General features: G+C 33.4%; 5 protein-coding genes across 5 annotated transcripts; 1 reads left to right on the top strand and 4 right to left on the bottom strand.

Annotated features, from left to right (window-relative positions):
- Positions 1–6,125: 6,125 nt before the first annotated feature.
- LOC133186458 (5'-AMP-activated serine/threonine-protein kinase catalytic subunit alpha-like) lies at positions 6,126–16,859 on the bottom strand. Its single transcript, XM_061321701.1, has 8 exons — positions 16,646–16,859; positions 13,228–13,430; positions 12,607–12,696; positions 10,749–10,804; positions 9,879–10,005; positions 9,025–9,149; positions 7,124–8,455; positions 6,126–6,484 (listed from the first exon to the last, which is right to left on the bottom strand). The coding sequence occupies exons 1-8, from the start codon at positions 16,856–16,858 to the stop codon at positions 6,126–6,128; spliced, it is 2,505 nt and encodes an 834-aa protein (XP_061177685.1). The 5' UTR covers position 16,859.
- A 3,410-nt stretch (positions 16,860–20,269) lies between these two features.
- On the top strand, positions 20,270–24,313 carry LOC133186457 (protein BCCIP homolog). The gene is made up of 7 exons (XM_061321700.1): positions 20,270–20,395; positions 21,278–21,352; positions 21,635–21,715; positions 22,118–22,216; positions 22,532–22,710; positions 22,962–23,103; positions 24,109–24,313. Exons 1-7 carry the CDS (start codon positions 20,288–20,290, stop codon positions 24,277–24,279), a joined length of 855 nt encoding a protein of 284 aa, XP_061177684.1. The 5' UTR covers positions 20,270–20,287; the 3' UTR covers positions 24,280–24,313.
- Positions 24,314–28,161: 3,848 nt separating this feature from the next.
- LOC133186389 (uncharacterized) lies at positions 28,162–36,013 on the bottom strand. Its single transcript, XM_061321646.1, has 8 exons — positions 35,891–36,013; positions 34,939–35,043; positions 34,546–34,663; positions 33,907–34,001; positions 32,631–32,685; positions 30,390–30,496; positions 29,795–29,894; positions 28,162–28,530 (listed from the first exon to the last, which is right to left on the bottom strand). The coding sequence occupies exons 2-8, from the start codon at positions 34,981–34,983 to the stop codon at positions 28,187–28,189; spliced, it is 864 nt and encodes a 287-aa protein (XP_061177630.1). The 5' UTR covers positions 34,984–35,043; positions 35,891–36,013; the 3' UTR covers positions 28,162–28,186.
- A 6,087-nt stretch (positions 36,014–42,100) lies between these two features.
- On the bottom strand, positions 42,101–61,435 carry LOC133186285 (uncharacterized). The gene is made up of 7 exons (XM_061321506.1): positions 61,418–61,435; positions 61,088–61,182; positions 60,596–60,641; positions 59,289–59,342; positions 45,762–45,869; positions 42,820–43,747; positions 42,101–42,444 (listed from the first exon to the last, which is right to left on the bottom strand). The coding sequence occupies exons 1-7, from the start codon at positions 61,433–61,435 to the stop codon at positions 42,101–42,103; spliced, it is 1,593 nt and encodes a 530-aa protein (XP_061177490.1).
- A 21,517-nt stretch (positions 61,436–82,952) lies between these two features.
- Positions 82,953–119,100, bottom strand: LOC133186284 (protein mono-ADP-ribosyltransferase PARP4-like). Its single transcript, XM_061321505.1, has 34 exons — positions 119,020–119,100; positions 116,905–117,071; positions 116,427–116,625; positions 114,692–114,840; positions 114,323–114,463; positions 114,042–114,206; positions 113,635–113,772; positions 112,341–112,508; positions 111,341–111,489; positions 110,318–110,452; positions 110,008–110,106; positions 109,368–109,551; positions 108,794–108,935; positions 107,267–107,397; positions 106,497–106,721; positions 105,915–106,085; positions 105,480–105,590; positions 104,166–104,300; positions 102,754–102,940; positions 102,328–102,401; positions 102,048–102,235; positions 100,939–101,038; positions 100,427–100,594; positions 100,114–100,194; positions 99,801–99,881; positions 99,170–99,271; positions 98,695–98,790; positions 97,925–97,978; positions 93,829–93,918; positions 92,747–92,803; positions 88,495–88,545; positions 84,935–85,103; positions 84,532–84,594; positions 82,953–83,032 (listed from the first exon to the last, which is right to left on the bottom strand). Exons 2-34 carry the CDS (start codon positions 117,040–117,042, stop codon positions 82,953–82,955), a joined length of 4,221 nt encoding a protein of 1,406 aa, XP_061177489.1. The 5' UTR covers positions 117,043–117,071; positions 119,020–119,100.
- Between the last annotated feature and the right edge of the window lie 2,072 nt (positions 119,101–121,172).

The following is a 121,172-nucleotide window of genomic DNA, read 5'->3' as shown; positions in this document are numbered from 1 at the left end:
TAACAAGAACGGTTCATCTGTCAGAAATGGCCAAATCTCGGCAATAGGATGGGTGAATAAGGATATCCTTTCCCAGAATTAGCATGGTGACCATCACAGCCCGAGTCCTCTGTCTCGGGAGCGTCGTTTATCCAATATGGATAAAGTATGGGCGCCTTCTTTATTCATATCTCATATGTTTAAAGTGTAAAGTAAACGATTTTTTAGGGATTAAATTATTATATTATTGTAAAAATACTCAACTATTTTCCTCATTGTAACTTGGCGATCTTTCATAACAAATTGCTCAACTAAAGACACATCTTTTTCTCGACTTGATTTCGCTGGGCAACAGAACAAACATAATTTTTACCATCTCCCTGCTTTCACTAAAACAATCAATCCAATTAATGATTGAACTTCTGGTAAATCTTTTGTCTTCATAAACCTTGTACAAATTATCATACTCTACTGCAAAGGAATTTTCAAGATATACGTTAAACTTCACAGCCGTTCGTTGCTCAAGTACGACTGAGTCAACCATTTGTCGTCACAAGTCACCTATATATTGACGTCATTTTCACATTGTGACGTCGAAACACAGAGAAAAACATTATATAACATTTGCTATTTATAGATCATGAGTATGAGTATGTGTGTGTCAAATTTCATTCTGATTTGAACTGTGGTTTTGTAAATAATAGAGATAGTTTGCGAACTTTTTGATCACCCCTCGTATGTACCGTCACAGGACTTCCTAAATTTAGAAGCCCTTTAAATGATTGCTTTGTGGTTGTCATTTCCAAACAATGTATAAATATTTTTTCCAGAGGAACTGAAGTTGTAAGAAGAGAATGAGCAAGAACACTAAAGAAGATTTTGTTTTAGGTGTTCAATATTTAGGCATTGTTAGGTTTCTTTATAATTGACAAATTTAGAAGCAATAGTAAAGGAATATTTTTAGGAAATGCAGGGTGTAGACTTCACTTAAAATATAATGGAATTCACTATTGAATATCTTTATGATTAAGAACGTTTGTAATGTTCAGAGCAACTATATTTTGTACTTATTGAAATTATTTGAGAAATTTTCTAATTTTTTGAGTTTTTTTTTTTTTATATTTGTTTCATTAGGTGGATATATCATTTTCATTAATAAGGACGAAAAGTTAATATGTAAAATGTCCATCCATTTGTTTGTATGATAAAGTTTTTGTCTTGAAGTAGTTACTATTATAGGTTCTGTGCTATTGCACATCCTTGTCTTTATGTACAATTACATTATATTCCATACATATAAAAAAAATTAAAAAATTCAATAACCAAAAAAAAATTAATTAATTAATTAGACATCTGTCCATTGCGCATGAATGCTCTACCCAAGGTACATTAATTTTGTATTGAAACAAGAAAACAAATGTACTTTGATACATTGATGTGAGTTAAGGAAACAAGGACAAATTTCATAATAGTTTAATCTGTTCCTTCAACCTTATTTCCCAATAAAGGAATTGGCTGTAAGCATTCACCATAAATGCAAAATCGGTGACTCTTTGGTCCGTTGTGAAGGCTTTATGATGGAGTATATTTGGTCATGCATTTAAAATACATCATTAAAAGTCTTCCTCAGAACTCATCTGAATAAAGCTGCCAACTTAATTATGAACAAAATTGTAATAACCACTTACATGTACAGTGAAGCCCGGTAAACATCTGAATCAATCAATCTCCTTGCATTTCATTTGATTTAGGTTTTGAGCTGCAGCTAATGAACAGATCACCTATCTACATAATATGCAGACATTAAAGTGGTTGTAAAAAAGTATTTTGTATGTGATTCAAATATTCATAATATTTTGCAACCACTTTATACAAGGTTAATTATAAGGGTTAAACTGTGGGGCGAAAAAAAATGAGTACTTTTTTTTTAAAATTATTTTTCTTTCTTGACAATCCACTTTATTAATGGCAATAGTTACCGTCACGGTAGCTCAGTCGGTAAAGCGCTTGTTCCGTGATCGGAAGATCGTGTGTTCGAATCACGGCCGCGACTGACCTAAGTCGATAAAAAATAGGTAGCAACTGTTCCTTCACCAAGCGCTCGGCACTTTGAAGTGAAAGTTGCGGGTCCTTCGGATGAGACCTTAAAAACCGAGGCCCCGTGTCACGGTAGGCGTTGGCACGATAAAGAACCTTCACTGCCCAATGGCTCTGAATGCCGAGAAAAGGTCTAAATTTGAAGCACTTCATCTGTATATGGTGACGTCTCTATATGAGTGAAAAATTCTCGAACAGGACGTAAAACAATATACAATCAATCAATGGCAATAGTTTTTTGCTTAAAATGCTCAATGGTTTTGATTGTTTTCTAGTGTATATCCTCTTCTTCAAATAAATATGAAATCTTTGAAAATGAATTGAAGTGCAGTCCTATTGCTATATTCTTCAGATGCCTAGCTCTCTCTTTCCTAATTACCTCCTAATGACTGATTGGCTGTACACCAATGCTTCAAGCATTTTATAGGTATGACCATATATACATATGCAAGACAATAATGATACACATATATTTTTCCATGTACACTATGCTAACAAACTTCTTGATCTCAGAAAAAATGATGGCAATTTTTTATCTTGCAAATAAAGGCCTTTACGAAATTAAAAATTTGACACAGGTAACATTTCATATATATTTTAGGCTGTCTGATAAAACATTTCACACCAGAGTAATTTTTTTGGGCATGGTTATTTACAAAATGGCCAGATTCTCATAAAGTCAATGATTAGACATCCGCCAGTATATCAGACCTACTAATAGACTCCAGAACTTGCACAGGCAAAGTGCGGACAGACTTCAGGAACTTTATCAAAGGAACTTAATCAAACTAGATATCTGAGGAACAGTAGCAATTTTATACATTTACAAAATATAATCTTTTCATGACAAATGATTATAAAAATGAGTTGATTATTCAGTAATTTGTGCCTATATTCTATCCAAACCAAAGTTACTGTGAGCAAGCTCAACAATTTTGACCTCAACATTTCGTTGTACACGTTATTTATTTTTGATTGCTGCATCTAATGTTTATTTCTTTCAAAGATTTGGATAATAAGTACTTAGATTATACACTGCTAATAACCTTGAATTCGCCCAAATGATCTTCGTTCAAGGTCATGACAAACTCTGAGACCATATGCAATCGTTGTGTCAAACATGAGTTTTATATATGTATCTCTATTGAAGAGTTCTGGTCCGAACTTGATTGCATGACCAGACGGACAGACAAACAGACAATGTTACCCCTAAATAACCCAAGACTTTGTTTCGGGGTTATTATTCCTTGTAGACATGTATTTTATTCATTTATGTTGACAAAAGCAAATAAATTCAATTACTGAACGCATAAGTGCATGGTAATTTCTTCATTTTCATAATTCAATTTCTTTTCAATTTTTTTCCATAAGAAGGGGTTTTGCTAGTTTATTTTTCTATACATGTACGTTTAATATAGCTCAAGACACATATCATACGTCATTTTGATAACAAAACCTTTCTAATGCAATCCTGGTTTGTGCCATTTCAAGTCCAGATTGATTGCACTAGATCCAAAATGATTGATTACTTTGCCGAAATAGTCTTATTTTAACAAACGTCATAAGAATATTCAGTAATTTAATATTAGCAAACTGTAGTAAACTTTAAAAATTATATTTATCTCAAATGTGTGGTTCGATACTACCAGTGTATTAAACGCCTTTTCAACGGGTATGAATTATCAACATTACCTCCGGTTTTGACACGATACCTCGCTTCCAGATGTAGATTTCGCGAAACTTCAAATCGAGAATTTCATGTATTTTACTAAGCCAAAATGTTTGTTTAAAAAAAACAAAATATTCAACATACCTCACTGAAATGTCTAATTCCAGTAATATATCGTACTACAATGTTTAATACCCTCGCCATCGTTTACATAGTTAGGCAGCGTTACATTATGTTATTGGTGTAAGATTCCTTGAACCGTACAGGAAAGTCTAGTCACTCTATTCAATGTCTCTTACCTGATACTATAAGCATATAAATTAACATAATACATTGATCTATACAGGTCTTGAGCGATAAATATTTTCTTTCGGCGTATCAACTTAAACGGGACTCAGAAATGTTTATTATATACATGTATGTGTGAACATTCTGTAATTTGGCACTCTGAGAAAAGTTTAAAAAGAAAAACGACCAAGAAAGAGTGAGCCAACAGGCGCGTAGCCAGCATGGAAATAAAGTGTACGCAGAGAACGGAAGGGGGGTCCAACTTTCAGAAATCAAAATTTTATTAATACATTACCAAATTGCCATGATTTAACTATACTACAACAAAAAGGGGGGACCACCCTTTCAATAAACATTTTCAATAGTAATAGGTTAGGTATGGAAATAAGTAGGGGCAGGCCACCCCTGCTGCCCCCCCCCCCCCTATACTACTTGCCTGCTGGTGAGGGCCCAGAAGCTCCGAGTTTTACCAAATATTTCATTCATTTTCTTGCAAAATATAAATATTGTCATTTAGCTTTTGTTTATAAAATAAAAGACATTATATTAATATTTATTGTTTTAACGCAAAATTAATACTTCCTTGGAATCTTATTGTACATGTAGTTAGGCTTAATATTTAACCGATATATTGGTATCATATACTCTTTTTTAACGTTCAAAAACACGTACATGTATACTAAAAGTTAATTATTAACAAAAAATATCGTTATATAAATCATATACTAGTAGATCAGAGCATTCAACGATGTGTTAGAAATTTAATTTCTAAAAGATCTTTAAAAAAAAATAATCAGTGTATTAAAGAACAATTAAAAATTAATGGATGATTTATTCGGATTTGGCAATGATTCAATAAAGGAATTCAAATTTTATTATATAATTGTGATAAAATTCAAACGAAACAGTATGACACAAACACAGATATTTGTTGGATGGTACAGAACGGAGATTTTTTCTTCGAATACTCCCCCTCTCTCCTTTTTTTTTTTTATTTATTTATTTATTTTTTTTTTTTTTTTTTTGAAAATGATGTGTACGCACTTGCGTATTTGCGTATAGGCAGCTACGCCCCTGGCCAAATTTGATTTTTGTCTACAAATATGGTTTTTTTCCCCCTTTGTTTCTTCCGGTTAAACCAACTGCCTCATACGAGGAAAATTGTATACAATAAAATGTATATAAACAGTTTCAATTTAAAGGAATGGATTGACATAAAGTGATAGCAAAACCCTCTAATTAATTAAGTGCACGTATCATTCATCGGTTATTTTCTAATAATTTAATTTTGTTTGTATTCTAGCCTCTGATTGGTTAATATCCAAAAAGGAACACAAATTATTTCTGTATAACCTGGTTTGGTATGGGGACACCCCCCCCCCCCCTTGACAACCAGCTGAATCATTTGTATCCATACAATCCTCTCATTTCCAGTCCTCGGGATTCATGGAAAAATCCAGATTTAATAAATGTACCTTTAACTTCAAACAATAATTCAATCTTACCACATGTAAACAAACAACAAGGCTGCTAGGCTATGTATCAGTTTTTACCTCCCCTCGCTTCCCATCACTTCCGTTACTACGGTTGTATTATTGAGCGGCAAATTTAACTAATAAAAAGCAACGAAATTTTACATCCATAGTTATTTAATGATTTTAAAATTATATTATAAGGAATGACTATAATTCTTGGCCAAATTATTCGAGTATAACCTGATTTGGGTCAGTTACGCTGTTTTATAATCCGCTTCGCGGATTTTAAAGCGTAAACTGCCCCAAACCAGGTTATACTCGAATAATTTGGCTAAGAATTAGAGTCATTCCTAAAATAATAGCTTCTAAATAAACATTACTTACCAGTTCAATCTACGTGTACATTGTGTTTCTGTTTTTCTCTGTCATCATTGTTGCGAAAAAAATGTTTAACCCTTAATTATAGATGTGCGAAAGAAACAGAGGAAAAATGTTTTGTTTAAAAAAATTTACAAATACTATTTCAGACTGGCTATGCTTGAAAGTGGAATGTGAATTTTATTACACAATATATGAAATCAAATCAAATATAATTTGAATTTTTGGACAATATATACTTAATGTTTTAATGAACTTGTGATTCTGATCCGCATCATTGGCGTTTCGTCTTCAACAATCAGTCTTTCGTATGCAGTTGGAGATGGCGGCATGTCGGGAATATCTATCTCAGATTCTGTGTCTTGTCTGATTGGCTCTATTGTCATTTGTGGTAACTTAGGAACACCTTTTCTTTCGAAGTCTATAATATCGGATCGGGCTCGAGATTTTGCAGAGCCTATTACTTCCGGGAATACTTCCCTTGTACCACCAATAGCAGTGTTTGGTTTGGCATATTCAGGAAGGTATGAATTTTGTTTTTGGAAGTCCGAGAAACCAACGCTTATTCGAGTGGAACTACGTTCAAGAAGAAGACGCCCTGATAAGAGAAATTACAAAAAAAATTAAGGTAAGTTCTAGCAAAATCCAATTCTTTATCAAACAAGTTTCCAGATCCCTGCCTTTTTATAATATGTTGACGGTGCGACCGTTGGGGCGAGCGCATTGTTCACTTAATTTTAAGATCCGCCTCTTCAAACCGCACGAGACATTTGCAATGTCTAGACTGTGACGTCACGACGTCGTATGTTAGCTGCATTTCCGATTTTCGAACGAAGTTTGAAAAGTGCAAAAATTTTAACAAAGAACGTTTAATCTACTATCTGTTTGCAATATCCATTAAATAAAGGTGATTTTATTTTTTGTGAATTTTTAGTTGTTGTTACCGCGCAAACGAAGTTAGCAGCGAGAACAACAAGCGATGCATTGTGGGTCCAGAATTACTGCGGAAAAAAATTCTATTGAAACGAATGTGCAGTAGTCCGAATTTTCTCTTCGCCCAGGCGTTGTCGTTAGAGCTCGCAGTGACGAGCGGCGCTTCGCGCCGCTCGCTGCGCTCGCTATTACTTGCCTTATCATGTGGAGATGTGCGCATATCTTTAAATGAAATGACGGGGTGTCGAAAGTAATAGAAATCTTGGGTTAACAAATGTGTTAACAGTAATTGATAAAAACATACCTTTTCCAACTATCTGTGCTTTTTGTACTTCGTCTATTGCTTTATGGTCTCTTGGTGTCAACATTTTCTGTGAAGAGATCGGATTAGCGTACACAGTTTTTGATCGATTTAATGAAATTACTCCACTTTTTATTAGCTTAGCTTTATGTTTGTGAAACGATCCCCAAATTTCTTGAGAGCATGGATCAGCTAAAACCAGGGCAAGATCTGGCTTTTCTAGTTTATCATCATCAGAGATAGATTTGACAGTTTCAAATTCCGAATTTTGTTTCGAATTTAACAAGGAGTGATTAGTCCTTGAATTAAATGAAGGTGCAGTTCTTGGGGCAACAGGGATATCCAAGTCTGCTCGACTCTCTAAGTCTTCATCAATGGTTGTTCCTAGGGTAATTCGTTGGCCAAGTGGCGTATTGGGTGGTGTTAAAAGATCCCCCATGCCTAGAGATGTATTTGGAGGAGGAGGGGGAGAATACACAGAATGACCAATATGACTAATATAACTACGTTTCTTATCACCGGTAACCATCATTGGTAAGCTTTGTAAGTTTTTATTGTTCTGAATCTTGGGTTTTTCTTTTGAGAAGGATTCTGGAAGCTTGGGTCTTACTCTTCTATTTTCTCTGCGGATTAACCCTTCCTTGTCCCACTCAAACAAAGCGTCTGCGTGAATAGGAGTGTAGGTGAGCCTAAAATCTGGTTTTGTGGATTCCGACGTAATAAGATCGGGAACAGGGTTATCGTTCTTTTCTACTTTGTTATACGACCTCGTGAGTGAGTTTCTTGTCTTTTGCCGTCGGAGGAAAATGTTCTTCGAGAATGCATTTGTTCTCTCCCTAGAAACTTTCAAATATTGTAGATAGCTCCTATAGTTATTGTGTTTAATTTCACCTGTTGTATTTACCCTTTTTGATTCCACATTTTCGACACCCTGATCTTTTGTTGGACACGATTTTGTGTTTCTGTTGTTTAATTCAATGCTGAAAGCAGAAAATGCAGATTCGCGTCTATGATTCCTCATGTTTTGTGGACAACTCACTAAATGTAATCCAGAATCGAATCTTTTCTTAAGAAGATAGTAAGTTGCTGCGATAGAATTCACTTTACGTTCACCGAGAGCATTCACTACCTCACTCTCTTTAAAATCAAACATCTTTGTCATATAATTAATCACAGATCCCTGGGGCACAAGCGGAAGAAGATTTGAAATGGCGGACTGCCGAAAAACGGTCTCCTCATTTTCTCCTACAAGCCACTGATGTCGCAAAATTTCCTCCATCTTGATTCTCCGCCTGGGATCGGATGTTAACATTGACTGTAATAGATCCCTGCATTCTACAGAAGAAAATTATCATCACATCACTATTAGTTCGCAATTCCATCATCATCAAATATTTGTCAACAGATGTAATGTTTGTCCTACTATACCTTTCACAACTTGAATCTTTGTGCTGTAAATGCTGGTTGGTTTTTGATAAAAACAAACTTTCCTCTGATATTGGTATATTACTAATCCAGTCTAAGACTGTGTTATCAAATTTGTTAGCAACCACCTAAAAATTCTAGCTACAGAGATATTAACAACTTTTTTTCTAAAACTATTTTATAATTTCAAATAAGATCTAAACCAATAAATCGCTGTAAAAGGGATTGTCCTTGAAGCAAAATTGATTTGAGAGAGTTTAGTCAGTTTACCTTCAGACAATATAAGCCCAGTACAACTTTTACTTTAACTCTAAGACAAATTCATTTTTTTTAAATTTCTCTTTCAATGTTAATTAACCGACCAAACGTAAGATATTTAAATAAGGTTTCATTATCATATTTAAACTCTACAATTAGATTATCATCTGCTATAAATAGTTAATTCATAATATTTATTTTAAACCATTTCAAAGCATTACCTTCGCTCAGTGTTTCAGGAATTACGCATCCTTTCAGAATCAGGGAATTGAGCTGTGCTATATTGTTTGCGGGCTGAGGAATAAACGGAAGTGAACCAACAAGCATGGCAAACAGACAAACTCCTCTAAAAAAGAAAAAAAGGATAGAAGCGTCACACACAAAAATGATAGCTTCAAAAGCATGGTGAACAGACAAACTCCACTAAATATCAAATGTTATACACAAGAATAATAGCCTAATCGAAATCTTTATTTGTTTATTTAATTTAACCCTTTTAACGTCGCCAAAATAAAAAAAACGTTATATGTAATAAACATATCTCAAGAGTAAACAATGCAAGATTTGTTAATGCAAATTTTCTGTGCACTTGAGCTATAGAAGAAAGGTGGAAAGAGGACAATATTTCATAGTAAAGTTTTATCACATGTTGGGAAAATATTGGCGGCATATAAAAACTTTAGCAAAAGAAAAAAATATAATGCCCCGCATTTTCATTCTATTTTGATGAAAAAGGTGAAGATAACGAACAGTGATCGATCTCGAAAAAATCTACAAACAATACAGATTTCTGAATAGGGCATAAAAACGGATCCCCGGAAAATCTAGAGGTAGGATCAGGTGCCTAGGAGGAATAAGCATCTCCCGCCGTAAGCACTATGTATAGATCACGTAAACGGAATACTGTGACTATTTTGAACACATACTGAGCCTTTAGATGAGAATCGTGTACCTTTTTTTTTACTTAAACAGGACAAAAACAGGCTTTTGATTCCACATCTCTCCTGGGTATGTTTTAGCTTTATTTTTCAGGTTTATTTACTGATTAATCTAGTAAGTATAAATGCTATCTTACACGCTCCATATGTCTACAGCGGGTCCGTATTTCTGGTTATTGAGGATTTCCGGGGCGGCGTAGGCGGGGGAACCGCATTGAGTGGACAGGGAGGTGTCACCGTAAAACACATTACTCAATCCAAAGTCTGAAATATTGATGAAGAAATTAAACTAAGTACTTACAACTTTTATCTTATTTATTCAATAGATACATGTAGTTAATTGCCAAGATTATACATGCATCTTGATGTTAATTCAGATGCCTATATTCACTTTCAATACTACTTAACTAACTTTTTAATAAAATTGTTTTATATTCGTGGCAATTGCTTTGCTTATTGATCAAAAACTGAAATATAGCATTTATGAATATATATTTACATTTCCAAATATTTTTTCTTAATATTCTTTGCAAATTAGAATGCTGTTCATTTTCTCATGAACTACCATGGATGAGCATAAATATCTCAATTGTTACGTCATAATGCCGTACTTGACGTCAAAACTATAGTGCAAACTGTTTTGCTTTAAAAATGACAGTTGAATGGTGAAATTTGTGGTAATTCATCAGAAAAATAATGTATATAAGAAATGAATTTAATTTTTGAAGATTCATGAGGTACATGAACTACAACGCTTCACGCTGGCATATTTATCATGAAGCGCTAACGCGCTTCATGAAATATGCCGGCGTGAAGCGTCGTAGTGCATGTCCTCATGAATCTTCAAAAATTAAATTCATTTCTTAAGTAGAAATTAAGTTACCATGCGAACTTCCACAGTGAACTTAACGTTACCAAAGAAGTTTGACAACATTCAAAATTCATTTAGAAAATACAACATACATTGATGCTTAACATGCAATCAGGAGTTAACTATCAAAACATACCTATTATCTTAATATCCAGATTTGCGTCAAGGAGAAAATTTTCTAACTTCAAATCCCTGTATTGCAACAGAAATTGATTACAGTAATTATTACATTACAAGACATATCGACTACAAAGTTTACTTCTTTGTAGGAAAAATAAATTACCTTTCTTATTCCATTGTAAGGGAAATAGATTTATTGTTATAGGAAATAAATTACAATGTTAATTTCTTTGTAAAAGGAAAAGACTGTGTTTATCTCATTGTTATTGGAACTACAGGGAGAGAGAGATAAATTTCAGTGTTCATTTCTTGCATGGTTGATATGATTAGATTACAATGTCTATTAGATTGTAAGGGGTGTAGAATACAATTTCAAAAAAATCTTGTTTCCTATAAGAAAATATATTGATTTGTTTTATTTCTTTTTCAGAGAAATGGATTACAATTACATGTAAGAGGTAATAAATTACAATGCTTATATCAAAATCGTACAAGTATTAGGAAATACAGATTACAAATTTAAATCCTCTACCAAACTTAAAAAATTCATGGCTCCAGGGTCAGAGGTTCAGGCGTTAGTGTGGAGCCCTATTGGTCATAGACCTATTTATTTCATTGTAAGAAATATAGATTACAGAGTATACACATCATTGTAAGAGATTGCAATAGTTTTTTTTTTTCATTATAAGAAAAACAAGTACAGTCTTTTTGCTTTCTTTCATCGTTATTTCTCGATCATGACAAGGAGCACACGGCGGGTGTGACCGGTCGGCAGGGGATGCTCACTCCTCCATGGCACCTGATCCCAACTCTGATGTTTTGGAGGTCCGTGTTTGCTCTGCTCCTATTTTGTATTATTTAATGGACTTTTGAGCTTGAATACTGTTCGTTATCTCCATATATTTCATCGTAAGAGAAAAAGATTACATCGTTTATTTCATTGTAACAGATATTGATTACAGTGTTTATTCCTATGTATTAGATATAAATTACATTGTTTATTTCATTGTAACAGATACTGATTACAATGTTTATTCCTATGTATTAGATATAAATTACATTGATTATTTTATTGTAACTTATATACATTACAGTTTTTATTTTAATGTAGGAGAAATAGATTTACGGTGTTTATTAGTTTATAGAATAAATCTATATAAAGTGAACTTAGTATAATAATTGTAGCATCAAAGTACGGCCAAAATATGTTTTATTATATTTTTTTATGTAATTAATAGCTCATCTGAGCCGATGGCTCTAGAGAGCATTTCTGACAGCAAAGCATGATTAGTCATATTTATATGGAAGTATTCTCAGGTAGTGTAAGATTCAAGTCTGTATGGTGGAGTCCCACTTTGTGCTGTAAGTTTTACATAGGAATATATAGGGGGGATCTGCTGCTGAATTGGTTATGGTGACTCAGGTGAGTGTTGTGGATCATGGGCCTCTTGTTTAGTTATATAATAGACGACTTCCACATTTACAAAAGTTATTTCCCTTTGCGGGGTTAATCTGCGGTCAACCGGCCTAAGACACTGTTTTCCCTCTATACCATTACCAAATTTATGGGGTAATGTATTACAAATGAAATCTATATATAAATACGTTTATTATGTTTTTTTATGTTGCCCCATACTATGACAATACAGGAACGGATCAAAATTTTCCGATAGCGTTTAGAGGTTGGAAATATTTACAGAAAAATGAGCGTAACGCCGACATCGGGAGATAACTCTTACGAATGTGAAACTCGTCTATTGTGTGTGGATGATGTCAAGAATAAATTAAATTCCGCGAACTATACTTTATTTCGTTATTGGTATTTTATCAATATTTATTGGTTATAACAAGACAATGAGTATAGCTGTTTTTACCTGTGAACAATGTTAGACACATGCATATGATCCACGGCAGAAACTATCTGACGGGCGTATTTTTTGCATTCATTTTCAGGTAGACATTTTCTGAAATATTGATCAATTCTTCATTAAACGAGAAACAATTAATCTGCATATTCTTATATTAGATATTACATTACTTGAACAAAGCATTCATGATTGCAATTGTAAGAAAATGTTTAGGGCATAATTCTTTTTAAACTTAATGAATTATACTGACAAAATTGGTAGAAAATCGCGAAGAAAAGGGGAGTCAATTAAAACATAAAAATAAAAAATGAGCAAAGCTCCAGCTGTATGAAGTTAGGAAAATATATAAAATAAAGTGTAAGAAACACCTTGCAGATGACATGGAATATACGTGCATTCTTATGAATACAAGTTTCGTTTAAATATGGAGTGCTTTTGGGTGAACAGTGAAGTACTTTTCTAGGAGATGTGAAATTATTAGTAATTTATATTCCACTTTCTACCTTTCTAATTTGCATAAATTTACTTTTTCACCATGTTCTAAGAAGGAATGATATGTAAGTTTGAAATATCAGTTTCTTTCGAGTGAGATCAAGAAATAAATATTAACGCATTTTCTATACTAACTTTATAGACAAATATTTGATGAATTCCCCACAATCGGCGTACTCCAGGACTAGATAATAAGAATTCTCCGTTTCCATGACTTCGTACATTCTGATAATGTTTGGATGTGAGAGTTTCTGTAACACAATGGCCTCACGTCTAACGTTCTTACGAACAAAGTCTCGCACCAATAACGCCTTCTTGGAGACAACTTTTACAGCAACCTGTAAAACAATTATAATATGAGACAGGTTTGTCTACAGGACAGTTCCTGTTAACTTATCTATAGAGCATATTTACTTATTAGTATGTGGTATAGTATAGGGAATGATACATGTATAGATTATCCCGGTAAGGATTAGGCAAACCATTTTTAAGCAAGGAGGCAGACAAATTTATTTTCATACTTTGTTCAGAGAGAGAGAGAGAGAGAAAATGAGAGAGAGAGATTACTTCAACATGTATATAGAAAGAGTAAGAGAGAGAGAGAGAGTATTGATATATTGAGAGAGAGAGAAGGAGGGAGAGAATACTGAGATTGTATGAGAAAGCGAGGGGGCTGCATTTTTGAAAAAATGTACATGTCTGACAAGACTCTCTTTATCTATTCTGTGAAAAGAATTTTCTCCATTTAAAATGTCAATCTGTCTCGATGTTCATGTATTTAACTTAAATCTCTTTATCTCAAAAATCAGAAAACGTTCTTCTGTGTCAACATTTTAATACTGACTTAATAAATGGTCCTGTTCATTTGTGGGTTAAATGGGCAAATAAACCTAAGCTGGAGTATGAAAAGAAAATATTATAATTGATTCAAGATTTGAAAACCCCCAACTTCATTCTAAACAGGGAAGAATAGTTCATTGGTTGAAAATTTTTATTCCAAGTCTTTTTGTGGCTTTGTACATCCAAACTAGAAAAAAACGCTTTACTTTTTTTTTTACTCATATAATATCAAGAGTACTTCCGAATAACCAAATTTGCCCTACTTTTGTTCATGATTCTTGATGAATCAGAATTATTTTTTTATTAATTGTACTTAAATATAAAAACAAAATCGGAAATAATTGAACTAGCATTATAACCCTATGTAAATAAAGCAATTAAAAGTAGATTTGTTGTTGTACATATGTTCTGAAAAATATCCATCACTGTTCATCATAAACGCGTTGAATTGAAAATATAGGTCCCGCTATTGCTTTACGGTTGGTATTAATTAGATAGATAAAAAATTATGCAATTTAAACTTTTGTGTGGTATTAAACACTATCTTTTTAATCATGGCCTTTGCTGTATACATCAAATTGTTTTACATTTCATTATCATGAAGACGCCATCAGGGACCTGGACGCATGACTACTATGACCCCCCTAAAAGATTTAAACCTCCAAATCGTGGTTTTCGGAGACTTGATTCAGCAATATTTCCCAAATCAGAAATGCAAGAAAACTGCTGAATTTCTTTTACGTATCTCGACTCTCGAGTTATATCTAAACTAGCTCCATCACCTGGACAAAGAAAGCGTCCTTTTCCTTTTCTATTTGCTTGAATTTCATTTAGAAGCATGGTTAAGATTTAGTGCAAGTCTCAATGCAAGATGTATAAAAAAAAACAAAACCTTCCTAACCAAAAATGATAACCTTGGTATACAAGAAGCCTAAGGAGAAGAAAAAAATTCTTTAAACCTTCGCTTATCAAATATTTTCCAAAGAATCTTTTGAAATTTATAATTTAGCTTTAAAATGATTGCCTTTCACGTATGTGCTGTTAAATGAACAAGTAAATGACGATAAAGTTTAGTATAAGAACATATTTAAAATGTGTATCTGAAATCAATTTTCCTGTCTAACAAAAAAAAAGATTTTTTTTTTTCATTCAAACTTCTAGAGTATTCAAAATACGGGGTTAACATTTTATGAACGACAACCAAGTTATGGAAAGGGCCAATGTCAAACTTGTTTATAAAATTAAAAATAATGAAAAGTGCACGCACAGTGAGATGCTGTTTAGCGTTCTTCACTTGTATTGATTTATACCGGCTCTCCGTGTCAGACATTTTAAAAGTGGACATGATTTTAATCCTCGAGGATCAAAACAGCACGAGGATAAGATTCTTTTTAAAACTCGTAATTGTCACAACAAACTTTGGCTATACACATTGAAAAATGCAAGATCAATTTGCTCATAACTTAAATCACCAATACTGATAAAACGACTGATAAACTTGTGCCACTGGAATCTTCTAACAAGTGTCCACTCAAGACTATAGCTTTCTTACTTGATAAAGGTAATTTAAAAACATAATCTAGAACTTTAAACTAATATTCCTATAATGCACTTGGATTTAGCCTTGCCCTCGACATCGTGCAGGATGGCCGTTGAATGAAAACATTTATACATCGATATTCATCAGTAGTTGATAATATCGCGGTTCTATAACCTTGATAAAATTTATATGAAACATCTTTACGTAACAATTTGTGATTTATCATTGCGTGAAATCAGCTGTTTAACTGTTTATTTAATGGACGGATTTTAATGCGTGAATCTTAAATGAAATACCTTAACCGACAGAAAACTCTACAAAGAGAAAGAAATGAGCAAAGAATTGACTCTTTCAAGTGTCATTTACATGCAGTTAACTTAATAAATGTCCAAGCATTATATAGACTAAATTGTCATTCTTTATGGCAGTATAAGGATTTAATGATTGTTATTAAACGTGAATGTTGAGATTCAATCTTGTGCATATACTGTACGACTGTAAAGAAAAAAATTGTGTCGTGTACATGAGTAAAAATGAATATAACAGCTGATTATATTACGAAAAACACGCTTGTGTCTTGACCATGATAGATAAGAGATTCAGAGTGTTATAGTATATGTAAATCTCTATATCGATAAATTAAATACTCTAGAAATGTACCAGTATTGGCAGCTGGGGTATTCTGTTGCACCTATTTGATTTAAAACTGCATCCATTATTGTGGCACTTTTTCTGGTTTCAAAACTGTCCATGCATTTTGTCAGAAATTTGGGGGGAAACTAAAGCTAATTTTAAAGGTGTGGATTTGTTAGCAACTTTTAAATTCTAATGTAGGTCTTTTAATTCTGATCAAGCGCATTTTTTTTTACATACACAATTCAAATATTGGCTTTAGTTGTAAACATATGGGGGACATTAAGTCATCATTTGGAAATTCATTACAATGAATCACCCATTAACGTTGTTTTTTCACCTTGTCTTGAAGACTTACAGTGTACTTTTAGAACCAGGTCCAAAAACAGTCCTTTAAGTTTTGTTCTATGAAGTGGGAGAGGGGATAAAACGAGAAACTTTGACTTTCGGATCTGAAAATATTTGAAAATTTCAACCCTATAGTATAAAAAAATATTTTTGTTGTTAAAAGGATAATTGAATTCAATTTTACATATATACCTTTTCATGGGCGATTAAATGGATGCCTTGGCGTACTTTAGCAAAAGAGCCTTCTCCTAGAGTCTTTCCAAGGATGTAATTTCCGACCTTCTTTTTTTTCTCTGTGGTTTCCGGTGTGGAATGATGTTCGCCGGAAGTCTTCGCATCAGCATCTTCTTCCGCTCCGCTTGCTTCCTTCGTGCCATTATCCTCGTCCGTTTTCTCCGACTCCATTAAAAACGTTACACTGATCTGAACAGCGAAAATAACCCTCTATTTTCTGAATAAACGACGCGACACTTTTCATCCATATTTTCTAATGGAGTCTAAAATTTCCCCGTCATATTTTAATAAAGCAGACACCAACCGGTAAGATCACACAAACATTATACACAACCTCTCGCGAGATTTGAGCGTCAATTGTCATTTTAGTTTGATTTGACATCGCGTAATTGTCGGGTATTGTTCATACAGGCCTAAATAGTTGCTCCTCTGACCGTTATCTTGTAATATATCAATAATCTTTTGTTCGCGACTTAAAGCTTCGTATCGCGAGGAAACATACAGTGTCGCACCTCCGCTGAAATCAAGGTCCCCGCCTCGCTCAGTCAGGACAGATTTTTAAAGGGATTCGTCAGGCACTATCTATGTCCCAGCAGTCCATGATTCGTTTTAATCTGCTCAACAGTCCTCAAAAGTTCATAGTTTTGTTTGTTATTTTACAAGATTTTCCACCTTTTAATTGTATTTCTAGATATTGATTTGCTTTCTTTCTCTCCATGTTTATGATTTGTGACTTTTTTCCATTTCTTTTCCTTTTATGTTTCCCGGGGAAGTTGTTTCCGTTCAAGAAATGAGCAAAAAAGCCCGACATCAGACCGCCATCAAGTTAATTAAAGCCTGCAGAGGAAAATTATCGGTTTCTTTATAATAACGCGCTGCTTAACTTAACTTTGAAAACACTAAGGTCTTTGTTGATTTTTTTTCGCTGTATTTCAAATTAATAATTGCCTATTAAACGATTTAAAAAATAAATAACTGATAGTTGAATAATTGGAAGGAGCGCTTCATTTGTATAATTGTGCACTTACATGTAATTATAATGGTGTTCAGATGAAAACACGCTAGCCTTGTATTTCTGCATTATCAGTACAAACAAAACGCTTTGAATTCATTAATACTTTTGATCAAGTGTTTTCGCCAAAATGTACTCTCTCTCTCTTTCTCTCTCTCTCTCTCTCTCTCTCTCTCTCTCTCTCTCTCTCTCTCTCTCCCAAAAGTAAAAAAAAGTGAATTGTAATTCAGAATGCTTGCCAAGTTCAAACAATTTAATAAAACATTAAAATTAAAATCTAGTCAGAAAGCTATCACATGTTAACCCCTTTATCCCATGAATATGACCCACTGGATATTTTTTTTCATATCCCACAGCTGTGAGGTTTTTGCTCTTTTTGGCTATTTTTGGTCCTGCATGGACCAAGTCATTATGAGAAGGTAACAAGGATTGGAGGTCTGTTGTCCAATCATTATCTTCATTATGGGAAATATAGTTTTTATTGGAGATCATTATCTGGGAGTGTGTCATGACCTTGACCTTTTTTAATTCGTAAGTATCAATGTAATGGGCAAGTCAGTGATTCGAAGTAAAATTTTTATGCCATTCGTCACTTTATGAAAGTTTTAAATATGCATAATATTATTGATATATTGGCTGTGGTCAGGGATGCAGCATGACTCAAACATCATTTAATCAATTTTAGGGTCAAATTTTCCCCGACATGCAGGGGCAATACAACTTGAAAGCATCTGGGTTAAGTCTTGTTTATAAACAAATATTGTGGATTTCTCATTATAATCAAAATTAGATGTTCCGAATCCGCAACCGCTTGGATTTCTTTTACTTTAAAAGAGACAGTTTTGAAAATATAGACCGAGTTAATAGTTGCTTGAACATTAGTTTGAAAATCAGTGAACGGTGTCATGTACGGATGTAGAAGACGGGGGGGGGGGGGGGTCTGACCCCCTCACCTTTGGGATTTCTACAGTTACTAAGTTTTTATGCAAAGTAACGAAAAATGACCTGATACGAACCCCTCATCAAATATACAGTAAGAAGAGTCATGTATCTGAAAAAAAAATTGACCCATCCTTTCAGGATTTTTTAAATTGAGAATCCTCTATTAAACAAAAGAAAAATGTTTCTTGGTCATTGAAAAATCATATCATAAACACTTATTATAAATAATTAGATTATCTATTTTATCTAACACAGGGAATATGCCATTTGCCCTCAGGAAAAATGTTCAGAGACAATTTTACTTATTCAAATAGGAAAATAATGCAAATAATTTATCTTTGCCTTATGAAATTTAAAAAATTCTTGAATTGATAAAAATAATGTAATATGTTGTAGATTTGAATTTATTTCATCATAGATCTAAGGACAGATCACTCTTAACTACATAAAGATACTTGTCTCCTTTCTGACTAAATGAAATACTCAGAATATATTTGCTTATACCCGGTATGTCTTAATATGTATTTAGATAGAAAGAATTTAAAATATCATATTTTTCTTTCCTCTTCATAATTCAACAACTTAATATAGAAATGGTAAAGTAAGTTTGTAATCTAGCAGGAACCATGTTAATTTTGGCGGCACGGCGCAGTGATCGGCGGTGTATGAAAATATTTCCTTAAATAACTATATATACAGAGCAATGAATTTACTTAAAATTTTTAAACAATCAAAGACTTAAAGGAACTTTCTTATGTAACTAAAATCAATAATTATAGACAAAAATCTTAAAGTACATGTATATCAAATGAAATATGATTTTCTAAACGAACTACAGTCTTGAAAGCTTTCGAAAGCTTCTAATCCAAGTACATGTACATGTAGATTTGAACAAAAAATCAGAAAAAAGTATTTTTTTTTCTCTCTAGGAAACGGACAAATCTTTTTGTTTTTGTATTATTTTGTATCTTTATAGGACTACTTCATAATATGTGAAAATAAGAAAAATTTAAAAATACGAAGCAACCACATCAATATTCCCAAAAATTTAAGAAAAATAGAGGAAATTCCGATAAGCCAATATCTATTTCAGTTAAACTATTAATGTCAATTTGATAGTACCATCTGATAGATACTATATGGTAACATCTTTTTATGCAAAAAGAAAAAAATCTTTTGAAATAGAAAAATGTTGGCAACAGTATTTTTTTTAAATATCATTGTCAAAGAAAAAGATAATGACCTTGACCTGATCGTGCTTCTAAATAATACGGCCAACTTAAATCTAATTAATACAATCACTAGGTGATATTGTCTTCTTGAATCTTTGAAAATTTCATTAATTTTTAAATACAATAAATATCAGACGAAACCTCCTTAAATAATTTGTTAATAAAATTTAAAATTTTATTTTAAAGGCATACCGTATTCTTATTACTTAAAAACATATACATGAATGCTTTGAGATATTTACACAGTGGTGGTAATAAAAATGTGTCTTTGGCCAAAAAAGAATTATTAAGTGATCTATTAAACACAAGATGTTATGAAATGAAAGTCGGGTTCGGGAAACAGATTGTAAACTGTTTCCTGTTATTTTTCTTGACGAAAGCACGTTAGACTGAGTTTGTCAGAAAAAAAAAGAAATGGCTTCTAAAAAGAAAAGAGTTGGAGAATTAGATACGGCTGAACAAATGTCAGACCCAAGTGATGGGGAAAATATGGACGAGGAGACTGAAATGGAGGTGAACGAGGTAAACATATATACCAGTTTCCGCGTGTTGTGCAAGACATGTCTAACTTGAATTTCCTCTAAATTTTTATGTTTTTGATTTTTCAATACAATAAAAATACAATAAAAACTATACCCTTTAAAGTATTTTAATGTGATCTTTTGTAAGAGAAGTAGACAATGCCATGCTGTTAGCTGACATTACATTGATCCTGTGTGAATACTAGTGAACTTCAGAACTTAATTAAAGATAAAATAAATAAACACTGTGAAGATTAGAAGTCGACTTACACTTGGTTTGCCTTTTCAGAAGTCTAACATTTGTTGCATTATTTAAGGAATCACTGTCTAGTTAGTAGAGTATGCCAGGGCATCAACGATAGTTGGAAACGTGGGATAATTTGCATGAATTATCCCACGTTTCCAACTATCATTGAAGTTCCTGGCATACTCTACTAACTAGACATTGATTCCTTATATTTCCATTTGTGTAATAAAATTGTAAATTTAGATCTTAAAAATCTAGATTAATAGATTTAAATTACACGAGGCCTCACATGTCAATTTCAATAGTCCCCGCCCACTGACATCAATATAAAGACAGCTGCAAGAGAATTACATGCATATTAGGCCTCCTTAGCATCAGACACACAGACAGCCACACGAGAATTACATGCATATTTGGCCTTCTGAGCACCTGTCTTGACTTTTCACTTGGCGAAATTGACATTCCGGTAGAATGATCAAGAAATCAACTCAACTAACTTTCAAAGAGATATCACAGAGAAAACATTAAATAGAAATGGAAATATTCGAATAAAACTCTGTCACGAGATAAGGAAAAATGTCTTTAAGTCTGTGCTGAATGGATTACCGGTACATGAATTCTATTTCCATTTTACAGGAGATACAGGTTGACTTTGAGGCCAGAGTTCCCGAGGGAAGTGATTTTCATGGCATCAGAACCCTTCTACAGCAGGTAGCATAATGATCAGCTCATATTATTATTTAGGTGGTATCAAATTGAAAATATTCAATTAAAACTTTCAGAAATATATCCAATACAGTAATTATATATTTTTCAAACCTGTGTACACCCCCTGTGAAGTGAAGTTGATATTTTTAAAGATAAGCATTGAAAGAAAAAAAAAATTGGTTGGAGACATAACTTTAGGATTTTTTAAAAATCAGTACATGTACATGTACCTTTGAAAAAAAAAAAGGTTTGCATGTTCTCAAATTTTTAATTTTTATCATTTAGCTATTTTTGAAAGCCAACATCAACTTGTCAGAAATGGCAGACATCATTATATCACAGGGACAAGTTGGAAGTGTCGTCAAGGTAATCTAATTTTTTTTTATTTTGGTAACTGTCAAATTTTACAGCCAGCATGATTTCTGTTACTTTTACCATTTAGAGAAAAGATGGTCTTGCAACTGAATTAAGCAATATTTTTTTCTCAGATCAAAAAATAAAGTACAATGTAGATAGTGACATGATGTTAACAATTTTAAGACCCACTAATCAACCAAAATAAAAAGATTGATGGAGTGTAGATTTTCCAATGTTTAAGTAGAAACAATTACATTTAGATTTAAACAATTAAAAGAAGTATGAATTCATCTTAACTATAAACAGAAAATTGTTTCTTACAATACGTGTAGTTTTGAAAATTTCTGCAGTACTTTCCTTTGATTTTTTTTATTTAAATTCAGTACTTATTTAATATATTTAATTCCCCAGCAATCCTATGTACCTGAAGAAGATGATGATGAAGAGGAGATGGCAGAAGATGATCCAGTCTTAGCAGTTACTTCAGTCATCAACATCACTGATAAAAAGGTTAGAGGTCAACATCACTCATAAAGGTCAGATGTCAATGTTGTTTATGAAAAGGTCAGAGGTCGTCAGCTGTGTAAATATCACAGAAAAAAGGCAGCTGGAGGTTAATAAAATAAATATTACAATGATTACAGACAGAAATCAAAGTTTAGTCACATTGGTACAAATTGGTTGTGGACTAGTGTACGTGCTTCAAATTTGATTCAATAAAGAATAGAAATATGTCAAAGGAGCATTCAGTGTTGCATGACAACTGCTTGTTTGACATTTCATGACATTCGAATAACTTTGCTTGGATGACTGCTTGGTTTGTAGGACATGGAATGTGTGAAACAGGTACGGTCAATGCTGATTGACCAGTGTCAGAAGTGTGGAGGAGATCCAAAATTCAGCAAGGTCCTGAATGACGGTGACCACCACGTAGGCCTGCTGGTCAGTGAGCGATATATCAACATCCCTCCACAAATATCAGTCCCAATGTTTGATTCATTGCTGTAAGTAAATAAATTCATATTCACTTATTTTGTAAGATGCTGGGAAAAGGGGGGAGGTTAGAATTTACTCTGCAAAAAAAATCAAAATGCTTATGCTTGTCAATAACCTGAAATTTGTTATTATGTGTGTGCTATAGCTAGTGTTATGATGCAAAGTTATTCTCTTAAATAAGTTATAATATCTGCATTGAAATATCAATTCAATAATGATTGTTATATTCATAAGTGCTTCCTCAAATTAAATTTAACAGAAAAGAAGTGGAGAAGTGTAAAAATAAGAAGATGAAGTACGACTTTTCATATTACATCCTTCTGTGTAAGACATACCGACAGAAGGGCCAGAAAAATAGTCCCCTGTTCTTCACCAACGCAGAGGAGGAATATCTACAGGAGGTGAGGGATATAGTGCCGTTTGATTTGTAGAAATGTAATTATATGTCACATCAGAAAAGTTAAAATATGTGTTTTAAAAATGTTTATAGCAAATAAAAAAAATTTCAGGAACTCTGAAAAATTGGAACAATTACGAGGTAGTCACTGCAAGGCTACCCCCTGATATCCATTTAAACTAAAAGGTTCTCAATACACAAACCTCAAATATGAGAAGCTTTAACCCCATTTCCAAAACAAGAAAATCATCAAAGATTCTAAAAAAAAAAATTAGGAAAATTTTTGAAAGATTAAAAGAAAAAAAAACTAAAATAAAACAAGCACGTATTATAGATTTTATATACCTAAGGAGGCTAGATTGTGAACATGTGTTTAATTTACAATAGAAAATCTGACACCTGTCAATCTGTTGTACTGTGTATTCTGACTAACTTACATCTTCCCTGTTCTTTACACTGTGTAATCTGACATCCTGTGTATTCAGTCACAATTTGTGTCCCAGTTAGTGATGTACCGTTTAATCGATTAAATCGATTATCTAATCGAAATGGCCCCGATTATAGATAATCGATTATAATTTTGATAATCGATTAATCAAAATATTAGTTTAAAGCAAATTATTCCTATGAATTCTTAATTCATTCTTTTATGAAAATCACTAAATCTTAAGTATTAATTTAATAAATGATTCCAATGATACAAAATACATCAAAAGTGCATTTTAGAAATCATTCCTGAATTTTTTTACCCATGTATCCTTCATTCAAAAATGAATTAATTAAATACTTGAAATCAATAGATTATTAATCGATAATAGTGCATCCAATTATTTCGATAATCAATTATGAAAAAAATTCCGATTTCCCATCACTTGACCCAGTGCATGTGAGATTAGACAGATTTCACTGTATAATTTGGGATATTTCTCACAGTTTTCTTTAATTAGTATGGACTGCATTGATAGATGTATAGTAAACTTTGTCTTTAATTTCATTTTGTTATGTGTAGGTGAGTGAAGCAAAATTCCAGTATTCAGTTCAGGCAGACAGAGACACGGTTGTGACAGGAACTTGGGACTCGGAGGACCAGTTTGAGGCATTCAGGACCGTACTGCTTATCCCCGCAGATAAGCTGAAGCAGGGGGTGGAGAAAATAAAAACTGAGCTAGCCACAACTTGATGTGAAAATTGGAAAATAAATTTTTTTATTTCTTTTCTTTTTTCATTATTTTGAGATTAAGTCAAGGTTATTAGCTAGCAATCACAGTACATTTAGATGTCACAAGACTGCTTGTATTAAATGTGCATTCACCCCCCCCCCCCCCCCCCCCCCCCCCAAATAAAAAACAAAACAAAAAACAAAAAGAAGATGTGTTTGTGAAACACTGATGCCCCCATATGGCAACTTATAGCAAAGGTTAAACTTTCTCAAATGCAAATCAAATATTTTAGTATCCAAACTAAGGTCTTGTCCAGAGGAATATACCTGTGAAATATGAAAGCCCCTAGCAGCAACCATTGAATAGATAATGAAAAGGTTAAAAATTCTCAAAAGTAAGTCACACATTAAGGTCAAGGTCAAAATTAATGGTGCATGAGACAAGGCCTAACAAGAAATACAGGTGTGAAATATGAAAGCCCTAGCACCAACCATTCAAAAGGTATAACAAAGGTTAAAGTTTTTCAAAAACAGGCAAAGGGTCAAAGTTGTTGTGATCCAAAGTAAGATCTTGTCACAAGGATTACATACGTGAAGTACGAAAGCCCTACCATCAACTGTTCAAAAGTTATGGCCAAGGTTAAAGTTTTTTTCAAAAGTAGGTCAAACTCCAAAATCAAGGTCAATGGGCTAAGATTGTTGGTATCTAAAGGAAGGTATTGTCACAAGGAATACACGTGAAGAATGAAAGCCCTAGCACCAACCATTCAAAAGTTATGGCCAAGGTTAAAGTTTTTCGAAAGTAGGTCAAACTCCTAGGTCAAGGTCAAATGGTCAAAGTTGTTGGTATCTAAAGGAAGCTCTTGTCACAAGAATTACACATGTGAAGAATGAAAGCCCTCACACCAACCATTCAAAAGTTATGGTCAAGGTTAAAGTTTTTCAAAAGTAGGTCAAACTCCTAAGTCAAAGACAAATTTGTTGGCATCCAAAGGAAGGTCTTGTCATAAGGATTACACATGTGAAGTATGAAAGCCCTAGCACCAACCATTCAAAAGTTATGGCCAAGGTTAATGTTGGGTAAAATTTTGTAAAATTGGGTCAAACTCCAAGGTAATATCAAATGGTCAAATATGATGGTACTCAAAGAAAGGTCTTGTCACAAGGAATACACATGTGAAATATGAAAGCCATATCTCCAAACAATCAAAAGTTGTGAGCAATATTAAAGATTTTGCGGACAAACAGACAGCTAGAGGGACGGACAGGGCAAAAAGCAAAACAGAGAAGTTAATACAGGCCCAGTGTTTCTTTGACTTTTTTGTCCTTAGCCTTTGTGAATATGAAGTGTGCTGAAATTCCTTTTGTTTAATGATTATTTATTATTATTCTTAAAAATTTATTTATTTATTTTTGTCCTGCCGTCATAGGGAAAAATTTATCCTTTGACTGAATAATCTCTCTCTCTTACTACCTGTATTTATATCCAAAAATTAACACTGTGTATAACTTACACATTGCTAAGATAGGGCATTCATATTTGATATTTGCATTACCTGTGACAAGATGTTTCCAAGTGTGCTGATTTTTGACCCTGTGAACTTGAAGTTTGACCTAATTCTCGAAATCTTTAACATTGCCGATAACTTTCGAATGAGAGATTAGACTTTCGTATTTGACATGTGCATTACCAGTGAAAAACCTTTCCGATTGTATTCTGATTTTTGATCTCTTGTCCTTAAGTTTTTACCAACATTCTTTTTCAATTTTTTTTTTTACATAGGTATTAACGATGATAGGGGCGTTCATATTTTATATGTTCATTACCTTGACAACACCTTTCAGATATGACTTCATGACCTTGAAGTTTGACAAACTTACCAAAACTTTAAACTTTTGCTCCAGAAAAGACAGGACTTTCATATTTTTTTTTCACATGTACATTACTTGTGAAAAAAAGAACTTTTAGATTGTATTATGAAATTTTATCTCATGACCTTGATCTTGAAGTTTGATGCAGACTTCAGAAGCTTCAGTCTTGAACACAATTTTTACTTATTCAAAAAATTATATTTCTTTTGTATGATAAACAGACAAGACAGGACACATAAAAAAGACAGTAACAATATGCCGTAAATAAATGCATCCCAAACGCTAAGACACCGAGGGGACCACAATTCTTCGAATTTGCTTATGTTAGTATTAGATAATGTATGTACATAGAGGTCATCTGTATGGTGTGAATTTATTTGTGCGTTTTCCAAAGAATTGAAATAGTGTATATTTGCAGGCTTGTCGATAAGCATAAAAATAACTGCATGTTTTGTTGAATTTGGACATGTACCAACACCTATCACTGAGGGCCAACGAATATTCACATTGCATTTATGATGCTTGGAACTTTACGTGGAAAAAAGAGTTCAGATGAATTTCAAGAAGTTTATTTATTTCATTTTTCCAATAATCAAAACAAGATTAACACAGCTACAAAAATGTCTAATGACATACTAAACTATTGTAAAGGTAATTTAATCATAATTTACATGTATTTAACAAAATATACCTCAGTAAAAGAAGCAGAGTGCATTTTACATAAATATTATCACAGTTAATTCTGGTGGAGATCTGCAAAACTAAAGTAAAATATTTGGAAAAACATGTGCATATATACACCACTTGTCGATTGTGGAGCTTGTATTTCATTGTAATTGAAGACTTGTACAGGATTCAATTCCCATGAAGAATTGAAGATTCCTGTAAATATTCAGATGCAATTTGCTTGTTGTTTGTTTTCATCCAATCTTGTAGCATAATCCACTTTTTTTTTTTGAAAAAAAAAACTTTTTTATACCAGCCCAATTCAGTCAATATGTTCAAAATACATGTTATAACTTTGAAAGGTGAAATTCATTAATTACAACTTATGCTTATTGAAAAAAAGTGTAGCATAGCAGTCCTTTAAATATAAAGTTACTCTAGGTTAAATGCTAATTATTAGGAATATGAACTTTAAAAAGTTGTATTAGAGCATAAAAATAAACTATAAAAATAAATTATATACATTAACATGTAAGACATCAAAATGTATAATAAAAAACAAATATATCCTTGTCACAAGTCATTAGAAATGGTTGTAAATTGATGGTTAGAAAATATTCCACTATATCATATAAATAAGTGTATACAAGAAAAAAAAAACAAAATAAGTTTATTCCAATTATAATTTTTATAATTGTTTTTCTTTGTGCAAAATGCATACATTTTGGATTATCAAGTGGGAATGATATTTTTTCTAGAATTAAGGTCATCACACGTGTGACTTTCTATCATTATCCACTTATAAGAAAACATAGAACAAGTAAGTCAAAATCACGAAAAATAGATATAAAGTTTTTAAATCTATATATTTACATTTCCAATGTCTTTGTCCTAGATAAAATTACAAATTGTAAAAATACTTTATTTCTACATAAATCTACTGGTTCATCGATAGGCGCGGTTAAAAAAAATCACGTGCGGGGCGGGACAAATAGAGACAGAAGCGGGGTTATTAGCACGGGAATTTGCAGAATCAGGAGCATGTAAATATAAGGAATAACTGTCTTATTTTTTGGATTCATGACGATGATCAATCGATTGGCTTGCGTGATAATTTTATGCATAAACGCCTTCGGCGTTTATGCAAATTATCACACAAGCCACTCGATTGATCACATCATGAATCCAAAAAATAAGACAGTTATTCCTTAAATATGCATTGACTTGTATGAAGATTTATCTCGTCAATTTGCATATAACAAACTACAGATGAAAATCTTGAATAGAAAAAAATAAGACATGGAAACATCACTTATAATATTATTTTTGATTCTATAAATTATCTTCTTTCTACAATAACACGTATCTCAGTCATCCTTTACAGTTTCACTTATATATAAAGAGGGGCTTTAGTTTCCAGAGATGAAGTGTATCCAAGCATTCTACTGGCCGCCTCCTCCCACGTATGACCTAATTCCAACATATCACACACCCAGTCATATTTCTGTCTCTTGGCTATGTATGTCTCCACCGAAACTCTTAGCCTTTCCTCTAAAAATCCACCATCAATGCTCATTTTCTTTAATTTATTTTCTGCTTTCATGAATGCAGACAAAAGACTGAGCTGATTAGAAAAGTCTAAAGGAAATAACTCTGGAACAATTATTTTAAGGATAAGGAGCAGGGCCAGGGCTGAAGATATCAATTCTAGGACATCATCTCCAACCTTTTTACCTGATACAGAAAGAGAAAATATTCGTAGTTAGCTTTATGGAAAATGAATACAAGTACACATATATGAGGGGTGATCAAAAAGTTCGTGAACTATCTCTATATTTACAAATTAAACCACAATTCAGATCAGTAAGAAATTTGGCACACATATAGTCATATACATGTTCTATAAATAGCAGATGTTATATAATGTTTTGTTTCGTGTTTGTGACGTCATAATGTGAAAATGACGTCAATATCTAGGTGACTTGTGACAAAAAATGGTTCACTCAGTTGTACTCGAGCAACGAACGGCTGTAAAGTTTAACATATATCTCGGAAATTCCTTTGCAGTAGAATATGATAATTTGTACACGGTTTAAGAAGACAAAAGACTTACCAGAAGTTCAATTATTAATTGGATTGATTGTTTTAGTGAAGGCAGGTAGATGGTTAAAAATGATGTCCATTCTGTTGCCCAGCGAAAGCAAGCCGGTAAAAAGATGCGTCCTTAGTTGAGCAATTTGTTTGGAAAGATCGCCAAGTTACAATTAGAAAAATAGTTGAATATCTGAACAATAATATGATTATCAAATCCCTAAAATATCGTTTGTTTTAAACTTTAAAAATATCAGATATGATAAAAAGAAGGCACCCATACTTTTTCCATATTGGATAAACGACGCTCCCGAGACAGAGGACTCGGGATTTGATGGTCACCATTCTAATTCTGGGAAGGGATATCCTTATCCAGCCATCCTATTGCCGAGATTTGGCCATTTCTGACAGATGGTCTGTTTTGTTTTAAAAAATAATTTGCATGGTAAGAAATATAAGACAAGGAAAAATCTCTTATCTTTTGTGAACAAACCGCTACGAAGCATGTCACGTGACCGCCTGGATCACGTGATTCGCGAATGGGCAGAACAATGGCAGATGTACATTATAATTGGAGAGGACTACCTTAAAAAATAATGAACATTGAAATCTCATTTTATTTCTTCCAAGGAAGTTATTCAATTAGTTCGCGAACTTTTTGATCACCCCTCGTATTTTCAAATTAATTAAAAAGAGAAGAGTATTTTATACAAAGAAATTTGAAACAAAATACACCTGTATCATATAAAAGAAAGAATTTATGTTGAGAGAAATTTTTCTTAGCATGTCAGAAAAAAATTTAGATGAATCCCTATATATATTTGTGGTGGCCTCCTCATCTTCATATTCCTATGTTCTTTTATATGTGTTTTAACCAAGCATAATGTCCAGTTCTTTGTGTACATACCAAGTGAATTTAATCCTGCTCCTTGGAGGATGTCCATACATTTTGTGATGTCAATTCCAAAAGTCTCCTCCAAATTCGCTCCAAGTTTCCATAAATTGTTCTGTTGGTGACAGAAGTATTTCAAACTAAGCACATTTATCATATGCAAAACACTCAGTCAAATATTCATAATGTATGTACATGTTCATGTAGTCTATATTTATGTAAATAAGTTCACAGGAAGATTCAAAGTCATAAAATTTACAACAGTTTGAACTATTTTCATCAAATATGCATGTACCTTACATACATATGTCAAGAAGTTATATACAGTCATGTACAACCTGATATATTGAAGAAATTCTTGACAGTATTTTATATTGAGAGTCAAGCTAATGGTCAAAGGGTACTTCAGAATACTTCTCACATGGCTATATTAGTTTTAAAAATATTCCTGTTTTAATATTGATTCAGTCCCTTCTTAGATTAGAAATTGCTTCTAAACCCCCAAAAATCCATTGCAAAGTGGCGGAGCTGAAATGTACCATTATGAACAAAAAGAATGTTGCATTAAGTAATCATGTTGTACCTACACATATTATGAGTAAAAGATTACCTCTTGAATATTAAACATCGCTTGTAGTGAGGATATATTCAGTCTTGGGGTCTCCTTAAGAACATTGCTGACAGAAGATCCAATACCATAAGAGTTTACATCAGAAGCTACCAATGAATACAGAAGATTTTGTTATGAGGTATCGGAATCAAACATGAAATTACATGTAAATAATGTTGTTATTTGACCCTTGGTTAATCAAATTAAAAAAAATTCCCATAAATACTGGCATATAATATTTCTACCCCATATAATAACCCTTTTAAGCATCAAGAGGCAATGGCGTAACCAAACTTAAAGTCATACTACATGGTGCTTCTGTACATAATAAATATTACTAACATTACGCCTTTTGTGCTGGAGAGTATAATATGGGTTTTTTTTTTATCTAATGTAAAATTTGAACCCCTGTTTTTGACCCATTCTAACTACAGGATCCATTATATGAAGAAAAAAAATAAACACAACTTAGGAATGTTTATATCAATATCACTTAGTTGGAACTGCTATTCTTAAAGAAAATATAACAATATGTGTTTGTGAAACACTGATGCCTCCATATGGCAGCTTATGGCGAAGGTTAAAGTTTCTCATATGCAAGTCAAAATCCAAGCCAAAAGATAAAAAATGTTGGTACCCAAAGAAAGGTCTTGTCTCGAGGAATATACTTGTGAAATTTGAAAGACCTAGCTGCAACTGTTCAAAAGTTACGGCGAAGGTTAAAGTTTTTTAAAAGTAAGGAAAACGTCAAAGTCAGGGTCAAAGTGGTTGGTGAAGTATGAAAGCCCTAGCACCAACCATTCAAAAGTTGTGGCCAAGGTTAAAGTTTTTCAAAAGTGGGTCAAACTCCTATGTCAAGGTCAAAAGGTCAAAGTGGTTGGTATCCAAAGGAAGGTGATGTCACAAGGATAACATATGTGAAGTATGAAAGCCCTAGCTTCAACCATTCAAAAGTTATGGCCAAGGTTAAAGTTTTTCAAAAGTAGGTCAAACTCCTAGGTTATGGCCAAGGTTTAAGTTTTTCAAAAGTAGGTCAAACTCCTAGGTCAAGGTCAAAAGGTCAAAGTGGTTGGTATCCAAAAAGGTCTTGTCACAAGGATTACATATGTAAAGTATGAAAGCCCTAGCTCCAACCATTCAAAAGTTATGGCCAAGGTTAAAGTTTTTCAAAAGTAGGTCAAACTCCTAGGTCAAGGTCAAAGGGTCAAAGAGGTTGATATCCAGAGGAAGGTCTTGTTACAAGGAATACACATGTGAAGTTTGAAACCCCAAGCACCAACTGTTCAAAAGTTATGGACAAGGTTAAATTTTTTCAAAAGTAGGTCAAACTCCAAGGTCAAGGTCAAAAGGTCAAAGTTGTTGGTATCCAAAGGGAGGCCTAGTCACAAAGAATACACTTGTGAAGTTTGAAACCCCAAGCACCAACTGTTCAGAAATTATGGCCAAGGTTAAAGTCTCATAAAATTTTGCAAAAGTGGGTCGAACTCCAAGGCCAAGGTCAAAAGGTCAAATACGATGGTACCCAAAGAAAGGTCTTGTCACAAGGAATGCACATGTGAGATATGAAAGTCACAGCTCCAACCAATCAAAAGTTATGGGCAAGGTTAAAGTTGACAACAGACAGACAGACAGACAAACAGGCAGACAGGACAAAAACAATATATATCTTTCGATCCCGGGGCAAAATAAAAACCATTTCTTATGTACATTTATTCCCATACACAATGAATCTCTAGTAGAGCCTTACCTAGCCCAGAGCTCATGACATATCTGAATCTGCACTATATTTGGAGTGTTGTATATTAACTAGTAAATGGCAAAATCCTAATTCTGCTGCTCATTTACAAGAATTTTTTAAAGCCTTTAGTTGTTAAGTTTGGTACCTATGGTAACACCATCATTACAATAAACTCCTAGTGACATAATTAACCCTGAATGTAGCTCTTAAAATGCTATTTCTATTTTGTATGCTTTTTATATGGCTTAAATATAATGTTAGTATTTTTCCAGTTTTTTTTAAATTTCGTACATGTTTTTTGTGAAGATGTTAAGTGTGAAATACTTATAGAAGACACGGCAAAAAGACAGAATGTCACAAGGCAATCTTCAGTCATAAAAGCTCACTGAGTTCTTTACTGAGCGAAAAACTGTATGATCAAGACAATGTTATCATCCTGAATCATGAAAAAAGAATCTTTATATTTGTATTTAACTTTCATCATAAATAGTGCACAAAAGTACCTTTTTCTTCATATCCCACTGGCAACGCAGGTAGTTTTGAAGTCCTTGGCATAAGCTAGACAAACAAAAATTGTACATTAACATCTTATACAACTTGATGATATATGAATTTCTTTAGCAAAATTCTTTTTGGTTAAATATTTTAATTCTGGAAATATTTATTTTTCTAGATATTTTATTTAAAGTTACATAATGAGTCAAAATCGTGTGTTTCTTTCAAGATAATTGTATCATAAAACAAAAGATTTAATATATGAAATATGACTAAAGCGAAGGTTTGACAACTCAACTGCACTGTAAAGCAAGAAAAGAACTGCAAAATATAAGTGCCGGAAAAACAAACTTGAAGGTTGTATCTACCGCTTTGTTGTTATCGTCAATGTCAACAATGTCAAGGTCGAGCGACTTTTATTTTTAGCGTGAAACTTGTAAACAACATTGAATTGGAGCAAACAGAAGTGAGAAATAGGTTCTGATCATCTTTATTGAAGATTGTATCAAAATCATCGGTCATCCGATATTTATATCATATATTTCATCTATGGAATTGACACCATAGTAAATTCTTCAACTTTTCTGCGCATGTGTACAATAAAGAGGAAGAAGTGAAGCAATATTTTTGTTTAGGGGCAAACAAAAATTAATTTTACTTTTATTTTTCTCCAAAAAAGTAGATTTTTTTAGGTTCAGAAACCTGTAATTTTCTGAAACCTAATATCTTCAAGAATTGGTCATCCAAAAATTCTACTTTTGTCAGTTTTTTCCTTTTCCATCACACTGTTACTTTAATATTTCTCTTAATAATACATTGAGATAGAAATTTTTAAAGAATATTTATTTTCAGATCCTCAAATTGTTAATGGTAGATATGTTGCTATACACAAAAGATGACAAGGGTTCTTGACAATCACAAAGGAATAAGAGTATTTTCAAGAATATTCTAGGACAAAGCATGTCCGAACTTGTCCACCAAATCTATTTGTCTGCTTGATCTGTAGATATGACCAATTAAATGAAAAATAGTGCTCTTAAAGTATATTGCATTTTCAATACAAAATTTGCCCTTCCTCAGTTCTAAGACGATGAAGAGTAAGGTAAGAATATTGGAGACCATGCAAAAACAAGTTTGTTTCCCTTGCACAAATGAATTAAATGTGTATTAAATATTAATAAAATTTTCCATCTATTTTAGAAAAAAAACCCTTAAGAAGCTTCTGGCCAAAGAACTGCAATAGGTAGCCATAACTCAATGGAGACCCTTAAAATGAAGACTTACCTCTGTAGCAGATTTCATTCTCTCTTTTTCAGCTTCCTTTACCATGTGCTCAATTTGTTCTTGACTCAGTCTGCCTTTGTCATTTCCTATCTTAACTGTATGTACATATAAAATCATCAGATATAAATTAAATCCTAAATTTTAATTGAAACAATCTACAGACAAACCTTAATAATATTTATGGAGTTATATAAATCTACCAATCAGGTTTGAGTAGAGAAAACTGCAATTGTTCATTAGAAATATTATTTTTGTAATATTTCTGATTTGATGTCATTAGAATGACCATTATTATTAAATATGACATTTTAATAAAAGGACTATTATATGATAATCCATTACTTATATCATGGAATTTAATAATTATGGTTTAATCAGCTCACTTGTTAAAAAATCACTTTCCCCCTGAAAAATTATTTTCTATGTAAATTGTAATCTGAAAGAAGCAAAACTTAAGAGAAGTTGGAACAGAGTATGTTTTTTATTGCTTACAGGACTCAGAGCGCAGTGTAGGTTATTATTGCTTACAGGACTCAAAGCGCAGTGTAGGTGTATTATTGCTTACAGGACTCAGAGTGCAGTGTATGTGTATTATTGCTTACAGGACTCAGAGTGCAGTGTAGGTGTATTATTGCTTACAGGACTCAGAGCGCAGAGATCTGATGTCTGTTACTTTAACTGTTGTTATTCCGTTGGCGTCAATATCAATGGTCACTTTTATCCATGGGCTTCCAGGATGGGAAGGCAAAATATTTTTCTAGAAAATTAAAAATGTTTATTATTTAGATACATATCTTATATACTTCTTCTAATTTTCTGAAACAAAATTAGAAAAAATATATTGGAAAACAAATCTGTCTTAAAAATTAAAAAAAATATTTTATAGACATACTTTGCTGACATTCTAGATATGCATATGGAATTACAAAGCCACCAGTTATATCACATTTTGCATGCAACGAATATCAAGCAATTACTTCAATTTAAAAACCAGTTCAACTTTTACATATTAGCATGTTAATCTTTACTTACAATCTGGAGCTGTCCCAGAAAATGGTTCCGCTTGGCCTCCTTCATGCATCCTTCATAAACTCTGACATCTACTCTGCTCTGTTTGTTATCAATACACGTGAAATTCTAAAAAGCATATTTTAAAAATCTATAATAGATATAATTCATATAAGAAAATAGTATTTTTTTGTGAAAAGCAAACTTGAAACATTTTGTAATATAAGGTGAGTTTTGAAGCATTTTCTATATAGACATTTTTGAATTACGTTTTAAAAATAATTTATTTAAATATCACTGACACTTTATTGAAATCTAAAATTTATGTTTTCGTTATAACCTGTCTCAATCACAGTATATAACGATATCTATAAAATTGCTGCACTTTCCCTCGATAAAATCTCTCAAATTTATTAAGTTCATGTAAAGCTGTTTTGCTTCAAATGCCATTATACACTGAAGTACATGTAGAAGATAGGCTTATTTTTAAACTGCATTCTTCAGTCTGTTCCAAAATATTTCAAATTATATTTTGTTGTGTCAACAAAATTTATACTAGTGGATAAGTACTATTGGATGATAAGGAATTGATACTATTTAAAATGGATCAAGCTCAAGATACAAAAAGTGAATATTTGTTTATCTCTCGCTACTGCCTTCACTAACTGTTTGCAATGTATTAAAAATAATTTTGCATTTGTTTTGAAAACATATTGAACAAAAAAAAATCATTCACATATAGGAACATCGTAGTATGAAATTTAATTTGAATTTGCTTCAAATAAACTACATTTATGAAAAAATAGATCTAAAGATTCAATTAAGTTTCCGAAATTGGTGTATTTTCTAGAGTGATCGCTATCATTACTGATAAATTTAAGTTAAACTTCTTCTTATACGAAACATTGAGTAATGTATACATTTTTTGTTTAAAATTAAAATTCTTCAAATATATTTCAATTATCAAGAATTGAACCTGTTCTTTCCGACAAGGAATCGTGGTGTTTCTTGCGATAACTACACAGAAATTCCCCTCGGCGTCCTCTACCCCTATAGAAAGTGGTGCGACGTCCAACAGCAATAGTGAATGAGACTCCTAAAAATAATATATATTTTAAAAGTAAAATGATTATACAAAGTTGTATACTTGATAACGTTAAAGTATTATTATCAATTTTCATTCACAAGTGATGATTTAACTTAATTTGTAGTTAAACTTAAAACAGTAAAAACTAGAACTGTTCAATATGGACAAATAACCCCCGCTGGATTTTTCAGAAAAGGTGCCAAGTCACTAAACATATTTTATGGCTCTAAGAGGTGTTCACAATTTGTTTAAACAATTAAGAGTGAAAATTTCATTGATCTTTATATTTTTTTTAATGAATGATGAAATAAGGTGCAGCCAAATAACACATCTATAATAATAATTATTGTTACATTGTTTATTAATTATATTAATTAATTAATAATATTTATAATTATTGTTGTTCAATTATACTGTTTTTTTATTAGATTGAAAAAATAAATTGCATTTGTCATTTTTGTTAGAAATTACACTGTACACTCTGCAATTTGTTTGTTGAAAATGAAATAAAATAAAAATAAAAAACTTTATCCCAAATTCATCTTAAAAATAAAAGACTGGTCATCCAGTAACTATGTATTTTAATTTGACAGCTAGACTAATATAAATTAATATTAAGAGAGTTAGAGAACAGAGATCTTTAATTCTTCTGCCAAATTCCCAGGAGATATAGATAACACCTCTAACAGCTTCCCACTCTGCCCATTAATTAATCTTAAACTGGATGCATGTCCACTCATTACTCCCAGGTAACAAATGGATTTACACTATCTGCTGTGTTATGTGCTGTGAATCTGTCACACAATAGAAAATGCATGTATATGTCATTCTGTTGAAAACAAAGATTTTCTAAATTTCTTACAAAGTTTTATATAATGAAAAAAAAGAACTGTTTAATTTTGATGCAACTTTTTTTTAATAAGGGTACTTTATGACTCTTAGATTTGTATGGATTATCTACCAAATAACTTTTTTGAATACTTGGTGATTTTTTGAGTTTTAAAGAGTAGTTTTAAGCTGCAATTCACGTTTTTATACAGATGTACCAACTGGCAGTTCTAGATTCTATGCCTCAAACCTACAGGAACTCAAAATGACTAAGTCAATAAAAATGAGAAAAAACACCTGTAAAATGCAGAAATATTATCCAATCAAGACGAAAATACCAGGTGCACACCTTCATATGGTGCATAATGACTGTACAAATTTTCAGACAAATCCATGTAATAGTCTCCGAGAAATGATCCGGACAAAATCACGTCTACAGACAGACGGACAGACAGACATGCTGATTCCAATACCCCCCCCCCCCCCAACTTCGTTTGCGGGGGTATAATAACAATTATTTTGAACCATTTAAAATTTTCGAAATAGTACTGTACTAGAAGACACAATAACACAAGTCAGTTAAAATTTCACTCTTTACATTATTTTATAAGTGACGCTTCCAGTCATTAATCCATGCAGAACCAACAACATTATCTTTTGTAACTAATGCAAATTTAATTTGTAAACAAGATATGAAATAACCATTAGGACACTCGTATCTTGAATAATATGGCGTGACTGTTATTAAGTGAAATAATGTCAATGTTCTTTCTTTCTTTCTCCCTCTACTCTGAAATGTTTCTACTACCCCACACGAATGAAAACAATGTAGTATAGAAAAGATGAAGATTTTTCTTTTTGATTTACAATTTTTTCTATGTACTATATTTTAGTTGTTCCATATCTGAAAAGACTTTGAAGTAATCCTTACTTGCTAATGCAGACTGCACGATGCCATCAAAATATGACTTCATATCGATATTAATTTATTAAACATAAGAATATTGATATCACTATTTTTTTAATGTATCAAGTGGTTCCTCAACTACATTTGCACTGGTTGAAACAAAATGCAAAAATAAAGCAAGTATGGTGCCATACGTTGAAAAATAATTATTGAACATTATACCTTTCCTTATCTTATTTATGTTTTGCATACTTCATTAAGAGATTGTGACAGATTCTATAATTTGTGTAACCACCGCATTTTCGAGATTATACTTCCAACATGGATATCTACAAGGCTTGTATTAGATAGTCATTTTTGAGTTTTTTTTTTGTCATGTTTGATTCAAGACATAGTGAGATAGTCCACGACAGAACGTCAATGTGGGCCACAAACCGCACCTGGATGCGTGTCACTTAAGCAGTTCTTTAGAAAATTAAGAGATTTTTTTTTATTTCCATGAGAGGTAATGTTCTTATATTTTAAGCACACCCTAATTATGAGGAGTTTCTGATTCCACACAACATGGGGATTCTTCAATATAACTAACATGGTCTTGCAGTTTCGGAGAATTTTATTTTCGGTATACTTGCATTAAGTAAAATATACCCAGGTGAGAGAATTTGATATTTTTTAAATAGTCCAATGTAAAAATTTCCCTATAGTGCCTACACCATATCCCCAGAAGCATGATTTGATCAATGAAATACAATCAACGTTAAAAGAAGGCTTTCACATAAGTTACAACTTTTCAGAGTTTAAAAGCTTTTTCCAATTCATTTCAATGTAAAATATGAGCCACTTCTGCCCCCCCCCCCCCCCTCCACTGGGCCAAACTTTAACAAATCAGAATCTAAATAATTTTTCCCTATATATTTCGATATAAAACTCTGATTCATGGTACCATAGGACCATGATCCGAACAACGTAGAATCTAAATAACCCCTGGTGTCAAATGTTTTATCTTTTCTTGTGAAGTGGTTCGTGAAAAGAATTTTAAAGGTTTTCCTACAAATTTAATTGAAAATTTTGATCCATTTTTGTGGCCCCACTCTACCCTCAAGAGCTATGTTTAAACAAATCTTTACCTCAGGATGCCTTTAGATTAAGTTGATCTTTTGGCCAAGCGGTTCTAGAGAAAATTTTAATGACCCTACCCTATTTTTGTCTTCTTGATTATCTCCTCTTTTAAGGGGGATAGGTCCTTTATTTGAAAACTTTGAATCTCCTTTACGAAAAATACTTTGTGCAAACTTTGCTAATCTGTCAAGTGGTTCTTTAGAACATAAATGGGTGTAAAGATGGATATACACACAAACAGATGGAATCTGAACAATGGATGATCAGAAAAGCTCACTAGAGCTCTCAGGTCAGTTGAACTAAAATATTTCCACAAAGTTTCGAACCAGTCACACATCATAAGTAGCGTTTGAACTTCATAACAGATATGCATGGGGGTGCAAGGGATGCTTCTCTACGACACCTTATCCTACCTCTGATATTTAATAAAATTCCCATGTTTGCTCTGCTACAAGTTTGTATTGTTTTAATGGATTTTTTTTTAGCTTGTTAACTGTTCGTTACCTTCATATTTCATGAATGAAAAGTGTGATGTCATATACTCTTAATCTTTAAAACATTTAATACTGTAAAAGCAGAAATATTCGTGTGGGATTTAATTTCATTTATTTTGTTGTAAACAATTTTCAACGAAATTAAACCCCACACGAAATTTTTATATGACTACGAGGGTTGTTCGGAAAGTTCGTGGACTACCGTCATAACTTTTTTACTTAACGTCATATCATATCCAAATTTGTAAGAAATATTTCAATAGTAAATTCAAATGATGTGTATTAAAATTTTTAAAATATCATGGTTTATTTCAAACTTATTAAGACTTAAAAAATGTGAAAATCGGATCACGGAGCAGGTCAAAATTTCGTAATTTACAATCAAGACACTAAATAATGTCTGAAGTCATATCTTCTGTAAAATGACACAAAAAACGGAAAAATTCTACATGTTCAAATTAAGAATTTTTTCATCGTTTCTGATTCCAAATTATGACTTAATATTTTACTTCGTTGAAAAGAAATTGGTTTCAGAAGATAGGCAGTTCTCATTGAAAAAGGCAAAAAAGATGACGTCGTAGAACGTCACGGAGCAGTAGTTAACCATTCAATTTTGTGTTGTACTCTGGAAAACTTCACAATAAAACTCTGAAAATGCCGGAGGAAGTAGGATATACGTCAAAAGCTAGCCATGCATGTGTGTGTACATGGTACAAGCGGTATTTGAATAGTAGAATACTCTGCTTAGATGAAGAATATCTGTGAGAAAATGGATTATCTGTAAAAATTTTATCAAAAACATTGAAAAGTTATTTACGTCATGCTAAGAGTTTAGCGCTTCACAGATGCTGATCTTGTGAAAGCACACTCATGCAGTGAAAAAAATATAACATTGACAAACAAAATGATGCTACTGGAACAATTGTTAGCAAAATAGATTTAAGGTGGTATGGGATACCAAAGGAAACTTCTCCTACATATTTATGTACCCAAATTAGAAGGATTTGAAATACCCCCACCTTTCAGTATATTAAAGTGTAATTTTAATAATTTTTTTATTATTTTAATGAGAAATACAAAAACGATTTTTTTCTTGCATAACTCTTTTTTCATAAGCTTAATATTATAGGCAGGCGTTTGCTAATATAAAGTGTTTATAAAAACAAAAATGACAAGAAATATGTCTTAGTATTTTTTTAATTTTCACCAAAAAATAAGCGTAAAAAACTGGGAAAACTTTATTTCTTGAAAACAGACGGATAACATTTCATGAAAGTCTACAATTAGAATGTATCTTAATATGTTAGCAAAGTGAAATAAACAAATTGAAAATATATATATAAATGGAAAATATAAAATGCATTTAAAATTTTTTGAATTAAAAGATCCGAGCGGAAGAGTTATCCTTCTTTATTTTCCAAGGGTTGAAAAAACCTGGGTGCTATTTTAGAAATGATGAGCATTTTTTCCCAACCATAAAAAATCGCACTTTGTAGTTTTCAACTTTGAGCGGTTTTGAAAACAATGCACGGACAATCGCTTTCCAGGACCTGTCTTGTTCAGAGCAATTGCATTCATCTGAACGTTTTGGGACTATATACAACAGCTAGCTGATTTGTGACCAAACAGTTACTTCTTGAATTAAATAACAAAAAAGTCCAGCCCTGGTTAACGTGATAATTGATTGGTGATAATTCAGCACAATGTGAAGTAATTGCACTTATCCATGCCTCACCGCACACAACGTGCTGTACAGTTACTCAAACAATTGAAATACAGCTTTTGCTTAAAAGTGTTCAAAAGCAGCAATGTTGAAACTACCTTTTACAGGGGTTTGCTCTTTTAAATGTCCGTTGTACAATTATAAGTAAATTTATATACTTGCGATTTTTTTGTCTGTTTTTACTTAAAATGCCGACTTGTGAGAACTTGCATTGAAATAGGCTTCAGAGTGTTCTTTTCAACGGTGTATCTACAAATTTTGACCCGATAATAAGCACTCATGCAAATCAAAACAATACTTCAAACGGAAATACGTCATAACGTGGAGGTATCCCATACTACCTTAAAGTGATAGAGAAACGTTTTTAATGAGTGCACTCGTATTGGGCAATACTGTGCGAAATGTATGGGGATAGTATTTTTGAGAACCTCATGTCGGTATGTTTTTGACGTACAGTGTTGTTGAGTTTGCTCGGTGGTTACAAAACGTGTTGATTTTAAAATTAAACAGCATGAATTCTATTTAATCACATGGAATGAAACTTCACACTTAAACAAAACAAATATTTTTACATATGCTCATTTTAAATTACTTGAAGATAGTATAACGAAGATTGGCATAGTCCACGAACTTTCCGAACAACCCTCGTATATGTATAGAATAGGGTTACTATAGGGTTACTCTCGAAACAATGAAATTTAATGCCCATGAAACCTTCTTGGAAGACTAAAGAACGAAATTTTATCCCCACAAATATCTGTGTTTCTACAGTATACATTTAAATGTAATATTCACATTCCATCTATTAATTATCTTAAGCAAATGTTAGTTAATTGATGACTACTCTCAACAAAAGGTGACTTAAATAACCTCTTCGCTTGTGTACTAAATCCAAAGGATTAAAAAAAAAAAAAAACCTTATGTGAACTGAAAGGGACGGTGAAGCACTTCACACATCATGACATGTTTGTAAAAAAAATGACAACTTTAACACCACAATGATCTATAGATAACAATCCATTTCAAGATTAATTCTGGCTAAGATATCTCACCGTTTCCTTTCTCTCGGGAGACCTTTCTATAAAACTCAGACGTTGTATTTCTTGTGGAGATTCTATCAGTAGTGGCTCAGCTTCCTTTGCTGGAGAAATATCCTCTTTTGTCAGCTTTTTTTGTTTACGATTCAAGGATTTTGTTTTTATTTTTTTCATGGTTTTCTCTAATTTTTCCTCTCCCATTTCTTGTTGTTTTCTCTCAGGAGATCGTTTTAAAAAACTCTGACGCAAATTTTCTTGCGGAGAATCTAGCAATATTTTATCTTCCATTTCCTGTTGTTTGCTTTCTCTCTCTTGGTTCAATTTCCTCCCCATAGCTATTAGAATGTTGAAATTATAATAATTAAAATAAAGTATATTTGATAAATGGTTTTATTTTCTTGTTAACAAAGAATGTAAGGACTTCAAAGAGCTTTTAATTTAAAAAAAAAAATAGAAAAATAAGCAAGAATTTCAATAGCTCAAAGAATCTAACAACAAAAACTTAGACATATTACACGTGTTTGACTAGTTTGAATATTTCTAGAATAGATATTTAACTCATTATAAATGAATAATTGGACATGGTATCATAAAATTCAGAAAAATTTAAAATTTCAATTTTTGATAGGAGTTTTCTTTCAAAATTGAGTATGTTACACTGGTGCCTGATCGATATAAAGTGAAAGAATATAAATTGTTTTAAAACTTACTTCTCCATGACACCTGCTTGGCATTATCGGAAGATTCAAGTGTTCTTGTTGTTGGAGCTGGAGGTGAATGCTGAGTTAAAATCGCTGCTTTTTCAAGAGATTGAGAAGGTTGACGTCTGCTTTCCTTTTCTGAGAACATATTTAAATTGTGAACAATTGAAAGAGGTTTGGGAGGTGCTCCAATTATATGCCAAGGTCGAAGAGGAGGATGTGGAGCCCTTCCAGGTGATGCTGCAATGAACATCTGGGTAGGAGGTGGAAGGGGTGGTGTTGGAGTCCCTCCAGGTGCTGCTGCCATAGGGAGTGGAGGGGGTGGTGTTGGAGGCAGACCTGCTCTAAATTTTGAAGGCCGCAATATCGGAGTACGTGATGAAGGAGGTGGTTCAGGAACAACAGATCCATGTGTTTTCTTTGATAAAGGTGGTTGAAGTCCTCCAACAGCACCTGCTCTCATAGTTTGCTGGAACATTTGAGAAATTGGTGGTGGTCCACCTCCAAAACCTGAGGTTACTCCAAACATTTGTTGTTGGGGCACTTGGAGTTTAGTGACTGGACCTCCAAACACATTGTTAGTAGACATTTGTTGTGTAGGTGCCCCAAACGTTTGTCCAAAACTAAACCCAGAAGTTTCACTTTTTTCGGAAACTGATGAGAATTGATATGCAATGTTTACACTAGATAAAGCGGGTGCCCCGAAGGCAGGAGGAGGGCCAAAACCTTGCACACTTCCAAACGGACTGCTGGCTGATGGTGCTGATTGTGAAGATAGGGTCCCAAATGCTGGTGGAAATGACCCAAAGCCTGTCCCACTCTGTGGTTGTGATTGGGCTCCAAAAAGTGTGTCTTCGTTAGTTATCAGTGGTGGTGGTGGTGGTGGTGGTGGTGCAGGAGTACTTTGATCTTTCCTATGTCGTTTTTTCATCACACTCTACAAAAAAAAAAAACCTTTGTTGGCTAATAATTTTTAAAACATAACAGAAATGTTAACCCTTTAACTAGTTTTCAGAAATATATTTTTTGTCATAAATTTAATTTTTTATCTAAATTATCATAATGGCATTATTCTGGCTTAATTTATATTGGTATATATATGTTTCTTGATATGGTTTTTGATACGTTTGCTATTCCGGATAAACTAAATTCTGTCCTTTTTTATTTTTATTGATGTGGAGGTAAAAAAAAATATGTTCCATATCAAATCAGCAATCTTACAACAAGATTATGCTACCTTTCAGCTTATTTGCCAACGCTTATCTTTGCCTTTCACAACGGTGTGTCTTTTGTATATTTTTGTTATAATAATAATCATTCTATAATGTCCATGTCGTTCCCAACTGTGTATTCATATCATTAAATCACCGTCACGGTAGTTCAGTCGGTAGAACGCTCGCTCTGTGATCGGAAGATCGTGAGTTCGAATCTCGATCACGACTTACCTAAGTTGATAACAAAAGTCGATAAAAAAATAGGAAGTTACTGTTCCTTCGCCATGCGCTCGGCACTCTGAAGTGTCACGGCAGGCATTGGCACGATCAAGTTCCCTCACTGCTCAATGGTCATGAGTGCCAAGTAGAGGTCTAAATTTGAAGTCTTTCACCGGTATATGGTGACGTCTCTATATGAGTGATAAATTCTTGAATGGGACGTAAGACAACTTACAATCAATTAATCATATCATTAAGTTTTAATAATTAAAATGAAGTCCATATTTAATGTAAAAACTAGAATTTATGGCACGATTAAATGACTCTAGGTCATAATCATAGAAAAGAAAAATGTAAGAAAATTATGAAAGAATTTAATTACACTCACCAATTTGTATAAGTGTTATGAGTTTGATGAATATATTATCAACTGTTTTTTTCTACACTGTGATAAAAGCAATTTTTTATTAGAGAAGTAAAATGTATATCTAAAACCAAGACATGAAAACTATGACACAGTTGAAAAGTACTTCAATTTGATGTGTTTTGTGTGTTAAATTTGAAATAAATATTTTAAACAGGTTTTTTTTGAAGATGCACATGTAAATAGTAAAGAACAGAAAAATTCCCACCAAAATGTTAAAAATATTAAAAATATCTTATTTCTACACTGAGCTAAACACAAACAAGGATGTGGAATTAGAAACTTATGCTAAAGTTGAATATGACGATGAAATCTAAATAAATTGTTATCTTGAAAAGAACCCTTGAAAGATCAATTTAGAAACAATATTAGGCACAAAATAGTTGTTAATTTAAGTATACCATGTTTTGAACTGGGGAACACAGATAATGCAAGAATATAGTATACACAGTTTGTGACAGTGTCTCCATAAATCAAAGGTTTTAACAATGTTTAAATCTGTAGCTCTCTGATTATTCTGTCTGGATTTCCTAAATCAGAACAGTGCAACTATGAAGTTATCAGACGGGAGGACGGAAAATGGAAATGATAAATACTATATGTCCTGGCCTTATGTTGAGTTACAAAAATGTACCGTTGCCCGCGTGGCGCAGTGGTTAGAGCGTCTGCTCAAGAATCGCAGATTAAGTACCTGATCCTTACTTCGCGGGTTCAAATCCCACTGTGGGAGTGGAGACCGGTCCTTCGGATAAGACCGTATAAACCGAGGTCCCATGCCGCAGTAGATGTTGTCTCGAAAAAGATCCCACACTTCTCAATGGTCCCGAGTGCCGAGTATAAATTCGCAGCCCTCCACCGGCAAGTGGTGGCGTCTCCATATGATTAAAAATTCTCGAGAGGGACGGTAAACAACAAACAAAAATGTACCATTTGAAAGTATGACACAGTAGTAAGTATTTTTTATGAAATGGGACTTCGTAGACACTCAACAATGAGTTTCCTGCAGCTGATTAGACAAAAAAGTTGGATTACATGTACTTAATCCCAAACATTACTTTATACGGTATACTCTAGAGACATACTGTAGAAAGTACCTTCTCACTTTCTTTTGAACCATACACTGCAGAATAAAATGCTTTCTTTTTCCCTTCCTCTTCAAGCGCTTCCTCTTTAGAGTAATCCCAATCTCCTTCTTCCTCCTCCTGTAAAATAAACAAGAGGGTAATATATGTTTTGACCACTACTATTTCATGATTAATCTACCTTATTTACACATTCCCTTATAACGTACTGTACTCGTATTACAACCAAGTTCCTAGCCAAAAAAAAAAAAAAAAACCATAATAACTTATTACAATATCAGGTTTTCCCTATCACATATGCTTTGATTTTAATAAATGTATCTATCACATCAAGTACAAAGATTCTTGATAACCTATTGAGTATTGTGGCCTTGCCCTATCCCTAAGGTCCTTGAGTTGAAAAAAAATTAATCCATACTACCCATATAATATATATTTTGCTCTTTTTTTTTGTTTTGTTTTGTTTTTTAGAAATATGACTGGAAAAGAGTTGTCCTTTTTTCTAAGGCATTTATTAAACATGCAGGAATTAATATTAAGTTTGTCCTAACGTCCTATATCAGTTGAAATGGACAAGGAAATATTATTGACACTTGCCAAGTAATTTTTCTGTGAAGAAAACATTTCAGCTAGAACAATGGTCAAAAGACATGAATTCAAAAATCTGGGTTCATTAATTATGCAACATGAAAGATTGTAAAAGTGTATTAGATTGGATGAAAATATCTTTAATAATTCCTCTAACACAGGGTTTTATTATACAAAATAGATAATAAAGTCAAAGGTCATTGGGAATGTCAAGGTAAAAAAAAATGGACAGAGTTGATAAATTCATCCCAAATTATAAATCAGTGCATAAGCTTTCATAAACATAGGTAATCAGAGATTACAGAGCTCACCTCAACGAATGTTGTCTTTAATGCAAAGTTTCACACTAAACTAATAATCTAGTAGACAAGTGTACATCGTCGCCTGCGTGGCGCAGTGGTAAGAGCTCTGCTCTAGAGTCGCGGAGTAAGGAGTTGATCCTTACGTCGCGGGTTCGAATCCGACTCTGGGTCCCATGTCACAGTAGGTGCCGGCACGAAAAAGATCCCTCACTGCTCAATAGCCATAAGTCCGAGTATAGGTCAAAATTTGTAGCTCTCCACCGGCAAGTGGTGGCGTCTTCATATGAGTGAAAAATTCTCGAGAGGGACATTAAACAACAAACAAACAAACAAAACACGTGTACATCCCAAGATGCAACATTTATGCATTGGGACTTAACTTATCCAAAAACTAATCACTCTTCCAGAAAATGTAATTCAAATCAAGCATCTGAAGCAAGTTTAAGAGTGTTCATCCCTTGACGCATCATCAGGGCAAGTTTGCTTCAGATAGGCCTTATAGTTTCTTGGTAATGGACCTGCGCCAAAAGCTTAAACCTGGTCACTCATTCGAAAATGTAATTCAAATCCAGCATCCGAAGCAAGCCTGGTAGTGTCCATCCTTACATATATCATCCATGCAAGTTTGGTCAAGGTACAGCAAATTCTTACTTAAGAATGAACCTGCTCCAAAAACATTAACATGGTCCCTCATCTGGAAAATGTAGGTCTTATCCAGCATCCGAAGCAAGTCCAGTAGTGTGCATACTTAGATGTACCACCCATGCAAGTTTGGTCAACATAAGGCTTATAGTTACCTTAGAAATGAACCTGCTTCAAAAACTTTAACCTGGTCACTCATCTGGAAAATGTAAGTTAGATCCAGCATCCGAAGCAAGCCTAGTAATGTGAATCCGTAGATGTATCATCCATGAAAGTTTGGTCAACATAGGTCTTATAGTTTATTGGAAAACTTTATCGTGCTCCAAAAACTTTAACCTGCTCTGAAAACATTAACCTGGTCATTCCTTAGTTGCAGCATCTGAAACCTTGACTGGTACAATGAAACACACAAGAAATATTTTCCATGCAACCCTGATCAATGCAGGGCATAGAAGTACTAGATAAGAAAACTGCACCAAAAATTTAACCTGAGACGCCGACACCGACGCCAAGGGTATCACATAAGCTCCACCAACTTCCTTGAGGTGATCTAAAAATGTCTTGAAAATTTTCAGGGAAAATGAAAAAACCCTTAATTAATTTGAGAAAAGTGAGGCGAAGGTCAAAAGAAATTTTAAGGTAAAAAAAAAATATAGTGGTGTATAATTCTTATTAATAAGTATCAGCTTATAAAGTTTGAAAGAAATATGTTGAAACTTTCTTCGAAACTGGGCTGAACACTAATTTAAGAATAGTGTTTGTTTTGTTTGTTTGTTTGTTGTTTAACGTCTATATACTCAGAACCAATGAGCAGTGAGGGATCTTTATTGTGCCAACACCAACTGTGACACGGGACCTCTGTTTACATAGCCTCATCCGAAGGACCGGTCTCCACGTCCCGCAGTGGATTCGAATCCGCGACGTAAGGATCAACTCCTTACTCTGCGACTCTAGAGCAGACTCTCTAACCACTGCGCCACGTGGTCTACTCAATTTAAGAAAAGTGAGGTCAAGAACAAAAGACAATCAAGGTAAAAAATTGTTGATGAAGTTGAATAGCTCCCATCAATATGTATCAGCATATGAAGTTTGATAAAATACTTTGAATAGTTTATTTGTAACTGAGCTAAACACAAAGTGTGATAGATGGACAGACAGATATAAGAAAGATGCACAAACACTAACACTATATGCCCTGGCCAATTTCAAGGCGTGGTATATACAAATGTAAATTTAAATTGAAAAAGCTGATGTCAGCTTTTCAATAAAAAATTAAATATAAGGGCAATGTGTTTGAATTTCACTTTGATCCTCACGCATTTGGCATTTTAAACATTTCTCTTCATTAATACAATTATAATTATAGTATGTTTGTTTGTTTATTGTTTAACGTCTCTCTCGAGAGAATTCTTTACTCATTTTGAGACGCCCCCACTTGCCATTGGGGGCTGCAAATGTATACCTATATTTGGCGTTCAGGGCCATTGAGCAGTGAGGGATCTTTTGCGTGCCAGCACCTACTGCGACTCGGGACCTCGGTTTATACGGTCTCAACCAAAGGACCGGTCTCTCGTTCGAAACCGTGACATAAGGATCAGCCCTTTACTCCGCGACTCTAGAGCAGAAGCTCTAACAACTGCTCCATGCAGGCAACAATTATAGTATGAAAATATTTTTTTATTAATGTACTTAAGTGCATGTGATTCCTATTGAAAATAAAAACTTCAATCCAAGTTCTCTAAGTCAATCAGATCAAAGTATGGGATTTTCTCAATTATTTACGATTTTAAACTTCAATTGTAGCCAGTAACCGAGGAAGTTCAGTATTTTAGGTCTAAAATAGTGATTATCGTGTAGTGTTAACACTATATAAATATAATTCAAAAACAGATCTACCTAATTGGTAAATTTTAAATTTTATTTTACATAAAGTTTCACGCTTTATGTCGCTAATAAGTCCTCTAACAAAATGTTTTCAAATTCTCTTGGAAGTAAACTAAATGTTTAGAGAATTTAATTCTAGGAATATTTGTCCGAATAGACAAGTTGAAATAAGTTAATGCTAATTACCATTTCACTCCTATTTTGAAGCAAAAAAGTATCTACATCAAAACTGGACGTTATCTTCTCTGAAGCTGAGAATATTTTTTAATGGCTTATCCTACTTTAAGCTTTAAAATTTTCTTGTCCGATCTCTTCTTGGACAAGGGCATCAATAAGTCAACAATACTATCTTCCACGTTTTTTAAATGACAACTGAATGTTTTTAAAATTAAAATTAATGGAATAAAATAATTTATTACTGAAATACTGGCTCTATGTTCAAGGGCTTGAAACACAATATCCCGGTGATCTTCTACAGAGGGCTTTTCAGGCCGAGGTGGAATTTTCTTTAGAGTTTGTCCTCTAGTTATGGACTGTAATAGAGTCTGTCGGTCTCCTCCCCCTCCCCCACCTCCTCTGTCTCTCCCTCTGCCTCTTCTTATCATTGATTGTGGTGGTGGAGATCTCAGAGATTGAGGCGGTATACTAGATACACTTACAGATGGTGGAAACCGAGGTATTATATTCTTAGTGGGTGGTGGTGGTGGTGGTGTTTTTTCCTGAAATTTTCATTTTGTTTATTCATAGTTATTAAAGCAAAAATCGTTTGTTGTCCTATCTATGTTAATTTAGCAAACTTCAATCTCCACTCAGTGAGGATGTTTTTATATTAATAAAATAGGCTTTTAAAGTATTTGGAAAATATTTGAAGACTTTTTCCCCAAGTTTACTCATGTTAATTCGTTTTGCCCATCCTACCCTTTGGAATATTTTGAAAAAAAATCAATTTCTGTAAGTCATCTTCTATGAAGCTGTTGTCCTTTGAGAATATTTCATATAACGACCCATCATTTTTTAAACTTTTTCTTGATCAACTCTCATTGAAAGAGAGCATCAATAAGCCAACAATACTCTATTTCTTATTTGAGTATTAAGTGATTCTGGAGAGACAAAATGAAAATGTGAAAACATTTCCATGACATACACTGACAATGGTTATATTTTGATCAAAAAGGCTCAAAATACAAGAGGCCCGTAGGCCACATCGCTCACCTGAGCACATTGGCTAGGCAAAAGCACAAATCAGTTCAGTATTGAAAAGTTTACGGGGGGGGTTGGATTGAATTTTAAACTACCTGATGATGCTTCCATGTCAATAAAACAAATGGCTTAGTTGTACTTGAGATAATTTTTAACAAGTTGTGTTTGTGAAACACTGATGCCCCCGTATGGCAGCTTATGGCGAAGGTTATTGTTTCTTCAAATGCAAGTCAAAATCCAGGCCAAAAGATAAAAAATGTTGATACCCAAAGAAAGGTCTTGTCTCGAGGAATACACCTGTGAAATTTGAAAGACCTAGATACAACTGTTCAGAAGTTATGGCGAAGGTTAAAGTTTTTTAAATAAAAGTCAAACGTCAAGGTCAAGGTCAAAGTGGTTGGTATCCAAAGGAAGATCTTGTCACAAGGATTACATATGTGAAGTATGAAAGCCCTAGCACCAACAATTCAAAAGTTATGGCCAAGGTTAAAGTTTTTCAAAAGTAGGTCAAACTCCAAGGTCAAGGTCAAAAGGTCAAAGTGGTGGTTGGTATCCAAAGGAAGGTCTTGTCGCAAGGATTACATATGTGAAGTATGAAAGCCCTAGCTCCAACCATTCAAAAGTTATGGCCAAGGTTAAAGTTTTTCAAGAGTAGGTCAAACTCCTAGGTCAAGGTCAAAGGGTCAAAGTGGTATCTATCCAGAGGAAGGTCTTGTCACAAGGAATACACTTCTGAAGTTTGAAACCCCAAGCACCAACTGTTCAAAAGTTATGGCCAAGGTTAAAGTTTTTCAAAAGTAGGTCAAACTCCAAGGTCAACGTCAAAAGGTCAAAGTTGTTGGTATCCAAAGGAGGGCCTTGTCACAAAGAATACACATGTGAAGTTTGAAACCCCAAGCACCAACTGTTCAGAAGTTATGGCCAAGGTTAAAGTCTCATAAAATTTTGCAAAAGTGGGTCAAACTCCAAGGTCAAGGTCAAAAGGTCAAATATGATGGTACCCAAAATAGGTCTTGTCACAAGGAATACACATGTGAAATATAAAAGTCATAGCTCCAACCAAACAAAAGTTATGGGCAAGGTTAAAGTTGACAACAGACAGACAGACAAACAGAAAACGGACAAACAGACAAACAGATAAACAGACAAACAGACAGACAGGACAAAAACAATATACCCCCGGGATCTTTCGATCCGGGGGCATAAAAAAAATTTCCACATATTCCTTTGTAAAAATTTGATCCTGTACATTTAGATAAAGCCTTGAAATTCCAAAGGTAGGTCATCATGGGTCCTCAATCTACATTTTAGATAAAACACTCTGAGAACCCAAGATGATTCTAAGCCAATTAGTATCTGTGAGTAGGTCATGGTGACCTACTTATCACTTGTCATTCTCTGAGGACCCAAGTTGCATCAACTAACTTCGTTTGATCATTCTAAGCCAAATAGTACCTGAAATATTTATACAAGTAATAGCTTTTCAAAAAGCTTGCCTGACTAATCAATCAATATCTATGGAACGTATAAGCAAGAGAGGTGCTAGAGGTCCGTCAGCAAGGAGCGATATATTTGCGATACTTCATTACACAAGATGTACAATTGACTTTCTCTTGAAAATCTCATAACCAAATACTACAGATTAACGAATATCTAAGACATGCCACTATTTAATCATGTATTAGTTAGCCCACGGGCTGACAAGTTACGTTGGGATGAAACTCTAAGTGCGCTATCTAGAGTAGATTATAATTTTGGGAAAAATAGTTAGATGATTCGTTTTAAAGAATTTCATATTACATTTACTCTCTTACTAGAGGGCGCGCTTCTTCATGCACACTCTCTGGTCAGTGATAGATTGATGCGACGGCCTCTTTTTATAGACTGGTCTGTTTTCCGTCGTTCTCGACGACGAAGTAAATTATGAACAGTTTTAACTGCCTTGGTTTGAAGTGTTTGAGACAAAAATGCTTCAATGCTGCTCTAGAATTCAAAGTAAATGGACTGTACACATTATAGCTAGAGCAAAACAAGATACTAATACCCCCCCCCCCCTCCAACCGGACGAAACTCACGCGCTGATGGCCTTACCATATACATCTATTATAAATGAGTTTAAAATACATCTTTATGTACAGTTTTAAAATTGTCTAGTTTTTTTCTTTTCAATCGATTTCAGGACCTTTCTCATAATTATAATAACGTGCTTTTATATGAAATGAAAACTAGTAGAGATCATGATGTCTTCTTCATTTTGCCGATTCTTTGCTTAGAACCTTATGGGAGTTAAGCCCATTCCTCTATGGGTACTGACCAACACTCTTGTCACTCACTATCCTTGTTCATCATAAAGCATGAAATAATATGCTACTGGCTGTACTTTCTAAGCTTTTTAAAAAACCCAACCTTGTAATGTACATTATTAATGAATGTAATATTGAAAGAAAAGGTGGAAAACAGACTGAATCAAGAAGGGATGTCCCATTTACTAGGTCGAGGGAGTTTGTTTATGATTGGAGTAGTTCACTTATGGGATAAATAGTAAGAATAATCAGCAAATTGCTTTCGTGTTGCCTGCCCATATACAATGTGTTCTTTTAAAAATGAGATAAAATTTACTGTTAATAAAAAATCTGAAGCTTAAGAATCAGGTTAAAAGAATAAAAGTTATTTATTTCCATAGAAGTTATCACACCCATTCAATAGAACAATCCAAGAAAAAGGCGCGAAGATAATTTACGTGACATTTGGCGCGAAAAGATTGTGTCACCCCTTTCGTAGAAGGCAAATCAACTAATCCAGAAGTTTAGAAACGCAGAAAACATGTTACACGGACATGCCCGTGCAAAGAATCGCAAATGATAAATATGTGCATGCGAAAAAAAAAAAACTGAAGGAATTAAACAGATTATTATTTTGCATCAGTAATATGATTCTTTCTTCTGCAAACTGTATTTGTTTAAAGGCAGGTAACAAAATCCAGTGTAAATCAGCTTCCAGAAAATCTAGTTCATTAAGAATGATCGCTTAGTTTCGGATCTTGGAAAAATTAATCCTTATACTGCCTGACGCACGTGGCGTCAAGCAACAAGACGCCCAGGGGCCACATCGCTCACCTGGGCACTTTGGCTAGGAAAAAGCAGAAATCAGTTCAGTCTTGAAAAGTTTAACTATAAAAGTGGTTGGCGGGTGGGTGAGTGATGATTTGAACTTATTTGAATCTACACTTCCTGAGGATGCTTTTGAATTAATATGACACAAAATGGCTGTTGCTGATTTTTCCTATGTATTCCTATGTAAAACTTTGATCCCCCATTGTGGGGCCATCCTACCCACAGGGGTCATGATTTGAACAAACTTGAATCTACACTACCTGAGGCTGCTTCTATTTAAATATGACTAATCATGGCTTTGCTGTTCTTGAGAAGAAGATTTTTAAAGACTTATTCCTATTTATTCCTACTGTATATAAAACTTTGATCGCCCATTATGGCCCCACCCTACCCCCGGGGATCATGATTTGAACAAACTTGAATCTACACTACCTGAGGATGCTTCCATTTAAATATGACTAATCATGGCTTTGCTGTTCTTGAGAAGAAGATTTTTAAAGATTTTTCCTATGTATTCCTATGTAAAACTTTGATCACCCACTGTGGCCCCACCATACCTTCGGGGGTCATGATTTGAACAAACTTGAATCTACACTACCTGAGGATGCTTGCATGATATAGATAAGACCCGTCATGGCTTTGCTGTTCTTGGGAAGAAGATTTTTAAAGACTTATTCCTATTTATTCCTACTGTATATAAAACTTTGATTGTCCATTATGGCCCAACCCTACCCCCGGGGATCATGATTTGAACAAACTTGAATCTACACTACCTGAGGATGCTTCCATTTAAATATGACTAATCATGGCTTAGCTGTTCTTGAGAAGAAGATTTTTAAAGATTTTTCCTATGTGTTGCTATGTAAAACTTTGATCGCCCATTGTGGCCCCACCCTACCCCAGGGGGTCATGATTTGAACAAATTTGAATCTACACTACCTGAGGATGCTTGCATATAGATATAACCAATCTTGGCTTTGCTGTTCTAGAGAAGAAGATTTTTTCCCATGTATTCCTATGTAAAATTTTGATCGCCCATTGTGGCCCCACCCTACCCCCAGGGGTCATGATTTGAACAAACTTGAATCTGCACTACCTCACAATGATTCCATGTGAGTTTCATATTTTCAAGCACAGTGGTTCTTGAGAAGATTTTTAAATGATGCCATTAATTTTTCACAAATTCATAATTATCTCCCCTTGGAAGAATGCATAGCCCTTCATTTGAACAAACTAATTGAATCCCCTTTACCCAAGGATACTTTGCAGCAAGTCTGGTTGAAATTGACCCAGTGGTTCTTGAGAAGAAGATGAAAATGTGAAAAGTTTACAACGACGACAACAAAGACAACGACGACAGACAACGGACAAATTTTGATCAGAAAAGCTCACTTGAGCCTTCAGCTCAGGTGAGCTAATAAAGCCATAAATTTCAAAAGTAGGTCAGAGTGACTTACATTTAAGTCGACATACTTTGAGGACCCAAGATGCATCAACTGACAAAGTTTGATAATTCTGAGCTAATTAGTACCTGAAAAAATATTTATATCAGGTCATAGTGATCTACCTTTCAGTCGACGTACTCCAAGCATCCAAGATGCATCAACCAACAAATATTGATGACTTTAAGCAAATTAATACCCGAAAAATATTGAACTATAGCCATAAAATTCCAAAAGTAGGTCAGAGTGACCTACATTTAAGTCGACATACTCCAAGGACCCAAGATGCATCAACTGACAAAGTTTGATGATTCTAAGCCAATTAGTACCTGAAATATTTAATAAAAGCCATAAATTTTCAAAAGTAGGTCACGGTGACCTACTTTTCAGTCGACTTACTCCAAAGACCCAAGATGCATCAACTGACAAAGTTTGATGATTCTAAGCCATTTAGGACCCGAAATATTTAATAGTAATATAAATTGAAAAGTAGGTCACGGTGACCTACTTTTCAGTCGACCTACTCTGAGGACCCAAGATACATCAACTGACAAAGTTTGATGACTCTAAACCAAATAGTACTCAAATTTGACGTTTTGTATTTAAAAAAGTTACAAGTGTTATATAGAAGTAACTAGAAATATGTCCATAGGACATGAATGCCCCGCCGAGGGTATATTAGTAATGCAACATGAAAATCTGTATTATTGTATGAAATTTGATGAGAATATCTTGAATAGTTTCTTTAAAATTGAAATTGAAATCTAAAAAGTTGGATATAGATGATAAATTTTCACCAAATTATGTATAAGTGCATAAGCTTACATAAATATATCTTAAATGGTTTCTTTAAAATTAAGCAAAATGCAAATTTAAGTAAAATGAGGTCAAGGTCCCAGAAAAGTTCAAGGTCAAACGTTTTTGATGCAGTTGAATAGTTCTCATAAATACATATCAGCATATTAAGTTTGATAAAAATATTTTGAATGGTTTATTTAAAACTGAGCAAAACACTAATTAAAAATAAATGAAGTTAAGGTCCAAGGAAATGTCAAGGTCAAAAAATGTTGATGCAGTTGAAAAGGTTACATCAGTATGTATTAGCATATGAAGTTTGATAAAAATATTATGAATGGTTTCTTTAAAACTGAGCTAAACACTAATTTAAGAAAAGTGAGGTCAATGTCAAAGGAAAGGTCAAGGTCAAAAAATATTGATGCAGTTGAATAGCTCTCATCAGTTTGTATCAGCATATTAAGTTTGATAACACTATCTTGAATATTATCTTTCAAAGTGAGCTAAACACTTATTTACGAAAAGTGAGGTCAAGGTCAAAGGAAAGGTCAAGGTAAAAAATATTGATGCAGTTGAATAGCTCTCATCAGTATGTATCAGCATATGAAGTTTGTTAAAAATATCTTGAATGGTTTCATTAATACTTAGCTAAACAATAATTTAAGAAAAGTGAGGTCAAGGTCAAAAGAAAGGTCTAGGTCAAAAAATGTTGAAGCAGTTGAATAGCTTACATCAGTATGTATCAACATATGAAGTTTGATTACACTATCTTGAATGGTATCTTAAAAACTGAGCTAAACACTAATTTAAGAAAAGTGATGTCAAGGTCAAAGGAAAGGTCAAGGTCAATAAATGTTGATGCAGTTGCATAGCTCTCATCAATATCTATCATCATATGAAGTTTGATAAAAATATCTTGGACAGTTTCTTTAAAACTGAGATTTGAACAGAGCTAAAAGCAAAGTGTGATGGAAGGACAGATGGAAGGACAGAAGGACGGAAGGACGGAAGACGGACATGACAAACACTATATGCCCAAGCCATATTCATGGCGGGGCATAAAAATGTTCCACATAATTCGCAAATTAGGATGTTCAGGTTATCTGCAATTAAATATAATCTGAGGGGATTCAGTTGTAACTCATTTACTCTAAATATCCACTTTAAATCAAGTTTCATAATGCATGCAATTTGTGTACATATGTAGCTTTTGTGTGAAGTAAACTGCATCAAACTGATCATGGATATTTTTTAAATGTTTTGTAAATGAAAGTTATAACACCATAAAGATACATGATGCCTAAAGTCATATATGTTTGTGCAGATCGAGGCTGCATGAGCTTACACATTGATGTTTTGTACATGTATATTCATTCAAGATTATAAAAATTGGCGCGAAAAGATTGTGTCACCCCTTTCGTAGAAGGCAAATGAACTAATCCAGTAGTTTAGAAACGCAGAAAACATGTTACACGGACATGCCCGTGCAAAGAATCGCAAATAATAAATATGTGCATGCAAAAAAAAAAAAAAAAAAAAAAAAAAAAAAAAAAAAAAAAAAAAAAAAAACTGAAGAAATTAAACAGATTATTATTTTGCATCAGTAATATGATTCTTTCTTCTGCAAACTGTATTTGTTTAAAGGCAGGTAACAAAATCCAGTGTAAATCAGCTTCCAGAAAATCTAGTTCATTAAGAATGATCGCTTAGTTTCGGATCTTGGAAAAATTAATCCTTATACTGCCTGACGCACGTGGCGTCAGGCAACAAGACGCCCAGGGGCCACATCGCTCACCTGGGCACTTTGGCTAGGAAAAGGCAGAAATCAGTTCAGTCTTGAAAAGTTTAACTATAAAAGTGGTTGGCGGGTGGGTGAGTGATGATTTGAACTTATTTGAATCTACACTTCCTGAGGATGCTTTTGAATTAATATGACACAAAATGGCTGTTGCTGATTTTTCCTATGTATTCCTATGTAAAACTTTGATCCCCCATTGTGGGGCCATCCTACCCACAGGGGTCATGATTTGAACAAACTTGAATCTACACTACCTGAGGCTGCTTCTATTTAAATATGACTAATCATGGCTTTGCTGTTCTTGAGAAGAAGATTTTTAAAGACTTATTCCTATTTATTCCTACTGTATATAAAACTTTGATCGCCCATTATGGCCCCACCCTACCCCCGGGGATCATGATTATAATCTGAGGGGATTCAGTTGTAACTCATTTACTTTAAATATCCACTTTAAATCAAGTTTCATAATGCATGCAATTTGTGTACATATGTAGCTTTTGTGTGAGGTAAACTGCATCAAACTGATCATGGATATTTTTTTAATGTTTTGTAAATGAAAGTTATAACACCATAAAGATACATGATGCCTAAAGTCATATATGTTTGTGCAGATCGAGGCTGCATGAGCTTACACATTGATGTTTTGTACATGTATATTCATTCAAGATTATAAAAATTTGAAAATATATAAAAATAAAAATTTAATATGTAATTTATTTAATTACTTTTGCAAAGTAATTGTAATTTAATTTTAAAATTACATGTCTTATAAAGTCTGTAATTTAATTGAAGAAAAAGTCAAACTAATTATAATTTAATTTATTACTTTTTTAAAGTAATTGACCCCATCCCTGTCAAAAGGGCCATTTTCTTCTCACAGGTGGTGTGGGCCTATGTTGGACCGTTTCGGAATGCAGGCCCAAGCACTGCCTATGCATGGTTTTGAAATGAATATGGTTTATTTAATTCATTTATATTTAACAATATATGAAACATAATCCCTCACACTTTTATTTTTTTTTAATTATAAACTGCTGATACTCCCATTAAGCAGCACTTAATTTGCGAATTGAAAAAAAGAATGATTCCAACCCATATTGCACACAGCTCAATATTCACATTTAAAAAAAAGAACAACAATGTTAAAATACCATCATGACTAAGTTATATATATATATATATATATATATATATATATATATATATATATATATATATATATATATATATATATATATATATATATATATTAAATTTATATTTTCGTGATTGCAATTTAGAAATAATGAAATAAACAAGTTAAATAATGAGAGATATTCAATTCAGCGAGGCAGCAAATGCCATTGATCCCGATGACATTCTCTAAATGTGGAAATGTTTGCGTAGTGGAATTGTTTGCGAATTTTGCGATGTTTCACAAAATTTATCAACACACGAACATTTTCCAAAAAGGGTAAAATACTAAACAACAAACTAACACATATTGTAAATTCTTTAACTCCCGCAAAAATAACCGCCATACAAAAGACTTGTTGCATGTTTTTAAAATCGCAAAATTTTACCCCGTAAAAATATCCTTGTTTACAGTATTTTTTGGGCACTATTCAATCAAGAAACCGCCGAAATATGGCTGATATATTGCCGACTCGGCGTAAAACAACAATAATCAATCAATCAAGAAAGAAAGCTCGTTTGAACCTTGGAGCATGCAGGAGTTTTTTTTAAATATTTACTTTAAGAACGGATTCTTTATAATGCTGAAGGATAGACTGTACCTCAGTCTTCAGTGAAGGTTGGTCATTTTCTATCTCAGCCATGAAAGACATGTACTGCAAAATAAATAAATAAATAAATAAAAGTCAGAAAATGAGACAGTCCTAATGTCAAGAGGTCCGTGCATCAAAATGGTCATCTGAACCACTTTGGTCCTGCTGTTCAACAAAAAGGTTTTGTAAATTAAAAAAGAAACACCCCTCCCTTTATCTCTATGAAAAGATTTAACACAATTTTGTGGCCTACACTAGTCCCAAGGAGCTATCATGGAACTTCAATCCACACATGCGAATGCTTCAATATCAACATGACCGACATGCTGTTCTGGAAAAAAAATTTGCCGTATACATGCATGGTAAACTTAATTCCCGATTTATGTCCCACCCTATACATGTAACTCTAGGCTTCATAATTTTATTTTCAAAAAATGTACGCACACAACTTGATAATGTTTGATTTGTGACCCAGCTACTCTTGAAAAATATTTTATTTCATCAATTTTATATACAAATATAAAATTTAATCCCATAATTTGTCCCCATGTTACCCGATGTCTCTTCGATTGGAAAGAAAAATGAATCTGTTCAACTTGCTGAAGGTTGTATGAGAGAGAGAGAGAGAGAGAGAGAGAGATTACATGTAATCATGCTAAAAGGAATTGCAATTTTGCAGTATTTTACAGAGTTTTTGTGCTGTTATGAGAAAATACAGAATGTCTGTTCCTTAAGGTAGTTTGAAAGCACATACACTTTCAACATATGGGGTGTGATTTCATTTATCACTACCATTTATATTTTAAATACCAAATTCTGTTATCATTGATATCATGAAGAGTGGTCACAACTTTTCAAATTCTTCTTCAAATATAATATATGGAGATAACGAACGGTATTCAAGCTCAAAAGTCCATTAAACAATACAAATCAGGAGCAGAGCAAACACGGACCTCTGAAACATCAGAGGTGGGATCAAGTGCCATTTATTAGAAGCATGATTGTCCAAAACAACCGACCTTTCTGTTAAAGTAGGATTACCAGTTTTAATTAAAGTATATTTGGGAATTATCTGCATTCATTGTTTGATGATGTCCCTCACCAAGAAACTAATAACAAGGGCCCATACAAGCCCCATTGAGACCCCCTCCACGAATAACAGACATTTCAACTGAGATCCCCTCTCTTCTTCACTTTATCAGCACACTCTGGCTGAATATTCTCATCATTCTAATCAATACACTTGGTCAATTAATTATGCACAAAACACTCAAGACTGATTACATGTAAAGCAATTTAAAAATATTTTATATTACCTCATCTTCCAATTCAGGCTCCTCCTCATCAAATAAGGAACCTACTCTAAAATATCAAAATTTCTTTTTATTTCAAGTAAATATATCCTGCTTGGAGGTACTTTCAATTTTACATTTCAGTGGCTTTAAACATGCTACTACCCCAAACGCACACTGCATAAGCACAGTGCATATTCAGTTAATGGTTTGCACAAAATGTTTCACAATTTTCATGAAGTGATTGGTAAAATGATTATTGCTTTACTGTATACTCAGTTTAAGATTTTTCATTGAAAGGCCAACTGCCTCCTCCCACCACCACCATTTGTTGTACATGTAGTAAGAACAAACCCTAGCTCTCACAAGAATCACGAATCTTTTTCTATCGGAAATAGAGTTTTCATGAGTATTCATTGCAATGAATGTATCATAAATGTTACAATCCTTGGCTTAACATTTATATCATCCCTAATAATTCCCTCTATATCTTTATTCTTCTCATTTCCTACTTACACTACGTTGTTAACCTTTGACTTTCGAGTTCCATTTAGCACAGTAAGTTCTCCAAGCTGCTGACGTTGCAGGTCATATAACTTAGATTCTTTGATCTTAAATTAAAAGCATTGGATTGGTATTTTTTAGCTTGAAAACTTACAATGAATATTGCTTTTGTGTAAATTATTCCAAAATCAACAACATATATCTATCATATGTATCAAACCATTTTAAAAATAACCAAGGGCCACAATGCTGGCCTGTGTCAATTAGGTCCAATCAAAATATTGTTTGAATTCTCTATATATTCCCAAGTAAAACTGATCCCAAATTGTCGTCCCAACCTACCCTGTTCCCAGGGACCATGTTTAACAGAGCTGAATTTACCTCTGGTCGATTGTATAAAGATATAGTTACGTAACCAATAGACTAGCTCTTGTTGAGCAAAGTTTGAAATGTTTTCTTCTCACTATACTGCAATGTAAAACTGATCCCCTATAGTGGCCTAACTGTCTCCCCAGGGGACTTGATTGCAAATTTGAATTTTCACCACAAGTGGATACTTGCATATCGATATGACTAATCATATGGTTTAGAAGGTTTAAGAAGATTTTCCCTATATGTTCCCATGTTAAACGTTGATTTCTTTACATATTAAGTGGCCCAAACCTTTTCAAAGAGCTTGTAGTTTGAAAAAAAAAATGAAAGAACAATATTTGATTGATCAATTGTATGTTGTTTAACGTCCCTCTCGAGAATTTTTCACTCATATGGAGACGCCAACAATATTTGAGGATGTTTGTACATTAATAAGACTTATTTTGAAAAGCTAATCTTGAAAAGAAGATTCATAGATTTGTCCTACATAATGTAAAATCATTAGTTTTTAATGAATGAAGAGATGGACAAATTCATGTCCTCCATGAAATGTTTAAATTTCAAGTACAGCATCATGTTTATCTACCAACTATTAAATTAAATCCATTTTAATTAGAACTTTTTCAACAACCTCCAAAGTTTGTCCCCACGTAAGTAAATGCTTTTACAGTACATGTGTGCCTATATAAAAATTTGCTCCCTTATTGTAGCCCCACCCTTTCCCCATCGTCTATGATTTGAACAAGAGTCAAGGACGTTATATTGCAATTGTTATACTCCTTACAATTACAGATTCAAATTTTCATTTACAGTTGTTACAGATTTAAATGCACATTTTTGTGTACTGAATTATACATTTGCCAATTTTTTTGTTTCTTTTTTGTAACTCTAAAGGGGTTATCCCCCTGAAGCTCGAAATACTCTCTGACAAAAAAATTTTAATAAGAATATTCAGAAATATTGTCCTTCATTAATTTGTGGGTCTTATTGGTTAAAGTCATTAATTAATTGATATAATGAGGTCAAGTGTCAGAAAACAATCAGGAAGTTCTTGTAACAAAACTATAAATACGACATCTTTTCTCATACAAAAGTTTTAACCAAGGTTAATTTTTTTAAAGGAAAAATAGATGCTTAAATTTTAATCTTCCCGCACTGTCATAAAATCTCACGACAATAATTCCATGGGTTTTTCAGAGAGAGAGAGAGAGAGAAAGAAAGAGAGAGAGAGAGAGAGAGAGAGAGAGAGAGAGAGAGAGAGAGGCTCAGCGTAAAAACAGGAGATGTATCGGACGAAAAAAATGTTAACAAGGATGGGAATATGGTGGAACATGCAAAATAGAACAAGGGATGCTTCTCTCTCTGACTCCACAAGCCAAACTTAGAAAATTGACAAGAAACTAAGTAAGCGTCTTGCTAAGCGCTGTGCATTTATGGTGGTATTAATGGGAGAATATATAAGTTGATAAAAAATTTAGTAGGAAATTCAAAATATATGAAGAAGAATTCAAACAAGTACTTTATTTTAAAATGTTATATAATAAAATATAATAAATGTAAAAGATATTTCCTATGCTATCATTTAAAACAGAATTATGGTTTTATTACGCACTTAAAAAACAAAAAAATACGGGCTATCCATTATATATTTATCAGGCAAATATAAAAAAAATGTGTTGATTAAATGTGCATATAAGGATATCCTACCCTCAGCCAGGAATGATAACTCCTGAAATTGTTATTTAATTTAAAAAGTCTCAAAATGAAACTTGAAATTGAATTTTTTTCATGCAACAATTTTCATTTCATGCATCTCAATATGATTCAAGGTTCCTTGAAGTCTTAGAAACAAACTTGTAAAAAATTGACATTTGTACCCCATAAAACTACAAAAATAAATACGTATTTAGAGAAATCGAATTTCTTTAATCTAGCCTTAGATGCCAATGTTTTTTGGCATGATATGAAATTAAGTGATCTGTGATGTCTTGCAATGAAAGCGAAAGTTTTTTTTTTTGTTTTTTTTACACTTTGTATCATATATAACTAAAGTAAATAGAAGAACTAAAATACCAATCATGTAAGTACAAAAACATGCAATTTTCTCCAAATGCCTGGATACCTATAGTTTTTTTTATCTTAAAATATATTTGTTGATCAATTTTCAATTAGAAAATGCATAGCAGGTGGTTTTATTCACGTTTCCTGAAAATATATTTTGAGATTTGATAATTTTCTCTATATGATATGACTAATTCTAATGATCAACTTTGAAGAAATACCGTGGGTAAATACACATTACTGAGAATCAGCCTACCTTAAACCAGAATAAAGGATGAATTTTATAACATGTCAGTCACCAACAAAACCAAAAAATCTCTTTCAGACAGAGAATATGTTAAATTATCTTAATGAGACAGATAAATATAAGGCTTTGAATCTTCTGCAGCAGGCAAAATAATAAATCCTACGGGACTAAAGACTGAAATAAATAAGACACTGATAAACTGATAAAAGAAACTTTAAAAATATAACGAAGGGTGAAATAACTACTGCAAAATGTATCTGATTTGAGCATGTACATGTATAATATTATATATGCAAAATAGAGCATTGTAGTTGATTGAGTGGCAGATGCATTCCACCAAAGATACTAAATAGAATACACAGGCAAATGTATTGTTTTTACAGTACATTTTGTTTCATAAAAAAACATAATAAAATCCAATACTTACTTCTCTAGGTGGTGCCTTTTCCTTTGGCAATTCAACTGAAAGGGAAAAATAATTAACTACATGTAAATTAAAATTCAATTATAATAATTATTATAAAAATTCAAAGCTGACCAGAGTATGCAATAGATAAGTACTTGACCCACCGTCATCAAAAAGACCCATCCACTGGTCTTCAAGTTCTTCCTCTTCTTCAGATTCTAGATCAAAATAATCAGAATAATGTGTATATTTGTTCCGAACTGAGAAATTTTTTTTAATAAACGAACTTATGAGATCTAGTTATCCTTAGTTACCACACAAAAGAGTACTGCAGGTTCTTTTTAAATTTTTCTTTTATGAAATGCTTGTTGATGCCATAAAAACTTTTTTTAATGAAAATTTGTGATCAATAAAATTGTGCATTTCTTAAAATGAAAAAAAAAAAAAAAAAAAAAAAGAACTGAGCCTAGGACTAGATTTCCCCCACCACCTCCTTTTCCACTCATTGTTACACAGTCTAAATTTAAAACAAAAGAAAAAACAAATTAATATAATAAGACCCTTGCTGCTTCAAAAGAGGGTCTGGTTCTTCATTTGTTCAAACTGAATCAACTATATAAAGCGATGCTATAATATGACAATTTTAATTGATATTGGTCGATTTCTTCTACAGAGGAAGATAAAAACGTTAAATAAGACTTAATACACTGTTTATGATTTCAAAAAAAAAAAATTAGTAAAAAAGGTAGTAAGAGTTGAAAATTTTATCATGAAGTCTGAGTAAGATTACAGATTAACTGTTCATTTTAAAAGAACAAAACCTTAAGTACGTCGAAGTGATGACTTTGAGATGTATGTGCAATCTTCTACTTAATACGTATTTTAAATCTGTGGATAGGGAACAAAATTTGGGACAGCTAAATACTTTTTGTTGCATCCCTGAATCATTATATACAGCCTTTCTTTATCTTGAACTTCTAAGTGACGAAGCATAATTATCAGTACTAGGTATTTTCTTGTATTTCATACAGTTTTACCATGGTGAAGTCGCCCGTGTGGCGCAGTGGTTAGAGCGTCTACTGTAGAGTCGCGGAGTAAGGAGTTGATCCTTACGTCGCGGGTTCGAAACCACTGCGGGACGTGGAGACCGGTCCTTCCAATAAGACCATATAAACTGAGGTCCTGTGTCGCAGTAGGTGCTGGCACGAAAAAGATCCCTCTGTGCTTAATGTCCCTGAGTGCCAAATATAGGTCAAAATTTGCAGCTCTCCACCAGCAAGTGGTGGCGTCTCCATATGAATGAAAAATTCTCGAGAGGGACGTTATACAACACACAAACAAACCAACCATGGTGAATTTAAGTCAATCTTCATTTATATTTTACCAACATGATAAGGATTTCATACCAAAACAAAGTTAAGAGAAAAGTTATTGGGACTTTGCATTCTGCCTCGTACTTGTGTGACTATTTTCACCCATACAAACGTGTTCGGAACCTTTTATCTTATGGTATCAAAATACCCGAGGAGTTCGAGGTAGCTCTGTAGAGATTAAGTGAAACTACAGCGAGACTGTTAGTGGATCAGGTAAATTATTCACTGTAATGTGGATAGGCAGTGACTTGAATGTGGAGATAGGGTAAACAGAAAAGTTACGTTACGTTTCAGTTTTCATCGTTTCACAATGACAGTGGAAATGTATAAATTAAAAAAGATTTAAGGCAATAACAATAGCCATATAAGGTAAAGGTTTGTTATTGAAGTATTTTGTTATTGTAGAATTTTTTGTTATTAGAATACAATCCAACCAAGATCTGGGGTGGACAGGGTGCAAATGTCGGTATCGGGCAAGATGCCTTACTGTAAATTATCACTATAGCGAAATTCACCTAAAACCCCCTCCACCTTTTTCTTAAACAAAAGGTATGAAATCACGTTCTGCCATGGTATTTTAAATAAACAGACTATATCGATTTTCTGTTGTAATAAAACTGGTTCTACTCTACAATTAAACTTCAAATTACAATAACATTAATAAGGTGTGATTACGGAAAGTCTCTTTGTAAAAGTTTCCTAAAAACTGTTATTTCTTACATGTGATTTCTTACAAATGATTTTTACTGTACATTTATATCTGTTACTAATCTTTTAAGAAATTACCAAGAAAATTGAGAGTCAGTGTACTTCTATTTGAATTCTTCCTTAAAGGTAAACAGGGTAGTTACATGTACAGTAATAGACGAAGCAAAATAATACATATCGGTACCTTCTTTTGTCAACAACTCAAAACACGGTAGTCCTGTTTAAAAAGATATTTTCAAAAGATTTTAGTAAAGAATTTGTGTGCAATGCAAGTGCTATAAAAAGTTTTACATTTCTTTTACCTTAAAAAGTAATACTTTACGTGTATATAAATTGGCGTATTTAAAATTTAGCGCAATCAAGGGGTATGGAGTTGTTGGCAAAATCATGAATTAGCGCTACACATCTCCGTATCGTGTATTGTATCTATAAATTATTTCTTAGCGGTATTCATGAATTAGCGCATCGTTGTGTGCGCCAAAGCCTCTAAAATATGAAGCCCGCTTTTTTAAGTACACATACAGTATACCACGGTAAAAGTCACTATTACAAACTTTCATATGATCCCTTCGGTTCTGCTTCAAAGGATTCCACAGTTCCACCACCGTCCCCTAAGACCAAAAGATTAGAATATTTTATAAACAGGAACTTTTTTATTTCAATATTCTGTAAACAAATTAAAAAGCATTAAATGTGGAACGTTTTCTACAGATTCACCAGTAGTTCCTATGTTTATATGTATACAAGACTTGATAGTTTTACAACACTTGTCTTTCATACTTTTGATATAAGAAATAAGAAATTTTGACAAAATGCGAACGAGCCTAACTGCAGATCTGTAGCTCGCTTTTTTCAATGGATGGCACTGTAGCTCTCTGGTCGTCCATTGTAATTTTTTTCAGACCAGTGAGCTACAGATCTGCAGCTACTCACGGGCCTTGATGGGCACCTGAGTGCATGTAGCATGATTTTCTCAGCCTAGATTACTGCTCAGGATAAGACCAATGCTCATTTTAAGACAACTACTCAGGTGATTGCTCATTTTAAGACAACTGCTCAAGTGAAGAGAACTGCTCATTCTAAGACAACTGCTCAAGTGAAGAGAACTGGTCATTTTAAGACTTTTCCTTCCTCACCTCTGCGTCCTCTAACTGTTGGTGATGGTAGAGCCCTCCCAGTCCGAGGTGGTAGACCACGAGGTGGTGGAGGTGGCTCTCTCCCCTGAAATTTAAATTTTATTTATTCATAATTATGTGAAAGCAAAAATCATCTGCTAATGTATCTGTGAATCTACTCCTCAATGAAACAGTAAGACAATTCAACTAACTTGGGATGTTTCAGACTTAATCTTGGTTTTACTTATAATTGTTTACAATTTAAATCACCTTAAAATAAATATTAAATAATCAATTATCAATCTGATTATCTATTTTTTTCTTTCAAAATGTCCGAAATGAGTTGTAAACATTTTTTTAACAATCTTAGTCTGAATTGTTACAGGTCTTTTATCATCGACCACCGATATTTAACATTCTTTAAATATTGTTTGTAAATGCGTATGACATTACAGCTTTTAGATAAAATGACGAAAATATCATTTCCAAATTGTGCCAAAAAATGAATAATTTTGGTTACTTAAAGGTAATTCATTAAATACGAGGGTCGTTCAAAAATTACGCGGACTTGTTGCATAGAAAAAATATTTGACGACAAAAACAAATGAAAAACCACACATATTATAAAGAAATCTTTACTTATATAATTTTTAAAATTTCATTTCAAAACATCGCAAATTGACATCAGTAGAGGGTGCTGAATTAGCATATATCCTGAAGTCACGGCGCAGTCGGCGCGTGATATCTGCGACGTCATTGGCGTCATAAAAAGGTGCGCTCACATCTTTTCAAAGTACTCCCCTTTGTGTTTGATGCACAGTTTGTGTCTCCTTATCCATTCATCGTAGACATCTCTATACCATTTCTTGTCCAACTTAGAAACTATAGATCGAGTCGCATACTTCAGTTCGTCAATATTGTCAAACTTCCTGCCGCGAAGCTGGGATTTCACCGTCGGGAAGACTTTAAAGTCCATTGGTGCCAAATCAGGACTGTAAGGTGCATGTTCCACTCTCTCGAGTCCAAGAAGATCAAGCTCTAGAATTGTTGTTTCAGCTCGATGTGCAGGTGCATTATCCTGGTGTAAGATCATCTCTGCCAAGTTTGTACATGTACTTGGTCGTTTTTTCCTTACGGCATGAAGGAGATCTCGTCTGATAACCTGGAAAATTAAATATCGGGTTCATTAAGATTTTTTTAAAAAAGGAAATTTACCTCCAACATGAAATTTTTTTTATAAAATTAAATAAATAAATAGCTAAATAAATAAATTCCTGTTCTTTAAAATTGCAATTTCAAAATACACCTTTTCAACCCAAGTTTTATCTTATACATCTACATAATGTATATTAAGTGTTTTATCTGTGTTAAAAAACTGACCTTCGAATAATAATCTGCGTTAACAGTTTGATGTGCAGGAACAGCGTGGATCAATAGCATGCCTTGGATGTCCATAAAGAAAATAAACATGTTTTTCCTGGACGATTGGCGGACTTTCGCTTTTTGTGGGGGAGAAGATTTTCCACGGATGTCCTACCGTCTGAAAATCTTTTGTGCCACTTGAAGACAAGTGTTCGGCATACCGATGGTTTAATGTCCGCCTGATCAAGCATCTTTTGTGTCTCTGTTGGTGATTTCCCGAGCGCTACGCAAAATTTTATGAACGTGCGATGCTCCGTAACGTCACTTGACGTCATTGTTTCAGCTGTTCTTGAAAGGAACACTCCAGAGAAAAAAATTTAATATTTCTATAACTACTCCAAATATTACGTCAAAAATTTAAACCTGTAAAAAAGTGACGTAACAATGAAAAGAAACTGCAGAGAAAATTGGTGATTTTTCCCGCGAATTATTGGAAATAAATGAGTAAAATTATTGATTCCTTAAATTTGTTTTTCAAAATTGTTGCCGTGCTCCGTACATCAACTTCCGCAATATCATAACAGCAATATTTTCGAGAAAAATTTATTAATAATCAAAAATAATACAATAAATTAATTTGAGATATAAAGAAATATATCTCTGTAAAGTTTTATTGATATATGACGTCTGTAAGAGTAAATATTACCCGAGTCCGCGTAATTTTTGAACGGTCCTCGTATGTAAAAAGTTCTTGTATTTTTTTTCCTGGGACAACCGTTGTATTTAACAAAACATAGATCATAATCTCTCACACTTTTAAAATTTACTATAAATAACCGCTGATACTACCATTGAGCAGCAGTTAGGTTGAATTGAGAAAAGATTTTATATTGCACACAAGTCAACATTCACATTTACTAAAACAAAAACGTAAAGTACAAAGCTTTTTTTTAATTTATATTTCTTCTCACATTATTGCAATATAGAAGCTTTCAAAAAAGTTAGAATTTTAACAACAAATATTTAATTCAAGGTAGCAAATGCCACATATTCCGATTACGCACTTTAAAGGTTGAAATATCTGCTTGGTAGAACAAAAAATCTCTTTGAGACAGAGGTGTTCATTCAAAACCTTAATATGACAGATAAAAATGTTTTCAGGAAAGTTACCCCTCTTTATCAATTCATTCTTACATAGGATTATACCCCTTCACCCCAGCTCTTAACCAGATGACATACAGAATCAAGAAGAATGTTAGGATGATAGAAGTTCGTATCAAAACATGTCTTACTCTCTTTCAAAACAACACATCAAATCTAAATATAATAGGATAATCCTTTTAAAAGTTTAGAAAAAGCAGATAATTTGCCGAGAGACTGTATCTCCCTCTTATTTCCATATTATACATTCAAACATGCTGCACAAGTTCTCATAACCAGCTGCAGTGTATATTAATAAACAGTGTCCAATTTATAATAAAATTATTGAGAAAACTTTCACATGAGGATAATGTAAATGTATTATATTTAGTTTGAAAAATATTTGGAGAAAATTATTTTATCAGAAAGTTAGTGTATATTTAATCGAGGGGCATGTACATGTATTCAAATATAAGATATAGCATTGTAGTTGATTTAGCTGCACCTGATTTTGCCGAAAACACTGAATAGAATACACAGCCTAATATATTTACTGTTCAGTATATTTTGTTTCATAACCCAGTACTTACTTCTCTAGGTGGTGCTTTTTTCATTGGCAATTCAACTGGAGAGAAAAAGAAATGGTTAACTACAAGAAATTCAACTTTTGGAATATTTCTATCAAATTTCATTTCTTTAGAAAATTTTAAAACTTACAAAATGTATCACAATATACAAAAGATACACACTTACATACATACATACATACATACATACATACATACATACATACATGCATCAAAAAGACCAAAACACATGTCTTCGTCCTCTTCTTCAGATTCTAGATCAGAATAATGTGTATAATACTAGCATTTGTCTTGAGCTGAGCAAATGAAGAAAAATGAACTTACTTAACGATCTTATGAGATCTAGTTATCCTTTGTTGTCACACAAAAGAGTACTGCAGGTTCTATTTTAATCTTTTATCCTTATCAAATGATTTTTGATGCCCCCCTCCCCCACCCCCAAAAAAAATTATGAAATTTTTTATGATTAATAAAATTGTGTATTTCTTAAAATCCAAATAAGAACTGAAAGTATAACTAGAAATACCCCCCCCCCCCTTTTTTTTCACTCACTGTTATACGTAGTCTAAATTTTAAGCAAAAGAAAAACACATTAATATAATAAGACCCATGCTGCCTTCCAAAGAGGGTCTGGCTCTTCGTTTGTTCAAACTCATTCAACTCTACAAAACGATGCTAATCATGAAAAGTTTGATTGATATTGGTCAATTTGTTCTACAGAAGAAGATGAAAATGATATACAAGACTCAGTAAACAGTTTGTGCTTTTAAAAAAATTGCATGTATTGGCAAAAAAGGTAGAAAGAATTGAGGATTTTATCATGAAGACTGAATACGATTACATATTAGCTGTTCAATTTAAAAGAACAAAACCTTGTGGACTTCGAAGTGATGACCTTGAGATGTATGTACAGTCATCTACTTTATACTATTATGAAATATGTGGATATACTGTAGGGCACAAAAGAACAAGGTAGTTTCAATACAAATATGGCCCTGAATTTTTCTAAAATATGAAAGTGATCTAAGAAATTAAAATTCATGCTTTCTGATTCGTTAAAATTTCATGCAATAAGATCCAAGAAATTGTTTCTTCTCATACGATATCCTAAATCCTAATTTTGGCATCACAAACTTATGCATTTTCACGTATTTTCTTACAGCAGAAAAAATCAATGTTCAGTGAAATTTCTTTCAGATAATATAGACCATATGCATTGCACACAAAGATTTTGAGAAGTATGGTTCTTCAAGGAATTGTACTCATTTTCAATATTGAAGTGGCCGACAGCTGTTGACACTATTTTCTCAAGGAAAATCCCCCTGAAACAAGTCATTTTGAAGCTTTTTCTCCTTAAAACTTAGGAATTTACTATATTAATGATGTCATATTTTCAGAATGATCCTCCTTCATGAATTATCACACTCATATACTCAACTCATAATTAAGCTAACTTCAAAACTTTTTGAAAACATTAAAATTTTAGGGCATAATAAAACCAGGACCATACCTACTTCTTTGGGACAGTTTAATACATCTTGTTACATCCCTGAATCACACTATATACAGCCTTTCTTTATCTTGAACTTCTTAGTGACAACATATAATTATCAGTAGAATAGATATTTCCATGTACTTCACACATGCACAGTTTTACCACGGTGAATTAAATTTGAGTCATCGTTTATATTCTACCAACATGATAAGGATTTCACACAAAAAAAAATTTAAAAGAATGTTATTGGGACCTTGCATTCTGCTTCATATTCATAGATATTCCTTATACATGTACTATCATAGGGAAAATAGTCAACCATACAAACCTTTTATTTTCAGAGTTCCGCAAATAAAAACTAGAACTGTCCAAAAGGGACAAATACGCCCCGCTGGGTTTTTCAGAGGTGCCAAATCACTAATATTTTATGGATCTAATAGGTGTTCACAATTTTCTTATAAACATTTAGAGTTAAAAAAATAATTGCTCATTATATTTTTTTAATGAATGAAACCAAGGAACAACCTTATAAAAGATCAATACCAATACATTGTAATTACATGTAATTACATTGTTTTTTTTAATACATTGAAAAAATAAATTGCAACTATCTGCCATCTTTTTGAGACACGACACTCTGCAAATTGATTGTTGAAAAAAATCAATTAATTACAAATTGAATTTAATCTTGATAACCTTATACCAAATTCATTTTAAAAATAAAAGGCTGTTCATCCAGTAACTATGTACTATGACAGACAATAAATTACAATTAAGAGAATTAAAGAACAGAGATCTTCAAATTCCCAGGAGATATACCACCTGCTTGATCAGAGATGCCCTAACAACTTCCCACACTGAACTCCTTAATTTATCTTTAACTGGATGATGTCCACTCATTACTCCCAAGGGACAAATGGATTTACACTATCTGCTGTGTAATGTAAAAAATGTTTTTTATACTTCGTGATTTTTTGTTTTGTTTTAATGAATAGTTTTAAGCTGTAGTTCACTTTTTTGTACAGATGTTCTAGATTCTATGTCTCAAACCTTAGAAATAAACCCAAAATGACTAAAACAATAGAAATGAAAAAACCCTGTAAAATGCAGAAAAATTATCAAATAATGTTGAAAATACCAGGTGCACATCTTCATACGGTAAATAATGTGTATACAAATTTTCATACAATTCTATGAAATAGTCTTTGAGAAAATGTCAAGACAAAATCACATAATAAAAAATGAAAAAAAAAAACACCAGTAAAATGCAGAAAAATTATTCAATCATGATGAAAATACCAGGCGCACACCTTCATATGGTGAATAATAAGTGTACAAATTTTCAGACAAATCTATGCAATAGTTTCCGAGAAACGCTCTGGACAAAATCTCGTCTACAGACAGACGGACAGACAGACAGACGGACATGGTGATTCCAACATACCCCCCTTAAACTTCGTTTGCGGGGGGTATAATAACCGAGGAATTTGAAGTAGCTCTGTCGAGATTTAGTGAGACTACAGTGAGACTGTTAATGATTCAGGTAAATTATTCACTGAAGTGTGGCTACGAAGTGACTTGGATGTGGAGAAATGGTAAACAGAAAAGTTATGTTTCAATTTTCACAATATCAATATCAATGTATAAAAAGAGATTTGCAGATAACCATTGCTATATAAGGTAAAGAAAGGTTTGTTTTTATAACAGAAAATATAATCCAACCTAGGCCTGGGGAGAACGAGGTGTGATAGTAGATATCGAGTTAGATGCTTTCCTGTAAATTATCACAATAGCGAAGTTCTTCTTTAGCCTCTCCCCTTTTTTCTTATTTCATGAAAATCCAACAAAAAGCTATGAATTCAAAGCACATTCTGTCATAGCATTTCAAAGAGATAGACTATATCAATTTCCTGATCTAATAAAATTGGTTCTAGCCTACAGTTAATCTTCAAATTACAATAACATTAGTCGGAGGTCATTAAGTAAAGTTTGTAAAGGTTTCTTTCAAACTGGTATTACTCTATATGCAAGTTCTATATCTTTAAAAACGATTTTTCTGTACGTTTTTTATCTTACTTTTCTTTCAAGAAATTATCTCAAGAAAATTGGAAGTCAGTGTACTTCTACTTGAATTCTTACTTAAGAGTATAGTTGCTGTAATAGACGAAGCAAAATAATACATACTGGTACCTCCTTTTGTCATCCGCGTTGGAATAACCCGTTCTAATGCATAGTCAGGATTAATTGGACCAGGTTCTGTTTAGAAAGACATTTTAAAAAAGTTTTTAGCATAAAATTTGTGTGCAGTTCAAGTGCTTTAAAAAATTCAAGATTTCTTATACATGTATCTTAATAAGTAATATATCACGGTAAAATTCACTATTACAAACTTTCATATGCTCCCTCCGGTTCTGATTCAGAAGATTCCATTGGTGGTGGTGGTGGTGGTGGTGGAGCCCTCTGACATCGAGGTGGTGCACTACATACACCAGAAAGTGCTATTCTGCGACGAGGTCGAGATGATCCTCTTACCTGAAACTTGAAATTTATTTATTCATGATTAAATGAAAGCAAAAATCGTTTGCTTGTGTGTTTGTGAAACTACCCCTCAATGAAATAGTACGATGATTCTATATCTTGGAATGTCTCTGACTTTAGCTTGCTCTTGCGCATAATTGTTTACAATGTAAATTATCTTAAAATAAATACTAAACAATCCATTCTAAATCTATTTATATTTTTTTAAGTAAGCTTTACGTTAATGCACGGAAAGAGTTAGTTGATAACCCTTTTTAACAATATTAGTCTAAATTGATTTAATTCTTTCATCATCGACCATCATTATCTAACACTCTTTAAATGTTTTTTTTTTTAATGATATGACATTAGAACCTTATATTAAGTACACAAAATGACGAAAATATCATTTCCCAACATTGTGCCAAAAATGAATAACTTTGGTAAATTAAAGGTAGCTTATTAAATATTTAAAAAGTTTGTGTTCTTATGGGACAACCCTCGTATTTAACAAAACATGGATCATAATCTCTCACACTTTCAAATTTTACTATAATTATTTACCGTTGATACTTCCATTGAGCAGCAGTTTGATTGAATTGAGAAAACATTTAATATTGCACACAGCTCAATATTCACATTGAAAAAACATAGAATGTAAAACATACATAAGGAAAATATAAATGTATTATATTTTTTTGTTCAATATTTGGCGCAAATTATTTTATCTGTAAGTTAGTGTATATGTAACTGAGGGCATGTACATGTATACATATACAAGATATAGCGATGTAAGAATCTACACTACTTCAGGATGCTTGCAATAAATTTCAGCTTTTCTGGCCCAGTGGTTCTTGAGAAGAAGGTTTTTAAAGATTTTTTTTTTACATATTTCAATGCAAAACTATTGATTTTCTATTGTGGCCCTGCCCTACCCCTTGGGTAATGATTTGAACAATTTAGAATCTACACTACCCCCAGGATGCTTCCACATAAGTTTCAGCTTTTCTGGCCCAGTGGTTCTTGAGAAGATTTTTTAATGACCCCACCCTATTTTTGTGATTTCTTGATTATCTCCCTTGGAAGGGGGTTTGACCCTTCATTTTAATAATTTAAATTCCCCTTCGCCCAAGGAAGCTTTGTACCAATTTTGGTTAAAATTGGTCCAGTGGTTCTTGAAAAGAATTTGAAATTGTGAAAAGTTTACAGACGAACGGACGGACGGTCAGACAGACAGATGGACAGACAGACGGACATGAACGCCATAACATAAGTATTAACATACTGTATAAAAAGATTTTTAACTCTTTATTCCCATAAAAAAATTTTGACCCCATACTGAGACCCCTTCCTGGTCTAAAAGGGTTATGAAATGAACTTGACTCCATGGAGATATTTCAATAATAATATGTCAGTCTAAAATGTCCATGTTGTTCTTGAGAAAACTTTTTCTTGTATACATAAAAAACCCATCCTAACTCAAAGTCGGCATTCGTAATTTCAAGAAAAAAAACATTAATCCACACAACTTAAGATTGTGTGGACATTCTACTCTTGGAAAAAGAATTGCTTGAATTTTCTCTGTATTCCCAAGTAAAACTGATCCAAAATTGTGCCTCAACCTCCCCTGTCCCCAAGGAACATGCTTAACAAAGCTGAATTTACCTTTGGCCGATTGTGTAATGATATACTTAACCATGGATTTGCTCTTCTTGAGCAAAGTTTGAAATTTTTTTTCTCTCATTATATTGTAATGTAAAACTTTGAGCCCCTATTGTGGCCCAACTATATCTCCAGGAGGCATGATTTTTACAAAATATGTGGCTGCTTGTATGTGACTAGTTGGTTCAACAAGACTATTCCCTATACGAGGGCTTATCAAGAAGGTCGTGGACTGATTGGATAAAATTAACACTACATATGCTGTACTTACAAAATTTATAAGGACCATAAAACAGCAAACGTTAAAAAATTGTTGAAAATTTTAGCTTGGTACGTTGATAATGTACCAGTTTATTGTTAAATACAAGAGACGTTACATGATCATCCGCCGCTGTCGCCGTTTTGTTTTAAGACGTTTGATAACGTCATTGCTTTTTGATATACTCGCCTTCTGCCTCAATACACTTCTTGACAAGATACCCCAGTAATAAATTGTTTCTAAACAGTACTGATTGAAACTCATATTCTTTATACGACGTAAAAGTTTCATTAACAGCTGATTTCAAAACATAATATTCTAAGTGGATCTATGCTAAAGATAAAGATCCTCAATTCATTTTTTGCAGCTGTATCCACTCACTAGAGTTCCATTTCTACCGCACAGTGGTAACGTTACTGTTTGACTTGACTGACTTTGGACACAGCAAATCACAAATCAGCATTCAAGATATATCTCCTCTCTTTGAATCATTTGTCACATTAAATAAGAGGCCCATGGGCCACAACGCTCACCTGAGTTACTTTGGCCCTGTTCTTCTTCACCAGACCCCCCTCCCTCGTAATACTTATTGCGGCCCCGCCCTACCCAAGGATGCTTCCATATACGTTTCAGGTTTTCTAGCACAGTGATTCTTGAGAAAAAGATTTTCAAAGATTTTGCCTATATATTTCAATGTAAAACTTTGATGCCCTATTGTGGACCATCCATGGTAGCTCAGTCGGTAGAGCGCTCGCTTCGTGATCGGGAGGTTGTGAGTTAGAATCTCGGCCGCGACTGACCTAAGTCGATAAAAAAAGGGTAGCAACTGTTCCTTCGCCATGCGCTCGGCACTTTGAAGTGAAAGTTGTGGGTCCTTCGGATGAGACCTTAAAAACCGAGACCCCGTGTCACGGCAGGCGTTGGAACGATAAAGATCCCTCACTGCTCAATGGCCCTAAGTGCCGAGTAAAGGTCAAAATTTGAAGCCCTTCACCGGTATATGGTGACGTCTCTATATGAGTGAAAAATTCTCGAATGGGACATAAAACAACATACAATCAATCAATCCCTATTGCGGTCCCGCCTTACCCCCGAGGGCCCGGGGGCCATGATTTGAACAATTTGGAATCTACACTACCCCAGGATGCTTCCACATAAGGTTCAGCTTTTCTGGCCCAGTGGTTCTTGAGAAGATTTTTAAAGATTTTGCCTATATATTTCAATGTAAAAATTTGATTCCCTATTGTGGCCCCGCCCTACCCCCGGGGGACATGATTTGAAAAATTTGGAATCTACACTACCCCCGGATGCTTCCACATAAGTTTCAGCTTTTCTGGCCCAGTGGTTCTTGAGAAGAAGGTTTTTTAATGACCCCACCCTATTTTTGTCTTTTTATGATTATCTCCCCTTACAAAGGGGGATGGCCATTCATTTTAACAATTTAAACTCCCCTTCACCCAAGGATGCTCTGTACCAACTTTGGTAAAATTGGCTCAGTGGTTCTTGAGAAGAAGTTGAAAATATGAAAAATTTACAGACGGACGGACAGGCAGACAGACAGACGGACGGACGGACGACGGTAATCAGAAAAGCTCACTTGAGTTTGAGCTCAGGTGAGCTAAAAATGTGTAATGTGGACTAGTTTTGTCTCCTTCATGCCTGTTCTGATATTTCTTAAGTCTATGTGAGTTGGTTTTTTTTTTAAATTGGAACTATATAATGCGGCGGAAATCCCCCCCCCCCCTTTTCCGGCGTCTTTTTTAAACCGCTAAATTTTAGCACCCCTTATTAATTTACTAAAAGGTTTTTCAGAACTGCCGAAATGAGGTAAAAATTGTAAATTGTAACAGTTATGGTACATCACACAAGTGAATTTAACTGATTATTGGATGACAAATGCACATGTTTGAGAATTTATAAAATTGTTTCCTTTATACTCACTAAAAATGAAAAACGTTTTTGAGGTTGCGTCGTGTGGTCATACCATTGCTATTGGAAACATTTACAATTTATTCAAATATAAACCGTGTTTCTTACAGTTTATTCTGTATGGTGTTGAATAAATGTGCAACAAATTCACTGATATACCTAAAGCGGTTTTAATTTTATGGCGTCAGTCCACGAACTTCTTGATAACCTCTCGTATATTCTCATGATAAATTTTGATTACTTATGTGGCAAAACATTTAATATGCAGCAGTTGATTTAGCTGCAGTTGCATTCCGCCAAAGATGCTAAAGAGAAATCACAGCCAAATGTATTGCCTTTACAGTATATTTTTTTCAGATCCATACTTACTTCTGTTTGTTGTGCTTTTTTCTTTGGCAATTCCACTGAAGAAAACAAACAAACAAACAATTTACTACCTGAAAATTCAATATTCATGAAAATTATTTCGATAATTTTTAAAACTGATCTACGTATGTAACAAATACATACTTGCCCTACCATCTTCAGGAAGACAAAAACTCATCTCTTCCTCTATTTCAGCTTCAAGATCAGAATAATCAACCTGATTATTATATTCGTGCCATTCTGAGCATGTGAAGAAAACGAACACCTCATGAGATCTAGTTATCCTTTGTTATTATACAAATTTATACAAGAAATATATACAAGATTACTGTAGTTTTTTATTTTTTTTAATCAAGTGATTGTTTGGATACAATGACTGTTTGAAAATACTTTCACGAAAATGTCTGTGAAAAATAAAAAAAAAATTATCATTTCTTAAAATCAAAATTAGAACTGATAGTATGAGAATAAATGCCCCCTCCTCCTTTCCACTGATCCATATACATAGTCTAAATATAGTCTAAATATAAAACAAAACACATAAAATATGATCGTGTTGCTATAAGTGTTCTGTCAGCTATTAGTTGACTTTTTTGGTCAAAATTAGAATAACTCTGAGACTTTTAGTAAACATTTATTCAAGAACTTGATTAGTAAATCTCAAGTTTTGTTGTGAAAATTGCCTTATGACATGCAACTACAAGTATGAAAATCTAAGGATAAAACAAAGGTTTAATTTCTTATTGTCAGAATTTATATTGCGTGTAAATCCTGTTTTCAGAGATAACATAATAAAGCAATATATCATTTGAAAGCTTTGTAAATTTACTATATAAATATTTAAACTTAAATTTATTTTGTTGTTAAAACTTTGTTAAAAATCACTCGAAATATAAGGGAAATCAGAGTAATAATTCATATATCAACCTTTTATATTTAATTCACCAAAAAAAAAAAAAAAAAAAAAAAAAAAAAAATGGATAGAACACGTAATTTCAGACAGCTGAATTCTCTTCGTTACATCCCTGAATCATAATTATCTTATTCTTTACTTTGAACTTCTAAGTGACATAGTATAATTTCATTATTAGCAGGTACATGTATAATTGAAAAAGCTTTAACTTCCCTGTTCTGTGATCAAATGCTTTGAACTCAGAATACAAACATATCTTTGTGGTGTACACAAGATGATAGTGTTAAATAAGCATAACGCACGTGCATGCACGTGCGTATATGCATGTTTCTCATACATTTTTACCATAATGAAGGTAAGTCAATCTTCATTTTTATTTAATCAGCAAGATTAGGATTTTTCAGTTATTGGGACCTGGAATCTTCTTTCCTTAACACCGAGATTTTTTATTTCCATAAAATGAGATGCTCACTCCTCCATGGCACCTGATCCCACCTCCAATATTTTTAGAGGTCCGTGTTTGCCCTGCTTCAAATTTTTATTGTTTCAATGGACTTTTGAGCTTGATTACTGTTCGTTATTTTCATATTTCATACATATAATAAAACAGGTGAGGATAAACAGTGTTCTACAGACAATACAAGGAACAAAGTCATCCCTACAAATGTGTTCAGAACCTTTTATTTTACAGTGTTCCGCATACTATAATACCCGAAGAGTTCAAAGTAGCTCTGATGAAATTAAGTAAGACTACTGTGAGACTGTTAATGGACTGGTAAATCATTCATTGAAGTGTGGCTAGGAAGTGACTAGAATATGGACGCAGGGTAAACAGGAAAGTAATGTTACATTTCAGTTTTCACCAATTCACAATATCAGAAGAAATGTATTTAATCTCTTTCAAGAATTCATTCAAACTTCTTTAATCAGTGATTCTTTGACATTTTTTTGCAGTTATGTAATAAACTTTCTCTTTGGACAAACATGCTTGCATTAGAAACTATATTTTCTGGCATCGCACTAAGTTACAAGGTGATTTATAAACTGTCAAATCAGATAATACAATTGTTTTGCATTATGGTTACTATAAATACTACAGGTTTAGGGGTGACTGAGTGAAATAGTTGCTATCAAGCACAATGCTTTGCTGTAACTTATCACAAAAGCAAACTTCATCTCGACCCCCCTTTCCCCATTTTTATGTCTAGAAGATACGGAGGTATACAGTTTTTGGTCTGTCCATCTGTCTGTTAAATTTGTTTGTTTGCAAAAACTTTATACTTGTTCGTCACTATTGAATGGTGAATGCTAGGGCTTTCATATTTCACATTTATTTCTTGTGACAAGACCTTCTTTGAGTACAAATACATCTGACCTCTTGACTTTGACCTACCAGTTTGGCATACTTTTGAAAAATTTTACTAAACTTTAATCTTGGCCATATCTTCTTAATGATTGGTGCTAGGGCCCTTGTCCTTGTCACATGTTAATTACCTTTTGGCAGTATTTTTCTTCGGTTACCAACAATTTAAAACTATTTACTTTGGAGTCTGACCTACATTTGAAAATCTTTAACCTTGGGCTTGAGCTGCTACCACACAGGGACTTTGGTGTTTCACAAACACATCTTGTAATGGTATTTAAAAGACTATATCAAGTTCCTGTTTGTTGAAAATTTTATTTATAAAACTGGTTCTACCTACAAGATTTGAATGAGTCATCCAAGACCACTTGTCTTGTATCTAAATCACAATAGCCTAAGGGTGAGAGTAGAAAGTTTTCCATTGGAATTGTAAAAGTTTCCTGAAAACTGGTATTTCTCTATATGCAAGTCCTTTATAAATGATTTTTACTTATGTCCACTAAATCAAATAAAAAATAAAAGAAAAAGTGAGCAAGCTCACATACCCCAAGCTCCTCCAAAACTCGACAATGCAACACGTAATAAATGGCACAGTGCATTTTAAATACACAGTATAATTCAAATAGGGGCATTACTTGCAAAAAATCATCACATCAAAACTTCTTGCATATAAGGACATTCAAATCCTTGTATGTTACCAATTTAACTGGGCCGAAGTTTGTAAATAAATAATGGAATCAAAATTTCTTGGTAATATACAAATCTATACATTATGTCTGAAATACCTACAAAGTTTCAGGAAATTCAGTGCTGGAGTTATGCTGACAAACTGTTATTTAAATTCCTCAGTGATTTCGATTTGTTAATGAGTGTAAGTCCAACACATGACAATTTACACATTTAAATAATTGATGGAAACAAAATTATGATGTAGTCATATGAACTTTATATACTGTACTTGTGAAATTATTTAAGGCAAAGCACCAATTTGAAAAGGGGGGAGGGGGGTGAGAACTTTCCAAAATTTTTTGTGTGTGTTAAATCCTTAATATTTCGGTCTCAAAATCAATAGGGGTCTTTTAAGGTCATAAAATATTTCACATAAAATTTCATTACAAAAGCTGATTCCAGTGGATTTCCTTATTACCTAGCTGGAAAGTTTCTTCAACAATAGACAAAACTCTTAGGGCAAGAATAATGGCATTGGAATTTCCTGGTAATATGCATATCTACACATTGTGTACTAAATATCTGCAGTTTGACCAAATTCTGTGCAGCGGTTTAAGAGGAGTTGCACTGACAAACTGTCGATCTCTATTTACAAGACATGGCCAAAAATCTAAGTTGAAAAATGCCGGAATTCCGAGAAAAATAATGGAATTGAAATTTCCTGACAATATGCACATCTGCACATTGTGTACTAAATATCTGCAAAGTTTGGCAAAATTCTGTGCAGCGGTTTAAGAGGAGTTGCACTGACAAACTGTCCATCTCTATATTCAAGATATGGCCAAAAATCTAAGTTGAAAAGTGCCAAAATTCCCAGAAAAATAAGGGAATCAGAATTTCCTGGTAATAAGCACATCTACACATTGTGTCATAAATATCTACAAAGTTTGGCGAAATTCTGTGCAGCCGTTTATGAGGAGTTGCGCCGACAAAAAAACAGGACTGACTGACTGACGGACGGGTCAGAAACATTTTACCCCCGCAACTTGTTGTGTGGGGTATAATTACACAAAAATTGGTAGGCAGTGTACTTCTATTTGAATTTTTACCTTACTGTAATGAAGCAAAGTAATACATACGTTCACTTGTCCAATCCTCATGACCTGGGGGGAAACAAAAATCGGGATTGAAATTAAAATCAGGTCCTGTTAGGAAAGATATTTTAAATTTTTTTAGCATAGAATTTGTGTGCAATGCAAGTGTCACAAAAAAAGTTTTACATTTCTTTTATCTTATTAAGTAATGTATCTGGGTAAAAAAAATAATACTAAAATTACAAACTCTTAGATGGGGTTTCCTCCGAGGATCCCTCATATTCTGATTCAGGGGATTCCAAAGTTTCACCAATGTCTTCTAAAAACAAAAAGACTGGAACATTCTATAAACAGTGTCTTTTGTTATTTCAATATTATGTTAACAAACTTAAAAGAGTTAAACATGTGGAAAGTATTCTACAGTTTCACCAGTAGTCCCTATGTTTACATGCATTCAAGACTTGAAATTTTTACTACACTTGTCTTTCATACATTTCATGAAGTTTGGACAAGTTGCTCATGGGTCTTGTTTGACACCCGAGTATTATCAATGATTTTCTCAGCTTAGATTACAGCTCAGGTTAAAACAACTGCTCAGGTTAAGGCTTCTGCTCAGGTTATAAGACAACTGCTCATGTAAAGACTATTGCTCAGGCTATGACTACTGCTCAGGTTAAGACAACTGCTCAGGCTGAGGCCACTGCTCAGGTTAGACTACTGCTCAGGCTTAGACAACTATTCAGGTTAAGATTTCTGCTCCGGTTAAGACTACTGATCAGGTTTAGTCAACTGCTCAGGTAAAGACTACAGCTCAGGCTTAGACTACTGCTCAGGTTAGGACCTCTGCTCAGGTTATAACACTACTGCTCAGGTTAGAGAACTGCTAAGGTTAGACAACTGCTCACATTAGACAAATGCTCATGTTAGACAACTGATCAGGTTAAAACAACTACTTAGGTTAGACAACTGATCAGGTTAAGACAACTACTCAGGCTAGACAACTGATCAGGTTAAGACTACTGCTCAGATTAAGATTAGACTCCTGTTATGGTTAAGACCATTACTCAAGTTAGACTACTGATCAGGTTGAGACCACCCAAGTATCATGGAATTCTTATGCTAAGATTATTGTGATCCCACTAGAAACAGGTCTGGACACAGAAGAAAAATAAAGTGCTGTGTATTGAAGCTTTCATCTTTTAACACATTCATCCAGCTTGTGTTCTAAATTTGCTCTGCAACATTTAAATGAGAAACAAGATTTTCAAACCTGTCATATGTTTAACAAATGACCAACTTAGTTCTTTACTTGGGATTGCACCATAAAGTCAAGAAGCCTTGAATTTCAAAATTTTGATAGATGGTTATTAATGTTAATTATAACCATGCAAACAACTTATTGTAAACTCAATGAGATATGTCAACTGATATCCTAAAATACATGCTACATTTATCTTATCATTGCCAACATCAAATACGTTACTATGTGTAATATTAATTTGTTCTTATCACAATATAGGTTATTGAAATGGTGTAAAACACCTTTAAACTTTGCTTTAATGGTGATGAAATTACATCAAGCTTAAAAATATTATGAAATGTATGCTAATGATTTTTTTCAGGTGACAGTTTTTATAGTCATTGTCATAAAAAACACTTTTTTTCAAATACCCGTGAACATATGTTCTCATTTCTTTATATGCATTTTTTATTTTAATGTGACCATGGCATTCTTAAATACAATTTCTGTAGTTTTAATTTAGTAATATTAATTTTGTTCTTAGCAGCAAGGCTTCCTTATTAGAAATAAAGCATTACCTTCCATAAATATATGTTTTGAAGAATACTCTTCCAAAACTCTTCCTACAACAGGTTTTGTTCCTATAAAAAAAACTTTTTTTCATTTTTTGTATTTAATGTATTGAATTCTTTATCAAGCAAATAATATCATGAGTACATTTGTCCTAATAATCTGGTGATTTTGGAATTCCTAAGACATTATGGTAAAAATCATTATTTTTTAATATTATGCAAAAATTTCAACTCAAATAAGAACTATTTAAGAACTTGAAAGATAAATAAACAATAGAAAGTAGAACATCACACTTAAAAGTAAGAAAAGCTTTGATAAAAATAGTCTGAAGTGATAACTTAAATTCAATTCCCATTACATGTACTGATACAAGAAAGGGTTTTTTATTAAAGTTACAAAATTCCTAACCTGTAACCTCTTTTCCAACATATGAATCTTTCTGTCCCATGCCAACCATCACGCCCTGATGTCGGGGACGTCCAACAGTTGTCTCAAATTCTGCTCGGGGGGCGTGGTCTCCAGCAAATCCCGCCTTCATCAAAAGTGAACCCATGTCCATCACGACTGGTGATGCCTCCTTAAAAAATAACTCATCATTAGTCCAAATACAACAACTATTTTGAATCTTTCATATCAAATATACGGACATTTTTCTGCATTGTCAACAATATTGTGCATTCGGAAGAATGCAGTGTTACCCAACAACAGCAAATTCATATTTACATTTACAGACACAGTCAAATAGAAAATAAACATGCATATAAAACATGCAATCAACTAACCATAAGTTCTGATTTCTCAATTAAACTGTCTAGTTTTTCACCCCTCTCTAGTACGTTTTCAATGTTTTCTTTCATAATTTGTTGAATTTCCCAGACATCATTCCTTTGAAATTTCTGGAAATATAACTTTATTATGTACAGTTTGCATTTTAATTAAGAATGAAATGCTTACTTACTGTAAATCACTTTTTATTCATGAGAACTTTATTTTCACATAATTACCCGAGATAGTGTCCTCACAAAAATTTCATTCTCGCATATTTAAGTATTTCTTGACATTATATAGAGCAATAACCGCAATTCATGAAAATTTTGTCTCATTTAAAACGAGTTAATGACTATCTCATGAAAATGAGGTGTCACAAAAATCAAGTGACCTACAGTACATGATTTCAGAAACACTTGATATGGGATTAAAATCCCAAAATATATAATGTCCAGTCTAGATGAAAGTTGAAGTGGACTATAGACGTTGTATTCCTTTTATTCTTGGTGATGTAAAAAACTATGAATTTAGCACCTTCCAAGGCTTCTTTTTGTATTTTTCTTGATAAGTAATAGACACTTACAGGAAAAATAAATATTAAAGTTAAGCTCACATGTCTCCTATATGTAAAGTTAATAAACTCTAAACACTGAAGACTTGAATCTAATTATATATTATTAAACATTAATTTATATTCTTAAGGAAGTTAAAAAGTGGTATTTGTTGTTTGCACTTGTCTACTCTCTATAGTTGTCTACTTGTCTATGTGTTAACAATGTTGTTGCCCAGTTGAACCCAGGAGGCAGGATACAGAGGAGAAGATTTGTAGAGCCATTGTATTTTATAAAATGATCTTCAAACCGATGCTCAGTATTGTTCACTTATAATGAGAATTTAAATCCCTGCTATCTCATTAATAACATTAAGAAACTAGAAATATGTCCATAGGACATGAATGCCCCGCCAAGTGTATATTACTAATGCAACATGAAAATTTGAACTAGTGTATGAAGTTTCATGAGAATATCTTAAACAGTTTCTTTAAAATTGAAATTGAAATCTAAAAAAAGATGATAAATTCTCAACAGATTATGTATAAGTACATGCATACATAAAAACATCTTAAATGGTTCCTTTAAATTAAGCAAAATACAAATTAAAGAGAAGGGAGGTCAAGGTCACAGGAAAGTGCAAGGTGAAAAGTTTTCGATGCAGTTGAATAGCTCTTATTAATACATATCAGCATATTAAGTTTGATAAAAATATCTTGAATGGTTTATTTAAAACTGAGCTAAACACTAATTTAAGAAAGGAGAGGTCAAGGTCAAAGGAAAGGTTGAGGTCAAAAAATGTTGATGCAGTTGAAAAAGCTTACATCAGTATGTATTAGCATATGAAGTTTGATAAAAAAAATATCATGAATTTTTTTTTAAACTAAGATAAACACTAATTTAAAAAAGTGAGGTCAAAGGAAAAGTCAAGGTCAAAAAATGTTGATGCAATTGATAGCTCTTATCAGAATGTTTCAGCATATAAAGCTTAATAAAAATATCTTGAATTGTTTGTTCAAAACTTATCTATACACTTAGTCTAATTTAAGAAAAGGGAGGTCAACGTCAAAAAGAATGGTCAAGTTAAAAAAATACTGAAGCAGTTGAAAAGCTTACATAGTATGTATTAGCATATAAAGTTTGATTACACTATCTTGAATGGTATCTTGAAAACTGAGCTAAACAAGAAACCCATGGGCTACACGCTCACCTGAGTAACTTTGGCCCTGCTGTTCACCTGATTTCCCCCTTCTTATAGCCCTACCCCCAGGGGTCAAGATTTGAACAATTTAGAATCTACACTAACCAGGATGCTTCCACAAATGTTTCAGATTTTCTGGCCCAGTGGTTCTGGAGAAGATTTTTAAAGATTTTTCCTACATATTTTATGTAAAAATTGGAATTCCTATTGTGGCCCTGCCCTACCCCTGGGGGTCATGATTTGAACAATTAGGAATCTACACTTCTTCAGGATGCTTTCACATAAGTTTCAGCTTTTCTGGCCTAGTGGTTCTAGAGAAGAAGATTTTTAAATATTTTCCTATATAAAATTGGATTCCCTATTGTGGCCCTGTCCTGCCCTCAGGGGTCATGATTTGAACAATTAGATTTTACACTACTTCAGGATGCTTGCACATCAGTTTCAGCTTTTCTGGCCCAGTGGTTCTTGAGAAGAAGATTTGTTAATGACCCCACCCTATTTTTGTCTTTTCTTGATCATCACCCCTTGGAGATACATTCTAGATCTCCAGTCAAGGGCATCATGGAAACAAGTTATTTTTAAAATAATTTGTTTAAGTTATTAAATGTCATTATTTTGGGTTATCTTTCCCTGATTATGCTTTTCTTCAGTAACTTATTCCCATTATTGATACTTTACTATTCATTATTTTAAACCTACTGGTATCTGAAAAGCTTTATTCATGCTGTACTTGGGTTATTAAGTAGATGGAAAAGGTTCATGACAGTTAAAGTAATCTAGTATCATTAAGATTTAACAAGTTGAAATTCAACAAATCATAACTTATTTCAGTTATTTAAACCTTAACCAACCTCACTTTAGAACTCTTGCACAAAAATTCTACAGCTTTGCACAAAAAATGCAAGACATAGAGATTGTAAAGTAATATCCAAGGATTTTAGGAAAATTAGTCTCACTGTTGGCAAAATTGGTGGAAGTTGTGTAATTGACCTCTGAAATGTTCATGAAATGGAATTATTTTTCCTGAAAAATATCATGATATTTTGATAAATATCATCGTATCTGCTCAGGAAATATGAAGTCTGTCGAGTCTATTAAAAGCAGTACATATATTTACAATTTTCTCAGCCTTACATCATCTTAAATCAGCAGCAAACTCAAAATATTGATGGTTTTTGGCAAAATTCATAGGCATTCTAGGTTTTAAGAATTAACTCAAACTCAAATGAGTTATTTCTTTTCTAGTCGGTAAAAGAGCCTTAAAGCTCATGTTTTTTGTTAAATGTATATATTCCGACTATAAATAAAATTTACTACTACTACTTTAGTAATAAATAAGTGAAGTAACCTAAAAAAGTTATTTTAAAAAATAACTTGATTCCATCATGCCCCTGACTGATCTCCATTAGTAACCATGAGACATAAATATAAATATATCATAAACATACCACAGAATCCATATATACGTCATCATCCTCTTCAATGTCCATACCTTCTTCCTGAGGAGAGAATAAAAAACTGACCATTAGCTAAAGTGACTTCTCTTATAAATTGACTCCTTTAAAACAAGAACCAAACATCCCAAACCGGTGATGTTGATTAGCAAACATTTCTGTGAGAAAAATGAAGAAATTTAGGAAAGGGACATGCATAAATACACATTCCTTTTTATTTTTAAAGCCATATTCTTTAAGGAAAATGTTTAGAATTTACCTATTTGAATCTTATTGAATGTAATTTGTTGAAGATTGCAACACTTTTGTATAAAAAAAAAATTAAACAAGATGTGTTTGTGAAACACTATGCCCCCGATGGTAACACAATTCTGGAGTGGGACGTAGACTACAGTGCAATAGTTATGGCCAATGTTAAAGTTTTTCAAATGTAGATCAAAGGTCACAGTTGAGGTCACATGATCAAAAATTTCTGTACCAATGGAAAGGTCCTGTCATAATGAACACTCATGTCAAATATTAAAGTCTTACCCTTGACAGCGCAATAGTTATGGGCTAGGTTAAAGTTGACAACAGACAGAAAGACAAACAGACAAACAGACAGACAGACGGGACCAAAACAATATACCCCCAGGATCTTTCAATCAGGGGGCATAAAAATAGCAGTCTTTAATTAACATTAAAATGTCATATTTTGACAATTCATTTAATGAAAATACCTGGATTTTGTTAATCAAAAGGTAAAATTTTAGATGACTATAATTGTGTTTTTATAAAAGAATGTCTAAATGTTTGCATTTTGTTTAAAAAAAGTGTGTTCTTCTATTGTACCAGTAAATCTGATTCTGCAGAACAATGAAAATTAATGTGCAACTATGCCCTGGCTGTTCTTAAAAGGATTTCAAAAGAACCTTTCCTTTGTATATCAGACCTCACCCTTATTCTGTCCTCTGGGTTCAATATTTCAACAATTAAATTAAATCTTAAAAACATTATGAAGCTTTCACTTATGCTCTAGCCCGAATAGTAAATGTCACTGAGTAGATTTTTCTTCGCCATGGTTAAATTGCATGTGTCTTCATTACTTGTCCTGTTAAGGGACCATTAATTCTTTTTCACTGCACATATTTTGTGTCACTAAGTTTGACTGATTAACGATGTTAGACAGACAGAAAGATGAAAGACACTTTTGTATCAGAAAAGCTAATATTAATAAGCCAGTCTGCGGGGAAAAAAGTGTAAAAGGAATTTTACAAATTAAACCTTTTTTTGGGTATTAAATGATAAAAATTGTACAATGACTGAATGTTCTAAAGGAGACCCATGGCCCATAATTCTCACCCTAGTAACCATGGCCTAGCTGTTCTTCAAAAGAAGATTTTTACCACTTATGATCATTCTTTAATCTTAAATTTAACATTTAGACACTATCACATAAATTTGTTAAATGGTGAAATCTTCAACATATGAAAATGTTCATCTTGAAAATAAAGATGACTGTTACCATGTTGCCAAAAGGTTTATTTTATGCTATCCTTTTCGAATAAGACTGACCAATATTATGGTACTGTACAGTATATGTACTAATGCAAAGTAATACATGTACTTTTGCTTACAAACAGACACTTATCTACTGTAAAACAACTTTTATTCGTGTGCGAGAGATATCCACAAGTTTCGAAATCTACTTTTATCAGATCACCTCAGCGGAACTGAATTTTATTAATGAAACTCATAACATCTCCCTATCACTCGTTAATTTTATATCTTGCGTATCTATCTCGCTGTTTTGTGTGTGTAATGCACACAAGTATGTTATTGGGAAATAAATATGCACACACAACATATAAACAATCCTTTTAATTTACGAAATAATCTTTGCTATGGAAATAGAAAGGTTTTCTGTCTCTTCTCCATCACAAGAGAAGTTTTGCCTCTACACAATAACATACTTGTGTGCATTACTCTAATAACGTTCCCATAAATTACTTAAATGAAAATAAAATGAATAGTTTGTAGTGTTTAAGAAATGTTGGTCCTAGGTTTTTTTTTTGAAAATTAATGCTAACTTAAAGATAATTCATTTCGGAATCCTCTAAATCATATCAAGAAACTGATAATATATAAAAGCTTCATAGTCGGACCTCTATGTACCCTATGATTATCATGGAAAAAGAAAGTAAGAGAACAAAGAAATTGAATAAATCACAATTTTAAAAAGATGAAACATAAACGTTTACACAACGTTTTTTGGCCACTCATTTCAGGAAACTGCACTTAAATCATTTTTTCTATTCTAATGGCAACGTTGGAGGAAATCTTAAATAAGGTTTTGCAAAACTACGAATAGTGATTATAATAATTATTTCTGTGGAAGGTTTCAATAATATTGTCAAAGCTGTCTAAGAGAACATTCAAGGACAAAACCATGTGAGGAAACATCGTGAAATAGATGACTTGACTGCATCTTTTTTTTAAAAATTATTGATTAGTTCTTTTCGTTCATTCTGATCAATTATTCTGCAGGAATCACTTTGATAGGATGCGACTAACACCTCAATAAGGTTACAAGACAGATACCGTAAATCTGGAAATTTTTACTGTAGATAAATTTTTAGCAAATTTGCGTGTGCATTGCATTCGCAAAAATATTTTTCTTAAAAATAAATCAACAACAAAAAATGCAAACACAAAGTTTGCCGACAGCTTGTGGCTATTTTTTTTAACCCAGTGAACAGGTGTTCATAAGCAGTAGCCAATTTAAGAAACCTGTTTATACTACAAGCTAATTACCCGTGATAAACCGTGCATGGAAAGTGTCTTCACTACATTTGTGTCTCTTTTAAATTATTTCTCCAAGAAAGAGAGGCCAGTTTTATATATATTATGTAATTCAATATTAATTAGACGTTTTTCTCTTCTTATACCCGGTAGAGAATGTTTTTATTTGAAGGTTAGTTAAAGCTGACATCGTTTTATGTACATGTGTGATTTAATAAAATGTTATGACAACTTTAAACAGTTTAGATGTTTTATTGCTTTTAATACTTTTATCTGATTATTGAACATTGCAATCGTTTAATATTGTATGTAGATGCGTAATTTATTGTATGTATATATGCGTAATTTATAATCTGATTATTGAACGTTGGCATCGCTTATTATTGTATACGTACATGTACGAGTACATGCGTGATTTTTTGTATGTACCTGCATTACGTATAAACTGTTTTGAAAATTTTAAGCGCTTTTCAATTGAACACCAATGGCAATTCGCAAAAATTTGAAACGTAAAAATTAATCAACAGCTTTTTGACCCAGATTCGCAAAAATAAAGCGACATAAAAATTTCCAGATTTACGGTATTATGAAAAATTACAGAAAAAACGAAATCTAAAAAATATGACTATTTTTTGTCTGTTGCCATGGCAACAGTGACAAATCTGAAAATTTAAAAGGACTTTAACACAACTACATGTGGTGATTATCATGTCTATAAACTTTCAGTAATTTTGTCGAGGCCATTTTCGAGAAACTTGCAGGACACGATAACTCGCAATTTATCACAAAACTGACATCAACTTTTCTTACATTAATTGTATTTTCTGTCCATCCTTTTCCCAATTTTTTTGCCTATTAAATTCTTTTAGTTTGACAGGAGGCAAGGAACACTTCTTTAAATTTTCAAAAAGATATCATTATGATTAAAAGCAGCCAAGAAAGAAGATTATTAAAAAATTCCACCTTTTATCAGTTTCCACAGCAACATGGCCATTTTGAAAAATTTGAAGAAAGATTACACATCTTTAGTTAGTGATTATTATGACAGTGGAGTTTCAGCAAAATTGACAAAGCCATCTTTGAGAAATTGTGCACACAGCATTATTGGTCGAACAATAGCAATATGTTTCCCAGACTTCATCTGGGATGACATAATTCCGCGAATAATAGTTGGTTTTCAGTACATATACGTATTTAAGGTTTCCAAAGATAATCGTGGAACATGAAATGAACATTGTATACAAGCCGGGTTATTTTCGCCCCGTCTTATTTTCGCCCTTTCACAACTGGAAACAATTTTGCCCCGTTTTAAATTCACCCAGTCAGAATTCTGTTCAAGAAATCATACTGTGTTTTTTGAATTCGCTCCATTTTAAATTTGCCCACCTGTGAGTGGGGCCAAAAGGGGCGAAAATAAAACAGGGACAAAATTTTCCCTGTATACAGTATCATCAACTTAACATACCATGCAATCCGGTTCTACAATTTGAAAGGCTTTGTAGGCATCTTCATATTCTTCCTCCTGGAAATAAAATAAAAATTAACATTGGTTTAATTAACTTTTTGTTATAACAGAAAAATTTTAAGCAAGTACCATATCTTCCAATGAATAAATCAAATATAATTATTATATTTTCATTGGATCAACATTTCCTGCAAAACAACTCAAAGAAACCAAAGAAAGATAAAATACTGACAGAGAGATTAAAAAAGAACTCAATCTTTCTCAAGACATTTTACAGAGAGAAAATGCTTTTGGATTCAATTTTCTTGGATGTTATTGGCAGAAAGTTGAATCATACTCTGGTCGTGAGAAACCTGAATATGAAAAATGTCCTAGTCATGTCAAGTTTAACCATTCAAATCCAAAAATACCCAGATTCCTATATTTCACAATGTGTAAATCTAGATTTACTGTTCTATATTATTTATAATAAAAAGAATACTAAAAATGTCTAGTAAAATGTTTTGCATTATATCAAAAATCTTACTGTACATGTACCCTATCCAAGTCCAGTGGCCATGATTTGAACAAAACTGATAGCTTGTATATTTACATAATAAATACTTTAATGCTGTTTCTGAGCAGGAGAGTTTCAAAAATATTCCTGTATTTATATTACTTAACTTGAACATGTATATCATATAACTAACTGAATCCTTGATTTTATTTTAAATTTTTTTTTTCAAATAGTTTTCAGTTAGCCTATTACTAGTGTATTTGCTTCATCACAGAGAGGTACAGATTTGATTCTTGGTCCCAAACACGTTGATAAGTCTTTGGCTGAGGTGAGCTAAAAGGTATGGTTCACTATACTAGACAATTTCCTGTAGAAAATAAGCCTCAATTGTATATACAGTGAAACTTGTCTAATCTGGACATTGTGTATTCCAAAATCTTGCCTAATATGATGTTAACTTTAAGTCCCTTTCAGTAAATTTGTTAAAAATGTCATCTTATCTGGAATATTGTCTAGTCAGCCAATTTCTATGGAGCCAGTGGTGTACTGATTAGACAAGTTTTACTGTACAACTTTCTGGACATACATCCTCCTCCTCTGCTGTAAGATGATGTGATTTCTTTCTTCCTTCTTCCTCACATTCTTCTTCCTCCTCTTCCCCTTCTCCCTCCTCTTCCTGTAAAAAATATTCAAGAGGTCAAGGTCAATATAATCCTTACCATGTCTGTACATGCTACAAATACGCTCTATACATTTGAAAAAATTAGCTTTCAGCTCAGCTGAGGGATAGGCCCAAGTGAGCTTTTCTGTTCTCAGAGTTTATATTGTGCTTATGTCTGTCTTATGTACACTTTTTCATATTTTCAACTTCTTTTCAAGGACAACTGAAATTGCTGCATAGAAATTCTTTATTCTGCTTTAATGTTTAATTAGAAATATTTCTGAATGTTAAGCAGGTTTAAACAACAAGAGGCCCATGGGCCACATCGCTCACCTGAGCACATTGGCTAGGCAAAAGCACAAATCAGTTCAGTATTGAAAAGACCGGGGGGGGGGGGGGGGGGGGGCTTGAATTTTAAACTACCTGATGATGCTTCCATGTCAATGTAACAAATGGCTTTGTTGTACTTGAGAAGATTTTAAAAAAAATTCCCATATATTCCTTTGTAAAAATTTGATCCCCCATTGTGGCTCCTCCCTATCCCAGGGGTCATCATTTGAACAAACTTGAATCTACACTACCTGAGGATGCTTCCATATCAATATGACTAAACATAGCTTTTCTGTTCTTGAGAAGAAATATTTCTTCTTTATGTTCTTATGTTAAACTTTCCATTCCCCATTGGGCCCCACCCTACCCCTGCGGGTCATCATTTGAACAAAATTGAATCTACACTACCTGAGGATGCTTCCATATCAAAATGACTAATCATGGTTTGCAGTTCTTCAGAGGAAGATATTTTCCTTCATATTTCTATGTAGAACTTTGATCCTCCATTGTGGCCCCGCCCTACCCCCGGGGGTCATGGTTTTAACAAACTTGAATCTACACTACCTGAGGATGCTTCCATGTAAATATGACTCATCAGGGCTTTACTATTCTTGAGAAGAAGATTTTTAAAGATTTTTCCTATATATTTCTATGTAAAACTTTGATCCTCCATTGTGGCCCCGCCCTACCCCCAGGGGTCATGATTTGAACAAATTTGAATCTACGCTACCTGAGGATGCTTCCTTATAAATATGATTCATCATGGCTTAACTGTTCTTGAGAAGAAGATTTTTAAAGATTTTTCCTATATATTTCTATGTAAAACTTTGATCCTCCATTGTGGCCCCGCCCTACCCCCGGGGGTCATGGTTTGAACAAATTTGAATCTACACTACCTGAGGATGCTTCCACATGAATATGACTCATCATGGCTTTGCTGTTCTTGTGAAGAAGATTTTTAAAGATTTTTCCTATATATTTCTATGTAAAACTTTGATCCTCCATTGTGGCCCCGCCCTACCCCCGGGGGTTATGGTTTTAACAAACTTGAATCTACACTACCTGAGGATGCTTCTACATAAATATGACTCATCATGGCTTTGCTGTTCTTGAGAAGAAGATTTTTAAAGATTTTTCCTATATATTTCTATGTAAAACTTTGATCCTCCATTGTGGCCCCGCCCTACCCCCGGGGGTCATGATTTGAACAAACTTGAATCTACACTACCTGAGGATGCTTCCATATAAATATGATTCATCATGGCTTTGCTGTTCTTGAGGAGAAGATTTTTAAAGATTTTTCCTATATATTTCTATATAAAACTTTGATCCTCCATTGTGGCCCCGCCCTACCCCCGGGGGTCATGGTTTTAACAAACTTGAATCTACACTACCTGAGAATGCTTCCATATAAATATGACTCATCATGGCTTTGCTGTTCTTGAGGAGAAGATTTTTAAAGATTTTTCCTATATATTTCTATGTAAAACTTTGATCCTCCATTGTGGCCCCGCCCTACCCCCGGGGGTTATGGTTTTAACAAACTTGAATCTACACTACCTGAGGATGCTTCTACATAAATATGACTCATCATGGCTTTGCTGTTCTTGAGAAGAAGATTTTTAAAGATTTTTCCTATATATTTCTATGTAAAACTTTGATCCTCCATTGTGGCCCCGCCCTACCCCCAGGGGTCATGATTTGAACAAACTTGAATCTACACTACCTGAGGATGCTTCCATATAAATATGACTCATCATGGCTTTGCTGTTCTTGAGGAGAAGATTTTTAAAGATTTTTCCTATATATTTCTATGTAAAACTTTGATCCTCCATTGTGGCCCCGTCCTACCCCCGGGGGTTATGGTTTTAACAAACTTGAATCTACACTACCTGAGGATGCTTCTACATAAATATGACTCATCATGGCTTTGCTGTTCTTGAGAAGAAGATTTTTTAAAGATTTTTCCTATATATTTCTATGTAAAACTTTGATCCTCCATTGTGGCCCCGCCCTACCCCCAGGGGTCATGATTTGAACAAACTTGAATCTACACTACCTGAGGATGCTTCCATATAAATATGACTCATCATGGCTTTGCTGTTCTTGAGGAGAAGATTTTTAAAGATTTTTCCTATATATTTCTATGTAAAACTTTGATCCTCCATTGTGGCCCCGCCCTACCCCCGGGGGTCATGGTTTTAACAAACTTGAATCTACACTACCTGAGGATGCTTCCATGTAAATATGACTCATCAGGGCTTTACTGTTCTTGAGAAGAAGATTTTTAAAGATTTTTCCTATATATTTCTATGTAAAACTTTGATCCTCCATTGTGGCCCCGCCCTACCCCCAGGGGTCATGATTTGAACAAATTTGAATCTACGCTACCTGAGGATGCTTCCGTATAAATATGATTCATCATGGCTTAACTGTTCTTGAGAAGAAGATTTTTAAAGATTTTTCCTATATATTTCTATGTAAAACTTTGATCCTCCATTGTGGCCCCGCCCTACCCCCGGGGGTCATGGTTTGAACAAATTTGAATCTACACTACCTGAGGATGCTTCCACATGAATATGACTCATCATGGCTTTGCTGTTCTTGTGAAGAAGATTTTTAAAGATTTTTCCTATATATTTCTATGTAAAACTTTGATCCTCCATTGTGGCCCCGCCCTACCCCCGGGGGTCATGATTTGAACAAACTTGAATCTACACTACCTGAGGATGCTTCCACATGAGTTTCATCTTTCCTGGCCCTATGGTTCTTGAGAAGAAGATTTTTAAATGATGCCATTATTTTTTCAGTAATTCCTAATTATCTCCCCTTGAAAGAGGGCGTGGACCTTCATTTGAACAAACTTGAATCCCCTTTACCCAAGGATACTTTGTGACAAGTTTGGTTGAAATTGGCCCAGTGGTTCTTGAGAAGAAGTCGAAAATGTGAAAAGTTTACAGACAGACAGACGGACGGACAGACAGACGGACGCCGGACAAAATGTGATCAGAAAAGCTCACTTGAGCTTTCAGCTCAGGTGAGCTAAAAAAATGGTTACCCCCCCCCCTTTTAACTCCCTCTCTAAAGTACTGTTATAGTTATAAATTCCATTGTACTGTTCTTTTTTTAATGATCATGATGCAAATTCAAATATTAATTGTGTTTCTGGGTATTACAATGATGAAAATGAATGTTCCTATTTATGCATGTAAATTGCAAAATCTATAAAACTGCATTTTTTCTTCACATATTAGAGCCATATTTTACTGCAATGTATGATATAAAGGATACAAATAAAATACAGGAATAAATGCCACCAAATATGAACTTTTCTGAATATGTGATCCTCTCCAAAATAATTTCATCTTTACCTTTTCCTTGATTCTGACAAAATCGTCAGCAATTCATCATCCTTGTTAATTGGTAAATGAAAATGACTCAACTTCTGAATTTTTGTTGTTTAGAATCACTGGTATTCTGATATTACTTGCTCTTTTACCTTAAAACTTTATTTTCAATATAAATCAAAGATGGAAATATTTTTTTTTTATCTTAAACTAATGTACAGCCATGATAAAAGGTTGTTGGTAAATTTCGAAAATCAAGCAAAGCAATTCTTCAACAGTAGCTGAAGATCAAACAAAAATTATTTTTCCATCTTGGATTTACATTAAATGAAAATAAAATTTACCGTGGAAGACTCTTCCGTTTCTCCTTCATCGCTTGAACTCTCTGAACTCTCATCCTATGTAGAAAACAAAATATAAATAATTATATATCTGCTTTCACAAGGATTTTTTTTTATTTTTCTCCTTTTTTTCAGTTGGTATAAGAAACAGTTGTTACAGATTACATGTATGTACATTTCATTGTATACTCCTATGAGTGGAGGTGAACTCTCATCCTTGGTAGAAAACAAAATATAAATATATATCTTATTTCACAATGAATTTTTTATTCTTCTCCTATTTTTCTGTTGGTATAAGAAACAGTTGTTATAGATCACATGTATGTACATTCCATTGTATACTCCTATGACTAGAGGTGAAGATAACAATCGGTGATTTATCTCATAAATCCTTTATGTAACACAAAATGTGAACATGCCATAAAAACATGGAACTCTGGTAATACACCAGAGTCGGGATCAAGGGCCTAGGAGAAGCAAGCATCCCCTTGTCCATCAGTTATACCCTCCATGAGCCCTCTCTATTATAAGATAAACAGAGCAATCAAAAGTCAATATATTTGTCTGAAATGTAGCAGGTCTTGTGAATCCATATCATATGATCATCCAACAGAGAATTAAAAACATAAAAATTTAGAAAAGTTGTAAAATGAACAAAATTCGAAATAATGAAAAGTTTACCAAACTATCTATAAAATTAGGTATAATAAATGTGTATAAATAGAATTCAATGGTCATGTGACTTTTTCTAATGTGAGTTCTATTCAATGTACCTCCTCTCCTTCCCATGATAAATACTTTAGCTGATCTACATCCTCATTTTCCAGGAGGTCCCAAATATCTGGAGCATCCTCAGGGATAACCTCATCCTGCAATTTAATTAATCCAGAGATCCATTACAAAGTTACAATGTATATAAATTGTAAATTTCAAAGTGGAATCTTGTGCCTGTAGGTGTTCAATGGGTAGAATATTAGATACTAAAGATTTAAAGGTATAAGGAGTCAATATTTAAGAAAAGTGCTTACATTTAAATGTTGATGTTCTCAGTTTGTAAAATAAATCTCAACTACCATATAGTAAAATTATAATAAAGAAAAAATGTACAATAATCTATAAAGATTGTTCTGATCTGTTGTTCTTCTTGGTGTGAGATCCATAGAATTTAGAAGGAAAATTATCCGAGATTTTTGCTTTAAAAAGTCAGTATGTTACATGTAATAATTACCAGATTTCAGAAGTGATTACCTTTTCTCGTTTCTCGATGGCGACAAAGCTGGTGAGTGATGTGACTATGGTATATTTCTTACTCAACTCTATAATATACTGCTTCAGATTCATTTTCTTCACCTGATATTCAGAAAAAATAGTTTAGTACATACTGTAGTGAATAATACATTTTCATAATTATTAAAATCAAATACATGTAACTTGTCAGTTATATGATTTATTCATTCCTTAATTACCTGTTTAAACAATAAAATATTTATTAAAAAATCAGAATTGAATATACAGGTGAATGATTAATGTGATTACAGTATAAAATGCCTATTTTAACCAGCTGGACTGTTCCATTCTTAACTCTTTTTATATTAATGCTGAATTCTTATTTTCCATAAATTTGCACATACTGTAAAACATCCAAACATACATACATATGCATGTACCGGTATGTATGATGTTTGCATTTTTGTACTTTAGAAATGTCACATGATAATAGAAGAGTGCGTACAAATCAGGTCCTATTGGTACCTATTTGTACATTAATTTACAAAGCAATATATAAAATTATGTTTTTAAGCATTTTAAGATACCTATGGCTTAGAAAATGATTCACCAATGGCAATATATAACAAATTCTATTTTTGTTTTTTTTTACCTCATGTCCTGTCCTGTCAGGGGAAAGAACTCCATCTTCCCAATCTCTTATCACCCCTTTCGCAGTCAGTCTGTGCAGCATCTAAAAATAAATCAAAATCATGGCTGATGTTTGTACATAATGGTACATAGGGAGCTGCGCTGAATTCAGAAGAAAATTAAAAGATCATCAGAAAGTTGTCTTATACAAGTATAATCTCTTGAGGGTTTAGAATTGATGTAATTTATAGCACAAAGCCAAACATTCTGTTTATTTCTAGCATCCTATCAGCCTGAGGATGGTTTTGTTTTTATCTGTGAATTGTGAAACTGACCTTGCCCTTTGTGACACTAAGGTCAGAGGTCGACACAACAGTTGATATCTCTTGACCTCCGACTTCTGCTTTCAGAGTTGCCTGAAATAGTAACACAATGTCATTAAGTTAGAATGTTAATATAACACAAAATATATACACTAGACAAAGCACTTTTCTTTGACTGGTACATAATCTCACAAATAATGGTCCCTGTATCTTCACAAATAAGTAGGACCAAAAAATCTGAAATTAATTATTCTTTTAATGAAAACTCCCACAAGAAGCCATCCAATATTATGGCTTCTTTTTGTAAAATACATGTAGTACAAACCATGTAACAATTGTCCACAAAGCCGTAGATGACTTGTCGGGACCCACTGAACAGAGCTGTTATTTGCTGCGGAGCTTGGATGGGAGCTGGGTGTTGGTCGTCATGGCCCCAATCAACAGACACAGAGGTCAACACTGGTTGGGCAGCTTTCTGTAACTGGGACTTGATCTTAAAACAGACAAATAATATATGATCTAATTGCAGAGAAGGAGGGAAAAAAGCTAACACAAGTCAATAAGGTTGATTGTAGAGGAGAAAAAAATAGGGAGAAAGAAAATCGCTGCCACAAAAAGACATTTAAAAATTATCTTTTTCAATTTTATAAATACAGTTAAACTTTGGAATCTCAAACACAGATATGCCGAATATCATGGATATGTCCAAGTGATTTGGAAGTCCAAACCACTTATTCTTTAATATTTTTCGCCTGATGTCTCGAATTCTTGGAAATCTGACAGTTTTTTCTAGGTCCCATTGAGTTTGAGATAACAAAGTTTTACTGTAATGTTTACCTTATCCTCCCACTTCGATTTGAACTTGGAGTCGTAAAACTCAAATGACCCTGCTCCTACTCTGGCAACAGCTTTCAGTATGTGATGATTAGCCACAGAGCTGTAAAAATGAGAAAAAAAGTAATAAAATTATTAATATACTTATTATAAACAAAAGAGTAGACAGTTACTGTAAATCTAATAAAATTTAATGAGGCCGAGTCTAATTCGAGTGTGCATGACTTTGCGCAGCTTTTTAATTTCATACTGTCATATGTGCGACATTACACCTTTCCCAAATATTGTGATTTTAATACAAAATTAACATTATCTATAACGCCTTCGAGTCTGAAAATGTGCTTTTACGACAATAATTAAGGAAAAACGCTGAAATGGCTCTAACGACGTCACTGTTTTCCGATTTTGAAAGCAATGCATGACGCTGAAGAATTGCACATGACTTGCTTGTATATTCAAGATTTCCATGGATATTTGACTAAGAACTGTTGGCAGAACATCAAAAGAAACATACTAGCAACCTAAACATTGCTATTTTTTACCAAAATAATTCATCTGTGCCGATAATTCATCTGCACAGATATATACATATACCACAATATGACAATTTTTGAGGCATTGAGCATTGAAAAATAAGCTTTGTAATAATTCCTACACCAACCTAGATGGTCAACTTTTTTGAAATTTCACAATTAGGTGATTTTTTACAATACCTTTCATGTTCTTGGCTCTCTAGGGCAGAAATACAAAAAATATGGGGAAAATGAGGTAATATGGTGCTTTTCCAACAAATTCCCATAGGGTCCTATAGTAAAATTTGACAACTTTTGAGATGGCCCCCTAAGAAACCGGGATGGTAAACATTCATTTTTTAATCTTAAAACAATAAATACATGTATAATTATAGTAAAAATTAATTCAAGAAAATTTATCAAAAACTCTAGGGTAGAAATAATTAGACTCGGCCTAGTTAAGTCAGAAATGTTGTAATATTTTAACTTTTGCAATCCCCCCCCCCCCTTTAAAAAAGTAATTAATTAATCAATTTACTAACTAGATAATTGTGAAGATGTTATTTTTCATAAAATTCATAAAATATATTCTGACATTACCTGACCCCTAATGTAAAGACCCTTGTGTGCTGGTAATTTTGGGTGATTCTGGACAGAGTAGTCTCCTCATTGTTAATATGGCCATCAGAGATGAGGAATATATTTCTGGTGTAACTTTCTGGCTTTAGGAGGTAGTAAGAGTTCAAAGGTCGGCAAAGTTCTGTGTTACCCTGATCTGCTTGCAGCCTCTGAAGGAGAAATCAAAAGAAAAATTAATAATAAATATACAAGCAGTATTAATTTTCACTGATCCTGGGTGTTAGTAATTCTTATTTCTTGCCTGTATGAACTGTTTTGCTGTCTGTATGTTGGATTTACTAGCAGGCTGACTGGATGGGAAAAGCTCTTGGAAAGCTGAAACATACAAAATTCAACAAAAGATAACTTGAATTTCAATGATGACAGTACTTTTGCATAATTCATTTTTGAAAAATTAAAAAAAATATGTACAGATAATGGAGACACATATTATCTGGAACAATGTCTCTCAACAGACAGAGTATGAGAAAAACACATTTAAGCAAAGTGACAGAGACAAACAATTCTGATTTTGTTACAAGCCTAATTTGTAATTCCAGATAAGTTCATAATAGAATTTTTTAAAATCACAGGGAATGAAAATCACTTGGCTGTTAGCATGAATTCATTATAGGCAGGTTTGTTATTACTGTTTTTTTTAATGTATATTCATCTCCCCAAATTGTACCTGTTCCAAAAGACACCACATTAAATCTCCAACTGGACTCCATGAGGTGAAGAGTCAATAGAGCAGCCTTCTTGGCTTGTTGTAGGGCGGAGCCTTTCATGGAGTTGGAGCTGTCAATCATCAAAATGACCTCGACCTCTGACTCCTCCTCGGCCTCAAACTCAGGGTAAAAGGTCAGCATACAGGCCTGGTAATAAAACCAGTAAACATATCAACAGTGAATAACTGACAGAGAATTAGGTCAGCATACAGGCCTGGTAATTAAACCAGTAAACATATCAACAGTGAATAACTGACAGAGGATTAGACTCAGATACTTAAAAGGTCAGCATACAGGCCTGGTAATAAAACCAGTAAACATATCAACAGTGAATAACTGACAGAGGATTTGACTCAGATTAAAAGGACAGCATACAGGTCTGGTAATAAAACCAGTAAACATATCAACAGTGAATAACTGACAGAGGATTTGACTCAGAGTAAAAAGTCAACATACAGGCCTGGTAATAAAACCAGTAAACATATCAACTGTGAATAACTGACGGGGAATAAGACTCAGGGTAAAAGGTCAGCATACAGGCCTGGTAATTAAACCAGTAAACATATCAACTGTGAATAACTGACAGAGGATTTGACTCAGAGTAAAAAGTCAGCATACAGGCCTGGTAATAAAACCAGTAAACATATCAACTGTGAATAACTGACAGAGAATTTGACTCAGAGTAAAAAGTCAGCATACAGGCCTGGTAATAAAACCAGTAAACATATCAACTGTGAATAACTGACAGAGGATTTGACTCAGAGTAAAAAGTCAGCATACAGGCCTGGTAATAAAACCAGTAAACATATCAACTGTGAATAACTGACAGAGAATAAGACTCAGGGTAAAAGGTCAGCATACAGGCCTGTAATAAAACCAGTAAACATATCAACAGTGACTTACTGAGAGAGAATAAGACTCAGGGTAATAGGTCAGCACACAGGCCTGTTAAGTAACTCACTGACAATCCAGCAGTGATTAACTAACAGAAAACTAGACTCAGTAAAACATTTGTGAGAGTCTAGCCTCAGTGGCATTCAAAATCTTAATTCAAATCTCAGAACTAAAAGTGCGTTTATCTGAGACTTCCTTAAAAATTGTATCATGAATGAATTTGCAGTTAATATATGCTTTGCTGAAAAAGAAATTTTACGCATATACAAAGTATATGTCTTTTATCTAATTTTGGCTCTTTAAAAACTGTTACAACATAATCCTTTTAAAATCAAAAAAATTAATTTCAAAGGCTAAGTTTAATTAAATTCCTTTAACTTGCTCTTGTACTTAATATGCTTTTTAAGCATTTATCAAGCTTATTCTTTTTTAGTTGAGATAATAAGGAAAAGGTAAATACACAACTATTATGGAATACCTGTGAATCTTCGCCTTCGTCCGATTCCACCCACATTCGCGGCACGTGGATCTCTGCTAGACCTATCAGCAACTGGAAGCCATCTTCTATTGTCTGGTCCTCTTTCATCTCTACAGTAGCTTTAGTGGCAGTTCTCTACAAAATGCAACAAAATAAAATAATGTATTAAACACCTTGTGTGGCAGTCCTCTACAAAATACACCACCTAAAATGTACTTAACACCTTGTGCAGTTAATGCCTGTACATTTTTACTACCTACATATGTGGAAGTTTTCACAAAATATTTTACCTAAGGTATAATTTCAAAAATTTTTAAGGTGTCATCACTACCTATAGCATTTTAATGTCAAACCAAACTTTCGTTAAAAAGAAAATGTTTTGTCTATTAACTAAGTAGAGGTTTCAAAATACAGTACAATTCGTTTATTATCATAGTTTATTTGTCAGGCCAAAACTTTATAATAAGCGACTTTTATAATAACCATAGTTGGATGAAATTCATGTCGGACGGCTGACGATACGACGTTTGTGTAAATTATTGGATGTATTATACATCTTACGTTACATATAATTTCGATTTTTTAGGTTTATTTGAAATACAAGTTTTAATTGACATATCATTTCACAATATTTACTTACTGTTTCAAGTTTTTATTATAAATAAATTCACTTAAATAAAGCTTAATACTCTTCAAACTCAATCTTCTAGATCCCTTGGCATCCATCTTGTTTATTTTGATCTACTTTCATTTTTAATTTATGGTCAATTCAAATTACCAATGTTTCGTTTGGTTTTTTTTTTTTTTTTTTTTTTTGGTCACATATTAAATAAATTAACACAGCAACAAAGCATGCATTCAAATTGTTTCTTTATTCATCCAAAGTAGACATAAAAAAATTACCTATTTACACTTAATGTCGCCGTATAATTAAAATTAATTGATACACTGATGAGCATACGCTTGGACAGACTGGTGAAAGAGTTAATTTCACTTAATTATTTCTTAATTAATCGGGTAGTTTTGTAAATGTAATTAACTATGAACATTGATCCAGACACCAAGCGTAAGAAAGCTTGGGTTAATATTGACACTAAATTTAGTTTCAACACATTTGGTAAAACGTATTTATTACGAACGTACAATTCAGGATTAACATAAGAAGAAAATAAGTTATGAAAAAAAAGAGTTCCTGTTATCCTGTCATGAACAGACTCCCTGTCAATGTAATACAATACAATGCCAAAGGTCTAATGCAATAGTACATTGTACTTTTCATCAAATTTTACCAGACAAGTATAATGACGGTCATACCTTAACAAGTATTTTGTGTGTTGGACATTCCAGACTCCTGATGTCAAAAGGCATGTCCACGTAAACCTGTACACTGCAGTCAGTGTCCTCGACTTGAACTGTATCCCAGTCCTGATATGAAAGACAGAAATCATCATATTACTTCTTACACTTAATCTTTCCTCTTTCCATTTTAGCACTGTGCATCGATCAAACAATTGAGGGTTGTTTAACATACACATCATACATGAACAAGTCATACCAACATGTCAAAACACAAACTATTTGAAAGAGCACTTTAGACTGTATCATTTCTTAAACTTCTTTTGTATTATAATAACTCCATTTTCAGAAAATTGGACAATTCAACATTTTCCCCCTGATAGCTGAATTTAATAACTTATATATCAAAACTGCAAATCTCAGTTCTGTGTCCTTATTTTAAAATGCACAAACCTTGTCTTTGAATTCTGGAGCAACGACATACTTCTGTTTCCATGGCGCCACGCTGCCAGGGAGACGGAAGTTGATGAGTTCCCCCTCGACCTGTAGCTCTGTGACGTAGGTGATCTTAATGATGACTGTAGCCTTAGGGGGAAGGTTTCCTACACTCACCGTAAAAACTTCCTAATAAGAAATCAAAACTGAGTGCTCACTTTATTTACCCAGGCAGTTTAGCTTAATAATGTGTAGAATTTATGTAAAGCTAACCAATGACACTTTCTTGTAAACCTACATGAATACAACTGAGCTACAATACAGATTAACATAATACCAACAGATAATCAATTTTAAAATTTAATAAAATGTATTCTTTGAAAACATAATGCTCTTGATTAGAAATCTAAAAGACATATGAAGATGCAAATCTCAAGAAATTAAAATCATTAAAAATGCTTGTTAAGTGCTCACTTTTCAATGTAAATAAGGAGCATTTTTAGGTAATAAAAAAAACTCACAATAACGCTTTGCTTCACAGTTACAAAAGAGAAAAGACGCCAAAACATTTCATGATTTCTCCACATTATTTTTACTTACTGGAGTTTCCTCGTCTTGGTCCATTAGGTATGCCCCGTGCCCCTCCTTTATGGCCTGTTTGTATTCTTTATGTGCTGTCTCTTTCTCTTTCACCTCCCCTATGATGTGTTTACCATTGATGAAGGCCTCAAACCCACAGACAGCAGCCATATCATCCAGAGGGAAGACATACTTGGCTTCCAGAGCTTTGTCACTGTTGTTGTGGTACTCTTGTAGAACTACAACCTGTTGTATTCAAACACAAGAATACATACCGTATAAGCCAAAATTTTGGCAAGGATTCAATTTGGCTTTTTAGTAAGGGTACTGAGATCGTTAAAATTAAAAATCGCTTACAATTTATTCCTGACCATTATTTAGAGGTTATCATTATCTTTCCATGTGCCATAAAATTGCTTAAGTTACTTCTTCCGATATTAAATACTGATTTTGAAGGACAAATCGCTAAATTTGCGTCTCACTGAAAATTCCCTTATATGGTAGTAGAACAAACTTGATTATTGATAAATTAAATTCATGTTTATACATTGTTTAAGTCATATTTGGCACCAAGCAGTACTAAAAAATGGTGAATATTACATGTATCTATAGAATGTTCAACAAAGAATAATATTGTAATGTACATGGATAATCTGATTGAAAAATAAGAAATTTTGACTCTATATCTCTGATGGCTTATAACGTGTCTTTGTGTTAAAGGATATTGACTGATTAATTAAAACAACAACAATTATTTTTTATGTTACTTCATCCATTTTGGTTTCCATTACCTCTCCTGCAAGGTCAATCAACTTTGCTCTAATGTGGGCTTCTATGAGAGATACAGGAGTGTCATCATTGGATACCAGTCCGACCTTGACCTTTGTCAGAGGGTCTGTCACATTTTTTACATCATTGATGTCTGCAAAACAAACAAATTACCGTTTCTTTGTTTTTTAGCAGGTTCAAATTCATGTGACTCATGATCATTGCCAAAATCAATTTTATACACATAAATAAAGCAAACATGAACTAAGGCAGTTCAGAACAGCCCTATTTATTCTAAATTTTACTTTTGTGCGAAATTTTGAATACTCTTCAATACATGTAGGGTGAGTTAACCATGCATCAGACACATACCTCGCTTCAGACAACTTCAAGCAATAAACTTTCTTTAAACCTGATTATTCCCGTGTTTTTACTTGTTTCTGTTTTGAAGCTAAAGATTTAAACTTTTTAATGATGCCGATTTTTATTATCATGTTGTGATAAAAATACCCTGAGAATGGCCTTGAAGTTATGTCATATTTTACATCATCAAAGGGGGATAACCAGAATTTTATGATTTTGCAAATTTTTAGAGTTGCCCTTTTACTTAAATGGAACGAGTTGGACTTAGGTGAAATTTGTCAATGATTGACAAATTTACAGAACTTTTAAAGAAATTTTACTTCTATGTTTGTATAATTTTTTTCAGAGTTGTTCTTTACTAGTATATTCATTTCACTGTACATCGGACACAAATTAACCATGCATCGGACACTTTCCGATGCATGGGTAATCACTTCCATTTTCATATAGTACTCAACTGACAGTTGTTTTTTGCAGAAATAGAAAATAAAAACTGTAAATTTTCTGTGAATATACAAGTTATCGATACATGACATCTAGAATTGGACTCAATTTATTTTTACAAACCAGAGTATGATAACCCACGAGACAAAGGTACGAGTTGACAAATAAATCGCATTGTAAAGCCTTTCTAATACGATGTGATGCAATTAAAATCTCCCACATTTGTGGATCGATGTAGTCAATCAAATTTAACTAGAAGGTTAATTTTAAATAAAAGGTAAAAATATTTCCAGATCATTAATTTTAAAGCACTGCAGAGATAAAGGTATGACATTTTCTCAGATTAAATACCATTTGTTCGATGCATGGAGAGCATTGTCTGATCCATGGTGAAATCTGGCTCATTTAAAAAAAAAATCTGTTTTTAGTGATATTTTCTCAATAAATTGCATATATCTGAGTCAAAAATTTATATTTTAATCCCATACTACATGTTAAACTCTATTATGATGATATTCGATCGGTAGCGATATTGCTAGAACTTGTTGAGGTAGGAGGGTGTCGGACGCATGGTGAATTCACCCTAATCAAAAGATTTCTATGAATGAGGACAGTCACATACAAAATACACTAGTTACTTTTCCTTTAGAAACAATTAAAATTTTCATACAGTATATTTATTAAAATTCTGTATATTAATATACACGTAGTATAACAATTATAGTTCAAATGATTGAACTAACCAACATCAGTGTCTGAGTCAGTTGTCTCCCTTTCTATCTCCTCCTCCATCGACAGCTCGTCTGGTATCTCCCCTCCCACGGTAAACTCCACTAAATAACTCAACATCAGCTGGTTTGTATTGTACACTACATACTCATCATCCTATCATAAAAGGTACAAATGTACTCAAGGGGAACACAGTATCAAAGTTCAGTAGATCAAGCACAGAGTTTCACAGTATTGTGTGCATATTCATATTGAAGTCATCTTACTATTGACTTGTACAATCCTAATATCAAGCTATATCTGGTTGTCATTTTATTTTTCTTCATCCTATTTTCAATAAAATGTTTTCTAGGTATGTTAGGGTGGGTTAGGCTGTTTGGGGGGAGGGGGTCTTTGGGGGGGGGGGGGGTCTGTTTTTTCTTGGTTATACATGTACCATTATTGTAATTACCATTGTCACTTGTTTGTGTATGCCTTGAAACATCAATCACTCCATTACAAGAAACATACTAAAATTACTTCACAACAGGATCCTTATCCCTTCTCAAGTACATTAATTTGGGATGGAGATCTCCTCAATTAACTCACCTTAAAGTCTGATTCTACACCCTCAGAAGCTGCCACTCCGTGAACACTGTCATAGCCACTAGGTGGAGCTGTCAGGTCCCTCTGATACGTGTAGACGTCCATTGTATTCCCCAGTGCCACCAGATTGACTAGCATCATTCGTGTGTTCCGGGTTTTACTTGGCTTTGAGTATTTTATGCTTGTGCTTGACAAAGGATGAAAACATACATATTGAATTGTATTAGACATTATAATTATCCACTTTTTTATTATTAATACTGTACAAAAAAAAAATTATTTTACAAAAGTTGGGCAGTTGATCTGTCTAACCATTAGACTACATTACTGCAAATAGATAAATTTATATAACTTTTACTGTTTTACTGTTCCAAGTTCTCATTGTTTTCAATTAAAAGGAACAATAATACACTTTCACTGTGAAAAATTTTAAAAATTCCCCTTTTTCCCCCTATAATTCTATGTTTGTCTGTCTATAACAAAGCCTTCTCAATTTTTACTCATTAAAATATAATAATGTTGCGATCTGAACCTGTTCACAATATTTCAGGTAACACAGGTTTTAATTTAAATACATCATTTCAAGTAAAATGTCTTGTTTTTAAATAAATTTGACGTTGTCATTACTTATATATAGACAGACCTGGCAGAACTGGCAAAATAAATTCCATTTCCCAGCATTCCTGGGTCTGTTCTCTTCCCTCCGTAGTCATCGACAACGACCTTTGGCATCAAGAGACCTCTGTTAAACATCCATTCAAGAAAGTCAATAACTGGGCTCATTTTTAAGTTTAAATTGTTGATAAAGCAAAATAAAGATCTAGAATGATTTTATCAATGGCAGGCAGACTCACTCTATCCCATGTCTATCAATCACAATGATGTTATACATCAACATTACACAAATGAAAATGCATCAATTGGCATCAAAGGTAATGCCTAGCATTCATTACCTGGATAGAATTCCAACAAAATTCTCCACATTGGATGCATGAAAGAGAAGTCTATGATCCAAATCTGACCGGAACACCTCACTTTCTCCAGGACGATGAACGGCGTAAACATTCTGAACATTCAACTTATCTTCACTGAAATAAAGAGAAAGCAATACGTACATGAAATATGAAGATGTTTTCTGTACAACAAATCAGCCCCTATTCACCATGGATAACAATATCTTTATGTATTAGGCCCCTGTGTTTATCAAATCTGAACATGATATGTTTTAACTTCCTTTGATATTCTGTTCAGCTAGGACAGACCACTAAGCCAGTGTACAAGTGATATCTGAATTCTATACATTTTCTAAATTTAAAAGCTAATTTCTGTGAGTTCTTAAACTTTCATATTAAGATATCCATTATTTCCTAGGCATGCAGAGCATCAGGTATAATTGATATCTGGGATCTGATAATTCATACTCATGCAACTGAATATGAATTCCCTAGTAGTGTTGTTCTAATCTTATAATCCAAAATCAGTTGATTGTTGGTTGATTCAATGAAAGCTCTTGATTATAAAAACATTATTTCACTTTATTGGTTGTTCTATTATTATCCCTGAGCTCTATTTTCAGAATGCAATATAACAGCCACAATTTATCCAATACTCTAAAAATGTGCTTTGTAATGGCACATTATGTTTTTTTTTTTTTAACTGCTTTAGATACTCAACATATTCCCACAAAATTCTTTATCCATGTACATGTAATTGGTATTTTTTTAGGTTACTTTTTGATACTTTCTTATTACTATTCAAGGATAAAAGTTTATATCAAAGGAAATTAGATGTTGTTTATTATATATGGAATGATATTTTTGTTTTTCAAAGCTAACCAGTAATTAGTTATTGTTACAGGAAACCATGCAGCCCCTCTAATATAACTCTTTAATACATGTATTAAAGACATGTTTGACTGTCTGTATCAGACTCAACAGCATACTTGTATCTGACTTATATCACAGGTTTGTACTTACTCTTTCAGATTGAGGACATTTTTGACTGGTGTTGGGAGACCCCCGGGGACGTGTGATATCTGACATCGGAGGGCTTTATACTGGGCCTCCGTGTTCCCCCGCGTAGACCAGTCTGTGCCTTCACTTACTGACACCACATCCTTAATCAGCTAAAAGACAAAAATTCATTCATCTAAATCAGTGTGTGAATAACAGTGCATCTAACAACCCGAGACGCACTGCCATAGATGAACACTTTTGCATTTATCAATGCCAGGCTGGATGTTTTAAAATTTCCAATATTCAAAATACATGTACACTTTTTAAAAAGCCAGTCTTTAATCAACTGATAGCACCTGTAGCAAGGTATAACAAGGATACTGCAAAGTGGAGCATCCCCTTGCAAAGAGCATATCCATAAATCAAGGCAGCATTCAACATCGATCTTGATACAAATTACGTCACTTCCATTTTTGCACTGGACATTACATACCCACAAACAATTGCATAACTATACCCCCCCCCCCCAGTGCAAGGGGATAACAAGCCATGGGGCAAAATTCATCAGTCAGTTGATTTGGGATCAAAGTTATGATGTCCTGGTCCCAGTCTCATGATCACTGTTATTTTCTCGGGCTAGAAGATCTTTTTTAGCAAGACTAAAAACTTTAGCAGGCATCCCTGCATGTCTAGCTTGTTTTATTGTGAGTTTCTAATACTATCTATATATTAAATCTTGGCCTATAAATTTAATGAAATATGTAATGTTCTTAAATAACATAAAAGTCAGCTTTAAAAAATATACAAGTAAACTGAATACCATGCAATTTTTTATACTTAAAATTTCCTGCAAATCAGTTTCATATCAATTCACAACATGCATCCAGAAGTAATTTCTACAGTAAATGGTTGTCTTTTTCTTACATATTGAACAAAATCATCGATAACTTCCACGTCAGAATATTGGAACAATGAAATTCCATATCAAGAACAAGCATTAAATTTGAATTAAAAATTGTACCTGACAAAGGTCCAGTTTTCTGGCCAGCCACGACATGGTGAAGGTCATTGTCTTGTGCTGGGGATTGTGGAGGAGGGTGGAGTAGAATTCTGTAAACAGACTCTGTAGCTTACTCTCATCTGATTGGTGTTCCTTCATCTCTGACAAAATGGCCGTCGCCTTCTCCACCTACAATGAACGTCATTTATTTTTCATTTAACTGGTCTGTGGAATTTCTTGAAAAGTTAACCTAACATTTTCAAATTAGAAATAGGGATGTCAGATTTACTTTATGACAATATCTGTTGCTTTGTCAAGTGATATTTGACTAATTGTTGCAAGACTACAGAAACTGAGTACTATTAAATAACCACTAAATCTATTGTCACAGTTTCAGTGACTGTATGGAGCTAATGGTGTGGTCCAGTTTCAGTACTTATGGTACCTACTGACATGATCCCGTGACTGTAGTGACCTACTGACCTGGTCCAGTGACTGTAGTGACCTACTGACCTGGTCCAGTGACTGTAGTGACCTACTGACCTGGTCCAGTGACTATAGTGACCTAACCTCCTGGTGACTGTATGACTCACTTACTTGGTCCATTTCTTGTAACTTTAGTGACCTCTTGACCTGGTCCAGTTTCACCAACTGTAGTGGCCTATTGACCTTATTCATTTTTCAGAGAGTGTATTGACCAGGTCCAGTGTCAATATTGTAGCAACTATTCACCTGATTCCATTTTCAGTGACTGCTGTGACATGTTGTCCTGATACCATTTCAGTGGCTGAAGTGACCAATTACCTGGTCCAGATTCATTTATTGTAGTGACCTACTGACCTGGTCCAGTTTCATTTATTGTAGTGACCTACTGAACTGGTCCAGTTTCAGTGACTGTAGTGATCTATTGACCTGGTCCAGTTTCATTTATTGTAGTGACCTAATGACCTGGTCCAGTTTCAGTGACTGTAGTGACCTACTGACCTAGTCCAGTTTCATTTGTAGTGACCTACTGACCTGGTCCAGTTTCAGTGACTGTAGTGACCTATTGACCTGGTCCAGTTTCATTTATTGTAGTGACCTACTGTCCTGGTCCAGTTTCAGTGACTGTAGTGACCTACTGACCTCATCCAGTTTCATTTATTGTAGTGACCTACTGACCTGGTCCAGTTTCATTTATTGTAGTGACCTACTGACCTGGTCCAGTTTCAGTGACTGTAGTGACCTATTGACCTGGTCCAGTTTCATTTATTGTAGTGACCTACTGTCCTGGTCCAGTTTCAGTAACTGTATAGCAGTGACCTAACCTACTGACCTGGTCCAGTTTCAGTGACTGTAGTGGGCTACTTAAGATTTCCTCTATCTCGCCCCCAGCTTCCTGCCAGATGTGATGCATCAACTCCTTCACAGGGGTAGATAACTCTGTATCCTCCATACCATACTCCACCATCATCTGAATGTTATGGAAGAAAAATTAATTCAAAGATTCAATTTACCACATAGTTTACACTAGAAATCATAATAGTACTCTGAATAAATTCATTCTCAAAGTAATAATTGTTTGCTTGATATTTTCACAACTACATACATGTATAAGGTCAGCTGTATTTCATATTTTTGTAAAATGACATGATCATATGCATATGGTTAGGAATGATGTAACAATCTATAAAGTTAAAAGATATATTGTATACTGTATCAATATCTCCTGTTTCTCTCTACCTTTTGGAATTTCTTTGATCCTATATTCTGACATGGGGGTTTCCGACAGATGGTCATGCCATTAGGGGACTCTGTCATCTGTTTATAGAGGGCACTAAACACACTCAGGGCTTCCTCCGATGTCTGTACAAAACGGAACTCTCTAGTGCCACTACCTGGCTTGTCCTTGAAAATTAAGAAAATACATGATTATATATGTACCCAAAAGTCTCCCATTGGCCAAATTCAAATGTAATATTTTGTCACATTCAATATGTTCATTTATTTCATATGTAACACACCTGTACTTCCTGCACACTGCCAAGGTGAGAGCAAATACAGAACCTAGGGGACTGTTCCTTGTTGTCAAGGGCAATAACTCTTCTGGATGCATGAATCTCTAACACACAGAACTGTGTTATTTGTGTTTTCTTGTCATATTTCTGTAAAACAGATAAATATCTGTAAGGATCCTAGATTATTCACAATTTTGATCAATTTGTCTAAAAATAATAATTCTCTGGTATCAATCAAACATGATCAGAAACATATAAAGATCTTTCAATTTTTTGCAGTTTAGTACTTGTTAAAAATTTGCTAAATGTACCATAAAAATATTCAACAGTGGAATTTTTTTTAACCAAAGACATGATCGATAGTGTATAACCGACCTGAAGCATGGCAAATTTGGCCAATTCACTTCCGTCATCAAACTGGGGCATGTTCTTATCCCTCTCCTGCCAAACTCTCACCGACTTTGGATTAAAACTAGACACCGTTTTCTTCTTTTTCCCCTCAGGTTTAGGTCCAGATTTCCCAGCTTTTCAAAAAGAAAAAAAACGCAGCTAGGTTAAGGACGCCCATGAAATATACGCCTTAATATATTCAGGGAAAATGAATACAATTTTAATATTTTTTTTAACAGCATTAGTTTTGATAAATGTGATTTGTGGTGTTTGCACTTGTATATATCGGGACTCTGCTGAGTTCAGCCAAAGCGACATCGCTTACATCAGCTGTTTGTCACGTGACAGTTTTAAAATTAGAACATATATGTACTACTACAAAGGTCATAAAAGTTCAACAATATACGGGCATTTTTCGGCTATAAGATTTGTTCTGTTTTCTTTGAGACAAATTCCTTAACACGAAAAGTGCCGGGAGCAACTTCCTCATGCTCGGGAATTGTTTAAAATTTAGCCGTCTTTCTATAAACTCCAGTCAAAAATGTAATTCGCATTGGAATAATGTTACATTACGGAATAAATCAACAATGCAAACCAGCTCCCAGCACTTTTCAGAATAGCAGGAATAATAGCTATACGTGTTTAAAAATTCAGAATTTATAGTGAAGCGGATATCGTTGAACTTTTGATATTTTCGAGGGGCTGGACCTGTCATTCTAGCACGTTACTGTACAAATGTGCTCCCTACGGCTTTATATAAAGTCTACACATTATCAATTTAATTTGACAATAAAATGTGGATTAATATACTTCAGAATATTTCTCTCTTTTGGTCCGACTACACGTGTTTCGTATTTATTTTCATTTCTACAAGCTACAATAAAAGCTTGATCCACGCCTCAAGTACAGAGAAATTGCGTGTCAAACTAAGAAATGACGTCATCTCAGTAAGTACAGCGAGATCAAGCTTCATGCTTTCATTCTATATACGCTAAGTGCTATTATGGCAACTTGAAGATAGGTTGCACATCCATTTATCTTTATAATATTTATGATAAACGAAAGTATTTAGTGTGTTTTAAAAAGAAAATATGGTATTTATTCATCGAGATTCATTTGTATTGTTTTAACGTGACGTCATAATAACTTTACCAAACCTCTGCATAGGCTGACGTATATGTGGGAGTCCTTAACCTAGCTGCGAAATGGATGTTATCCTTTTTTTTTTACCAATTTGAAATTAATTCATTGATATAGAAATTAAAATTCATTTTGTAAAATAAACATCTAATCAATAACCTTTGTTTTTTAAAAGTTCTTTACAGATGTATCAAAAATGTTTAAGTTTATGTAAATGTTGCTTATGTTGTTAATGTGCAATGCACTAATCATCAATTAAAATGTCATAACAGATCGACTTTCATAATCATCAATGAACTTGTTCATGAATAAATAATTAGAACAAGAAAGAACCTGACACAAAAAATATAATTCTAAAAGCATTTCAGTCTTTGTACAACTTCCCTATTTGAATTCCTTCCTCATAATTAAATGCTATGTATAGGTCTAAATTTTACAGCTCTCAACCAACAATTAATTAATGATGACTCAGCATTCTCAAAGTGATGTAAAGCCAAACAATGGCCGACGAACCTTCCTTATACTGCAGAAAGTCTCAAACAGCTGTTGAGATTCTATTTTTATTTTTTCTCATCCTTACCCATAATTTTGCCGCTGCTGAATTCCTGGGCCTTCGTTTTACCCACTAGGAGATAATTGTCAGTGTTGAGTTGCTTCCCCTGGTCAACACAGTCAAAAATAAAATCGAGGGACACCACGGGGATTCGGAACTTCTCAGCCATTTTACATTTGTAGCTGACATCAGCTTTTTCTGGATCATTGAGCACAACATGGGTACTCTGTAAGAAAAGTCGGCATTAAGAATGCGTAAATCTTATTAGCTTATAGCGGCCCTTCATCAGGGCTCTCAGTTGTCTATAAATGGGGCCGCTTAATGACCCAATTCATATGCAAAATACATGCATGTACTTTTTGAGAATTTTAAAAACTTTTAAACCTTTCTGCTTCATTTAAAACAGTCAATTTTGTACACCACTTCAACACTTTTACAAGTGTAGATATTTTAACCTTGCAAAAAATAATTTTAATTTAAATAATTATAAAAATATGCTTCTTACCTTTTTTGTGACAATGTACGAGATAATTCCACCATTGTTTGTGATGGTTTTCCTGACTTCCTGTTTCTTCTTGAAACCTACACTGGTGCTGAGGTCAAGGACTACCTGACAACCAGCAAACACTCCCTCTGTTGTCATGATGATCAGTGTAAACACGCCCACCTCAACTGTGATAAAGACAAAACTTTGATGTCATTTTTTCAGTGTTACAATTTCTTAAAACCAAATTTCTTACAAAATTGTTTAGAAGAAATAATTAATAAGTAAATTTTTGACAGACTTGTGCAAAGTGCATCTAAAATGCAATCTTATTGCTACAGTATCAGGGTTTTTTCTTAGGTCTTAAAATCAAGGGCCTTGGTCTTTCCATTTGGGAAAAATAGTGACACTTGGTTGAAATTAGGGATAATATCATATTTAACCTTTTCTAAATAAATTCAAATAAAAGGTTGGGGTTTTTTTCATTTGCAAAGAATTTATTGACTTAATTTACATTCAGTCAATCAGTTTTTGGAGTATGCCTTTTACATTTTATTTGAACACCACTCCTGATATACAAGTTACTGATTTTGGAATCCTTTTTACCATTTTTGTTTGTTTCAATTGTGTTTTGGTAATTTTCTTTTATGAAATTGGGAAAAACACATACTTTTTACCTTGGGAATGGGGCAGAATACAGGCCTTCTATGACCCCTAAAATACCCTGAGAGTATTACGAGTAATTATTAAGCATAGTAATTATAAAGAAGATTTCTGGTGATTTAAAAATTTACATGTAGCAGCCACTGGTTATATATTTCAAAAAATTTCAGCCACCATACATTTTGTGACATTGTACAAGCTGTTTACTGACGCTATACGACAATAGACTGTCCATCCATGGTACTATAGAGAACGAGCAAGACATCCCTGCAGAGAAAATCTACAGGTACTTGGACACACTATTATTCACTTAATGTAGATGCAGCATCCCCAACCCCCCTTTCAATGACTCTTTATTAGCACTTAGTCATTTCATTTTGACCAATTTTTTCAACTGAGACACATCTGATTCACTTATCAATGAAGGTACTATTGATTTGCTCAGTCATTGTTCCTGAGTACCAATATTCATGGATTTTATGGTTAATCCTTTTCCACAAATTTACATCCCCATAAGCAATTACTTTGTCAGCATGTCAGTTCACTAAACTGAATACAAGTTGGTGTTAACCACAAAATTACATTGGCACAAACAGCAGTAAAAATTTGGTTGTTGACGGTATACATCCATTCAAAAATGGCAGCTATAAATATGCCAAAATTTTTATTGTCAATCTCATGCCCACTAAGGCATGCTTGGGCTAGGGCTGAGATGAATGTACATTTTATCTTAGAAGTAGCCAAAAATTTTGTCGGGATTGACAGGAACATGTAAGCTTGGTATTAAATATTTTGAGGTGACAGTTTAAACATCAGGAGATATTACTCCCCAAGTGTGCTCATTTTATATGTCCTTTTTTTTTTATTCAATCATGGATGGACCTGTAGCTTTCTAGTTCACTTATAGTTGCCCATCCCAATTTTTTCGGACCAGTGAGCTACAGATCTGCAGCTAGTTCCGTTAATACCGATTCCTATTTTTCAGTATTACAAATTACAAAAAGTACAGTGTTTCAAAAGCACTTAGATTGTGAGTCTAAAATTAAAAAAAAATAAATATAAATAAACAAAAACATTATTCAATGACGGTTGTCATTAAGCATATAATAAATAAAAGTGAAAAGATTTACCTCGTAAATGTATGCATATAAAAAGCGCAAAAAAATGTAAACTGGTAAAGGTCCTAGTTTTTTTTTTCTTCTTCAAAAATTGGAAGGGGTATTCCCCATCTCTTACGAAATAGCTTTAAAAGAACAGTGCTATTGTTTTGTGCATATACCCGTGCAAATGATAAAGACGACGTAAACAGTCGAAAAAGGAAGTAAAGCATACAGCTTTACAGGTGTATACAGATTAAGTTTCCATGACCGTGTTATACTTACGGGGTTTCAGAAGAAAATACTTTTGCACTCGTCAAAGGGACTGTCAGCAGAAACAAGGTTTTGCAAAAATCGTGCAAACTGCTATACTTACATAGGCTAGAACACAAGTCGTGTGACAAGTTGTCGGTTACATGTATTTAGTCAATGTTTATTTACGGATATTTCCTCATTGATTTCTTGTTTATATAAAAGTACAAGGCTTTCCGAAAACAATCGGAACTTCTTTTGAATTTTCATCTCGTCCTGAATTTGTACCCTGGCGTTTTGAGCCCCCCAAACAAAACCGCCTATTACAGGTTGTTTAAAAGGGGACAAGTTTATCTGATTGAAAATTATAAAATTGAATTAAGTCAGTTTGGTCGGTAATGTTATGTAATGGTTTGGGCCGTGGATATCAGCCTGGATAGCTCACTTGGTAGAGCACCCACCGGGTAATAGGACGTTTCGCTCCATTTGACGGTTCGCACCAAGACCATTCGCCCCAAAAGACCTTTCGCGCTGGGACGTTTCGCGCTATATATACGACATATAATTATATTTTATATAAATACTAAGATGTTTATATCTATTTCCATATCGAGTTTATATTGACTTAATTTAAAAAAAAAAATCAAAAATAAAAATTATCAAAGGTTATCTTTTGCTGTTTTAAGTTCATTAATTCATCCACATGCAGACATAATTATAATGGGCTCAAAATAAACTGATAAATGAAAATATGTTGCTCAAAAGAAATAGTTTTATCTGTGATAAACAAAAGAAGTAGTCTTATAATCAGCAATTACGTAGATTTCGAAGTAAAATTATACTAGTGCTAACTAGAACAAAATTAAAACACAATCATGTTTTTGTGAGACAATATAAGAGACAATCAAAATCAGAAACCGATAATATTAAAGATGTTATTCTAAAATTAGGATCACAATTTAATCCCTTTTACCCAAGCTCTCAATATTTCAGAATAATGCACAGCACCTGACGTTACTTATTTTTCTTTTTAATAAAAAAGTATATACCCCCTACCTAAACTGTTCGAATAAATATATTTTGGAAACAATTTACAATGAATGTATTCTAGAAAAACGACAACTTGAGGTAAATGAACACATTCATGAGTAAGTCATTTCTGAGACGGATATTTTACTATATATTCTAACAAGAAATAAAATCACCAAGTCTGTATAATATCCGATGAAAATGCTTTACAGACACGAAGTATTGGGGAGGGGGTGCTCCCCTGACTTTTTCCAAGAATTATTTTCTTACTTTTTACTAGAAGTAATGTAAAGGAGGGATTCTTCTCATAAGAACACTTATTTCTTATATTTGAAAATCAATGAAATTTTCACAGAATCAAGAAGACAGTATCACTAAGTGATGGTATCAGTTAGATTAAGTTTGACCGTTTTATATTAGAGGCAAGGTCAGGTCAAGGTCAGTACCTTTTCCCTGGACATTAAGAATAAAAAAATTACTGTTGCCAATCATGCGGTGCCTACTTCTATTTCAATAAATTAAATGTTTTTCTTTTTGCATAAAGAGATATTACCATATAGGGTCTATAAGACGCTATTACCAAATTGACATAAATAATTTAACTAAAATGGATATTGGCTAATCCGAATTTTCTCTATTTTTTTTTTTTTAAATTTTAAGATATTTTAGTTATTTTTATATCCTTCCTATATTTAAATTTTTCTTATTTTCACATATGGTAAAGTTGTCACATAAAGATACAAAATGATATAAAAACAAAAAGTTTTGACCGTTTACTAAGGGAGAAAAAACACTTTTTACGGATTTTTGGCTCAAATATGAACTTAGATTGGAAGCTTTTAAAAGCTAACATAATTGTAGTTTGTTTGAAAATTCATATTTATTTGATATATTTTAAAACTTAAGTCCCTTATTATTAATTTAACTTACATTTAAAAATTTTCCAAGTCTTTGATTGTGTAAAAAATATAACTAAATTCATAGTTCTAATAATTATTTTGAGAGGCAGAAAAGAAGATATTTTCATACGCCGCCATTCCGCCAAAAATATAGTCCCTGCTAGATTTCAAACTCAGTTACCATTTCTATTTAAAGTTGTACAATTGTGATGAGGAAAGAAAAATATGATCTTTTAAATCTCTTACATCTAAATATATAAAACATATAAGCAAATATACTTTGAATATTTCATGTAGTCAGAAAGCAGACAAGAATCCCTCGTTAATTAAAAATGGAAATTTCCATGAA

The sequence above is a fragment of the Saccostrea echinata genome, unplaced genomic scaffold (assembly GCF_033153115.1).
Source record: "Saccostrea echinata isolate AGI-Se365-2 ecotype Australia unplaced genomic scaffold, CSIRO_AGI_Sech_v1 ptg000013l, whole genome shotgun sequence".
Lineage (NCBI taxonomy): Eukaryota > Metazoa > Mollusca > Bivalvia > Ostreida > Ostreidae > Saccostrea > Saccostrea echinata.
Note: the sequence above shows the minus strand (reverse complement) of the source record. Positions and strands in the feature narration are given on the sequence as shown.

What these genes read in the sequence shown, in the direction of transcription:
- LOC133186458 (XM_061321701.1), bottom strand. Translation starts at nt 16,858, where the DNA reads ATGGAGTCGGAGAAAACGGACGAGGATAATGGCACGAAGGAAGCAAGC. An exon ending in ATCAAATATTTGTCTATAAA is followed by an intron (nt 12,697 to 13,227) that starts GTTAGTATAGAA and finishes TCAATATTTCAG; the next exon opens with AAAATGTCTACCTGAAAATG. An exon ending in GCTGTAGACATATGGAGCGT is followed by an intron (nt 9,150 to 9,878) that starts GTAAGATAGCAT and finishes TTTCTTTTTTAG; the next exon opens with AGGAGTTTGTCTGTTTGCCA.
- LOC133186457 (XM_061321700.1), top strand. Translation starts at nt 20,288, where the DNA reads ATGGCTTCTAAAAAGAAAAGAGTTGGAGAATTAGATACGGCTGAACAA. An exon ending in CTGAAATGGAGGTGAACGAG is followed by an intron (nt 20,396 to 21,277) that starts GTAAACATATAT and finishes TCCATTTTACAG; the next exon opens with GAGATACAGGTTGACTTTGA. An exon ending in CCAATGTTTGATTCATTGCT is followed by an intron (nt 22,711 to 22,961) that starts GTAAGTAAATAA and finishes TAAATTTAACAG; the next exon opens with AAAAGAAGTGGAGAAGTGTA.
- LOC133186389 (XM_061321646.1), bottom strand. Translation starts at nt 34,983, where the DNA reads ATGAAGGAGGCCAAGCGGAACCATTTTCTGGGACAGCTCCAGATT. An exon ending in TTCTGGGACAGCTCCAGATT is followed by an intron (nt 34,664 to 34,938) that starts GTAAGTAAAGAT and finishes TTAATTTTCTAG; the next exon opens with AAAAATATTTTGCCTTCCCA. An exon ending in AGCAGGATTAAATTCACTTG is followed by an intron (nt 28,531 to 29,794) that starts GTATGTACACAA and finishes TTTCTGTATCAG; the next exon opens with GTAAAAAGGTTGGAGATGAT.
- LOC133186285 (XM_061321506.1), bottom strand. An exon ending in AGCCTGAATTGGAAGATGAG is followed by an intron (nt 59,343 to 60,595) that starts GTAATATAAAAT and finishes TTTATTTTGCAG; the next exon opens with TACATGTCTTTCATGGCTGA. An exon ending in GTTCAAAAGAAAGTGAGAAG is followed by an intron (nt 43,748 to 45,761) that starts GTACTTTCTACA and finishes TTTTTTTTGTAG; the next exon opens with AGTGTGATGAAAAAACGACA.
- LOC133186284 (XM_061321505.1), bottom strand. Translation starts at nt 117,042, where the DNA reads ATGACAACAGAGGGAGTGTTTGCTGGTTGTCAGGTAGTCCTTGACCTC. An exon ending in GAAAACTGGACCTTTGTCAG is followed by an intron (nt 111,490 to 112,340) that starts GTACAATTTTTA and finishes TTTGTCTTTTAG; the next exon opens with CTGATTAAGGATGTGGTGTC. An exon ending in AATCGAAGTGGGAGGATAAG is followed by an intron (nt 100,595 to 100,938) that starts GTAAACATTACA and finishes GTCTGTTTTAAG; the next exon opens with ATCAAGTCCCAGTTACAGAA.